This window comes from Trichosurus vulpecula, chromosome 3 (genome assembly GCF_011100635.1).
Source record: "Trichosurus vulpecula isolate mTriVul1 chromosome 3, mTriVul1.pri, whole genome shotgun sequence".
Taxonomy (NCBI): domain Eukaryota; kingdom Metazoa; phylum Chordata; class Mammalia; order Diprotodontia; family Phalangeridae; genus Trichosurus; species Trichosurus vulpecula.
In genome coordinates, this window is record NC_050575.1 from 162,291,076 (window position 1) to 162,415,139 (window position 124,064).

At 43.0% G+C, this 124,064-nt stretch overlaps 5 protein-coding genes across 10 annotated transcripts; 2 read left to right on the forward strand and 3 right to left on the reverse strand.

The window, feature by feature from the left end:
- Positions 1-5,756: 5,756 nt before the first annotated feature.
- Positions 5,757-23,054, forward strand: PHYHD1 (phytanoyl-CoA dioxygenase domain containing 1). Of its 2 annotated transcripts, XM_036749172.1 has the most exons (11): positions 5,757-6,062; positions 7,980-8,138; positions 19,506-19,581; positions 19,721-19,768; positions 20,332-20,387; positions 20,868-20,930; positions 21,266-21,287; positions 21,608-21,736; positions 21,856-21,972; positions 22,307-22,433; positions 22,596-23,054. In XM_036749172.1, exons 1-11 carry the CDS (start codon positions 6,030-6,032, stop codon positions 22,639-22,641), a joined length of 876 nt encoding a protein of 291 aa, XP_036605067.1. In that variant the 5' UTR covers positions 5,757-6,029; the 3' UTR covers positions 22,642-23,054. The 2 variants fall into 2 exon arrangements, with proteins under 2 accessions (XP_036605067.1, XP_036605068.1); XM_036749173.1 differs by lacking the exon at positions 20,868-20,930 and having other exon boundaries at positions 5,822-6,062.
- A 2-nt stretch (positions 23,055-23,056) lies between these two features.
- Positions 23,057-27,311, reverse strand: DOLK (dolichol kinase). The gene has a single exon (XM_036749171.1). The coding sequence runs from the start codon at positions 26,753-26,755 to the stop codon at positions 25,169-25,171; it is 1,587 nt and encodes a 528-aa protein (XP_036605066.1). The 5' UTR covers positions 26,756-27,311; the 3' UTR covers positions 23,057-25,168.
- Positions 27,312-27,354: 43 nt separating this feature from the next.
- NUP188 (nucleoporin 188) lies at positions 27,355-68,702 on the forward strand. Of its 2 annotated transcripts, XM_036750904.1 has the most exons (44): positions 27,355-27,407; positions 33,167-33,221; positions 33,907-33,980; positions 36,158-36,242; positions 37,643-37,723; positions 38,449-38,493; positions 39,546-39,638; positions 39,777-39,896; positions 40,561-40,772; positions 43,975-44,089; positions 44,899-45,099; positions 46,141-46,230; positions 46,719-46,784; positions 47,704-47,823; positions 52,068-52,194; positions 52,778-52,930; positions 53,096-53,222; positions 53,551-53,638; positions 53,731-53,807; positions 54,530-54,644; positions 55,121-55,241; positions 55,441-55,507; positions 55,959-56,087; positions 56,990-57,129; positions 57,991-58,097; positions 58,390-58,596; positions 58,732-58,901; positions 59,700-59,769; positions 60,235-60,302; positions 60,779-60,974; positions 62,280-62,357; positions 62,680-62,765; positions 63,044-63,189; positions 63,596-63,777; positions 63,864-64,064; positions 64,438-64,530; positions 65,554-65,712; positions 66,136-66,273; positions 66,758-66,832; positions 66,954-67,169; positions 67,271-67,402; positions 67,495-67,568; positions 67,737-67,866; positions 68,049-68,702. In XM_036750904.1, exons 1-44 carry the CDS (start codon positions 27,376-27,378, stop codon positions 68,223-68,225), a joined length of 5,238 nt encoding a protein of 1,745 aa, XP_036606799.1. In that variant the 5' UTR covers positions 27,355-27,375; the 3' UTR covers positions 68,226-68,702. The 2 variants fall into 2 exon arrangements, with proteins under 2 accessions (XP_036606799.1, XP_036606800.1); XM_036750905.1 differs by lacking the exons at positions 27,355-27,407; positions 33,167-33,221; positions 33,907-33,980; ... (5 more) ...; positions 40,561-40,772; positions 43,975-44,089 and adding an exon at positions 44,364-44,399.
- Positions 68,703-69,469: 767 nt separating this feature from the next.
- Positions 69,470-95,531, reverse strand: SH3GLB2 (SH3 domain containing GRB2 like, endophilin B2). 4 transcript variants are annotated; one of them, XM_036751493.1, is made up of 12 exons: positions 94,940-95,531; positions 83,029-83,170; positions 81,429-81,557; positions 80,317-80,450; positions 79,461-79,553; positions 76,142-76,204; positions 74,459-74,482; positions 73,594-73,683; positions 72,709-72,809; positions 72,291-72,305; positions 70,881-71,118; positions 69,470-70,597 (listed from the first exon to the last, which is right to left on the reverse strand). In XM_036751493.1, exons 1-12 carry the CDS (start codon positions 95,000-95,002, stop codon positions 70,490-70,492), a joined length of 1,200 nt encoding a protein of 399 aa, XP_036607388.1. In that variant the 5' UTR covers positions 95,003-95,531; the 3' UTR covers positions 69,470-70,489. The 4 variants fall into 4 exon arrangements, with proteins under 4 accessions (XP_036607388.1, XP_036607391.1, XP_036607389.1 ...); XM_036751496.1 differs by lacking the exon at positions 76,142-76,204; XM_036751494.1 differs by lacking the exon at positions 72,291-72,305.
- A 5,129-nt stretch (positions 95,532-100,660) lies between these two features.
- LOC118844886 (HIV Tat-specific factor 1-like) lies at positions 100,661-103,625 on the reverse strand. Its single transcript, XM_036752895.1, has one exon. It carries the CDS (start codon positions 103,522-103,524, stop codon positions 102,175-102,177), a length of 1,350 nt encoding a protein of 449 aa, XP_036608790.1. The 5' UTR covers positions 103,525-103,625; the 3' UTR covers positions 100,661-102,174.
- Positions 103,626-124,064: the final 20,439 nt, after the last annotated feature.

Sequence of the window (124,064 nt, forward strand, 5' to 3'; positions counted from 1 at the left end):
GATATACTTGCCATACTTGTTAGAGTGTAAGCTCCTTGAACTATGGATTTTTTTTGTGCTTTGTACTGTATTTGTGTACCCGTGCATCCTAGGTAGCTGCTAGTCTAGTCAACAGAACACTAGACCTGGAGTCAGGAAGTTGTATGTTGTTGTTCAGTTGTTTCCAAATCTCTGTGACCCTATTCTCTTTTATATTCTTTTTTTAAAATTTTTTGGAGGGGGGAAGGCAATGCAATGGGGGTTAAGTGACTTGTCCAAAGTCACATAGCTGGTAAGTGTCAAGTATCTGAAGTCACATTTGAACTCAGGTCCTCCTGACTCCAGGGCCGGTGCTCTATTCACTGTGCCACCTATATGTCCCTGTGTCCTTATTCTTGACAAAGACACTGGAGCCGTTTGCCACGTCCTTCTCTAGCTCATTTTACAAAGGAGGAAACTGAGGCAAACAGGATTAAGTGACTTGCCCAGGGTCACACAACTAGCAAGTGTCTGAGGTCACATTTGAACTCAGGTCTTTTTGACTCCAGGCCCAGCATATCCGCTTTACCACCTAACTCACCCCAAATCCCAGGCCTTTGTCCAGCAAAGGCTTGATCTTGCGGGCAATGAATGAGGCAGGAGGCAAAATACAGGGGGCCAGGTAATGCAGAATGGGAATGGATATGCAGGATATGAATGGGAGAAGAGAGCTCGCTCACACATCACCAGCTGCATCTCCAAAGTGAGCTGAGTAATAGAATCATCGAGGGGAGGGACATAGGCTGTTTCCAAATGTGGTATACATAATGACTATTAGTAATGATGTTAATGGGAGTGTCTAAAAGCATGGCCTGGAGGACTGCAAACAATTCATTTTGTTGAGTGGAAGTGAATGGAGTCCTAAAGACTTGAATATTGTTCCTAGAAGGTATGTATATGGAGGCCTGATGCAGTTTCGTGGCATCAGTAAATACATTGATCCCATTAACAGGTGTAGAAGAAAATTTGTTCCCCCATGCCCAAGGCCAACTGGTGAATTGGTGGGCCAGAGGAAGAGGTGTACCATGGTGAAAAGTGTGCCGAATCATAAGCTGCCAATCAGGGTTCTCTTGGAAACATTTTTGTAACTGTTGGTTAGTATACATGGTGTAGATGACCTGAGGGTCTCTGCCACTGAGTGCTCATGCTCTAACTATGCCCTTCCAGGCAACTTGGGCAACAAGATTGGTATAGGGAGAGCACTTCCTATTCTTGATCTGAGCTAAGTGTACCCATTCAATAATCCCAGCTGCCTGATGAAGAACCCCTGTGGGGAGTGATGGAGTGTGAAGGACAGTAAGCTCTAAGGGTTTGGTTGCAAGGAATGTCACAGTGGATCCGGCATGGATGGCAGCTTGTACTTCCTGAAGGCACTGAAGGGCCTCAGGGGTCCAATGCCGGGGAGTTAAGGTCAGAGGGTCCCTGGAGCATTTCATATAAAGGGGCAAGTTGTTGAGTGGTTAGCCCCAACCGGGGGCGGAGCCACTGAATATCTCCAATAAGCTTTTGAAAATCATTCAAGGTGTGGACCTTACACGGCTCTCAACGGGGCTGTCTCATCTGCACCTCTTGTTCATGTAACTTTACTCCCAAATAATCTATGGGCAATGCCTTCTGAATCTTTTCTGGAGCTACAGTAAGCCCATAAACCTCTAACTGTGTGACAATGGCCTGCAGGACCTCTTCCAGGAGGTCACAATTGGGATGAGCTGCCAAGAGGTCATCCATATAATGTTTTAAGAGAACAGTCGGGTAGCGCTCGTGGACAGGGTGGAGAACTTGTTGAACATACTGTTGGCACAAGGTGGGACTATTTTTCATGCCTTGAGGGAGCACTTTCCATTGATACCTGACACAAGGCTCCTGAAAATTCACTGAAGGAATGGAAAAAGCGAATCGCCAGGTATCATTAGGATGCAGTGGAATGCTATAAAAGCAATCTTTTATATCAATAACCCAAATTTTATATCCTCTTGGGACCATTTTTGGTGAAGGGAGCCCTGGTTGAAGGGTCCCCATCGTTTCCATAGAGGCATTGACCTGACGAAGGTCAATAAGCATCCTCCATTTACCTGATTTTTTCTTGATGCAAAACACAGGCAAATTGCATGGGCTGGTTGAAGGTTCTATGTGACCAGCCTCCAACTGTTCCTGAACTATCACCTTGAGGGCTGCTATTTTTTCTCTAGACAGGGCCCACTGGTCCACCCATACCGGCTCGTCATTCATCCAAGTGAGGGCCGGGACCTGAATGGGCAGTGCAGCCTTGCCAGGGGGCCCTATGAAAAACTCTGGGTGGTGATGGTAATACCCAGTTGGGCCAAAAGGTCTCACCTCTATGGAATTACCAGGAGGCCAGAGACTACATAAGGGCTGATCTGACCTTGTTTTCCTTCAAATTCCCTTGTGAGAGGTTGGGCAGCCATTGCAGCCAGTTGTATGCCCCCTATTCCATAGAGGTCTTGTGTGGGACCTAAGGGCCAAGTATGGACCTACCGTTCAAGGGGAAAAATGGTGCGATCGGTTCCGCTGTCCATTAGGCCAGTGAAAAGGTGCCCACCCACCCTGATGGTGAGTTGCAGGCACTGGGTGGTCAATGCCTGCGAGAAATATGTGGCGGGACCTTCCATAGTAAATATTAACAACACCGCCATCTTTTGTCCATCATCCAGGGTACTTTCTGTGTTAGTAGTGTTCATTAAAGGTATTTTAGTGATAGGAAGTTTGCTGGGAAAAAGGTGAATTATAGGGACTAAGACTGTGTATTCATGTGCCGGGGGAGCCACCAAAAGGCCGAGCTCTCCCACTTTCATAGTAATAGTCTCTTGCATAGGTGCCATGACAGTGGTGAGGGGGTTGATACTGTAATACCCTCTACTATGGAGATCTATAGTCCGGTAGGGGACCGCATGGCCGCCAACTGCTGGTACTGTTGGCGAAGCGCTGTGGTATTGGCGTTCGGCTGATCCCACCATTGTTCCTGGGCTGGTGGGTGGCCCACCAGGGTGTTTAAATACTGTTGAGGAGGTGGTGTTCCCTGGCGGCATTCAGAGGCCCAATGCCCTGGTTTCTTACATTTGGGGCAAGGTGTCTTTGGGCGAGCTCCTCCTCTGGCTCGCGGGACAGCTCTACACTCTTTCTTAAAGTGCCCCTGTTTTCCACATTGAAAACACCATTTGTCCTGATTAACCCTCTGCTGGCTTTGGGGCCGTTGTGGCTTGAACTCGTAAGCCGCTGCCCACACTTGCGCAGTGAAAACCTCTGTACCTACCATCTCACATCTTTGAAGCATCTCCTCTATCCCTGCATCTTTTCTAAGTCCTGTCATGGCCTTTTTACAATCTGCATTGCAATTATTCCTCAAAATATCTCTGATAACTATAATCGTGCCTTCTACTTCCCCCATTATTTTAGTCACTGCGTCCTGGACCTGGGCACAGAAATCAGGGAAGGATTCATTGGGTTTTTGTTTCAGGGCAGACAACTGCGTGGTCCTTTCACTTTTCACAGGTATCTTATCATAGGCTTTCTCCACGCAGGTAGCAAGTCTCTCATATAGCTCTATGGGGTGATGAATCTGTTGAGCATCCGTGAGGAAGTCCCCTGTCCCTGACAGCATTTGAAAATATCTCTGAGCCCCTTGAGGGTTGCCTGGATTATACCGAAAAGCCATGTCCCGGCACTCCTCTGAGAACTGGGAGGTCCAGACTACCATCTCACATGGGGAGAGAATGGCTCTCATAACTAGCTTCCAGTCGTTGGGAGTGAGTACATAGGAAGCCACGTCTATCAGTCTAATCTTAACATAAGGGGATTTTAGACCATAATCTGTGATTGCTCTTTTCAGCTGTTTTATCAGGGAAGGGGACACAGGGGTATGTCTTCTCACTGCGGGGATTTGTCTTATTCTCCTCTGCCCTGGATTGTCAGGATCATCCTCCTCCACCTGCCAGCCGGGTTCCTCTATGACTGGGAAAGTCCCTACTCCTAGGAGGTCCCACAATTCCTCTTCCCCTTGTTCTCTCATCTGTTTTATCATTTGTTGTAACGGGGACATGTCGCCATCAGGGGTCAGCCCACTTGGGAGTGATGATTCTTTTCCTCCACCAGGAGGCGCCCGAGTTATGGGTGCCTGCTCTCTAACTTCCTCTTTTCTCGCGGGAACTTCTGCTTTTATCTTATTCCCCCGTTGCTTTTGGCTAACTTTCTCTTTGAAACAGACAACTTTCTGTGGGGCTGACTGAGCTGACCATTTTTCTAATTTTCTCCTCAGTTCCTCATTTTCCTGTGGCAGCCTCTGTCTCTCCTCCTTCTCTCGCATTTGTTCCTGAAACTGATCTAAATTAGGGTATATCAAGTGTGAGTAAGGCGGAGTGCTGGGATCCGGGGATGAGGGTTGTGACTGTTCAGGGGAGGAAGCGGGCAGGGCAACGTGGAGGGGGTGGTCTGAGTGGAGGTTGTGAAATGTTTTTCACAGCAGTCTTCTGCGGCTTCAAGAGCCACTTTTATAATGTTGTATAGACAAAATGTGCTGGGTTCCAAGCCCCTGGGGTTTTCTGATTCATAGCTTGTTAACTGCTCTCCTACAATTTTCCAAGACCCCGTGGTAACGGGGCCGCTGTGCGGTCCAAGGGGATATTTTTCTACAGCTTTAAGAAAATCCCTGATAGCCCAGGGAGTGATTGTACACCCTTGATTCTTGGCCGTCTTATATACGGTTTTTACAAATGTGGCCTGATCTGCCGCGGCTCCTAAGGACTCTACCTGCCCCATGATAAAGGAGATTCCTTACCTCACCAGCGTAGAAGCCGGGTACCCATGGAGACACGGACTGGTACTCCCGCGCTGTAAATTCGTCCCAGGGTTGTGCACACTGTCTTCTCCATCCTCTCACAGGAAGGAGACTCCCTGGGGAACGTGGGGGCGCGTGTGGCTCCGTGCGGTGCCCCACGTTGGGCGCCACTTGTTGGGGTCCCTCTCACCCCAAATCCCAGGCCTTTGTCCAGCAAAGGCTTGATCTCATGGGCAATGAATGAGGCGGGAGGCAAGATGGTGAACAATTCCGTTTATTCAAATTAGTAGCAAAACCTTTATAGCCGCGGTTACATATGCGCTAGGGCCGCCTTGGTTCCTCCTACTCTCCACCCCTTTCTTCCCCGTGTTCTCCCCATAATCCCCTCGCAATCAGGCAGTTCCGGACAAAGACCCGGAATTGCCATGTTGTCAACTAGGGCGAGACCCTTCCTCCTGGCGCCATCTTGTCCCACCCTTACCTCAGAGCCCTGAGTTTACCTCAGCAGGCCCTGGGCGCGGAGGTCGAACAAGGGCAGGGGTTGGCTCTAACTCGCCCCGTTACAAAGTACCATGTTCAGACTTGTGCTTTACAAGTTAAGAACTTCAACTCAAAGCTCTCTCTTACTCCCACTCACTTCCCAGTAGAATGTAGATTTCTTAGATCTGGGACCTGGTTTTGTACAACCTTGTCTTGTGCCTCCAATCTCCTCTAACCCAAGTGCCTAGTTTGGGTTTAGCACAAAGCAAGACCTTAGTAAATGTTTGATTTGGACACATGTATGAGTACATAAACCTTGAGTGATTTAAAGGGCGGCAGCTAATTCCTGTCCTTTCCTAGGGCCACTGGAATTAGCTGTGGGGGCAAGGACTCTGATTGGTTGACCAGGGACCACCCCTCTTTTTCTCTCTACACACTGCAAAGGGAAGTCAGATCGGGGACAGGGGGGTGGGGTGGGGTGATCCCATGTGGGTATCCGGATTTAGCACTACAAAAGCCCGAGAGAAGCTTCAGTGGCTCAGGACCAAAAGGGACTGACTCTGGGCAGGAGGGGGTGAAGCAAACCACTGTTCCGCCCACCTCCTCCCCAACGCCACTCCAACTCCAGTGCAGCCTGGAAGCTACACAGGAGCCAGAACTCAGCGGCCTGTTTCATTCCCAAAAATAACAAAACAAAACAAGGGCAAAGAAGCTCCACCAGCCTGTCCCTTTGAGTCTCATGGTGGGCCTGAGCTCGATGCAGCTACGGAAGGTAGGGGCAACACTGGAGTAGTCACTGTTAAGGGGAGATGGGGACCCACAAAGCATCGGTTGGGGGTAGCAGGGAGTGGTACCCTTGTTTAGCATAAATTTCCCTAGGAACTTCAGAGTTAATCCTCAACCTTTCCCTTCCCCCACCTCCCACTGCCATTGGAACTCAGCTTGTGTCCTAAGACCCCCACCCCCTACACAGTTCAGAGTTTGCCAGGGACCTTGGACAGGGTTTCCAGAAGATTGGGATGTGGAATTCGGAGGAGGGAAAAGGCAGGACTGGGGCCCAGGATTCCTCCCCATTTTGATTGGAAGGGCCAGGAGAAAGAAAACAATAAGCAAAAACCAAAATTTGACTTGTGTGGGCATAAAGCTGTTGCCATCAGGAAGTGAGAGTACTCAGAGTTCAGGGCCTAGTCTAAGAAGGGTTAGTGGAGCTAGGGAGAAATGGAAAGAGCCAGGAATGGGACGAGCTGCCCCTGGAAGGGAGAGACCATGCAAGACACTTGGGGACAGGACCTTAAAGATCATATAGACTAACCCTTGCATTTTACAGAAGAGGAAAAATATCCATAGAGCTTAAGTTATTTGCCCAAGGTCACACAGCTGTTCAATGACAGAGCTGGAATTTGAACTTAGTTCTCTTGATTCCAAGTCCAGTGTTCTTTCCTCTGTATTAGGATGCCACCCAATTGCTGGGCTAGATGGCAGTGGATAGAATGCAGTGACTGGAGTCAGGAAGACTCATCTTCCTGAGTTCAAATCTGGTCTCAGGCATTTACCAGCAGTGTGACCCCGGGCAAGTCACTTAACCCTGTTTGCCTCTGTTTCATCTGCAAAATGAGCTGGAGAAGGAAATGGCAAACTACTGAACAGCAACCCAATCAGCAGCAGCAGCATAGCACCACCATCAATAAGCATTCATTAAGCTCCCCTTATGGAGGCAGAGTGGTAGAGTGGGAAGAGTTTTAGAATTGGAGTAAGCTGAGACCTGAAATCAAATCTTGCCTGAGTTTACTAGCTGTGGACAAACTATCTACCATCTTTAAGCCTCAGTTTCTTCATCTGTATGATGCAGCCAATAATACTTATTTTACCTCCCTCACATAATTGTTTTGAGAATCAGTGAGATAATACACTTTTTAAGCCCTAAAATGCTAAGGAAATGTCAGTTATTACTGTTATTGATATGTTCCTAAATTTTTGCCAGGTACTAGGAATATAAAAATGAATGGTATATAATCTCTTCCGTTAAGGAGCCTAAGTCTAGTTTGGGAAGGAAACAAGCATTTATTAAGCACCTACTGTGTGCCAGGCACTGTGCTAAGCACTTTACAAATATGATCTCATTTGATCCTCACAACACTGTGAGGTAAGTGCTATTATTATCCTCATTTTGCAGGAGAGGAAACTGAGGCAGACAGTAGTTAAATGATTTGCCCAGGACCATACAACTATTAAGTGTCTTGAGATCAGATTTGAACATCTAGTCTTGCTGATTCCCAGGACCAGTGCTCTATCTACTGTGCCTAGGTATACTGATAGTATATGGTATATAGCATAGGGGAAAGAACACTCGGTGCTTGGGCTTGGAGTCAGAAGTATGAGTCAGAGGTCAGAGTACGTCTGACAGTTGGTCATTTGACTGCTGGGTGCCTCAGTTTCCTTACCTGTAAAGGGGGATGAGAACACTCATAAAGAATGCCCCACAGAGTTGTCATGAGAAAGCTGGCTGTGTAAACCTTAGTGTGATAGAAATGGGAGTTATTGTGTCATTTAATATATTTTATGCATGGATAATATGAATGTAATGAAATTTTATAAATATAAATGTAACAACATAATGAATCTCAGAGGCGAGGGGTTGGGGGTGGTGAAGAGAGGCTTTGGTCTGAAGGAGGTTCCACCTCTCCCATAGTTCCAGGAGGATGGATTTCTGGTCCTGGAAGGAATATTTTCCACCAAGGAGTGTGATATCATGAGGGAGCAAATCCAGAAGATCATAGCAGAAATGGAAGTGCCACCTCACTGTCGCACTGAATTCTCTACTCAACAAGAGGAACAGCTCCGAGCCCAGGTAGGAAGGCACTACAATCCTGGCTTCCTGACTCTCACCACTGCACCACACTGCCCTCTCCTGGTTTTTAATATACACAGATCTCAGCCTCTCCCATGGCCAAATGAGAGCATTTTATATTAAAACCATAGAATTTTACGATATAGTCATTTTGGAGTAGATAGAGAATCAGTTGGCTTTGGAGTAAAAAAGATCTGTTTCCAGTTCTGCCTCTGACAGATAAGTACAGGCTATGTGGTCCTGGGTAAGCGACTTATTAACTTATCGGCTCCCTCGTAGGCTCTAGGCATCAAAGTGGCTGAGTGGGAATTGTTCTCCATCAGTGAAGGGGTCTACCTCACTGGGATTTCCCTGCAAGGATGCAATCCAGTCCAAAAAGAAGTTCTTGGATTGTTTTTTGTATGGCCTAAGTCCTACTTTACACTTCTCTTTACACCTGACAGCACTTTTCCCACTCAATCAAAAAGCATTTATTAAGCACCTGCTATGTGTCAGGCAGTGTGTTAGGCAAAAATTCAAATAAAGAAACAAACCAATCTATTTTCTCAAGGAGCTCTCAGTCTAATAGGACATGTAATATACAAAGAACAATGTACAAATAAGGTATATAAGCTATATTGGAGATAATTAATTGGAGATAATAATTAGCATTAAGGTGGACTGGGAAAGGCTTCTTGCAGAAGATGGGATTTTAGCTAGCAAAATGGTCTAGAGGTAGAGAGTGAAGAGAGCCTGGCGTGGGGGGACCCCTGGTTAGTGGGTATGACCTGGATTAAGAGCCAGCAAAGGAAACTGAGGGGGATTAATCAGATAGGTAGGAGAATCAGGAGAGAGCTGGGTCATGAAAACCTAGAGAGAAGAGTATCAAGGGGAAGAAGGTCATTGACAGGGTCAAAGGCTGTAGAGAGGTCAAGAAAGATGAGGATTGAGAGAAGGGCCATTAGATTTGACAGTTTAAAGGTCATTGGTAACTTTGGAGAGAGTAGTTTCAGTTGAACAGTGAAGCTGGAAGCCAGACTGAAGAGAGTTAAGAAAGGAAGTAGAGGCACCTATTGTAAATGGCCTTCTCTAGGAGCTTATCCATGAAAAGAAGGATTTACATGGAATAATACTAATGAGAATTAAAGGATCAAGTAACAGTTTTTTTTTAAGAATAAGGGAGACATGGACATTTGTAGGCAATAGGGAAGCATCTAGTAGGCAGGGAGATTGAAGATTAGTGAGAGGCTGGGGGCATTCTGTTTGAGAAGATGGGTTGGAGTGGGATCACTTGTGTGTCTAGAGGAGTTAGCCTTGGCAAAGGAAAGGGCCATCTTATCATATGAGACAGGAGTGAAGGAAGAGGTAGTGAGAAAGGCAGCTGAGTGATGTGAGATGAGGAGGAGAAAAGGCAGCTTCACAGAGTAGCCTTAATTTTTTCAGTAAAATATGAAACAAGCTTAGAAAGTATGGAAGAGAACCACAAGAGGTTTTAGGAGATTTGGAAAAGCTGATGTGGTGGGTGGGATAATGAATCAATTAGGGAGATGTATAATGATTGCCTTGATGCACTGAGGGCCCAAGTGAGATTATGTAACAAATTTGTACTGGATCCAGTCAGCATGATTTTGTGATTTTCTCCAGCTAGCCTAGGACCTAGTATGCAATGCAATTCTATTTAAAAATTATTTTAAATGTGCCATATGCCAGGCACTAAGACAAAACCTGAAAAAAATTCCACCATCAAGTAACTTACATTATATAGGAGGTGGAGAGATATGCACAAAGTTAATATAGACAAAGTAAATACAAAATAACTTGGTGGGGGAAAGTAGCAGCAGATCAGGAAAGGTCCTTTAAGGTAGCTAGAGATTGCAGTAAGTGGAGGGAAAGAGAGAAAGTTTTCAGATGTGGGGAAACCAGCCTGTTCAAAGGCAGTGAGGCACAGAAAGGGAATTCAATAAAAACTTGGTGATATTGAATGATAAGGAGAGGTGATGGCGCAGGGATGGTATACCTCACCAGAAGCTTCAGTGCATTCTTCTGTTATCTTTGGTGTTGTGATATGCTTGTATATGTTATGTCCTGGACTTATAGGGGAATGCAAGTGATGATTGGGGAAAACATTGATTGTGTTGGGCTGGAGACCTTTTTGTGTTTTCTTGTGGAACCAGAGTGGGATTTTGAGTTGGAAGACTTGGGTTGAAATTCTGACTCTACCATTTGCTTACCTATTTGGCCTTGTGCAAATAATTTCCTCTCCCTGGCCTAGGGTAGGCTCAGATCAAAGGAATTGTGGATTGAGAGTTGGAAGGGATATTAGAGATTGTCTAGTACAACCCCCCTTATCCTAGAGGTGAACTAAGTGATGCCCAGGGAGGTTAGGCAAGTTGCCCAAGGTCATACAGGAATAAAGTAGCATAGCTAGGATTCATACCTTGACCATGCTCTTTCTTTCTAAAGGTTCCTTTCAATTCTAAAATTCTACCCTGTGAGATAGCTTCGGTAGCTAATTGGATGTGGATGATGAAAAATGGTGAAAGAGGTTTTTTTCCAGCCTAATTGGGAAGATGATGGTACCATTAACAGACTGGGAAGACAAGAAGAGAAAACACAAGTTTAGATATGATGATGAATTAATTTTGGCATGTATTAGGTTTAAAGTGTTGGCAGGACATACAAGTGGAGACGTTGAATAGTAGTTGGAAATTCCTACCTCCTCCCCTTGCCCCTATGATTCACAGACCCTTATTCCTCTGCTGCTCTGCTCTGCCCTCCCCTTCCATTTTACCCCCAGCAGCCTCTGCTGTTCCCTTAACTTTAGATCTCTTCCTCCCTTTTCCATCTTCTTGAACTCAAGTAAAACCGTCTCCCTCCAGAAGACACAGTAACCTTGGTGACTATCTCTGGCATTCTACCTTCTGTCCTGCTTTTCTGCATATAGTGGACCAGGAGGAAGACAAAGCCTATTCCTCACTCCCCATGGAAGGAGAAAGAGATCTTCTCTCTATCTCGATCACTCAGTGACTTCTATTCCTTTGGCCTTCATTTCATATAACTCTATCCAGATCCTTAGGACTGTCACTCATCATCCTATAAGTCATTCTCTTTGTATTCTCAAGGAGTTCAGGACCTGGCTTACAGCTTCCAGACCAAACCGGCCTCTGACCTGTGAATGGCAAGAACTGAACAGAGCAGGCTAGAGACAGGAGAGTTAGGAATCAAACAGAAGTTTAATTTGAAAGTGAGGGAAGCAGCTAGCAAGCAAAATCCAACTTCCTAAGGAGTTCACCCACTTATGGCAGGGGTAGGGTTTTTTAGCATGAAAACCATAAATGACTGGACCACAACACAGGCATTCTTGGGTCTTGAGGAAACAGTCTCCAAGTCCACAGCTGGACCACAAGAGTCTCCAAGTCATTAGGGTTGTTGAGCCTTGTGGTTGTTCAGTGGGGCACAGAACTAGGGTTAGCATGGCTGAGAGCAGCAGTGGGGAACCTACTTCAGTTCACTTGGCAGTTACAAGCACAAGGGGTTGCTGTTATGTCAGGCTCAGGGCATATCTTTCTTGCTAGGCCCTAGTTCTGGAAAACAAGGTGTCTCCTAATAGTATCTTGACATTTCCCCCTTTTGGCCAAAGGGAGGGCATCTGAAAGAACGCCTACCCTTCTGGCCAATAAGGAGAGGTAGGCATAAGCTAAGATGCCACAAGAGGCCAGTTGGACCAGGACAAGATATTGAGTTGGATAAGTCTTATCTAGCCATTGTTTATTTGCAAGCAGAAAAGGGGCAGGACAAGAATGGAGAGAGAGAAAATGCCAACACGTACTTGAATTTGGGCCTTGGTGGTTGGGCACATAACAAAAGGAAAGAGGAAAAAAAAACTAGGACAGCATACATGGTCATCAGTTCTCCTCTGGAATCTTGGAACAGCTGTCTCATCTGGATGTCCGTAGTAGATAAAACTTGAGATTTTTGCTATCCCTGGAAGATTCTGCCTTCCACTCAGGAACAGGGACTTTCTTCAGATGATCTACACCCACAAGTTTGGCAGCTGTGGGAGTAGTCAGAAGGACCTGGTAGGGGCCCTTAGAGGAAACTCATTGCATCAGCATTTGGATCTGAGTTTCTGGTCAGCCTAACAGAGGTCCTTGGTTAAAGGTCTTTAAACAGCACATAGAGATGGTCTAGTCTCCCAGCCACTCAGGGCTAGGTTCAAACAATGCAATAAAGTGTTTCATAAATTTATAATCATAATTATATCAGGTTACGGATCAAACTACTTAGAGAGCTCACAATGGACTAGTTTTGAGAAGGGAGATTTACATGTCACCAAAGTAACCAAGAAAACTTAAACATAAACGTCTTGAAACAAAAGACCAAAGCAATACAATAGTTATCACCAGTATTAATTATCATCAAGTCTCCTTGTATCCTAGTAACCCACTCTCAATATCTATTTAACCAGCACATTTTGAGTCCCAGAAGTCTCATGTAGTTATTTGGTTCTTAGATATCTTTTCTTGGACAAGAGGCTTTATTCTCAGGACAGGTATGGAAAGGGCTCTGCTTCTCTGGTTCCAAATCTAGAGGTTCCTAGATAATTCTGACTTAATATAATTTAGTACAATTTCTTAAATTTGGTTCTTCAATCTTGAAATTTCAGAGAATTTCAGTTTACATACCATTTGCTGTTTTTATCCTTATCTAAATTCTGTACCTGATATAAGAATATTTTAAAAATTTATGAGGATTCAATTATAAAATGAACTCTTCTGCCCTTTAAGATTATCAGACAGATACTTTAAAAATGGGAATTTATGTGCAAAATCCTTAATCCAATTTTGAAAACTTATTACTAAGACATACTCAAAGCCTGAATTTCCATGATAGATAAATTTGGAAGCTAATCATATACATATGTATATAGTTCATAGAGAAAATAGTCTGATCTTATTGCTTTTCTCAAAATTTACTATTCCATTCATTTAGAAAACTTTTAACTTTACATTTCTGTCTTCGTATTTTGTCTAATCATTTCCCCCTTAAGAAGATATTATACCCATATTATAATTTGACCATGAATACAGGTTAAAATTGTAAGATATTCATACTTGCATCTTATTATAGTAACTCAGAGATGTTCCAGTATTAATTTATTATTTAATAGATTTAGTATTGTATTTACAAAACTTCTTGATTATAGATATTTGCTATAAAAGGAAAAAGAGAACCATACTTATAACAATGTTATATATCATAACAGGGGAAAAAAACTCCCTTAGTTCTATTTGATTCCAGGCATGAATCACATCTGACAGTCAATCATGATAGGGTATCAAAAGTAAGGCTCAGGATTAACCAGGTAGAGGCATTTCCTTTTCAGCAAGGAAATAGTACAATGGGGAAATAGTCATGAGGCTCCTACCTTAGGCTATGCCAAAGTCATCCCTAAAACTTTTCCCAGGCACAGACAACCACCTTTAGCAGTTCCCAGACTGTAGCACATGCCATTTTCTACTACTGGCTTCATGACAATTCAGACAACTATCCTTGTAATCAAAGCTCAAAACAATAAAAATTACAATATCAGGAATTTTTACCTTAAATAGCAAAATTTCATTAACCATAACTTAGGACTTGAATACCTTTCCTAATGTTTCACTAACAGTTAATATTTTATTTATCCTTTACTTATAAATTAAAATTACCCATGTCCTGGGGCTTCAGGCATACAGCAAATACCTAAAGGTTGACTCATCATTAATATGCTGAAGCTACATCTTTAAACCACCCTATACACTTTCATAATAGCCAAGAATTTTCAAATGAAAATTTTCTATTATAGTAAACTTATTATTATCTGCTTTATAACAAAATATACCTCATGAAACATTTAACAGTTTTCAAATATCTATTTTTATCACATCCTTTTAAAAAGCCCAATTTATATGTAACAGCATCCAGATTTAAAAAGTTGCTTTTTCTAATAGCACTTCTGTTACAATCATCTCTAAAATTTCACAATGTAAGAGAATTTAGAAATACAAAAATAACATAAACAATATCATCTATTTAAAACCGGAAACAAAACTTCAGATGACCTCAATTGCATTTCCAAATTATCACATGTAAAAGTCATTGATCTTATTACCCTTAACTTTTCAAAACCACTTTAGAGTAATCAGGTATGGAAAAATTACATTCAATTAAAGAAATAATAATAATGTAGTGCTTAGCATATGGCAGTCATTCTGGTAAGCACTTTACAATCATTATATTATTTTGATCTCACAACAAACCTGGGAGGTGGGTACCATTATTATTTTTCTCTTTATACATCAGGAAACCGGGGTAAGCAGGGATGGTATAGCTTACTTAAGATTACACAATTAATAAATTTCTGTAACTGCAACCAGATGCAAGTTTCCCTACATTTTTTCCAGCATTTTTTTCAACACCTTTATTTGGGAATCTGCTCTGAGATGAGAGGGGTTAACAGAATAAGAGGGAGGGAAGTCACAAGCATGGTCAAGGAAGGTTTAACAAGAGGTTCCTATAAAGTACAAACCGTTTACCTATTTTTTTTTCCTTTCTTCCCTCTGGGATTACTTCCAAACTAGCTGCCTTCTTTCATTGCCCTAGAACAATGAAGCTATTCATCTTCAGGCGAAGTGCCATCTTTTAAAAAAAAATTATTTATTTATTTTTAGTTATCACCATTTACTTCCATAAGATTTCACGAGTTCCAAATTTTCTCCCCGTACCTCCTCCCCCTCTCCCCCAAGATGGCATGGAATCTGACATAGGTTCTACATATACATTCACATTAAATATATTTTCACATTAGTCATGTTGTAAAGAAGAATAAGAACCAATGAGAGAAACCACAAAAGAAAAGAAACAACAAGAGGGAGAGAGAAAATAGTATGCTTCAATCTGCATGTAGACTCCATCTATTTTTTACTTTTATAAAATTTCGTCCTTATTTTTCCTTAAAACAAATTCTACAGAGTGGTACCCTAAAACTTACTAAGATACTTCAGAAGTGAGTTCCTAGGATTACCAAGGAGTTCTTCTCTGCAATCTTAAAATGATTAATCTCCACATCTCCAAAATCTACCAAGCTGTTTTCAGCAGTTCTACAACTATGTTCATCTGACATTATTTCTTATTACCTAATCTCCCTCAGAAAGCCTAAAGTGGGATTTAGTCCTGCTTACTAGGACAATTGCTTCAACACTCTCCCCGTGTTCTAAACTCCTTGGCCACAGTCCTTAGAAGTTTTCTGGCTGGCTGCATTTTAAATCTTTCAAGGTAACAGAATCTATAAACACAAATATGACACAAAATTTTACATTTTACAAAGATACAAACACAGACAAAACAACAAGACAGATACAAACAGACACAAACACTTTTAACAAAACACATGGTTACAATCTACACAGTTACAGAGGTGTGCAGTTTAAGAAACAACAGAGGCATGCAGTTACAATTTTACAGATGCAAGCTGTCTAAAAACAACAGAGGCATAAAGAAGAGCCAATTAACAGAGGTATGCAGTCTTAGCTCCTATCTCCTTACCAGAGTGGTTTGAGACAAATCGGGTCACCAGAGGGCCCGGGAGGTTTCCTCACAAAGAATGGCGAGCTTGACCAAGGCAGGAGCTTGGGCATTGGAGCAGGAAGGACACAGGACTCACAGATGAGGGGGGTTGGACTCTAAAGAAATAAATCTCCAGGGGCACCTAGTCTATTCCCACCGGTAGCAGAGAGTCCAATGGCCTGGTTCTATATCCAATCCCACTTCTGACATGAATTAATGTCAGCTGGACCAAACTGGCCTCTAACCTGTGGATGACCAGAACTGAACAGAGCAGGCTAGAGACAAGAGAGTCAGGAATCAAACAGAAGTTTAATTTCAAAATGAGGGAAACAGCTTCCAAGTGAAGTCCTCCTTCCTAAGAAGGGAGGCTCACCCATTTATAGCATAGGTAGGGCTTTAAGTGTGAAAACCACAAATGACTGGATCACAACACAGGCATTCTTGGGTCTTGAGTAAACAGTCTCCAGGTCATTAGGGTTGTTGAGCCTTGTGGTTGTTCAGTGGGGCACAGAACCAGGGTTACCCTGGCTGGGAGCAGCAGTGGGGCACCTGGTTCAGTTCACTTGGCAGTTACAAGCACAGGGATTGTTGTTATGTCAAGCTCAGGGCAGGGATTGCCTACTGGGCCTTAGCTCTGGAAAACAGGGTGTCTCCTACTAATATTTTGACACTGTCTACTCTGAAACTATGTTCTCATACATGAAGGCTTTTACATACTGATGTCCCCTTAACCTCCCTGGTTTCCCAATTCATCAGCTTCCTAAACTCTTGTGACCCACACCTTCACTCACCTCATTCATACACAGAAATGGCCATACTCTTGATCACCCATTACTCTTTCCTCTCTAAGAACTACAACCTACCTCCTCATGCTCCCACCTGGAATATTGTGCTGGTTTGGTTTTCCTGCTTCTCTCCTCTCTAATTCACCTTCTACATAGAGGCCAAAATTATTTTCCTAAAGCACAGGTATGATCATGTCCCTCTTCTGTTCAGGAATCTTCAGTGGTTTCCTATTGCTTCTAGGATAAAATACAAACTCCTTTGTGTGGCATGGCATGTCAAGTCCTCCATGAACAAGCTCTGGACTACCTTTATAGATTTGTTTCATATTATTCCCTGCCAAGGAATTATTCCACTCTACATTCCAGACAAACCGGCCTAATTGCAGTTCCCCGTATATATATCACATCTCCTTCCTCCACGGCTTTGTACAAGCTGTACCTCATTTGTGGAATACCCACCCTTCTCACATCTGCCTCTTGTAATCTCTGACCTCCTTTAACAAAATAGTTCTTGTGCACTCTCCTACACAAAGCCTTTCCTGATTCTCCTAATTGTTAACAACCCTTCTGTGAATCTATGATCTATGAACATTTGTGTGTCATTAGTAGGATGTCATCTCTGTAAAGGCAGAAACTTTTATTTTTGTCCTATTGAATTGAATCACTCGACCTTCTCTCATAGCACGACCTCTGCCATTTCCTTCCCCAGCTTATTTACAGAGGAGGAAACTGAGGCAAACAGGATTAAGTGACTTGCCCAGGGTCACACAGCTAGTAAGTGTCTGAGGTCACATTTGAACTCAAGACTTCTAGACTTCAGGCTCAATAATCCATCTACTGTGCCACCTAGCTTCCCATTGGAGCCAGGAAGATCTGAGTTCAAATCCAGCTGTAGACACTAGCTTTGTGACCCTGAGCAAATCACTTAACTTCTTTATGTCTCAGTTTTCCCAACTATAAAATGGGGATAATAATGGTACCTACCTCACTGGGTTTTTGTGAAGATCAAAAGAGAGAATCTATGTAAAGCACTTAGTATAGCGCCTGGCTCATAGGAGATGCTTAATAAATGCTTGTTCCTTTCCCCTTCTCCCTTTATTTAATCAGTTCAACTGTCCTCTACCCCAGAATGCCTTGCCCTCTGGTCCTGTTGCCAGTCATGCCTTGCTAAACTCCCCCCAGGGGGAACTGCCTGTCCTCCCCATCTGATTTCTACACTCACTCTAGTACTCTTAGCTCCTGTCTCCCATGCTTGGAATGTATCCCTCCTCACTTCTTCCCCTTAGCTTCTTTCCAGGATTGGCTCAAGTGCTACCTCCTCTAGGAAGGCCTTCTTGATTCTTCCAATTTTAGTGTTCTTTCTATCCTCAAATTACCTTTGTTACTGGATAATTTAATAAGTATTTATCATATATACATATACATACATACACATATAGGGATATACTTTTGAGAACAGGGACTGTCCTTTCCCTAGTGTCTTACACAAAGGAGGAATTTAATAAACAATAGAATAGCTAGCATCTAAGGTTAGCAAAACACTTTAAAAATATCTCATTTGATTTCCATAACAACCTTGGGAGGCAGATAAACCGATCCTATAGATGAAGAAACTTGCTCAGGTAGGGAGTATGAGGGGTAGGGAGAAGGGGAAGGAAAGGGCATCAACTACCACTTAATTGTCTGGGGCAGAATTTGAACTCATTTTCCTGACTCCAGATGTAGTATGCCATCCACTCAGCCATCCAGAGGCCTCTAGTTTAATTAGGTTGAATGACAGAGGAACCATCTTGTAGTAGAAAATGCAAGAGACCTGGAATCAGAGTAGGATCACCAGATTTTAAATTCTGGCTCCCCTACTTACTATCTGTATGACCCTTAGAAAGTCTCTTCGCCTGCCTATGAATAATCTGTAAAAATGCAGAGAGGCTCTAGATCAGGGGTTCCTAACCTTCTTTGTGTCCTGGACCCCTCCAGCAGTCTGGTATAATCTATGACCTCCTTCTCAGAATAATGTTGTTTAATGCATAAAATAAAATACATAGGATCGCAAAAGAAATCGATGGTATTGAAATAAAGATGTAAATTTTTCCCATCCACGTTCATACACTTCCTTGTAATTTATCCCAGGTTAAAAATCTCTAGTCTAGCAGATTAATGATTATTCCTTAGAGCTCTAAATCCTCTAAGTGATGATAAAGAAATGGTGGTCTAGGAGCTACAGATACAGATTTTCAGAGTCATGAGCTTATGAGCACCTTGGGGGCTTAGTTCTTCCCCTCATCCCCACCACATACACCTAAGTTCCTTTTCCCTGGGACAAAGATGATTGAAAATATTTTCAGTTTTAGGGACAGAAAAAAAATTTTTCTAACACTGTTAGAAGCTCCTAGTCACCCTCGCCCCTTCCAACACTTTAGCCTGAAGTCACACGGGATCTGCTGTTCCTAGTGTATTTATCAGAAAGAACAGCAGAATCCCTCTCCCACTACCCAGTGGCCCCTTCTCCAGATTCTGGCTCTCCTGTAAGCTTTGGGTCCTCATTCAGAATCATGATGCCTGGGCTTGGTTTATCTCATTGTGGAAAAGATACTATATTTGGTCTCTTCCTACCTTACAGTCTAGCCCAGAGCATCAGTGACTAACAGATATCATCTTCTGGAAGGAGCTAGGCTCAGGATCTAGACCAGGGTTCAGCTGATATCACTAGCGTGGTAAGTGTCTAGCTCCACGTCATCCCTTTGGAGTGAAGGATGAAAGAAGTGCACTGACTTTGGGGCAGAACTGACCTCGAGTCCCCATGAGCCCCGACTCCACCAGCAGAACTGAAGAATTACCTTTCAATCCTGGCTCTGCACTAACTTGATGTGCAGTTTCAGACAAATCCCAGATTCTTAAACATAAGGGAATTCATGACCTCTCAGGTCCCCTCACTTTCGGAGCATCACCAACACCCTGATGGTTTGTCTCCCCCATTTCCCCACACCTCTCGCAGGGCAATACTGACTATTTTTTGACCAGTGGAGACAAGATCAGATTCTTCTTTGAGAAAGGAGTGTTTGACAAGGAAGGTAAGAAGTAGGTAGGGCAGGGGGTGGGTGATGCTTGAAGGGTTTGGGGGGAGCAAGACCACTGAGTTCTTCTTTATCTTCTCTATCTACTGAGACTTTCAATTTTCCCCTGGTTCTTATCATCTCTTTTATTTCATAGGCAATTTTCTATTCCCGCCAGAGAAATCTATCAATAAAATTGGCCATGGTAAGGATGGTCTTGGATGGCCAGAGGGGGAGGGCAGGAAGCCCTGATGGGTGTGTAGGTACTTGTACACACTGTTCTTCCCTAGCCCTGAGCTGCCCCTTCACACCAGGGGTGCTTGGTCTTTCCCTGGTGGGGGCAAGGTTCACCTTATCTCTGCCTCCCCCTTTCTATAGTTTTTTCTAGTTATTTTTTGAATAGTAAGTATCAATAGCAGCCTGTGTCCATTTTCATCTGTCCCTGTGACAATTCCACCACTGAAGAAATTGCGGCCCTGTCCCCTATAGTGCTAGAAGTGTGCACTATGGATTAGGGAGAGGTTTCTGGAGATGCCTGCTCTCCTCCTTCCTTCACTAACCCCTGGGAAGCCCTGATTTTGTCCTTCCCATCCCACACCTCTGGGGTGCTGTGGTCTGGGGTTCCCTATCTTGGCTTGGCTATTTGTTGCCTCTAGCTTTCTTTGGAGAGTGGTGAGGGTGAGAGAGGGAGAGGGGAAGGTGATAGATTAGGAGAGCAGCTCAGATTCCGCCAGTATTAAGTCAGTCTCCCATCTCTTGTTCCTACAGCTCTGCATGCCCTTGACCCTGTCTTTAAGAGTGTTACCCACTCAACTCAGGTGCAGGTGAGTGAGGATAAGCTCCCTTAGAATTTTCCCCTTGGTGTCTTGGAGCCCCTCCCCCCCCACAAGAGTCTGACAAGAGCACAGGCCCCATTGTGCTTTCATGGTCTCTTCAGACCCTTCCCAAAGTCCGGATAGGCTAGGGCTGGCTATAGGAAGAACTCCTCCCACTACCACCTCCTTCACCTCCTAAACCAAAGCTGGTAGAAAAATAGAGAGGTTTCCTTATGCCCCAGCATCTTTGTACTTTAAAAAGTATATTATTTCCATGTTGTTAAGAAGAAAACAATGGACCCTGGGATCCCCCTACTCTTTCGTTCTCTCTCTGACAAAGGGAAAGGAAGCAGTGTCAAACCCAGGCTAGGTGGGTGGGTAGGCAGTGAGGCAGGGACAGCTCTGTGAAGGTCTCCCAGACATGGGGTTAGTGGCATTCTGTGGTAATGCAGTCTTGGGTCTGAGTCAATGAACTGGACTCTTCCTTAGGAGTTGGCCAAGAGTCTGGGGCTTGAGGTACCTGTGGTAGTTCAAAGCATGTACATCTTCAAGGTAAGCTTCCTACTCAGGCACTAATTCACTTTGGGGCCTTAGGGAAGTCTCCCTGGGATTCAGTTTGCCCAACTGTAAAATGCAAAAGGTTGTGTGGAGTAAAGGATAACATAGGTACCAAAGCTTTGTTGAAGTAAGCATAGGTTTTACAAGGAAGATGATATTCTCAACATCCTGGGAGAAATTTTTTTTCTAAAATTTTAAATTGAGAAAAATATTTTTACCAAGAATGAAATGACTTTGGAAAATTCAAGATTTCCATACTCCTCGATCTCTCCTCCACCCCCCCCCAATTCCTCTCTGTTCTGTTTCATCAGACCTCTTTTCTCTTTCAGCAACCGCACTTTGGCGGGGAAGGTGAGCTGTGCACAGGTCCCTGTACTAGCATGGTGCAAACAGTGAATACCTGTTTGGTGATGAGGTTCTGAGGGGTGAGGAAATTAGCTCCCTGGCTCTTTGCGGGTAGGGGGATAAGGGACTATTTGTGAACCAGCCAAAGATAATCATGGAATGAGGAAGGTTGTTTCTGATGGGGGAAGCTTTAGTTTGGTAAAGGAAAGGGGACAAGAAATGGATATTGGCTAAATGGAAAAGGAGAATTCAGCTTTGGCATCGAAAATAGGTGAGTGAGGGGGCCAGGGTATAGGTGGCCTAACCCACAGGTTGGTGGGTTGTAGTCACCCCACACCAGGATGCCACCTTTCTCCACACTGAGCCACTGGGCCGAGTACTGGGTGTTTGGATTGCCTTGGAGGATGCTACCCTGGAGAATGGCTGCCTCTGGTTCATCCCTGGCTCTCACACTGGTAAGGAGAGCCTTCATGGAACCCCTTTCTTTCCTTCTTTCTGGATCTAACCAGAGGGAAATCCATCCTATAGAGGCGTTTGCGGCTCTTCACTTGTCTGTTCCTTGTGACCAATGCAGGTGGCATTTCCCGGAGGATGGTACGGGTGCAGGCTAACTCTGTGGGTGGCACCAACTTCATAGGCTCTGAACCGGTTTATGAGGATAGCCGTTTCATCCCTACACCCATCCGGAAAGGTAAAGGTTCTAAAGGTTATTGCGTGCCAGGCAGGAACCTGGGTTTTGGATGATTATGTTAAACAACCAGGTCCAACCCCACCAGGGTTATGTCTCTGTGGGGTAGTTTTGGGGAGACCATGGTTGTCCTCTTTGATAGCAACATTGGCCTTTCCTGTCCAAGGAGTGTGGCTGCTAGAACTGTTGAGACTTAAACTGTCCCTGTCATTTGTCATTTTCGTCTTTGAGAGGTACTTAGGTGATGGACTGGGGGTACACCCAGATGGGGAGACACAGGCATTGGAATGGGACATATTCAGGTAGAGAAGTGTGACGCTTTCATCCCTCTTGTCAGGGGGTCTCATCTTGATACATGGAGAGGTCGTTCATAAGAGTGAGCTGAACCACTCCATATATTCTCGCCATGCATACACTTTCCACATCATGGAATCCAAGGGCACTCACTGGAGCCAGGATAACTGGTAAGCTGAGGTACCCCAGGAGTGTTGGGCAGGCTGGTTTTCCCAGGGGCTATCCACATACACCTCTTGCTTTCCCCAAACATGTTAGGGACCCTCAAGGCTACGAAATAGTTGAAAATTTCAACAGATTGCTCACTTCTCTCTTCCCTTCTCTTTCTTCAGGCTTCAGCCAACACCAGAGCTGCCTTTCCCCCTACTGTACACCTAATGCCAATCACCAAGATGGATTCCCCTGCCCTTTCAGATGAAGCCCTGGGCCTACTTTTTTGATACACCAAGTGGCTCCCTATGCTTCCCCAGAGGTGGGAGTGAAGTTTGTTATACCATCACTTGGACTTTCTAATGAAGACCTGATACTTCTTGTCCTCTGGGGAACATGGCCCTTGTTCTTGTCTTGGACAACTGAATACTTAGTGCCTTTGCTTTTCTTCTTGGGGTCAACCCGTGGATAACCCTCAGACTCACCTTATAAAAAGGAAGAAAGCAGCCTGGTGTATGGAGGTGGGGGAAGGCTCTGAGGGAGGGGAGAGAGAAGCAGCACAGTGGGGAAAGGGAAGAAGACACGAGTGAAGGTCATCTAGAGTGATGGTCAATGAATAAAAAACCACCAAATGCACAGTAGGTACTTTCTGGTGTACTTTTATCAAACCAAGCAGCTTTGATTATAAAAGAACAAAAATCTGTCACACCAGTCCTACCTAGCTTATGTTAGAATGAGTGATTTAAGGGAATTGTATCACTAAGCCTGATGAAGTAGAACTCTGGATTGAGTAAGCAAACTGGGATTCTAGCCCTGCTCGGTTACTAATTCACTGTGCGATGGTAGGAAAGTCACCCCCCTCTCTGGACTTCTATAATTTCATCTATAAAATAAGAACATTCTTGAGCTACAAAGGAATGTCCACATTTATGATTAGGAAGTTATGATTAGGTATTGAGCAGTTAAATGATTTCTAGTCACACACTGTAAGCCACTAACCAAAGTGACAGTACAGAAATGAACATTAAGAATTGGGTCCTTAGCTTAGCTTCCTGGCTACTTACACTTGAAGACCTCGTTTCTTCTTGCTTTTCTTCTGCTCTAACAGCTGCTCCCTTTAGGCCAAGCAAAATGTAGCCATCTTTCTACCCAGCTTGCAGGAAAGATCTTTATTCAGACCAGGATTCACAACATAGCCAGGAAAGATACTGGTCTTCCTCTCTTGGTCCTAGTATGAATTCTTAGGGGAAGACCTTCCACCATCCCATGGTTCTTGTCCTGAGAAACTTGGTCCCTGCTGTGGTAGGACCCTTCCTGATTGAAGTAAGATAAATGCAAAGATGCTGTATTCTGCTAGAACTGGAACAGGAGGAAAGCTGGAAACCTCAAAGTCGCATACTCATCTATACTCTCAGCTTGCCCTCTCTCCTCCTATTGACATCTCTGGTAGTTAGCTATGAAGGGGAGAAGTTCTACAGGGGATGGAGAAGTGGTAAGTGAAGAGGAAAAATCGTAAGTAATGGTTAAGATCCCATTTTTAACCAGTATTTATTAACTAATGATTTGTGGCAAAGTTTTTCTCACCAGCAAAACATTTACTATAAAAAGACCATGTTTCTTAAATTCTGTAATCTTGAAAAAGCTGTTTCCTTTTCCCTGACTTTTTTTCCTCCACAGTTCATGGGCCCCTACCCTTTGAGTTGCTAAGAGATTGCAGTAGGCTCTGTAGAGATGTTATTTATTTTACTGGTTCACAATTATCATTTAGGTCAGGAAGCACAGCTCTAGAACAGTGGTGTCAAAAATCAAATAGAAACAGGGACCGCTAAACTGTACATAAAGATCCCTGTGGGCTGCATATTGACTTAGAAAACCATGTTTTAATATCATCTATGTTTTATTGAATTTTTATTTCGTTAAATATTTCCCAATTACATTTAACTTCTTTGGGCTGCACTCGGGAGTACTGTGGGTTGCACATAGCCTTGTGATTTGGACCTCTGCTACAGAGTACTCCCCAGCTTCTCACATTCTTCACAATTGACCCTCAATATCTATTCTAGTATCTTCTCTTAGTTCCTCTGCTACCCACTTCCACCCCTAGATGCTCCTAATTTCCAAGTAACCAGCTGTACTAATCCAGTTCTGATATTGCATGCTGTGGCCCACTTAGAAGAAAGAAATGACATTAACTCAACTATTTCCTCATTCACTCTTTTGCACTCTTCTCCCCCTTTACCCAGTTAAAACATTCTCATAAATGTTACGAAAAGCTTCTCCCTCCACTCTCTTCTCCTACAAAATCAAGTCCAATAAAGAAAATCCACTTTTCACAATTCTCTAAATCATTAGATATAAATTATTCCAGATGAGAAGCTATTATTCAAGGCTAGGTTTTTGATTTCTCACAAAAACATCTTCAGACCTTTAAATGGGCCCCATCACTGCAAAGAATGTGCTTCAATGTAACTGAGAAAAATAAAAATTAAATGTTTTAAAAAAAAAGAATGCACTTCCACTGGAAACCCTCACTGGTATGCCCTTGCAATTCCTTCATCTGAAATGTTACCTTATTTTCAAATCAACAGAGCTAAAATGCAAGAGCATCTTTGACTTCATTTTAACTCTCAATTCACTGCAAAAGTGAATCAGCTTGTCATCACCTGACCCATCATACCCAAACGGCTAAATGCTGACTATGGGTCATACATTTCCCTTCAATTCCCTTCTCCCTGTCATAATCTTTGCATGGAGGCTAAACCATCAGCAGAATATGGAGGTAGAGAGGTAAAATAAGATTGTCTATTTGGCTAGTGTAGGCTTCCAGGAGGGAGACTATGCTCAGAGACCCCAAAATCCAAGCATAGCTAGAGTTAAGGTCCACTCTACTATCAAAGATTAAGATCAAAGCCACAGAAATGATTTGAGCAAATATGGAAGTCATTGTACCCTCGAAAGTCTTTAGAGTTCCTGGCCAATGGATCTCCCCTACTGTACTGCCAAAAATGGCGGCAATGGTGTCACCTACTCCCACAGCCAGCACTCCTGCATAAGGGACCAGAGCCCCAACCCCTTCCAGGCTACCCTTTGGGGCACAAGGTCTTGGGAATAGCCAGACAGGGAGAGACATGCCCAGCAAAAGGTAAATGTGAGTCAGAATGAGGGGGCCACTGTCCCTTTCATCAAGGAAAAGGGAGAGCAGGTTTCTCAGAGTCTGGCCCAGGGGCTTAATTCGGAAGAAGCGAATATATTCAAGGAAGATGAAGACAGCTAGGCAGACCACAGCTGCAACATATAGTAACAGTCGGTCCAATATGAGTCCTGGTATGTAAGTAGCCACTACGATGAAGTGGAAATACTTCCGGGTAATTGTGGAGGCCTGATGCTTCTTTGACTCAGAAGACAATCTCTTAGCATTTTGGTACATCACAACTAGGCAGGCTGAAACAGCCAGCAGGGACCAGTAGATGAGGAGGTAGATACGAGTTTCTGACTGGAATAGGAATTGGAAAAGCCAGAGCAAGGGGTTCTCCCGGATGAGGTGGTACAACCAGGGCATAATGACACCAAGGCCCAGCACGCCTGTCATTAGATGGAAGAAAAGAGAAGATGTCCAGCTTCCAGAGTCCATGAAGACAAAGAACGTGCTGAAGAAGATACCCATGATGACCATCCCTACTACTACCACCAGGAGAAAGAAGTCTACCGGGTCTCCCCGGCCTTGGATAACATTTAGGGATCTCTTGATGAGCTGGTTGAGAACGAAGCTGATGCCCCCTAGGATGAGCAAGGCCTCCCCTGGGGTGAAGCATCGGGGTAGCAGGTACAGGAGGATCATGTTGAGGTAGACAAAGATCAGCAGGACCTCGAGGACCTCAATCACCTCTGCCACACTCAACGAGTGTTTCATGATGTAGATGATGACGCTTCCAGCCAGACCAGAGATGACACAGGTATTGGTGGGCACGGGCCTGGTGATGCCCAGTGCCAAGACGGACAGGAAAAGCGCCAATGCCATGCCTGTGGCTGCCACCACAATGCCAAATCGCTCAAAGTAGACATTTCCTACGCCCTCGCAGCGCCTCTTCATCACCACCCCCAGCAAAGGGATGACCATAGAGGCGGGCAGGAGGCCGCTGTTAGCGGTGGTCCTGAATTGAAAGACCGCGGCCCCCTGCTGGAGCAGCCTGTCCCATTTGTACTGGACATAGAAGGCCTGAACAGCCAGGGCCACGGCACACCAGGAATAGCGGTCCCACACCGAGGCGTGGATGCTCAGCACCACTACAAACACAACGGCGGCTTCCCCCAGCGTGGCTTTGGTCGTCATGGCTGCGGCCATTCGGCTGCCCTCAGGTTGGACCAGCGCCGCTCTGTGTCCCTTTCAAAGGGGTGGGGACTTGGATCATGGATGAAAAGGGGAGAGAAACCCTCTCTCCGCACCTGAGGGGGAAGGTTTGCCAAAAGGAAAAAAGGGCGACTTGTCGGCGGCTGTTAGACAGCCCGGTGACACCCCTAGGCCCCGAGGAAGGGGCACGTGTCAGTGACCCCGATGGATGTACAGAAGAGGCTTGAGACTCACTGTTCACTCTCCATCCACATTCACGATGCAGGGAGGGGAAGAGAGGAGATGGGAGGGCTAGACCTTGCCGGAAGCAGCCCTGACGCCGACACGCCTCTCCTTCTCCCACCTCCTTGTCAGAGATCCGGGTCCAGCACCGCCTGTCCCTCGGCCACTTGGTTTTCTTGTCCTCAAACGAGGGTTTTCACCTCCCTGGAAGCCGCCATCTTGAGACCTGAAGGTCACGTGATAGACGCCGCGACAGACAAGGGACAGTGGCTTCTGGCAACCAACCATTCCACTCATTCCATTTGACTCTTCGGCCACGCCCCTACGTGGTCACGTGAGGCGGGAGGCCCAGCTCGCGGGCTACCGTGCGGTCACGTGGGGGGGGCGCGAAGATGGCGGCTGCCGCCGGCGGGCTCTGTGTGAGGTAGGGGCCGGGAATTCTTGGTGCTGGCTGGAGGGGGAATGTGGGGAGAGGGAGCAGTGGTGAATGGAGGGCGGGAGGCGGAGGGAAGCTGAGATATACAGGGCGTAGAGGAAACGGCCCTGGGGGCAGCGGCGGTGGGGCTGGGGTGGCGGGCGACTAGACGGTTACTTTCAAACCGGCCCCCGTCCCGGGCACGAGGCCCCCACCGCGCAGAGGGGCGCTGGAAGGGGAGCGAAGAGGCCTAGACGAGAGCAGCCCCTCCTCCCCCTTGTGCGTGAGCGTGCTCGCGTGATCCCTCCTCCCTATTCCCCTCCGCTGGTGCTGCAGTCCCCGATCTCCCGCAGGCTGGGGCTGCCCCTCCCGCCCGGGGGCGTGGACCTCTCCTGGAACCGCCCCCACCCCCCAGCCTCCCACTGATCTGGCCCGGCTGGGGCAGGCCTCTTGTGGGGAGCCGATCTGGCTGTCACCAGCGCGGTTGCCTGCCGCCTTTTTGGAGATTCAGCTAGGGCGATTGTTGTTGACCAGTTCATTCATTAGTTCAGCAAACTTTTATTAAAAGCTTGTTTTGTGCAAGGTAGTATTCTGTGCAGTGGAGAAGAGCAGAAAAAGATTCATTTCAAAGGTGTTAAGTGTTAAGATTTAATCCAATATCTATTGTGTTCAAGGTTTCCTTTACTAGGGGAGTCTGTTCAGCAGACATAGGTGCATGGTAAGTGCAGGCCACTGTTTTAAGCACTAAGGAAGATTTTTTAGAAAGACTTAGCTGAAAAAAAAGAGACATTTATTCAAGTACTAGGCTCTACTCCTCGTCAAGTCCTCCATAGAAAGTCCACCCAAGCCACTGGAATGTTTCCCTTGATTGTTTTAATACTTAGAGAATTGAAAGAGGCCACCAAACTGGAAAGGACTTGTGTTTCACTGACATTGTATAGCGAACCCCATCTCTGGAATCAGAGAGCCTGGTTGAAGTCTCATGGCTGATGCTTAATGTGTAACCTTAAGTCATTTATCCATCTTGGGACACAGTTTCCTCACCTGTAAAAGGAGGGAATTTGATTTGGTTTGACTAGATAGCCTCTGAGGTAACTTTTAGGTCAAGATCTATGTTAGAATGTGATAAGACTGTGTTATCAGAGTACCACCCTCACTAAGTATAGAAAAGTTTGGCAATCAGGTAATGAATTTTTTCAGCTATTGCAAATCAGAAAAACCATTCATCATGTTGTGCTGGTGGAAAGAGAGGAGGGATTTGAGATCATAGGATCATAGATTAAGAGCTTGAAGGGACCTTAGAACCTCTCCAAAGTCCAGTCCCTCCATTTTACAGATTAGGAATCTGAGGCACAGAGAGGTAAAATGATCTGCCCAAGGACATACAGCTAGTAAGAGTTTAAGGTGCGATTTGAACCTAGGTCTTCCTGAGTAGAACACCTTAATCTAGAGATCTTTACTGAAAGTGGAAGTTCCCATTTTATGAGATCATGGATCTTTTGGCTATTTCAATGCATCCCTGACCTGATTGATAGAGATTTTTCCTTCTATGACTCTTGATCATGTCCTCCTGTGGGATTCAGTACTTCCTATGTTCAGGGTGCTATGCCAGGCTCTAGAAATAAAAAAGATGAAAAGAATGGCATAGTCCCGTCTCTACGAAGTTTATAGTCTAGTAGTAGATAATACATTTTATATAATAAGTACAAAGGAGAGATCCGTATTGAGTTTTATAAAAAATCTGAGCAAGGAGTAATCAAGGAATCTGACTTGTACTCAGATAATTATAATACAAATCAGAATGTGGTAAGTGCATAAAATGGGAAATTTAGTTGTAGAACCTTCTCTTGCAGATCATCACAGCCCTCTGTGCCAGGATTTATATCAGAGGCTTTGTGGCAGTTGTCTCATACTCTTTAGTTTTTTGTGTGATGTTACTGTAGCCAAGATCAAGATTCCTTCATCCTTTTTGTTGATATATTTCATAACCATTTCAGACCCTAGGTGTGACAGTTGTTCTTTAGACCCCTCAAGTTTCCTTGTAGATCAAGGCATGTTATTTTATTAAAAATAGGTAAGAGTTACCACTGAGCTACCTTGTTGTTGTTTAGTCATTTCTGTTGTATCCAACTGTTCAGGACCCCATCTGGGTTTTTTTTGGGCAAAGATACTGGAGTGGCTTGCCATTTCCTTCTCCAGCCCATTTTACAGATGAGGAAACTGAGGCAAACAGTTAAGTGACATGTCCAGGGTCACACAGCTAATAAGTGTCTGAGACTGGATTGTTGAGCTCAGGTCTTCGTGACTCCAGGCCCAGAGCTCTGTCTGCTGCACCACCTAGTTGCTTAGTGAGCTACCCATCAGATTCATCAGAGCCTTGGAAGTGGTACCACTGACTCAGTGGAATGTATTTCTAGTCATAGAGTGGCTTGTGGTCTGTATTAGAGTTAGCTCTCCATTCTCTTTGTTGTTCAAGATAAGCCCTTTTTCAGGAAAAATGCTGCAGCTCCTTCTTAAAATGTCTGGGTTCTTAGACCAAAAGTTGGAAAACCTAGGTTATATTTCTGGTAGCTTTTTACTCACTGAGCTTGTTAGGTAAATTACTGTACTAAGCCTAAAGTTTCTCCCAAGTTCATCATTAGAACTTTGCATAATGAGGTCTTGTAGGTGAAAAGAATTGAGATGTCAAAGAATTACTTTGAGTTCCTTGAAAGATGTGTATCTAAATCAAGGAGATACTGTTCTGTATAGTAAAGGAATTAGACTAGTTGACCTGTGAAATCCCTTCTGGCTCTCAATTTATCCTGTTCAGAAATTTTCTCTTGGAAAGCACCCCAGAGAGTGATTAGAAATCAGTTAAGTTTTGGTGTTTTTCTTATATCCCTTTTATTCTTCAGCTAGTGCATTTGCAGAAGGTTAAGCTGTATATATGCATATTATAAACAAAACTAGAACTGCTGTTTAAAAGCTTTTTGTTGCTAAGCTTGAATCTTAGTTTATACAAGAGTTGCATATCTCTGTGGGTGGACTCATGAGAATCAGTAGGCATCTTTTATTTATCCTCCTGTGGAATGTCTGTTTAAAAAAAATCACATCATCAAAGTTGTATGGCTCTGTCCCAGTTTTGCATCTTAGTTTGTAGAACTGAAGAAACCCAGCTTTCAAACAGACTTAGCCAAAGTATTCAGCCAGATGAATGTCTCTAGGGAAGATCATTTTTGTCTCCTGTAGCTTTAGCATCCAAAGTCCTGGGTTTAAATGGCTGACTTTTCCTAATTTAAGCAAGTCACTTAACCTTCCTGGGCCTCATTTTGCCCATCTGTAAAATGAAGGTATAGACTAGATGGCCTCTGAGTCTCTTCCAGCTTTGGGTCTAAGTTCCTATGACTTTATGTGTGATAGGTCACATGGAGTGTTTTGTTTGGGGCTTAGAAGCCAGGAAATTTGGTATTTCTTTTCTAAAACACTTATGTAAGGTACATACATGTGTATTTTATTAATATGATAGACAGTGTGGAGTAGTGGAAAGGCTGCTGGACTTGGGGTCAGGAAGACCTGGGATTGAATACTGTCTTTGACACCAGCTGTATGACCATGGTTAAAATCATTTGATTTCTCTGAGCCATAGTTTTCTTATTTCTAAAATGGGAGATACCTGCTTCACAGAGTTCTGAGGTACAAATAATTTGATGTATGTAAAGTGTTTTGTAAACCTTAAAGCACTGTATAGATATCAGCTATTATTAATATTCTTCGAATTATTTTTGAGCAGTGAATTTGGGAGTGCTTCTTCTATTGGGTACAGAAAGCTCAGTGAGGGGAAGAGATAGTGATATCTGATGCTTTTTCCTTCTAAGCATCAGCCCTTAGGAACTAAGTACAGACTTTTTAGGTATGTTTCAGATTTCCTTAATTTGAAAATTCTGAAAATGAGCTTTCAGACTGGAAAGATAAAGTTCTATTATTTATATTATATTTCAGTGATCCATATGGATACTTCCTTTACCAGTATAAATCACAAGCTCTTCACACCTTAGTAGAGGTTTATGTGAGTTGCTGTTGTCAGAGAACCTCATCATTTTGATGTCCAGCCTCCTGGTGATGACTCTCTCTAAATTTAGCTCGGATGGTCTTTAGATGACAGCAAGACACATCACCCAACCCCATGCATTGATCCAGGAAGCTTTTATAAAATATTGTTCCCAACCTCTTTATTCCTCTTCATATGGCCTCCTGAGGGGCTGGTATTGTAGGACACATTTTAAAATTTAATTCTAGATCGGGTGGCAAAGTGGTATAGTAGATAGCTGGCCTTAGGAGCTAGGAAGACCTAGGTTAAAATCCCACCTCTGATACATGCTGGCTGTGTGAACCTGGACAAGACACTTAACCTCTCATAGATTAATAGGCAACACTGTTTAAGAGACTAAAGTTTGTAGTGAAGGTGCTGACCTGCATCACAGCCCAGTCTCTTTCCCCAATTCTAAGATGTTAAAAAAAAAAAATCAGGTTTCCTGAATGACCAAAGAGGGTATAGAAACAGTGACAGGCAGCATGAAATATGGATAGAGAACTGGCCTTAGAGTAAGGAACACCCAGGTTCTAGTCCTTTTCTTGACACATTGTCATATGTTGACAATCTATGTGTTAACATAGATTGAGCCCTCAATGCTGATTTCTTAGTTGTAAGTTATGGACAGATACTGAGCTATCTTAGTAGAATTTTCCACACTGGGAATTCCCCATGGAATTGAAATCACGTCTGAACCAAAAAAAGATAAAACCAACATGATTCCCCTTTTACAATTGGCTCTGCAGTTATAATGGGTTTTTTTTAATTTAATTTTTTTTATAATGGGTTTTACAGTTTGATTAATATTGGTTTCCAGAAGTGAATAGGATCCTACACACATTGTTTCCTTTTCTAGTCTTGTTTTTCATTGGTTGTTGAATGTTGCTGGAAGGTACCAGAAGGAGGTACAAACCATGTTAGCTTCATAGTGCAGAACAGTTTCAACTTAAAACGAAAAAGGCATCCAAAAAGTTAGTCTTATTCATTTCATTTTTAGCAAGACCTGAGTATTACTCAGATCATCAGAACTTTATATTTGTTTTATTTGTATTCTGAATGTCACAATTAAAAGCTGATTCCAGTACATTTTGAATGTTTTGTTCAGATGACCAGCTTTGCCTTCTGTAGTTGAAAAATAGCAAAAATTAACATTATGAAATGCAAAATGGATAATTTTGATTACATTAAACTGAAAAGTTTTTGCACAAAGCCAATGCAATCAAGATTAGGAGGGTAGCAGAAAACTGGGAAAGAATTTTTATAATTAGTGTCTCTGATAAAGTCCTCATTTCTAAGATATATAGAGAACTGAGTCAAATTTATAAGAATATAAGTCATTCCCCAACTGATAGATGGTCAAAGGATATGAACAGGCAGTTTTCAGAGGACGAAATTAAAACTATCTATAATCATATGAAAAAATGCTCTAAATCACTATTGATTAGAGAGATGCAAATCAAAACAACTTTCTCATGATTTCTCCCATTCATTATAATTCTTCTATGCAACATGACTAATGTGAAAATGTGTTTAATAGGAATGTATCTGTAGAGTCCATATTGAATTGCATGCCATCTTGGGAAGTGGGGAGGAATTTAAAACTTATGGAAATGAATGTTGAAAACTGAAAATAAATAAGATATTAAAAAAAAAGAAAATAGCAAAAATTGCCTGTTGATTTTATCTCTTTATCCAGGAGCAGTAGAGAACTGTGGACCATTCTGCTTGGAAGATCAGCTCTGAGAGAACTAGTAAGTAATTAGCAAAGAACTAGTAAGAAATTAGTAAGTTTCTTAAAGTATTCACCAGGATCACTCATTTTCTACTTCCTTCTTTCCTATACCTGTTAACACTCTGGCTTCCACACTTTCTTTGCTCAAGTGATTCTCTTTAGGAGAGATAACAGTATTACTTGACTTTTAGTGCAGAGGGAGGGTGGGGTGGTTTGCAGGGGAAAGTTGGGGAATTTGCTTTCTCTATATCCTGAGGCAGAGCTGTCCAAAATGCAATGCCTAGAGCATAGAAGATTTACATAATCTAGAAGCATAGAAATTTACATAAATGCTTTAGTAAAGAAAGCCGAGCTACTGCAGAGCTCTCACTAAAATGGCAAATCAAAATATATTGTCTGTTATTTCAGTAAAAACCTAAGGTTGGACAGCCCTGTCCTAAGGAATATTCTTAGGGGAAATCGAGTCTGTTTCTAACCCCAGCATACATTTTCTTTTCTTTGTCCTTGTATCCTTCTTACATTCTGGCTGACTGAGTAGCTCCTTTAAATCATAATGGCTGTGGTCTGTAAGAAATATCCTTGCCTATACTCAGTTAAAAAGTATTTTCTTCTGATCCTTTAGTGACAGGTGATACATTAAAAATAAATATGATGCTGGTAGCCCTTTAGCGTTGTGGTTGTATTATTGCTTTGCTCTCTTTCAGAATCAGATCGAGTCAGAGTTGAATAAACACTGGCAGCGGCTGCTAGAGGGACTTTCATACTACAAACCTCCCAGGTGTGGTATATTCTTAAAATATCTTAATTATACATAGTATTTTATGACAGGCACTCAGTCAGCAGGCATTCATTACATGCTTCATTTGTGCCAGGCATTGTGCTAAAGTAGCATGGAATGGTGATGGAGAACTGTCCTTGAGGCCAGGATGACCTAGGTTCAAGCTCTAAATTTATGATCTTGCTTCTGATATGTGCTGGCTGTGTGATTATTGATAAAATCACTTCACCTCTGGGGAAAATCTGTTTTTTGTCTAAGACTATAAGTTGCATAAAAGGTGTCAACTTTCTAAGAGTTCCCTATACCAATGAAATCATAGGTCCAATTCCTGTCTCTATACAGAGTGTTCTGCAATTTTCATGGGGTTTCATGTATATTATTTCAAATTATCTTTACAACAGCCTTCTGAGAAAATCTGGGATTATTATCTCCTTTATACAAATGAAGAAACTGAAGCCTAGAATGATTAGTAATTATTTGGATAGCACTTTATAATTTACAAAACATATTATAGGTATTTTCTCATTTGAGCTTTACATTAGCGAGTAATACAAGTATTATCTCCATCTTGCATATGAGGAAACTGAGGTTCAGAGAGGGTGAGATCCACAATGTGCTCATTGGCAGAGGGGGCTAGTGAAGTGAAAGGACCTGGGTTTGAATTTTGGCCCTGCTGCTTAGCACCTGTGTTGTCTTGGACAAGTCATTTAAGCTTCTCTGAAGTTCATTTTCCTCATGTCTCCCTAATTACTACTCCAGTATTCTTGCTATTATACAATGCTACCACTCTCTAATTCAGGGGTTCTTAACTGGGGGTCTGTGAACTTTTTTTGTTTTAATGTTTTGGTAACTATTTCAATACAGTAGATTTCCTTTGTAATTTTATGTATTTTGTTTATACTTTTCAAAACATTCTGGGGAGTCTGTAGACACCAGATTGTCAAAAGGATTCATGACCCCAAAATAACCCCTGTTCTAATTGGACTCTACTAGTAGCTAGCTTATATTATATTTTTCTGGTGTTATCTGGATGTTCAGGTCAGAGATAAAAGTTTTATTATGAGGCTAATTGGCTGACTTTTTCTTATTTTTTTATTTGTATACTTGCCTTTATTTAGTATTAATTTATTTAATTTAAATATTTTTATTTTAAACTTAAAGAAAAGAAAAAAGAAACAAATACTAAAACTAAAATAATACAAAATAAGAAAAAAAGGCATTGTCATGTGCACAGCAGAATGTGAGAGAGCATTCAAAATATACAGCAATAAATTTCCATTTCAAGAAAGCCTATATAATAAATACTATGCATTGTATCAAAAGCTGTCCATCTTTTCTTTGCTTCTTTGTAAGTTTTCTTTTGTTCTCTGCTGTGCACTTTTTGCTTTCTTTTTTCCCCTTCCTTCCCCCCAACCATTAAGCGTGGATATGATTAGATATAGATACATGCATACATAATATACATATATATACACAAATATGCATATATACACATACATATATGCATACGTATATACACACAGATATATACATATATACACATGTAACTGTACGTATCTATACTTCACTGTTTTTCTTAGAGAATGAGAGGTTCCTTTGACAGCACTATAGAAGTCATTATAGTACTGATGTCAAGAGACAATAATTATACCAGTGTTTCAAACTTTCCATAGTGAGAACTTTTCTGTAAGGAAGAGACTATGAGACTTTTTCATTTGACTTACAGTTTCCAAATGTGTTGGCTGCCCCATTAGAATGTCAGCTCCTTGAGAACTGGGGCTGTGTGTTACGTTTTTGTTTGTCAGCCCAGCACTTAGCACAGTGCTTTGCACAAAGGAAGCACTTAATATTTTAGTCATTTGACGTGCCGGGTGACTGATTTGATGATGCTTTGAAAAATAAATGATTTTTACTTAATGAAAAATCTAATTATATGAATGAGTTTTGATTTCCATCAGGTTAGACAGAAGCACCAGCATTATTTCTGTGGTAGGTATTGTGGTGGATTGTGGTTTTTTTTTTAATAGCATTTTTAATGTGCTTGACTCTTCTGTATGCTAGAGATGGTGCTAATTTAGAAACTTATTTCTATCAATATTAAGTTATATTTTACATCCAGCAGTGTTTTTGCCATTGAGAGTGATAGAAAATGAGTAAAAGTGTTTTTTTTTTCATAGTGCAAGTTCAGCAGAAAAAGTGAAAGCTAATAAAGATGTGGCTCCACCACTGAAGGAACTGGGGCTGAGAATCAGCAAATTTTTGGTGAGAAAAGTTCAACCTTAGCTTCAAAATATTCTTGTAGATTTTGCATGAATATCTGTGCATTGTGTCAGAAAACAGCCAAGTTTCAGGCTTTTGTGCTTAAAATCCCAACTCCAGCCTACTTCTCTCATTTATTGTGTTTCAGGGACACCGAGCATATGTATCATTTGGTATTAGGTTGATTAGTTTGTAGTTAATTTAATAGGAATTTCAGAAATGGAGAATGTTACATCTTTTAATGATTGTGACCCTTACTGACTTGCTTGCTACAATTTAAACTTTCTAGGTAGAGGAACAAAATTGTTTCTGACATTCCTATAATGCTACAAAGGGAATATTTTGCTTGAGGAAAGACAAAAGATGAGTTGAATAGTGAGACCACGTCTCCTTAAATTCTTGGAAGAGAACAGTGTCTGTGTCCCATGATCTGTGAACTTTTAAAAAAAAAATCTCATGGAAGTTTGCTTATTGGTTGTTGATAGCTTTCGTTCATTCCAAAGAACAAACTGGGCTATTTTGTATATTTTTGGAGGGAGGTTGGAAGGAAGGAGATTGGGTTTCCCTGTCTTGCCCAGACTGAAGTACAGTGGCCATTCATAGACCTGATCCTATTAGTAATTGACCTGCTCTGTTTCCAGCCTGGGCCCATTTGCCTCTCCATAGGCAGACTGGTACCCAAGCCTTGCTTCTAGGGGCTTACCATATGGGCCCAGACTTAATATGGACATCCCATTGGCTTTAGTTCTACTGCAGTTCGGAAATCCAGAGCTCAAGTCCTTTACTTGCTTCATTTTCTCCAGTAGCTGGAATTACAGGCGTGTGCCACCATCCCTGATTTTGCTAGGTAGCTCTGTTGGACTTGGAATCAGAAAAACTTGAGTTCAAATCCAGCCTCAGACACTTACTAGCTGTGTGACCTTAGGCAAGTCACTTACCCTGTGTTTGTCTCAGTATCCTCATCTGTAAAATGAGAATAACAGTGGTACCTACCTCCCAGGGTTATTGTGAGGATCTGACAACCATAATAGTAGTTATGTAGCGCTGACTCTGTGTCAGGCTCTGTGCTGAGTCCTTTGCTCCTCACACAGATTGTGGGAGGTAGGTGCTACTATTATTTCCATTTTACAGGTGAGGAAACAGAGACAAATAGAGGTTAAGTGACTTGCCCAGGGCCATAGAGCTAGTGAGGGTCTGAGACTGTAATTGAACTCAGGTCTTTCTGACTCCATGTCTAGTGCCTTTGCCCACTGTGCTTCCTGGCTTCCTAAATGAGAAAGTAATTGTAAAGTGCCTGGCGCATAATGAGTGTTATTGAAATGTTATCGTTGTTATTGTCTTTTGTGGTTTCTTTGGTGAAATGGCTATTCTTGATATGCTATAATATAGCCTCTTTGTTTCAGGGCCTTGATGAAGAGCAGAGTGTGCAGTTACTTCAGTGTTACCTTCAAGAGGACTATCGGGGAACCCGGGACTCACTAAAGGTTTGTAGTTGTGTCCATTTCTAACCTTTCATTATCTCTTGTTTCTGACAGTCTTCATATCTTCACTAAAGTTCTTCTCTGATGCCTTATCGTAGAATGGAGGTGACCCTGGGTAATTAGTGGAATACAAGTTATGGTAGGTCCTGCAAAGGATTTGAATATGACCCATTGATGGATTGCATGTCTGTTTGTCTAAGGACTAGCCTAGCTAAGTAAAGAGAGACTCATTGCCAGTTGCCTACAAGGTGATGAATTTTTAGCTGCAGCAACCCCTCAAAACTGTCTACTTAGTAATAGAGATGTTGCAGTCTCATCAGGTATAGTACCCACAACAACGGTGGTGGTAACCATAACTACATAACTAGATAGTTTAGGAAATTAGCAGCAGTTGTATGCAATGTCAGACACTACTGGTTGCATGTATTAGAAGGTACCTAATTTAAGCCATTCTAAGGAAACACTTTAAGCTTTCAGAGATGCTATAGTATCTCAAGCTGAGATCCGTTTCTTGGACTTTAAGGTCTGGAAGTCCAAAGGTTGATGAGGCAAATGGAGTATACCCTTAGATACTTGAGGATAAAAAGATGTTCTCTAGGGTTGCTAAAATGACAGTTACAAAAGTTATTTATAAGAAATAAATTAAAGTTATCCTCAGTGTCTGCATTGCTTTTGGTACTATGTGATGGCTGCTAAGATTATTTATTTCACATTCATTTCTTTTATAGACGGTACTGCAAGATGAGAGGCAGAGCCAGGCTCTGATCCTGAAGGTCAGTAGTGGTAACTATTTTCATTCTTTTTAATAAAATTGGCTCTCAGAGCCTTTAGTTTGATCGCCCTCAACATTTTGGATTCCTGCCATTTCCTGGACCCTAGTTTACCATTAGTGAAGGGATGAGCTCTTTGTGAAGGAGTCTGCTAACTCATCTGTGAAATAAGAGAACTTTTAAAAGTGGATGTTTTTGAAAGAAGAGGTAAGAGCATGCTTATGAATCTGAGGGAGTTGGACTGATTGATCTGTAAAGTTCCTTTCAACTCTAAATTTATGATTGCTAGTTGGTTTGTTTGTTTTTTTCTCTCCAGTTCTAAGCCCATCATAATAATTTTCATTTCTTTATTCTCTCCTTCCCTCTCCCTCTCCCACTTCTCACCCAGCCCCCCAGCAATACCTTTGCTCTCAAAAAACTTTCCCTTCAAATTGGGATTTAACTATATGACTCTGAAGCAGTTTCCTACTAGGTAGCTTATGAGAAAGTTACACCTAGGAATTTGCTTTCAGTTAGGATGAGATAAACATCCATCTTATTGTTCTGGCAGCTGTCATGGGCTCTGCTGCTTTTCTGTCCTGTATAGGCTTTCAGGTTTGCTTAAATTTTCTGTATTTGAGAGCTTATGCCAAAGACTTTGTTTGGAAACATGTTATTAATCATTTTCTCACCTATTGACTTATGAAGGTTTTAATTTCTGTTGGACTCATAACTTTTTCCCCTCATTGGTTCTTGGACTTCTGCACCTGTACTTGCATAATTACAGTAATTTCTAATTTTGCAACCACAACTATAATCAGCAATAAACATTTAAAAATATTTTGGATAACTTTTGGTTTTATATCTTCTGTACTTTTCAGCATATTTCTACTCTCCTCCCTCTCCTGTCCCTTACAACTTTGAGTAAGAAGAGAGAAAAGAGCAATTGAGCATAACTAACCCACGTGTAGAAAAAAATCTGCACCCTATGCAGTGAACAACAAACATTTATTGAGTGCCTGCTAAATTTAGGGCATCATACTAGGTGTTGATATAGATGCCTTTGGTCTTTCCAGATTGCAGATTATTACTATGAAGAAAGGACCTGTATTCTACGTTGTGTCTTGCATTTACTCACTTATTTCCAGGATGAGAGGCATCCCTACCGGGTAAGTATTTCCTGGTTTCATGACTCTTCATGACATTGTTCAAACTGTTGTAGCTAATATACTGTGTATCATCTGTGGTCATATACATTTGGATACTTCTTATTGTAGCTACATATAATTGTGTTGTAATTTTTTTAGGTTGAGTACTCTGAATGTGTTGATAAGTTGGAGAAGGAGCTGGTCACAAAATACCGGCAACAGTTCGAGGAGCTCTACAAAACAGAGGCACCAACGTGGGAAACACATGGAAATCTCATGGTATGCTAGTATTATGTCTTTTCTAGTTTTTAACAGTTGTGTGTCCTTTTTTCCACAGGGCACTGAAATTAAATTATTTGTTTAGAAAATGTATGTAGCTCCTCTTCTCTAAAAAATTTATTGGTGTTACGCAGTTCAAAGCAGAGATGAGACATATGTTGTTGTCATTAACAAGGAAATACTTAATTCTGCATAATAACCCTTTTATCTAATATTATTAACCCTGATAATTTATTTTCCTTACCTCCTGAAAAGTAACTAATGGAACAGTGGGTCTAAGTGTTCAACTTCCTCATTGTCCTTATCGATGATCTCACTACTCCGTAAAGCATGTCCTTTCTTACTTCAAGGAGTTTTTAAAGGATACTATAAGAGAAGACCAGTTGTAGCGGTGGACTGTGAATATCTTTAAGATAAACTTGTAATTGCATTCCTGCAATACAGACTTTGTATACCACTTGAATTTATTTGTCTGTTTAAATATTGTATCTCCTTAAATGTAAGCTCCTTGAGGACAGGCCTCATTTGATTTTTGTTTTTATATCCTCAGTGCTATGCACATAGTAGGGAGTTAGTAAATGTTGAGTTGAATTGTAGTCCCATTCTGTGCTTCTCTTCTAAATCTCTCTCTCCTTTTAATCTTCTTTCTCATTTGGTTATATAGACTGAACGCCAAGTGTCCCGATGGTTTGTTCAGTGCCTGCGGGAGCAGTCAATGCTGCTGGAAATAATTTTCCTTTATTATGCCTACTTCGAGATGGTTCCTAGTGACCTGCTGCTATTAACCAAGATGTTCAAAGCACAAGGGTTTGGTTGTAGGCAGACCAACAGACATTTGGTGGATGAGAGCATGGATCCTTTTGTGGATCGGATTGGGTAAGTGTCTGAGTTAGAATGACAATGATTATTTCAGCATACAAGGTATTAATTCTTCCTCTACAAGTTTAGAACATTTAATACACACATTTAGTTATTCTTGGTTTTTTTGGGAGAGAATGAAGGAATGGATATGCTCCTCATTTGGTTGTGAAGGGAACAGATGAGTGAATTGTCATGTATAAGATTGTGCAGTGAGTTGAGGGTGGAACTAGGAGATGTGTGGTCTGGGACTTTGAATAGCAATAATAGCGTACCATCCTTCATATGAAAAATGGCATCACTCATTTAGTTTATAGGGCATGTACTTTGAGTTCTTTCCTTAGAAGTAAGGATTGATTTATACTGAAACAGCTTTTCTCCTTCATCTGTTCCTCCTAACTGAATCTCACACCTGTGAGATGAGATGGCAGTTCTGGATTAAGGATGCAATCTGGGTTTGAGGTATGCTTATTACTGGGTCATACAGAACTTGAACCCATGATTGTGGGTTCAAGCTAGCTATTTGATCAATCTAGCTGTCATAGGTTCCACATGGAATACATTTCACTGTAGCCCTATTGTTAAAATAGAAAATTTGATGCTCTGCCTGGTTACCAGATCAGTAGTGTTAGAAATGGCGTGTTTGGTGGTAAGAAGGAGGCTCATTTGACTTTGTTATTTGTGGGATTACAGAACAAATGGGCCTAGGAGAGAGTTCTTAAGATTATAGTTGTGGAGCTAGAAGGGACTTTATAAGCTGGCTGTCTTGTCATTTCCCTATTTTTGTAGATGGGAAATTAAGGCCAAGAGAGGTTAAGTAAATTGGTCAAGGTCACACAGCTAGTAAGTAGCAGAAGTGGGATTTGAACTCAGGGCCTTTGACTTGAATCCAATACACTTTTTACTGTACCATACTGAACTGACATGTAGGATAAATAAGGACAAAATAGGGGAAAGGACTCTCAGATATGATTGCTGAACCTTCAGTAATTTGAAAGATAGTGGAATGAGACAGATATAGCAAGTTTGAAGAAGGGTCAAGTTCAAGTTTTCAAAGAAAAGAAGAGATAAAAATCTACAAACTATAAATCAATGCATTTGACTTAGATTCTTAGGAAAAGTCTAGAATGGCTCATTAAAGAGATGGCTGGTGAATGTCTAGAAAGGATAATGTCTACAAAGCCATTCAGAGAACTAAATGACTTCATCAAGAGTGAGTCATATCAGACTAACATAGCATTTCCTGTTTTGACAGTTACTAAACTAGTAGATGAAGGGAATGTTATAGATATAGGTTACCATTTTAGAAAGGATTTTGATGGGTTAAGTAGCTCATATTCTTCTTGTAGAGGAGATGGGTTGATACAGCCTAGATGATGATATAATTAGCTGGATCTAGAACTGGATGAGTGGTCTCTCCTAGAGCGGTCCTCAATGGTTCCATGTCAGGTGGCAGGTGATCTCCAGGATCTGTATCTGTTCTTAGTCTTGTGCTAGTTAATGTTTTTGTCAGTGATTTGGAAAAAGGCATAGATGACATGCTTGTAAATTTGCAGGTGACATTTAGCTGAGAGGGATAATTAATACATTGGATTGATGAATCAGAATCCAAAAAGATTTTCCCAAGCTAGAGCATTGGTCTGAATCTTATATGAAATGCAGTAGGATAATATGTAGTCTTACACTTGGGTATTAAAAAAAAATCAACTGCCTTAAGTATGAGATGGGGGTGGTGGTAGAGTTTTGCAGGGTTTTTTTTTTTTTTTGATTGAAAGACTTTAGTGAACTCCACACTCTACTTTCCCCACCTTCCTGTTTTGTCCATTTAAGTTGTTGGTATTGTTCCCTACTTACTCAACAAGTTCACGTACCATTGTCAAGGAGAGTGAGTCAGCGAGATGGTGTGGTAACTAAGAAAACCAATGCAGTCTTGAACTGCGTTAACAGATGTCATTTCCAGGAATAAGCCGATCGCCCCCGTGTACTCTCCCCTTGTCAGAATATAGCTGAAGTCCTGTATTCATTTCTGTGCTTCACAGTTTAAAAAGAACATGAGTGGAAAAGGAAGGCTTGACCATTTGACAGGAGTATTGATGATGAAAGGCCTTTGAGGCCATGCCATATGAAGATTGGTTGAAGAAACTAGGGATAGTTAGCCTGAAGAAGAGAAGACTTGGGGGATTCTGAAAGCTCTATTCAGATGGAAGAAAGGCGTGCTAGGAAAAGGTGGGGAAGGAGGAAAGTTTAGACTTGTTCTCTGGTTTAGAGGGCAGGGTGACCTGCGCAGGCTAGATGTTGCAAAGACTTTCCAGCAGTTTGAGCTGTCTAGAGTGGAATGGGTTTCCCTTCTTTGGAGGCCTTCTGGCTAAGACTTGGTGACCACATGTTCAGTCTATGCTCCCTTTTGGATACAACTTGGATGGCCAGTGAAGTTGTTTCCAACTCTCAGGAATTCTGTGCTTCTGGGACCCTGGGGGGAGTTTGAAAGTACCCAAATACCTTTTAATGTTCTTCATCTAATACATTTGTCTCTAGCTCCTATTTAAAAAATTTTTACTGTGTTTTTTTAAAAAATATCACTGTTCTTTTAATATATACTGTTACTTAAATATCACAGTAAACATCACTGTCTACCCTGTCATCTTTCCTTCCAATATAATTTTGCTTTGTAAAAATAATAGTAATATCATTTATATAGAGCTTTGAGGTTTGCAAAACATGTTATCTCATTTGATCCTTACAGTAAACCTTGTAGGCAAATGCTGTTGTTATCCCTGTTTTACAGATGAGCAAATTGAGGCTTAGAGAGGTTACCTCCTCAAGGTTACACAGTTATTAAGTATCTGGGGCAGTATGTGAATTTAATTATTCCTGACTCCAAGTCCAGCACGTTATTGACTGTTCCACCTCCTTGCCTAGCAATTAAGTACAGCAAAGTAAATCAAAGTGTTGGCTGTGTTTGAAAATTTATACCTCATTTCACACTTCTAGTCTGCCATCTCTCTGTTAAGAAGCAGGAAGTATATTTCATTCTTGGTGTTCTCTAGAGTTTCTTTTGTTCCTCTTGGTTTTGTACTATCCAGAGAATCTTTTATTTTTTATGTTTTCATCTTTTTTTAGGTGAAAATGATAGTGTACGGTGAAGTTCATTGCATCCTACCTTATTCTGTAGTCTGGTATAGAGTCTCACATATGATCCCTTGATGTTCTTTCTTTTTAGATACTTCAGTGCCCTTATCCTGGTGGAGGGAATGGATATTGACTCTTTACATAAATGTGCTTTGGATGACAGGACAGAGCTCCATCAGTTTGCCCAGGATGGGCTGATATGTCAGGTAAACTTTGGATTTGGTTGTAATTGAAGATCTCTTTGGGACTATTGTTAACACTCTGGATATGACCATCTTTGACAGGTTAGTTAGTTGATTAAATTGATTCCCCTGAATATGTGCACATTACAATATAGATTAAACAAAACATAATTTATTTCCCAATATAGGATTTATCCTCAGGATTTCCTACCAATGTAGATCAGCAACTGTTCTGCATCTTGTAGTCTTAGAAATTGCTTGGGGCACTGAGAAGTTAAATGACTTTTCCAAGGTCACACAGCCATTGTGTATCAGAAGCTGGACTTGAACCCAGGTATACCTGACTCCAAGGCTAGCTCTTTATCTACTATGCCACATTGCCTCTTTGATCATTCAACTTCCCAGAAGGATTGATTTTCTTTACCCTTCTCTCCCATCCACATTTTTTCATAAAAGGATTATGAATTGCAAGATGAGGGTGATCCATATCTTGAAGGATAATTGATCAAATTTTTAGCGCTTTGTGATCTTTCCAGAAAATGGAAAAAATCTACTGGTGAGGGTAGGATTTTCCAGATCCCTTTATCTCTTTCCATCTCGATTCTTTTATTAACACATTTTGTGATCTAAATGAGCCTCACTGGGGCAATGATGATTACTAAGATACTCTTGTGATGGTAGCAAGCGATATTTAGGGGAAATCAATAAGCGTCCCTCTTGCCTTATGTTAGGATTCTGCTGGTATTCCAAAGCTATGATTGGTATTAACATCTACTAAGGTCTTGAACATTCCTATTTCATTTATACTAGATATTATCTTTTTCCTTTACCAGAATATGGACCACCTGATGTTGACCTTAGGGGACATCCCTCATCATGCCCCTGTGCTTTTAGCCTGGGCTTTACTCCGTCACACCTTAAACCCAGAAGAAACCAGCAGTGTCATCAGGAGGATGGGCAGCACAGCCATCCAGCTCAATGTTTTTCAGTACCTAACACGGCTGCTCCGCTCACTAGCCAGTGGAGGAAATAATGTGAGTCTTTCCTGGGCATTTGGGAGTGAGGAATGGGCAGAGAACAGAAGAGTTCCTTAAAGATTAACCTGATCTTTAATCCTGGTTAGAATGGTGGTGAAATATTTTCTATTTGGATTCAATTTCAGATATAGTGAGGCTATATAGAAAGTTTCTTGAAACTTATTCTAAGACTTGATATACGTGGCATCGTTTACCTTGGTGACACCAGTAGTATTAAGTTAATTTCTTAGAAGCTCTTACAGTTTTTTCTCAGGGATATGTGAATGAGGCCTATCTCTACTTAGCTGTTAACAAGGCGCTGTAGTATAGTAGAAAGTACATTCTGTTTGATTGTGCTACAATGGGCATGTCACTTAACTAAACCATCTGAGCCTCAGGCAACTCTCTAAGACTTACCTACTAAATTATTGATAGAACAGAGATCTGTAGTAGTCAAAGGAGTCCCCACTTCAAGATTTGGGGCTGAGTTGCCGACATTGACTATGTCTGTGATGGTAGACAGGTCATTTAAACTTTGTGAAGTTCAGTTTCCTTGCTTCTTAAGCATGAGTTTAAGCATTCTATGTCTTTGTGGAAATATGTTTTGCATGACTTCATATATAAAATGGATATGTGTTTACTGTCTTCTCAATGGGGTGTGGAGGTGGAGGAAGGGAGAGAATTTGGAACTGAAAATAAAAATTAAAAAGAAAAAACTTGTATTACTTGAGAAAGCAAAATGTATTAGTGTGCTTGTAAATATTTTCTAAATGTAAGCAGCTCTTAGCAGCAGTAATAGTAGCATGTTAGTCTTCTTCCTTCCATGAATTTTGGTAATTTCAAGGTCATTCCTTCATGGCTTTTTTTTTTTAATTGTATTATTTCCCTTGACCTTTCTGATTATTGGACATTTTTGCCTTTAGTTAAGAGAGTTAATCAGACCTCAGATTCTTTTCTCCATTAAGTACCTAAATAAACTGAAGTAGGGTTGGTCTGGATTTGGGGGTGGGGCCAGGGAACTGCTGGTCTTGCTCCTCATTGATTGCTTTGGTTTTATAGTGTACTACCAGTACTGCTTGCATGTGCATCTATGGACTGCTTTCTTTTGTTCTCACCTCACTGGAGTTACACACATTAGGCAATCAGCAAGTAAGTGTTGGAATTTTCTGTATCCTTTGAATGAAAACTACTAAAGCTACTTACCAATGAAATAGCCTTTCAAGAATAATAGCTTGTGTGTACCTGATCTCAGTTCTCAGTATTATGCTATTTTGGAAATTATATTTTTTATTTGTCAAACCAGTTTGAAGTTCAAAAGGCATGAAAATTATTAATCTAGAGTTTGGGTGTTACTTGTATCTTCATGACCCACAAGGGTAGGAATCTGTTTTCGAACATAGTAAAGCAGGAACATGAGACAACTTAAAAGCTCTTGAGTTCCGCCCCCCCCCCCCCAAAAAAAAGGAATAGAATAAATTTTATTGTCTTGCTCATAGTTACAGACCATACAGAGAAATTAGTGTGTTTAAATGGCGGAAGGTTTGATGTTTCTGGTTTAACATGATGCAGTGAGAAAAGACAGACTGGCAAGAAACTACCAAGCCAAATCAATCCGTTTTCTCTCTTTCCTTTTAAAGGATGTCATTGACACAGCATGTGAAGTTCTAGCAGACCCTTCTCTTCCAGAACTCTTCTGGGGAACGGTAGGTCTAGGGGTCTCAGGTGATCTTTCTGTTCCTGCTGCAGAATTCTTTAGATGAAAAGGGGTTTCTCATATTGAATCACTCTTCCCTTTCCGTGTTGGGAGCTTGTCTTGATACTAGCTTCCCTATATACCTTTTTTTAAGCCCTCTTGATGGAGTTCAAGAAGACCAGTAATAGTGCATCTGAATTCTTATGAAAGTATTACAGCTGTTGGGGTGCATGTTTGGCTTTGGAGAGAATGATTACCTACCAATACTGTTCTCAGTATTAACAGAAGTTTCTAATCCCAAAGCTATACCTAGTGCTAATATACTTCCTCATGTCTTATGGTCTAGTTGATCTGCTAAATTTCATTGAGTCTACGTATTTCAACCTTCCCCCACCCATGGACAGTGCTTTTGCACAGAATCAAAATATTCTAGGAAAAACTGGTATTAAGTGAGAATATTTAGGCTGAGGCTCTGCTTAGTGGAGATTTGCGGTTCATTTTTGGTAGATAAGATGTAAATATCAATGGTTATATTTTTAAGAAAAAGATATATGTGACGAGTATGGTTATAACATCTTTTTTCCTGTAGAGGGAGGTGGGCTTTTTTGTTAGATAAAGAGTGTGTGTGTGTGTGTGTGTGTGTGTGTGTGTGTGTGTGGCAGTAACTTATTACCCCTTATATAGTAAATCTAGTCATGTAGTAACTCTTGTGGTAAATAATATTTTGCTATAATCATTTCAGAAGCTAATGTTGTTGGGGAGAACATAATTTCTTCCACTGGTAAAGATTTTGTTTTGAATGCTGGAGAATCTAGAGAAAATATGATGTTGTTTTAATAACAGTAATTACCTGCCTTAATATGGAGGGAAATTATGCTTTGATTTGTTGAAAGTGAGAAATTAATTATTTTATTTCCTTCCTCTCCTAGGAACCAACTTCTGGGCTAGGGATCATCCTGGACAGTGTGTGTGGGATGTTCCCGCATCTCCTCTCTCCTCTTTTGCAGTTGCTCAGAGCCCTTGTATCAGGGAAATCCACAGCCAAAAAGGTATGTAGTACAGTCAGGTGCTTATGAAAAGTAAGAGTTATTCTTACGAGCCTTCAATAAAGCCTTCATCCAAAATTCAAGTCCTTTCTATTGTCCCATTGGAAAAACTAAGGAAGTGACCTTCAGAATTTGCATGCCCTAGTTCTTTGCCCAATTCAGCAAATATTTATTGAGTGCTTTCTCTGTGCAAAGCATTTTGATAGTTGTTGGACATAAAAAAAAATATGACAGCCCCTTCCCTCAAGTATCCTACCTGGGGTTGAGGAGTGGAAGATTGTGTTTTGTTGTATAACTTGGGCACATATTAATAACAAGTTAGGGAATGATGTGTTTGGGGAACAGGTATAGTATGAGATAGCGAGTAATGGGAGTAAAGGAGAGAGCCAGATAAAATGCTTTAGAAAAACAGGGAGAAGATGTGCACATGTTCAGCTAGGGGCAGGGATCAGGGAAGGCTACATGGGGAAGGTGGCACCTGAGCTAAGTTTTGAAAGAAGGGAAGGCTTTTGAAATGTGGAGATAAGACACTTCACTCTTCTCGAATTTGGGACAGCCTGTGCTAGTGCATGGAGATGAGACAGCATGTTATGTTCAGGGAACAGGTAGTAATCCAGTTTGGCTGGAACATAGAGTACAGAAAGGGAAATTATCTGGAATAAAGCTAAAAAAGGAGGTTCAAATGATATGTGGCAGTGTAGAGAGATTGTTTTTGTCTTAAAGAAAATAGGGAACCTCTGAAGATTTTTTTGATCAAGAGAGTGATATGTTTCAACCTATACCTTAGGAAAGTTATTTGACAACTTGTGTAATGGCTATATTGAAGAGGGTAAAGGCTGAAGACAGGGACATTAATTAGAAAGCTGTTTAGAATAGTGCAAGCACTCTAGAGGGGATGAGATCCTGAACAAGACTGGTGACGGTGTGAGTGAATAAAATAAAGTAGATGGAAAAGGTACTATAAAGGAAGACTTGAGAGGACTCGGCAACTGCTTGAATGTGAGAGTGTCAAACATTTTTTTAATCCTTTTTATCTCTTTATTCAATTATCTGTTTATTTGCTTATTTATCCCTTTATTTTTTAAAATTTTGAGTTCCGTCTTCTCTTCCTCCCTTCTGCCCCTCCCCCACATATTGAGAAGGCAAGCAAAATGATATCAGTTATACATGTGAAGTTATGCAAAACATATTTTCCTATTAGTCATTCAGCAAACGTTTATTAAGACCTTGCTGTATTCTAAACACTGTGCTAAATGTTGGGGATACAAAGAAAGGCAGGGCACTAGTCACTATTCTCAAGGCGCTCATAGTCTAATGAGGGAGTCAACATTCAAGTAACTATATAAATATAAGATAAACATGTACATAGAAGACAATCTTAGAGGGAAGGGACTAGGGGTAGAGGACAGGGTGAGGGAAGACTTCCTGTAGAAGAAGAAATTTGAGCTGAGTCTTGAGGAAAGCCAGGAGTAAGTGAGGAGGAAAAGTGTTACACGTATAGGGAACGATCAATATAAATGCATGGAGTCAGCAAGTTGGAATCACAGGTGAAGAGCAGCGAGGCATCTGTTACAGCTGCACCTTAGTGTATAGGAGAGGAAGAAAATGTAAGAAGACTAGAAAGGGATGAAGGGGACAGGTTGTGACATACTTTAAATGGCAAACAGAATTTTGGAGTTGTGTTTGTGCCTGTGTGAGAGAGAGAGAGATTTGTGATTTAAGAAGCTCACTTTGGCAGCTAAGTGTACGAAGGATTGGAGTGAGGACAGACTTGAAACAAGGAGACCACTTAGAAGTCCTTTTCAGTAGTCCGGGTAGAATCAGTGCCTGTTCTAGGATAATAACTGTGTTAGTGGAAAGAAAGTCATTTACAGGACGTGTTGCAAAGGTAAAAATGATGGGATTTGACAACAGATTGGCTGTGTGGGATGAGAGCTAGTGAGGAGTCAGGGATAATACCAAGATCATTAGCCTAAGTGACTGGGAAAATGGTGGTGCCCTTAACAGTTATATTGAAATAGGGAAGAAGAGAGGGTTTTTAGGGAAAAGCAATGAATTCTGTTTTGGACATGTTGAGTTTGAGATGGCTGCAGGACATCCAATTTGATATGTCCAAGAAGCAGTTGTTGTTACAGAGCTCAGGAGAGAAAGTGCGACCCAATATATAGATTTAGAAATCATCTGAATAGCAATGATAGTTGAACCCATGAGAACTGATGAAATCACAAAGTGAAACAGTATAGAGAAAAAAGAAAAAAGGGCCAAGGACAGATCTTTGGGAGGTGTCCGTGGTTAGTGGACACAATGTGGATAAAGATCCAGCAAAGGAGAACAAGAAGCAGTCAGATACATAGGGGGAGACGTCACAAAATCCCAGAGAGAGGATGGTATCCAGGAGGAGGGGGTGATTGACAGTGTCACAGGGTACAAAGAGGTCAAGGAAGATGAAGATTTGAGATTTAAAAGTTGATTGGTGACTGGAGAGAGCAGTTTATTGCATAGTTTAAATGTGAGTGAGAAGATAGAAAGTGGAGGCTCCCGGTGTAGATGACTTTCTCAGAGATTTTAGTTGAGGAGAGGAGGAAAGAGAATAATAGCTAATGGAGAAGATTGGATCAAGTGAGGGTTTTTTAAGGATGAAGGAGACAGCAGTGTGTTTGTAGACAGTAGAGAAATAGCCAGTTTATGGAAAGATTGAATATTGGTGAGAGATGATTGTAGGAACAAGAGAAGATGGGATAGAACAGGATTAGTGGCCCATGTAGAAGGGTGTGCCTTGACAAGGAGAGGCCCTGCTTCCTGATGCAAGACAGGAGTGAAGGGGGAGATAACGGGGGAAGATGTCTGAATGATGAGAAAAGAAGGAGAGAATAGGGAGCTCTTGGTGAATGGCCTCGGTTTTTTGGGTGAAGTATGAGATGAAGGTCTCTGCTGAGAATGTGGAGGGAGGGAGTGCTAGAGGAGGTATGAAGAGGGATTAAAAGCCTTGAAATAGCCGATGTGGAGAATGAGATAATGAATTAGGGAAATAAAGGATTACCTTGCTGCAGTGCTCAGTTGAGATTTTGTAGAATAGATCTGTAGCATATGCAATCGCTATGGTTCTGTGATTTTTCTCTAATTCTTTTCAACAACTGAACAGGAATTAAAGAGGTAGATCGTCCTGGTAATCCAAAGTTGGTAGGACAAAGCAAGAAATTTGAATGTAAATGATAGTGTAGAATTTAATGATTCACTAAGGGATTGAGATAGGGAAGGGAGGACTGTGCAAGAGAGTGCAGAATTGCCAGTGCAAAAGTGATGCCCTGGGAAAGAAGTGAGGGGTGAAGGGATTAGTGGTCACCTTGAGGACAAAGAAGAAAGTTTGGAGTTCTAAGGTAGAGGGAGGATGTTCAGATAAAGGAATTTTAGAGTTCACAAACATAGAAATGGAACACTTGTGGGTCAGGTGGAGAAAAGGCTGTGAGCCAGCCAGTGACGTCATTGAGGAACACAGTTGAATATTGTTGGGGTTCAATAGATAATTGTCACCAAGATCCGGATTGGGGGATAGATTTGGATAGCACAACCCTCAAAGGGGAAAAGATTGCTGAGTGATGGTGGTTGTGGGGGAATTTGTAAGTCACAGTGGGGAGCAAGGAGTATTTTTACTCCTCTACCAGAACCCTTTGGATCCGAGGGTGTGAGTGAAAATGAAGAGGGGAGAGTTAAATTTTGATCCTGAGCTACTGGGAACATAGTCTGCAAGACTAAATACTCTTCTTATTTGTGGCTCTTCCTTATTTTTAGTGCTTCTGCTGATCTCCAGTTATCCCACACAATCAATGATTCTTTATCTAAGTTCATACTTAATTAATCTTTTATCTCCTTCAGCACCTAGCACAAGACCTTGCACATAGTTTGTGTTCTGTAATCTTTTTTAAATACTGAATACATGTATTAAGTATCTGCTATATCCAAGCACAGTGGCAGGATACAAAGAAACTGAAAACACATTTCGCTGTTAATAAACTTGCCATCTAGTTGGCAATATGATACATATATATAAAGGATATAAAACTACCAAATGAGTAGTACAAATGATAAATACTATAATTATTCAGAAGGTAGCAAAGTAGCTATGGGATATTTTGAGAAGACAAGGTGTTGACTAGTCTGATTAGAAAATCAAAAGCAAAATTAGATTCTCTTCTTTGCTTGACCCTGAGGTGGTTGCAGATGACCAGGGTTTCTTTCTCTACCTGCAGGTATATAGTTTCCTGGATAAAATGTCTTTCTACAATGAACTTTATAAACATAGGCCCCATGATGTGATCTCACACGAAGATGGGACCCTCTGGCGGAGGCAAACACCAAAACTCCTTTACCCTCTTGGTAAGAAAAAAGCAGAACTCATTTTTTTAACTTAACAAGATGCTTTTGAATGTATAGAAATTGAATTTTACAGTGGCCTCTAAATAGACATCTTCTTTATAATTTATATTTATTTAATGGAGAAGTACATTTTAAAGGGACTTCTTTAGAGAACCCTAAATTCTTTCAGAGGCTGTTGGGAAGAGTAATTCTCCCAGATTAGTAGAGAGTTTTTTTTAGGGAAGTAGCATGGGATAGGGGGAAAAGCAGTGGACTTAAAATGAGAAGACCTAGGGTTCAAGTCCTAGCTTTATGACTTAACATCTGGGCAAACCTGTTGTGAGGTTGTACAGCTATAAAATGGGGATAATATATTTGCATGTAGCTTCCTAATGATATTATTCTGAGGAAAGCACTTTGTAATCTGTAAACCATTCTACAGATACGATCTTTTATTAGTATTAAAATGTAGTGATAGGAATGCTAAAGAGTAAGGAAAAGGGTAAATGGAATACAGTTATGATTAGAAGAATGGAGATAATGAACAATTTTCTTGCTTTTGAGAACCCAGGAATGAGCTTGATTTTTTTTCTTCCTTCTGTAGGGGGTCAGACCAATCTTCGTATACCTCAGGGCACAGTGGGTCAGGTAATGCTGGATGACCGGGCTTACCTAGTACGCTGGGAATACTCCTACAGCAGTTGGACTCTGTTCACTTGTGAGATTGAAATGCTACTGCATGTTGTATCAACAGCAGGTAAGAACAACTTGGGAGTCAGTCATAATGGGAGAGGGAAGTGGATAAACAGGAAGGTATATCTTAGGACCATCAAGGGACTGTCTTGCTGATTTGCTTTACATAGGCTTGCTCAGTGATCCAAAAGGAGTTAGTTTCAAGTCTACAAACTACCTTTCCCCTCAGATGTGATTCAGCACTGCCAGCGGGTCAAACCTATCATTGACCTGGTTCACAAAGTCATCAGCACTGATTTGTCCATAGCTGACTGTCTCCTGCCAATCACATCACGGATCTATATGTTGCTGCAGAGGTAAGTTGCTGATGGGTAGTCCCCCAGTTGTATGAAAACGCTTGCAGTGGAATTTCCCTGCTCTTAGTAATTATTCTCAGACATGTTAGTTTTTAAGAACTAGGACAACACATCCATTGGTCCAAAGCCAGTTTACTCAGTGGGTGGCTTTTGTATAGTAACTTTTCTTCCAGTAGAGGGCTTTTCTGTTTATCTAGACTGACTGAGAAGAGAAACTTGGAAGGAAAGAGTTGGAATAATATTGGTCATGGAACAAATTGTATTACTCCTTTTATTGAATGTGGTACTTACAGGAAATATCAGGGCCTGATTTTCTTTCCTCACCTAGGTTAACAACTGTGATCTCTCCTCCTGTGGATGTCATTGCTTCCTGTGTCAATTGTTTGACTGTATTAGCTGCCCGGAATCCAGCTAAGGTGAGATTCCATTTTCCCAGCACCAAAAAAAATATGGAACATGCATAGATGGGGCAAAAAGTAAATATTTAACTTCTCTTTTCCCTTCATAGGTCTGGACTGATCTTCGCCACACAGGGTTTCTGCCATTTGTAGCTCATCCTGTCTCCAATATGAGTCAGATGATTAGGTGAGGCAGCTTTTAGCTGAGGGGAAATCTGTTAGAGACCTAGAGCATCCTCACTAATTAAAATTAATGAATAATTTCACTTTACCTACCTGCTTCCACTTGCCCATTCAGCTCCCTTTTTGGAAGCAAGAGGTGACAAAGAAAGAAAGGCTGATGGGGGTGGTGGGGAGGGGAGGCTGCTCAATTGTGGCTCTTCTCCTCCCACTAGAAAGCATTACTGTGAGTCATCAGATTCACAGAGAAGGACATTTTGTCATTTGGTAGCACTCACTGTAGGTATGTGGGTGTTGGCTTTCTAGCCTAGAAAACCTGTAGATCGTGGGTTCAGGCATTTGACCCACTGTTGTTTCTCAAAACGCAAACTGGCCAAATCATTATTCCTGTTCCTCAGGAATTTCAGTGAGTCCAGCAGCCCCCAACTCACAGAACAGTAGGATTCACCCCTATCCGATCATTCTTCCTTAAAAAAAAAAAAAGTATGTTTGCACTGCAGGTTTTTAGATATGGAAGCATATCCTTTGCTGAAAATCCTGTCGAATGAAACATATTTTTCTATGTCCACTAAGCATAAAATAGGCCATTTTGTTGGTTTCTCACACAGCTGTCTTACACTTAGGATTCCTGTGAGGTAGTTGGAGTGCCCTGTGAAGAGTTTGTTGTTACCTTGGGGATGCCAGAATTTCTTTTTGGGTTTCATGCTGCCCCTCTCTCTCCTTTACCAGTGCTGAGGGAATGAATGCAGGGGGCTATGGAAACCTCTTGATGAATAGTGAGCAGCCACAAGGTGAATATGGAGTTACCATTGCCTTTCTGCGCTTAATCACCACTCTTGTCAAGGTAAGTTGTCATCAGTTCTGGTTCTGAAGCATTTGCCCTGCGAGATGTTGTTGTCCTTGAATTATGTTTGGTATTGGCAGTACAAGAAGTTTAAACCATAAGATCTCTCTTGTGTAAATGTGACTCCCCAAAATGTTCATGGGGGAAATTGTATGTCCTTAATGCTGAAAATAACTTCTTTTCTTCCTCAATTTGGGATCTGCCTCCTCCCTAAGGCTTTTTGCTTCTTTGACACTCGGTTAAGTGCTCATGCCTCCTGAGTTGTTTTCCCAAATTGATAAGGGCCTCGTGTGGACTGTTCATTTAACTTAAGAGTTCAAAAAGTATGATTCCTCTTATCATTATCCTCTGGCTTCCTGCTTTTGTCCCGATGCAAAGGCATTATCTCAATTACATTTGAAATTTGACTCTGGCAATTTATTCTGCAGTAATTGAAAGGCTTCATGCAATAGATCTTATGATATGGTTTCCTATAGGGGCAGCTTGGTAGCACCCAGAGCCAAGGGCTGGCCCCTTGCATCATGTTTGTACTGAAGGAGATGCTTCCCAGCTATCATAAGTGGCGTTACAATGCCCATGGAGTGAGAGAACATATTGGTAAGGACATTCCTAAAAAGGAACGTGGGATTTTGAGGGCTCGGCATAAGTATGATTACTGTTTCTCTGACAGTTTTCCTTCTCTGGGGTATGTTAAGTCTCACAGCATAAGACTGTATATCATAGTTCTCTGGAGTATGCTCCCTGTCATCCTGAAATCAGGAAGACTTAGTTTTTTTCCTTTTCTTCCTGAATCCAGGTTGTCTGATCCTTGAGCTGATCCATGCAATTCTGAATCTCTGCCATGAGTCCGATGTTCACAGCAGGTGAGATGGGGAAGAGCTGATGGGGTTTGAAAAAGTAGATTCTATTCCTTGTGCCAGCAGCCACTCTAGCAAGCCTGGGAAGAAAAGTAAAAACCAGTGGGCAAAGCTAGCATACCTTCTTTCCTGGAGGAGCATTAGAGTGTGTTTGTTGCCTGGGCTCCATGTCACTGGAGTAGAGAAGCTTTCAGTAGTAAATTTCCTGCAAATTTAAGACTAATTTGGTTTGCCTTGTATGCTGTCTACATTTGGAGATAAAAGGACAGAACATTGAAGACCAGGCCAGATTGATTAATAAGAGTCTTTGATCATCTAGAAAAGGCCTCATCTCTCTGTCTCATTCACCTGTATCTTGAGTCTGGCAAGTTAAATTTTCCAAACCTTGCCCTTACTGTCCAAGGATGTAGTTGCTAGCTCTTTAGAGACTTAAGAGAACTCTTTTTTTGTTTTCTAGCCATTCTCCCAGTTTACAGTCTCTGTGCATCTGCAGCCTAGCCAACACTGAAGCTGGCCAAGCAGTCATCAACATCATGGGCATTGGTGTAGACACCATCGACATGGTGATGGCAGCTCAGCCCAGGTGGTAAGTGCTATTTCCTATCAGCAGGACAGGAGGAGTTTTCAGGTCCTTATCAAGTGAAGTTTAAGCAATAATGGTTTCTTTTGGGGTGAAATGGAGATGTTAGCTTCTGTGTAAACAGATTGCATCCTTTTCCTTGTCATTCTTTGTTATACACATATAGACAGATATATGGTATATCTATTAGCCAAAAGAAAAAAAGTTTTCTCTGTGGCAGTTGTACTATCACTACCATATCTCCCAGCTGCCCTAATTTAAATTCCCATAGAATATTGTCTACTAGAAGACTTTGCCCTTTCTCTCTTTTTTCTTTCTTTTTTTCTTCATTTCTTTCTTTCCTGTCTATTTTTTAAATGTTCACTTTGAGTTCCAAATTCTCTCCCTCTCCAAACCCTACCCCACCCATTGAGAAGGCACACAGTATTATACCCATTAAACTTGTGCATTTTCCCCTTCTGCCTTCCTATTATATAGCTTCAGGGCAGCTTATATTGGGTTTTTATGAACTACAGTGGGATTCTGCTTCAGGCTGTAGTCATACTGTCTTAATCAGAACTGCTTGTGCATATAACATAGTTCTCTATGTGGTATTATTTGATTGTGTGTGTGTGTGCGTGTGGCAGCCAGTGGTTTGCTGTTGTATGATTATAGTTAGCCTCTAGACTGGCACATAGCTAATAATGATAATTCATATTTATTTAACATTTTAAAGTTTTCAAAGCACTTTACATTCATTATATTATTTGTTCTAAGGGAGTTAACTGCTTCATTCTTGAGTTTGGGCTGGGATGTCTACCAGAAATTATAGCAGTCTTAGATTACTGTCAGACACTTAATTTAAAAGATCACATATAATGAAAATGACCATGGGCTGAATCAACTTTGGTTTCTATTTGGCCTTCCAGTGATGGGGCAGAGGGCCAGGGGCAAGGCCAGCTACTTATCAAGACAGTGAAACTGGCATTCTCAGTGACCAACAATGTCATTAGACTGAAACCTCCTTCCAATGTGGTATCTCCCCTGGAACAGGCACTCACTCAGCATGGTAAGTACCTCCCTTATGGCCAGCAGCATGTCTCTGCGCAGTGTGGGATTTTAAACAGGGTTTGAGAAGCAAACATTTCCTAATTGGTTTCATGTTGAGACATCCAGTTCTTCAGCCACCACTTGTGGAAGTTGTGTGGTGGTCTGGCTAGCACAGTACTGAGAGATTAGTTCTTTTTTTTTTTTTTTTTAATTTATTTTTAGTAAGAGATCAGTTCTAATGCTGGTCTTGTGACTAACTTATTCTTATGATCTTGGGCAAGTCTTGGCTTCAGTTTCCTTATCTGGACAACAAGGAGGCTAAGCTAGGTAATTTCTTTGGTTCCTTCTAGCTCTAAAATCCTTTCAGTCTATGTAAGGCTGGCTTCTCTTTGCAGGCTTATCATTCTAATTATTATCTTTTGATTCAGTGGAATGCTTTTCTCTGACCCATTAAATGGAAGACATCATTCAACATATATTTCTCTTATGTAATATGGGATTATCTAATATCTTGATCCCATATCTATGTCCACTTAAAATTAGCAAAAGCTAGGATATTGTTGCTTCCTTGGATCATTGTGGCACTTGCATATTTTAGAGTAGTCCATAGCATATTTTGAACATTTTTTTAATCTTTTTTTTGAAGGGTGGAAGGTGGGGCAGTTGGGGTTAAGTGACTTGCCCAAGGTCACACAGCTAGTAAGTGTGTCAGGTGTCTGAGGCCAGATTTGAACTCAGGTCCTTCTGACTCCAGGGCTGGTGCTCTACGCATTGAGCCACCTAGCTGCTCCAATTTTGAACATTTTTGAGTAGCGTTCTCTCTGTAAGGCCATGAGATCAGGCAACTTTGAAATCTCCCTTTCTTCCTGTGCTTTTCTAGGTGCCCATGGGAACAACCTTATTGCTGTTTTGGCCAAATACATCTATCACAAACATGACCCTGCCTTGCCACGACTAGCCATCCAGCTCCTGAAACGCTTGGCAACGGTAAACCTCTTTACAAGCTAGAGTCTTGGAAACCATGATTTTCATTCACCTTTGCATCTTTTGAAACTTTACCTGAGGGAAAATAGCTATTAATGGAGATGGTGAAGTTTGTGCTGTTTGTAAATTGAATTTCTCTGAATACACCTTTCCTTGTTACTGTAGTTTTCTTTTGTGGTTTTCTCGAATGTATCCTTTTCCCCTTTTTGCTCCTTCAAACAGATGGTCCACCTTGGGCCTCATTAGGAGAACGTTTGCCACATTGGCAGAGCAATAGTCCTTGGTGTTCCCGTAGGTTGCCCCGATGTCCGTGTATGCCTGCCTTGGCAGTGATGCAGCTGCTATCCGGGATGCTTTTCTGACCAGGCTGCAGAGCAAGATTGAGGATATGCGAATCAAGGTCATGATCCTAGAGTTTCTTACTGTTGCCGTGGAGACCCAACCTGGCCTCATTGAGCTCTTTCTGAACCTTGAAGTGAAGGATGGAAATGATGGCTCCAAGGTGAGCTCTTCTTGAATGAATCTGTGCTGGCTGCTGGAACTAGTAGGGGTTCTCTGCAAAAACTAGCCCTTCACTCAGTTACCCAAAGACTGTCTGTGGTGGCAGGCACAATCTGAACTTCCTTTTCTTTTCCAGGAATTCAGTCTCGGAGAATGGAGCTGTCTCCAGGTGGTACTAGAGTTAATTGATTCAAAACAGCAAGATAGATATTGGTGTCCACCCCTGCTTCATCGTGCTGCAATAGCTTTTCTACACGCCCTGTGGCAGGACCGCCGGGACAGTGCCATGTTGGTTCTCAGGACCAAGTGAGTATTTTCTTTGCTGCCCACCAGCAGGGGTCATCCCTGCCTTTAATTCAGCTTGATTTATCCTCTTACCTTTGGTTTAATTCTATCAGTATTTATTGTACTTGACAAACGAGTGTAAGCTTTGAGTTGATTGGTTTTGCTCCAAGGGATTATATATTAAGTTGCATAGCAATGCAAGATGGATTGAAATGGCCCTGTTTACCTGGGAAGTTGTAGTACTGACCACCAATTGAGGACCTATGTTGGGACTCTCCTGTTCCATTCTCTCCTTTTAGGAGTTGTTAAAAAAAAACTAGCACTAGGTGGCACTGCACGCCGTCTGAAGTCAGGAAAATTTTTTCTGAGTTCAAATTTGGACCTCAGACACTTAGTAGCTGTGTAACCCTGAGCAAGTCACTTACCCCTGTTTGACTCAGTTTTCTCATCTGTAAAATGAACTGGAGAAGGAAATGGCAGACTACTGCAGTACCTCTGCCAAGAAAACCCCAAATGGGGTCACAAAGAATTGGACAGGACTGAAATGACTGAACAACAAAAAAAGTATGAGAGAGACGCAGTGGTTTGGAGTTTTATGAATCTAGTTGTGTAAGGTGTAATCAGTGTATCCTTAAGAAAACAAACCTTCCTAGGCATGAGACCCTTTAAAAGTTGTGTAGAAACTACTTAATGACTTGTGAGTCAGGTCTCATGATTTGGGATAGTGGAATAAAGGAGAAGCCATTGAGAACAGTGGGGTCAGGGTTAGTTAAGAAACTTGTTGAAAAACCAACATAATCACGATGTATCCTTTTTTAGACCAAAGTTTTGGGAGAACTTGACCAGCCCGTTATTTGGGACTCTTTCTCCTCCCTCAGAAACATCTGAGGTAAGTTGGGTGAGATGGTAAATGAAGGTGACAAGAATTTGGAGGAGAAAGGCTGGGTTTAGAGAGAGGAAAATAGGAACAGATGCCTCCCCTGTTTCCTCAAAGGACTTGAGTCAGATTTGTGACATCCTAGGCATTTCTCCTCTTTTAAATAACACTTTAACCTGTTTGTTTTTTTTAAGCCTTGTCGTGGAAAAAGGCTGTTGAATTCTTGCTTCTCCACATATGTAATGGATGACTCTATCCAGTTCATGTCAGCTGCTTTGGAGACATAACTACCCTGAGGTCTTTGCCTCTTGCAAGTCATTTGCTAATTTTAGTTTGGGAATCTCTCTGTCCCATTAGAAACCAAATGAGTTTTGTCTGTGTTTGCTTTCTGTTTTGTGTCTAAAGACTAGACATGGAATACTAAGATGCAGGTTTCTTTGTGTAATTGGTACATTCTTTGCTTTTTTCCCTCCTTAGCCCAGTGTCCTGGAGACCTGTGCCTTAATTATGAAGATCATTTGTTTGGAGATATACTATGTAGTTAAGTGAGTCTTTTTCCTTCTTAAGATTTTATTAAAGGCTTGGATGGAGAAAATTTTTTAAATTGTCCTTTCCATGAAGGAGATACAGTGTTATAAGAAGCAAATGAAGAAATGGTTTGGAATTGTTAACTTTCTAGAGAGACAATAGTACCCTCAGCATGTGTACTTAGATTCCTAGTCATCCTTCATTGATGCCTTTTGTAAATGTCAGAAAGGTATATTGTAAAGCAACTTTTGTGCTTATGGAGGGGACATTCTGAAATAGGCCACTTTTGTGGAAACTGGCATTGGATTTAATGAATGACCCAGGGGAAAAATGCTTTGGGAGTATCCCTGAAACTGTTTGCCTTTTCTGCAAGGCTTGAGTTGTCCACTTTGTGAGGATGTGGTTTTTGGGGGTTTTTTTGCACCCTTAGGGCTCAATGTGAACACTTTCCAGTCTTGCTTAAAGCTTTCCCTTTTTTTCCCCAATTCCTCAGGGGTTCACTGGACCAGTCCCTAAAAGATACACTCAAGAAATTCTCCAGTGAGAAGCGTTTTGCCTATTGGTCAGGTTATATCAAATCTTTGGCAGATCACATGGCAGAGACAGAAGGCAGTGGCTGCACTTCTTTGGTGGAGTACCAAATGTTAATCTCTGCCTGGAGGATGCTTCTCATTATTGCCACCAGCCATGTAAGCATGTTTTCCTAAACATCTTTGTTTCTCTTAATTCTCATGTCATAGCTACAATGGATTGAGATTCCTGGAAGTCACCACCCCTTGGGCAAGTCTCTGAGAGCTAAGTTGTCAACTGGCTCCCTACTGAGAGACTTAGGAGTGATCACCAGGGACTTGTGATGTTGGAACTAGCAGCAAGTACTAAAGAAGAGGATAGAACAGCTGCTTAAACTCTGTAGAAAAAACATATCGGTGTTATCCCCAGCAGGAACAACACCTCTTGTGTCTCCATGTTTTGCACTTGTCAGTTCTGATTGTCTTCAGTTCCCCACAAGGCCCACACCTTATGAATATCTACAATTGCCTTCTGTTGTTATCCCTGTGGGTGCTCAGCAAATACTTGTTGGCTGGCCAGCTGGGTTATAACATAATAAGAGCAGTCTCTCAGCACCCAGGGGAGGGGGGTTGGGGGGTTTGGTTCACTTTCATTGGTTGCAGAAATTACAGCCTGTGATCCTTTCAGGGAAACAAGCAATTATTACAGTTTTCATAGATGCAAAAGGGAGTTTTTAAGTCCAAGGCTTTTTATAGGTGTCTCTCAGTGTGCACTTTGGAAGGAGATTCAGTAGTAGATTCCAGAGGGATCATTTTGAATTTTCCTTTGTGGATTTGATACCGTTGTGCTTTGAGCTTGAGCTTATAGTCCAGTTCTCACCAGAATTCAAACTAATGATCTAAGTTAACTCAACGGGGTAGGTGCATCCTTGGTTGAAGTGGACTGTGTGCATGTCTTCTGTGAAACCTGTCTGCAAGTGCCAGAATTGGGCTCCTTGGAGCTTTGGGTCTCTCTGAGGGATTTTTGCTGTTAGCACATAATGGACAAGCATTTACGAAGTGCCGGCTAGGTTCTAGATGCTGTGCATGTGACTGTGAAGCTCTGAACCTTCAGATATAAGGAGGTTTGGTGCTGACAAGGCTCTTTAAGTAGACAGTCACTGCCATAGTAAGCTATGCGACTTTGCAGAATCTTCTTGAATTGTGCTTCTGAAGATCTCAGCATCTTTTCCCTCTTTTAAGAAACTGTACTACATGCCCAGATGGTTGGATTTTAACCAGGAAAATGAGAGGTTCTTATCCTTCTTCAGAAGGACCCTGAGCACAAGTCTTGCTATGGTCATCTTCCTGAGTCCCAAAGGAGTGGCATGGTTTATTTGTCATTTTTGAATGAAGTTTGAAGTCATTGTTAGAGTTGAGATTGGGACCTTGACTTGGCAGTTTGAGGAAATGTTCCCACCTAAAGACCTTCTCTCTCTTCTTCAGGCAGATATAATGCATTTGAATGATTCTGTTGTTCGACGTCACCTGTTTCTTGATGTGCTTGCTGGGACCAAAGCATTAGTAAGTGTGTTTCAGAGCTTTTAAATCCATTGTGAGATGTTTTGCTGAAGTCAGATACTTCAGGGTTCCCTAGACTGCTAGATACACAAGTAGTCTAGGGTAAAGGGATTGATTTGATTTCAGAATTTACTGTACAGAAACAAATCTATTCCAAGTCATGGGCCTATGAGATTGCCATCTTCCTTCCCCTTCATCATTTCAAAGCTGGTTCTCAGCCCAGCTGAGGAGGTCATTGGAAATGGTAGGGGTACACCCCTGTGTGTGGAAGTTAGGTTTCCTAACTAGCACAATTCTAGGCTTTGACTTAACTATTTTTCTTCAGCTGCTGGTCCCAACATCAGTGAACTGCCTTCGCCTGGGATCCATGCTGTGTACTCTGCTGCTTATCTTACTTCGGCAGTGGACGAGGTAAGATCTATGTTGGAAGAGTGGTGAAAACTGCTGGCTCCTGGTTAGCTTCATTGATCAATTTCTGCCCTGACCCTCTTAACTTGTCCTTTGTTCTAAGAAAAGTAATAACTTGTGATTAAATTAAATTTACTACATTAGGTTTTTGTATATTTTTTCCATTATGACCGATCCAGAAAACTGCATCTGATTACTACAAATAAGTGGGTATACAGATGCCAGAGGCAAGTTGCTGATGACATCTGAGGCTTTCTATTTCACTCTTGTCTCTTTCCCAGAGATTTGGGTTCTGTGGATGAAATCCTTAGCTCCCTGATGGAGATTCTGGAGGGAATCCTACAGGCAGACCAACAGCTAATGGAAAAGGCTAAAGCCAAAGTGTTCTCAGCCCTCCTCACTGTCCTCCAGATGAAAGAGTTGAAAGGTAAGGTGGGCAGGATAGCAAATAAGGACACCACAACCACAGCAAGATATCTTTCTTCTAGTTCAGGAATCAGTGTTGGTTTGTACTGGTTTTCTCTGGGACTTCTCAATGATGGGAGATTTGGGGTTGGGAGGCTGCTATTCTAGGCATGGATCTCAGACTGATATATAGCATTTCCATTACTCCCTCTTCAGTGGCCTCTCAGAACTCCACAATGTTTTCTCAATTTCTCCCTTTTACACCTCTTCTTCATTCTTCACTTAGTTGAAGTTTGTATCCCATTCTGGATCAAGAGGTACTATTTCTAACCCTCAGCCCAGGAAAGGGGACCCTCCCCCTTCTCCCCACAAGCCCAGTAGTAGGTGGTATTAAGGGATTGTCAGTGCATCCTTTGTCTACTCTGCAGTGAGTGAGATCACACAATACTCCCAGCTGGTGCTAAATGTCTGCGAGACTCTTCAGGAAGAAGTGATTGCCCTCTTTGACCAGACCCGTCACAGCCTAGCCTCTGGCAACGTATCAGAAGACAAGGACAGCATGGAGACGGATGACTGCTCACGGCTTCGGCACAAGGACCAGCGGGATGGGGTATGGGTAATTTGTTTGGCCCCTTCCCACAGAACCTTAGGAGCCTTCTGCCATGTGTCCCCTTACTTTCTTCTTGGTTCTAGCAGGTGTGTGTCCTGGGCCTACACTTGGCCAAAGAACTATGTGAAGTGGATGAGGATGGAGACTCTTGGCTGCAGGTTACCCGTAGGATCCCTATTCTGCCCACTCTGTTCACTACCCTGGAGGTGAGCCTGAGAATGAAGCAAAACCTGCACTTTACTGAGGCTTCACTGCATCTTCTGTTCACATTGGCCCGAACTCAGCAGGTAAGAGACAGGTTAGAAAGCCTGCATCCCGGAGCTATCAGGAACATAGATTCAGATAGTTCTGACAGTCCCAAACCATCTTTCCTGTCCTCATATAGGTTAAATTGTCTTTCTAGATATTTCCTGTCAGGGCTTGGAAGGTACCGATTATGTCAGAAATCCAACAGCATCTTGGAGTCCTTATTGGGGCTGTACTCATCCTCGTTCTTCATTCTCTCCCATAATCCATCATTCCCTGCCCACATAATCAGGGCAAGAGAGCTGTTGATCCATCCCAGTATTTTGGGCTTCTACGCATGGTGGAGGAGTAGTGGTGTGTTAAGTTGGCAGTATCTTGAGGGCTACTTTAGGGCATCTGTCATCTGTGTCCCAGGGTGCAGCAGCTGTGGCTGGAGCTGGCATCACCCAGAGCATCTGTTTGCCCCTCCTAAGTGTGTACCAACTCAGCACCAATGGAACAGTACAGGTGAGTACAGCCAGGCTTCCAGTAGAGGTACAGGTGAGTCAGCCTTCAAGTTCAGATGAGTGTTCTGTTAATGGATGAGTCTGTTTCTTGCTATTGAGATTAATACCCTTCCACTTTCCTGCCTTCTGAATCATGATACTTATGAGAGTACAGCTAATGTGGGAGCTGTAATAGTTCCTCATATAATTTCTGGTTTTTCAGCAAGAAAATCCGAACAGTTAAAAGGCATTACCTTTGTTACACTCATCAGCTGTGGAAAATGGAAAAAACCACTGAGAATAATTCTTTCCACATCATAGCTGAGGAAATAAGCACAGAGAGGGTAGCTAGCCATAAGTCATTGGCAAGACCAAGAGTAGGACTTTTGAATTCTGACATTGGCTTCAGTGCTGTGTCCACTTCCTTTTCCCTGAGGAGTCTAATGTACCCTGCTGCACTTGTTCCAGTCCACTGCAGTGGTGGAAGAGTGCAGGATTTTGGTGAGGACTGGGGAACACAGGCACACTCCTGGTACAGGAATGAGCTCGAATGCTAGTTCCTTAGATATATTGGTTATGTAGCTAGCTATGGAGCCTGTTTTGAGGTTTAGTAAGAACCTCCTGGTCCCACCCAGTAAATCCTTATTCTAGCCCCCTCCCCTTTGCAGTAGAATAGAAGAATATTAGAGCTGAGTGGGAGCCTAGGGCTCATCTAATATAATCCTCCTCAGTTTACAGATGAGGAAACAGGTCTAAAGGTGTACAGCAAGTTAGCAAGAGAGGTAGGACTAGATCTTACATCCCCTGACTTTGTGTAATGCTTTCTTTTATGTGATGTTGTTTCTCTTCCTTCATGATAGGCTTGTGGGGGGTGATAATTATGTTGATTCTGTGAAGCTTTCTCTTAATTTGAACCAATCTGTCACAGTTTCTGAGGCACATACAGGCTTCTCTGTTTATCAGCCCAGCTCACTGGACATTCTGTCCCGGTGGGAACAGAGTTGCTAGGCCACTTTGTCTCATTCCTCCTATTTATACCACCCAGACTCCTGGTGCTTCTCGAAAGTCCCTTGATGCCCCGTCTTGGCCTGGCGTCTACCGCCTGTCCATGTCCTTGATGGAACGTCTGCTGAAAACCCTACGTTATAATTTCCTGACTGAAGCCCTGGACTTTGTGGGTGTTCATCAAGAGCGGATTCTGCAGGTGAAATTTCCATACCCTCATTGGAGTTATGACTCCCAAGGCATCCATGTCTGTGGTCAGATGAAAAGCTTGGCTGTGGGCTGTAGTGCAGTGTGTTACATGAGTGAGGAGGGGCAGGGTTGCCTCTCAGAGGATTTACTGAAGTTAGAAACACTGTCTAGCCAATCTATGCTCCAGATGTGATAAGATTTGTTCATTTCATGCTTTTAGTGATTGACCCTAATGAAAATAATTGCCTGGTTGAAAATGGGGCCAAGTTCATCTCCTCAGGAGAGGAATTTACCCTAGCTAAGCAACCCTTTCTTTGCTGCTGTCTCTTCAGTACATCTAGAATTAATAAGTTATTACTAAGGCTCCCCCTCCCCCCCAAACCCAACCAAGCTATATTGGGAGCTTTCTCATCCCAGCCCTTCTCTTCTCCAGTGCCTCAATGCAGTAAGGACAGTGCAGAGTTTGGCCTGCCTAGAGGAAGCTGATCACACTGTAGGCTTTATCCTACAGCTCTCCAATTTCATGAAAGAGTGGCAGTTTCATCTGCCACAGCTCATGAGAGACATACAGGTAAGGGACAGTTTGGCTTTTGTCTTGGGCTGGCTTAGGTTAGTTGGGTATACCATGAGGCTGGTGTTTTAAAATCCAGGGCCTTTAACAGCATGGGGGTAGTGCTTATTCCTAGCAGCAGGAGCCCTTGGGACTCTAGGCCTGGACTTGTACTGTGGATAGACATCCTGTGAGATCTCAGATCATATGAAGGTGAAGCCCAGAGACCCCAGGGAGCTTCAGGAAGCAAAGGGTTGGGTTTTATGCACCTTATTCCTAGCAGGGGTGGGGAACCTGCAGCCTCATGTGGCCTTGAGGCTGCAGGTTCCCCACCCCTGCCTTAAGATAATTTTTCTTTTATAAAAGAACATTCAGAAATTCTGTCAAGGTTGAGTATTTGAGGGACAACAAGCATGACTGAAATGACCTGAATAGAGCTCTTAATAAAAAATATCCCATTTCCCCCATTCCCTGCGCTGTCTTCATCTTTCCTGGTGTGTTCTAGGTAAATCTGTGTTACCTGTGTCAGGCTTGCACCTCCCTCCTGCACAGCCGCAAGATGCTGCAGCACTATTTACAGGTGAGGGTAACTCCAGGATGGCATTTGTTATTCCTTGACTCCAGTTCTAACATTGTTACCCTGGATGAGCTGGAGAGAGTTCCTAGAGGGAGTCATCCCTGGTACCTTTCTCCCACCATAGAACAAAAATGGAAGTGATGCCATGCCCTCAGCTGTGACTCCTCGAGTCCAACGTCCCCCCCAGCCCTCGTCCTCAAAGCAGCCTAACCCTGATGGTGAGGCTGCTGAACAAAGGGCCCTGCGCATGGTCCAGTATAGCCTCCTGAAAATTCTCAGCAAGACGCTGGCCGCCCTGCGCCACTTCACCCCTGATGTCTGCCAGATCCTTTTGGACCAGGTATCCAGCCCTCGTGTCTCAGCAGGGGAGAGAAGACTCAGGGTGGGCATGGGAAGCAGAAGGGTGTTGGTGATCTTCTCTTGTATTTCGCCTCTCCACAGTCCCTAGACCTTGCCGAATACAACATCCTTTTTGCCCTGAGCTTCACAACCCCAACCTTTGACTCTGATGTAGCCCCCTCTTTTGGGACTCTCCTGGCCACAGTGAACGTGGCCCTCAACATGTTGGGAGAGGTAGGTCCAATGCCTAGAGTCTCTCCCTTACCACACTTTCCTTACCTTCTTCATTTTACATCTGGGTCTGACATTTCCCCCACTCCCTACAGTTGGACAAGAAAAAGGAACCCCTGTCCCAGGCTGTGGGGCTGAGCACTCAGGTGGAGGGGATCAGAACGCTCAAGTAAGACCTTTTCTTCGTAACACTGCCTGATCTTTGTTTCTTTTTTTGAATCTGAGCCCAGGATCCTGTTGGTGTTGGGTGGGAAATTTTCAGCCGCTCTTAGTCTTTGGCTCTGCATCCTTATTCCTAATTTTTCTGCTTTGCCAACTAATCTGTTGTCTTTCACAGGTCCCTCCTGATGTTTACAATGGAAAATTGCTTCTATCTGCTCATCTCCCAGGCTGTACGCTACCTGAGGGACCCAGCTGTGCACCCCAGGGACAAACAGCGAATGAAGCAGGAGCTCAGCTCAGAATTGGTATGGTGGGCCTTGGGGGCAGGGTAAGAGGGAAGCGGTCCTTTAGGGAAGGATTCCAACACCCTGTCTGCTGTTCACTTTGTACTCCTACAGACTCCTTTTAGTAATTGGATACCTTCAACTCTAGAGAGAAACAATCAAAAGTTTGACCTGTCCTTAACTCTTTCCCCTTTACATTCCAGAGTACATTGCTTTCCAGCCTTTCCCGTTACTTCCGCCGTGGAGCTCCCACTTCCCCAGCTGCTGGAGTCCTTCCTTCACCTCAAGGCAAGCCAGCTTCAGCTTCCAAAGCAGGCCCCGAGAGCCAGGAACCTCTGATTCAACTAGTCCAGGCCTTTGTTCAGCATGTGCAGAGATAGGGCAGTTGATTTTTCCACAGGCCACTCCTCCCTCCAGCCAGCCTAGGGGCTGTTAGCCTAAGACAACCCCACCCTACCCCCACTAAAACGCCTCTTACAGGAAACAAATGGTCCAAGCAGGTTCTCTAGGGAACCCATCCTTACTTTTGTATCTCACCATCGGGTTGGGGGAGGACAGTGGAATCAGAGGATCAGTTTTCTTTGCTACTTGTATAAAAAACACCCCATGAAAGCATATTCCTTTCCTGTGAGCATTCCTCGTTGCTGCTCATAGCAGCTGGGCCCATCTTCCCTCAGTGCATCCTGTCCTGAGTGAGGCCAGCCCCCACTGCCAGCTGGGTGAGAGGTGTGTGTGCCATGTACAGTCCAAGACAAGAGGCCGTATGCACGGGTTTGAAACGTCTCTTTACATGCTGTGTTATTGCATTTTTTGTAACTGCTCTATTTATACAAATATTAAAACACTGTTTATAGACACAGGTGTGGTGGATGTCATTGGAACTTCTAGCATGAGCCAGCATGACATAGAAGAGCACTAGAAATCCCACTCATGATATTTAACTAATTGTGTGACTAGTTTGTTATTTGTAAAATGGGGATAATACCTATAATGCTGTCATAGGTAGTACATAGAAGAATCAGATGAGATATGCCACTTTTACAGGCCTCAGATCGACATACAGAAATGCATCTCTTGGTGATTTGGGCCATTCTGTTTCCCTCTGTCTCTTGAAGACCACTTACTGTTGGACTTGGCTTCTGAAACCTCTCTCCTCCCTGCATGCTACATCCACATGCCCCTCCACTTCTCTGAAGGTTGTGCTATACTGAGACCCCATTGGGAATGTTCTCTGGGCGCTTGGGTGATAATGACCTATGTCTGAGAACAAAATAGGTTCTCGTGGAAGTGAACGTCTAACTTGGTAAGGAGGGAACACCTACATCCAAGACCAGTCTTCCCATCTGTCCCCACCATGCTCATTGGCTCTGATTCTTTTCACTCCTGTAGTGTTGTTTAATGACTATAGCAGATCAGAACATACAAGTAACCCTCTCAGATGTATATACTTTTTGCTAGGTTTTTTTTTTCCCCAGTCATCCTTTGGGGCTGATAACTACAGCTTACCCTACCTGTGGGTTGAACATTCAAGAAGCTATGGCCTAGACCACACCAGGAGAAGAGAACAGCTCTGGCCCACTCCAGAGGCTGGTGACAGAAAAGAAAGGAGTCTGATTGCAGAAACTTGTGCACTACAGATGGTTTATTATCATTCACAAGAGGCCAAGCAGCCGGGCGTTGATACAGGAGTAAAAATGCAAGTTAAAAAGTGAGTGAGAGGGCTAGAGACAGAGCATAGGGATGGGCCACAACAGGGACCTTGCCTGACTACCTACCTGAGGGGCAAGAGAAAGGATGCTGCACTTAAGGTGTGTGGACTGAAATGATGGTGGTAAAGGAGACCACGAAGAGGCTCCCACGGTCCTTGTCCCTGGGATTGGGATGGGGTGTGGGTTAGGTAGGTGAATGAGAGGAACATCCACTAACTTCCTTGTTTCAGAAAAACCCAGATCACTTTCATTACAGGCCCTCCCACCTTGGCCAACACAGGCAGTACCTAACTGCTTCTTTTTCTCTTTGGCAGCTGAGAGATTTAGCCAAAGCCTGGGGTCCAGAAGAGGTGGTAATTACAATATCTGAAGGGGCTTTTGGCCCCACAGCCATAAGCACCAGTGAGTACTCCCTGTCTCCAAAACAAGTTATCTTAAGGTAGCAAGGAGGTTTGCATCCAAGACCTATTTTTCCCTCAGGGCCCAGGCTCTTCCCCAACCCATATAGCTCTTAGCCTCTCTCTAGATTCCTCAACCAAGGTCTAGTTTCCTCCCTCAAATCCTGGTTATCTCCTTCAGTTAGCTTAGAGGCAGGGGCAGGAGGGCCAAGAAAAGCAGTAGAGAGGGAAGCCTCCAGTATTCTGTCCCTAGGGTGGAATGGGAGAAGATCAGGGACAGGGGGCTACTCTGAGATCCCTTTGTTCCATGATGGAATGTATGTGACAGGAAGGGAGGACACAAGGCTTCCACCCCAAGCCAGGATCTCGGCAAGGTAATGAATGAACAAATGACAGGATGAAGCGAGAGGAGTTAAGGGACAGCACCCTTTTCCTTCCCCCCACCTTCTCTCTCCCACCTGAGGGTGAAAGTGGGAAGTGATGGGAGAAGGTGTGGGGAGCCGTGGCAGCCCTCAGAAGGTGGGCCCAGGGCCCTGCTTAACTGAGCAGTTCTAAGTAGGTGACGGGTACTTTCCCCTTTCTGTTGCCTCTCTCCCCTATGAGCCAGTCAGGGTCCATTCCAGGGAGGCTGTAGACTGTAATGAGCTGAAGAGAGGCAGAGGGTAGGATCAGAGCCCCAGTAACCCTCTACCCAAGAGGACCTAACTGATGACTCCTTCCCTACCCTCACCCCGATCTAGAGAAAGGTTCCTACCTGCTGATGAACCTCACCTCTGACCCCTCGAGTGGCCATGGGGACAGAAAGGAACTAGGCTCTGCCTGCTCCCCTCCATCAAAAGATCAATAATTATTCCAGTCTCTTCCCACCAATGATCCCCTCCCTCCACTTGCTAAGAGATCACCTCAGGGCTACCTACTGAATGCCTACCTCATCAGCCAGCAGGGCCAGTTCATTGCTGTCAGCTGCCTCATAGTCATACAACACCCGGGCCTTTCGGGTACCACTAGCAGGTGGAGCCACATCATCCAAGCTGAGGGCAGTTTCTGTGGGGGGCATGCCTGCCACAGTGGGCACCACCGGGATGGTGGCAGCAGCTGTTGCCAGGGAGGCAGCGCTCAAAGGTGAGGAGGCAGGTTCAGTGTTGCCCACAAAGGTGCCTGGAAATCTGAAGGAGAAAGAGGGAAGTGTTCTTTTTTTAATTTGAATGGAAACAGGTAGAAAAACTCAGGCTTCCAACCCTTCCTTTAGAGGCCCACAGGAAGAACTCTTCCTTCCCTTTTCTTAACAAGAGCATCTTAATGTACAACTTCATATTTTCTGTTTAACGAAGGAAGCAGGATTCACACAAACCAGGCTGTGACTGTCTTGAGAACAAGAACTGGGATTCCTCTCTACCGAAAGCCGAGCACAGGGCTTGGCATGCCATCAATGCTTTTTTACTTTATTCATTTGAGAGAGAGTTATTGAGCACCTACTATATGTTAGAGTGGCAGAGTCGATAGAAAGCTGCCCTTGGAGCCCCCAAAACCCAAGTTCAAGTCCTTTGATATACATATGGGCTCTGGGAACCTGGGGAAGATATTTAACCTCCTGGTGCCCTTGACAATTTTCTAAGAGGCAGGGAAGGAACAAGCTAACTTGCAATGGTAAGGGGTTTTCTCATGAGGAAGTTCCCAATAGCAGGAAAATCATATATCCAGTTCCTGACCCTACCCCTATCCCTTAATATAAGATATTATGCTAGGTCTTGCGGGAGATACAAAGACAAATAAGATATTCTCTGCCCTCAGGTAGCTTATAGTCTAGTAGGGGAGACAAGTATGTATATGTATCTATACATATATCTATACGTACAATATAATACAAATTGGAATATGACAAAAAGAATAAAGTGCTCTGAGGTCATAAGAGGGAGAAATCACTGCTTGATAGTGTTGAGCTTGTAAGATGGGGCTCATATGGGGCAGCTAGGTGGTGCAGTGAGTAGAGCACCAGGTCTGGTGACTCCAGAGGAGCCACTCAGGAGGACCTGAGTTCAAATCCGGCCTCAGACACTTGACACATGTACTAGCTGCGTGACCTTGTGCAAATCACTTGACCCCAACTGCTCTGCCAAAAAAACAAACAAAAAAAGATGGGGGCTCATAGCCACAATTCCCCTTCCCCCACCAGAGCTTAGTGAACCTTCAAGCAGTCTATTACCAGATGGGACAAGCAGCCATGTTCTAGGTTCAGTCTGTAGATGCCCAGTTTACTGAGCAATGGGATGGGAGACTGATGTCCCTGTGAACTGTTTCTAACCAAACATGAGGACAGATTTCCACCACCCATACTTACATCACTCCTTGAGTGCTGGCCGCATGAGAAAAAGGCAAGAGAAACATATGAAAAACACTGGGTTTTTTGCCCCCTACCTCCCTTTTGCCCTCCCCTCCAAAGAACTTTCCAGACCTGACTCCTTGAGGCTCCTGAGTGAGGGGAGGGAGGTTTTAGCTCCTTTTGTGGGCGGAGAGCAGCATCAGAGAAGGGACTCAAGCATCCTAACTCCAAGCTGAGACCACCCCAAAGGTCCAATCTCCCCTACTTTGGGGTGGGTCAGAATAAGCAATCACTCCAGGTCAAGTGGCCCTGGTACTAGGCCAGGCTTCTTCCTGGCCTGTGAATGAATGAGCCCGCCCTCCCTCCCTCCTTCCTTCCCTCCCTTCCTCCCTCTCCATCTCATCCCACCCTACCCCGGCTACTCCCAGCTGCACACCTGCCCAGCTGTTTCTGTAGGTCCAGCATATGTCGATAGCACTGGGCATAATATGTGGCCTGAGACTCCACAAACTCCTGGAGGCATCGAAGGTGATTCACCTGGGGGTTAAGGCCAAGGTACCCTCATTTCCCTTGCCCTCCCCCTCCCCTGCCACTTTTCACACACCCAGAGGAAAGTGGAAAAGAACCTTTGGGGGTGAGGAAGGAGGAGATATAATTTGACTCCTGCCAGGAAGTCTCTCTAAGGATGATGTTACATTTTAGGTCAGACATCATGGAGAATTATTCTGGGGGCAGTCTCTCCTGTTTCAGCTCTTTTCCTGAGGCAGTTGGGTAGTTCAGTGGATAGGGCCCTGGGTCTGGAAGTCAGGACGACCTGCATTCAAATCCAGGCTCAAGATACTTACTGGGTGTGGGACTAACTTGGGCAAGTCACTTAACCTCTGTCTACTTCAGGAGATAAAATGGGGATAATAAGAGCACCTACTTCACAGGGTTGTTGTGATGATCAAATGAGATAATATTTGTGAAGAGCCTGGCACACAGTAGGCACTTAAATGCTTACCTCTTCTGGAGAAAAGGATACCCCATCTTCCGAGATTCCCTCCTTAACGCTATCCACAATAGTGGTCTTATACATAACTGTAGTCTGAAATAAAGCTCCCTACCTTTCATTAATGCCTGGAACCCAACAATTAGAGATTCCTTCATTCTCGTTAAGTATTGCCCTCTCCTAGATTTCCTTAGCGCGGGCTCTCTCCTGTGGGTATTTACTTTTTGAGTTCCTAACACCTCTACCTGACTTGGGATTTTTGTTTGAGTTTTGGGAACTGGAAAATAACACAAGGGTGTCAGAATCCCGAGAGGAATCTGGGAAACTCACGTGGGTACTACTAATTCCTTCTAACAAGAGACGAGTCACCTCCGCCTGCCGATCGAACTCCGTCTGGGCCACACGAAGTTCCTGCTCTGCCTGGAACAGATTGAGGTGGCAGTGGGGGATGGAAAGTGTCAGAGGATGTGAGTTTCCCCTTCTTTTTCTTCTATCCCCTTTCAATCTGTCATTCAACAATCATTTGTTCAGGGCCTGAATAAATGTGCTAGAAACCATACTAGGTGCTGAAGCATCTCCACCCTCTCCCCCGGAAACTTTGCTCTCCTCTCTCACCTGCTGGGGACAAAGACATCTCCCTCTCCTCCCATTTCAGCCTTTCTATCCTGATCCCTCTTCTCTTGTCCTGAACTCTGAACTGTGCCTCAACCTCCAGGACAGGAATCTCTTTTTTAACATTAATTTTTTAAAAATTTCAGTTCTAAATTTTTTCTCTCCCTCCAGACCCTCCCCCACCCATTGAGAAAGTAAGCAGTCTGCTACCCCATTATATAAGGATGTGAATCGCTAAACAGGTCAGAGATCAATCCCTCAACATGCCCCCTCTGCCCTTCGGCCCAAAGTCTAGTCGTGCTCTAGAACCATAGACAAAATGGCCAGATCACAGAACGGCAGAGCATGGACTACTGGAGCTGGAAGGTGCATAGAACATAACAGAGAGGGGGAGAGAGCACCTAGTCCATGATCCTTTCATTTCACAACTGAAACTGAGGCCCAGAAAAGTGCAAGTGACTTCCCCAAGGTCTCATAGTTAAGTACCAGAGCCAAGACTAGAACTAGGGTTTGCCACTTGACCTGGCTCCTGGAGGTACTTTCTAAATCCCCCACCTCTTCCCCACCCCAAGGGAGCACTCACCTTATCTACCTCATCACTCCACAGCTGTAGGGACCACAACAGGAGACATCAATATGGATGAGAGACTGGTCTAGTCCCCAACACCCCCAGAAGGCCCAATGCTCAACTGCAGCCCCAGGCTTCTGGAAATCCCCCCACCCTAACCCCACATCTTAGGGGCTGCAGCTGGGCATGAGGGGACAAGTCAGTCCAACATGCTACATGCATGGCCTTTAGGAAAAGCAAGGAAGAGAGGAATGAGCGTGGGAGGAAAGAACTACCAGCCCTCCCTCGGCCTTCTCTTGATATTGTCACCCTTTATCACAGGGAAAGTGATCCCTTAGACCTAACCTAAATCTCTGCCACTGTAATGAATGTAAGTGAGCCTCAAAGTTCTCTGACTGGATAGAGTATGGCTGGCCTACTGAACTCCTGAGGTGGTCCTATGCCCCCAGCTCACTATTTGACTCTGAGCTTGTCTCAGGTTCCCCATCCACAGAATAGGGGTTCATTCCTGGCTCAAATAAGGTAGTGGGGAGAACAAACAGGAAGTTGTTGGCAACAGACTAGGAGGATGTGAACAATGAGGCCCTTTTCCTTCCAAAGAATCTGAGGACCAGGGGGAAATGTAGGGAATCATAGGATCACATATAGTTGGAAATATATAGATCCATATAGAGAGTGAATGTAGATCCATAGAGATGGAAAGGACCTTGGAGGGGTCCTTCCATTTGTCCTTCCCCCTCTTCTTCCCTCCCTCCTCCACACAGTGACCATATTGACAAGGCCCAGGACTGCAGTCCCTTGTGGCCCTCACTCCTCCTCCCTACCTCTGCCCCTCCCCATTCCCCACACACATCCTTGAAAACAAGGCAGGTGAATGCTAGAATTTGGAGTGTCCTGCAGGTGGGGCTGTTTGGGTCTGCCTGGTGAGGGACACTTGTACTTTTGTGTCAGTGTTGAGGGGTGTCTGGCCTGAGCACTTGAGGCACTGATCCCTCTGGTCTTCAGAGTGGGCAAGACTACTGAAGCAGTCCCAGGACTGGAGAGGGGCATGACTCCTGGCTTCCCCCCTCTTCCTGGGCTCCTGAGTGGCTCCGTAAGGACAGAACACTTTACTTTCAGGACGCTGATAATAATAGCTGACATTTCTCTGGTACCTTGATGTTTGCAAAATGCTTTTCAATTAGCATCTCATGTGAGGTACACACAACATGGACTATCTCATTTTTACAAATGAGGAAACTGCCATGGGCAGGGGTAGGGTAAGGGATTTGCCCATGGTCAAACAGCTAAGAATCATTGGTAGGACTGGAACCCAGATCTCCCTGACTTCAAGCCCAGAACTCTATCCACTATGCCTGTTTCTTAATGGGGTATAGGATAGCAGCTACGGGCATGGGGCAGATAGATAAGGAAAGAGGGAGGGGTTGGCACTTTTGTACCCTCTCTGGGCAAAAAGCATTGGAACTTGAGGGAAGGGTCTTGGGGAAGGTACCTCCAGTCTCTTCTGCCACCTTCCAGCAATCTACATGTGACGTTCCCTTCACCCACCCTCTGGGGCCTCTAAGGGGGTGAGGAGGGCTGGGGTCAGGGAAAAGAAAGCTGGGAACTGGGATCCCTATTTCCTACTCAGAGGTGGGAGGCAGCACGGTGAAGGAGAAGGGAAAGCCAAGGGATGGGAAAATAGGACAAGGAGCTTACCGCGGAGGCGCTGGCAGAGAGAATGTAATTACGAGGTCTAGTCTCCTGAAAATCAGGCACCGCCTGGGGTTGGGGAGGGGAACAGAATTCATGGACGAGTCATGCCAGAGATCACTGGGGCCAGGAAGCTAGAGTCAGGGGAAATGCCCTATCTAGACCCTCACAGGCAATGCCTGTTGTACCCAGAGTCCAAAGAAAGGACTGGTGGAGGGAGGTGCCACAGAGGGGTACTGTTGGTGGAGAACTTGAACCCTCCCCCACTTCAAAACTTCAGCTGACCCATTGAAGCTATTACCCCTATCCAACCCCCTAGGGGTGGGCCCCTGGCTCAGCAGCCCCTTACAGCCTAGGCCAGCAGCTCCCTGCAGGGCCAAAGGTGATAAACTGGAAGTCTAAGACCTTGACAGGTGTCTACGTTGGACAGGCCTTTGGCATCAAATGATTAATCGATAAGCATTTATTAAGTTTCTACTATGTGCTAGGCATTGCACTAGGTACTAGACTTGGGTGGAGGGAGAGGAAAAGTTGTCCCCGTAGCTGAGTGCTGAAGACTTCTGAGTCAGTGGTCAGACCCCCATCTCCGCCCCACAATTCTCTGCAAGGGGGTGGGAGCAGGGCATGGGCTCTGCCTTCTAGACTCTACCAGCAGACCTTGATACCTTCTACTCTTTCTCCTCCATCCCTCCCAGGCCCCTAAGTCACTTAAGCCACAATGGATACACTGTATCAGATGAATGCAGCATCCTAATCCCAAAGCCCTGGACCAGATGAAACAGATCCCTTCCCTCCCCCACCCCTTCCATGTAGATGGTTCTGGTCTGATGGGGCTGGGTGAATGGAGTATGGACAGGACTAAGGAATGTACCCATGTACAGTCAGACCAGAGCATGAGAGAGCAATTCTTAAGGACAGCACCTGCCTCTCCCAATTTGGGGCCCCAGGCCAGGATGTGACCAGGCAAAGGTTATTTTGTAAGATGGCCTGGGGCTCCCAAGAAAGGGAGGACTGGGCTACCAAGCAGCCAAGACCGGATGAGCTCCCAACTATCCAGAAGCCCCCGTTTCATCCCAAACGTCAGGGGCCACATTCTAACGGCCTCTACGGGACAGAGGCAGACAGAGCCATTAGCCATTCCCGATGTGCCCACCTTTCAGTCACCACCCTTCCAGGTAGATTTGGGCAAGGGACCCCCTTAGGGAAAGGTGAAAAGAAGAAACAACAACAACAATAAAACTTAAAATGGCAAAGCAGCACAGCACTTGGGACACAGATATACTCACATCTCCCTCACACTGAGCCCAGTTACCAAAGCAGACCAAAAAAGAACAAAAAAGGTTAGTGAGTCAACAGCGCAGGCAGCTGCAGGAATAGGCCCCAGCGAGACATCTCCCTCTTTCCCTGTCGAAGGTGACAGGATGGACAGACGCGGACGTATTCACAGAGACGGCACTTTGGAAGAGATCGGTAAGTGGGGAACCTTGGGCGATGGAAGAGGGATGTCTTCCAGGGAGGGGCAGAAGGGCATATGGGGTTTGGGGATGACCTGTACTTTTGGCTATGGCCCCGAAGTATGAACATACTGCTCCCCGTGGGCCCAGCTGGCTTGAGGGAGATTGGCCCAACTCGACTGGGAAGCACAGACCAGATCGGATCCTCCCTCTAACTCATGCCTGATAGGGTTAATTCTGGCTGATCCCCATGGGAGCCCCAAATTCCCTGACTTCCTCCTCCTGGTTGTGGTTTAAACCTCCCTAGGGTATGAGCCAGGGAAGGAGAAGGGAATAGAGGGAAGACTGATGGCTTGGTTGCTTTAAGTCTCAAATCTGGGGTGTTCCCCAGGGCACTTTGAATCCAGGTACCTGGGAGGGGAGGGATAGTCTGGGAAAGGAAAGAGTCAAGTACAGGGCAAGCGTTAAAAAGCAGGGGGTTAGACCGTGAGCCAAATTCAGGAAGAAAGGCAGATGGAAAAGTACTAAAGGAGATAAACAGACACACCTTCCTTAACACCCAACCTTCCTACCCTAACTAGAAACAGTCCTGTCTCCTCCTGCTTCAGGGGCCTTACGAAAACGGGCCATCTCACAGAGTATGTGGGTATTTGCCCAGGATAGGGGCTGGGTAACTTGATCTTTCTAGGGGTAGGACTGGAAGCTAGATGGCCTCAGCAGCTGATAAATGTCACCCTTCTGGTCACACCACACAGGAAGATACCATTCCCCAGAAGTCCTACTCCTCATTCTAAGATTTTTACCCATCCCTCTGAGAAGAGGTCAACTTCCTTGGGTGAATGGGTGAATGGTTAAATCATTCCCCTCTCCCTGCTTCCCAACAGATCAGTGGGAGCCCTGGGAAACAGAGGGACCCTGCTACATAGAGGATATGAAGTGCTTTCTTCCCCGGTGACAGATCCCAGAGTCTAGTGGAACCAGCTTTAAAGAGTCTCCCTGATTTCTCTTCAAATGCAGTGGGGGGAAAAGGGAATAAGTTCCTCCTGGGAATAGGAATTTTAATGGAGTTGGGAGAGGGAGCCCCAGCCTCCTCCTTGCCCCAATTCCTCAAGTTCAGATAGGAGGGAGACAGAAAACAGGCTACATTGGGGGCAAGGAGAAGAAATAGGGAGCATGCAAGAGACAGTCCCCCCTCAGGCTTGAGAAGGCTCTGATGTGCACTGATACATTAGCAAACTGGTTTGCTGGCCACAATGTATTAGCTAGCTCCATCTCATAGCACTTATTTCGGCCAGGGAAAAGATTCTCATCACTTGAGATGGAGGAGATGGGAAAAAGAGACACACCCTATCCTTTGTAGTTCAGGTCCAAAACAACAGAAAAGGAAAGTCTACAGAACCCTGGGAACCCAATACCCAGGAGAGGCAGAGGTGACCCATTTGGTCCCTTCCCAGAAGTCACAGGTTAAAAGGTAGGGTCAGTGATCATTGTAGATATTACACTCTTGGACATGCTCAGTGGGAACCTAAGACAGGGAGGGAGGGGAAGAGTTAATGAAGTGTCTCCTTGTCCCAAAGAGGAAAGTGGCCACAAAGTTAATCAGTACATCTCAGAACCCACCCTAGACAGAAGAGGCCATTCCAAGGCTACTCAGGCAAGTAAGGAGAATTCATGCCAGAAACCAGGCAACCTGTAAGTAGGGTCAAAGTGGTGACCAGTCCAGAGGGAAAGGCACTGTGCACTCCTCATTCTACACCCTCCCTCCCAATTCCCCATCACCTTACCCTCCTCTCATCTCTTCCCCAACAAGTCTCCAGGGAAGGCAGGGCCAGACCCTGAGCACCATGGGGAACATTGAGGGGAGAACTTACCGCAGCTTTGGCCTCAGCTGCTTTGGCCTTTTTCAGTCTGGCTTTGCAGGCATCAAGATCCAGACGACGGTTCTGAAGAATCCGTCTCTCTTTCTGTAGGCAGGAGGGGAGCAGTAAGAATCATAGGCAGGCCAGCCTCCACCCAGGAGAAAGTTCCAGTTTCCCCAGGCTCCAGGGCCTGACTCTGAAAACAGAGGCTGACAAACACATGGCTTCTATCTTCTTGCCTAGCTGACCCCTGCTGTATTTGGAGACAGTAGCCAAGTCATGTGAGAACTTAGTATGCTAGAGTGGGGAGAAAAAAGGAACAACAAAATTGGGCTTGGAATCAAAAGATTTGGGTTCAAGTCCCACCTCTGGGACTTGTAAGGTGACCTTAGGTAAGTGACTTTTCTGGACAGTCTTTGGGCCTCTGTTTCTTCACTTATAGAATGAAGGAGTTGGATTACATGATCCTTAGGGTCCCTTCCAGTTCTGTTGATCCTGGACTTCCAGGGCAAAAGCAGATTTAAGATTATAAGCAACTTGAGGGTAGGGAGGGTCTGTGTCACCTTTTAACTTTGTATTCCTGGTACCTATCATAGGGTCCTGCACATAGTAGGAACAAAATAAGTGTTTACTGAACTGAATTTTTGAAGACACAGCCTTAAATATTCCATCCTATCTAGATGGGACATAAACCCAAGGGAAGGACCAACAAGTGGGAGGTGGGTTCCCATGCTCACCAGGCACAACCTGGAGAAAGCAGCTTTCCAGGACACAAACACCTGCAAAGGGGGTAATGGGAGAAAAAAGCCCTCTAGTCATGGAAGGGGGAGGGGAGGCAAGGATTAGGGGCAGATCTCCTTTTCCTCACCGAAATGGTCCTCCAATCCCCTTCCAAGAAGTTGCGTAGAGGAGTCAAAAAGTTGATGGAAGCAGAGTGGATGAAGTCTCGCTCTGCTGCCCCAAGGCGTTTCTCAGTCTCCCCAACCTTGATCAGGGTCTTCCCTGAGGGAGGGGAGTCAGAGGGATATCAGAGATATGAAAAACTTATATACCAGGGCCCAGGATGGGGCAGGTGGAAAGCAACTTTAAAGAAATAGGGTGAATCCATCCCCACCCCTGAGATACACACACACACACACACACACACACACACACACACACACACGCGCGCGCGCGCGCGCGCGCGCGCGCGCACACACAGTAGGTATGACTTAGCCAAAAACTTGAGATACAGTTATACCCATCACACACATATGAAAGAACATATGGAAGAAAATCTATATTTGAGGGTACCCACCTGCCCTCCCAGATGTACACAAACCCCAAAGGAGAGTCACCCACATATACTCACATCTACCTGAAGTCAGAAGAACTTAAACACAGACTTACAAATACACAAACTATCATATAAACACCAAAATAGATATACAGAGATTCAGACATGCAGAAAACCACACAAATACAAAGAGAGATGTATAAAGGCTCCCAGAGAAACACAGAGCAAGCTGGAGACTCGTCCCTGTGCTCCAGGCTTTAGAAGGAGTTGTCCCCTAAGGGTGTGGGACAGGACTGAGCCCAGCAAGGGCCACCTGGTGTTGGCATTAGAATGGTAGAGGCCAGGGAATGGGAGAAGCTGGGCAGACTTGAGGGCATTGGCTTCTGCCAGTGGTGAAGGCGAGAAGAGCTGGCTTCAAATTCTTCTCTGCTTCTTATTAGCTATGTGACATAAGGCAAGTCACTTCTTTCTGGGCTCTCTGGGCTTTGGTTTCTTCAATATGAAGGCATTGGACTGGAAGGTCTCAAAGGTACCTTTCCAGGTCCAAAGTCCTATATTCTACTGTTTTATATTCTAAGGCCTTTTCCAGCTTGAACATTCTGTGGTTCTGGGAGGGAGGGAGAAGAGGGGACAAAACTACAGAGAGGGAGGGAGGAAGGAAGGAAGGAGAAAGAAGTCAGGCCTGGGCAGAGGCTCAGCCTCACCATAGGGCGTCTCTGGCCCCAGCTCATTGGCAGCTTCTGACATGTACTGGGCCAGCAGCTCCCCATTGGTGACTCGAGAGGGAACCTTCCTGTCCAGCTTCTCATAGAGGAACTCTTCCACCCGGGCACCTGGAACAAGACCCAAGAGACCCCCCTGCCCATTATAGTCCCAATGGGCTTGACACAGGGCTCATCTCAACCACTCCTCATCCTCCAGCCCTCCAAACCTCTCTTCCCCCTACCCTTATTGCCTCCCCCCAGCGGCCAGCAGCTCACTACTTGCTGATCACCAAGGATATAGACTCCACAAGTTATTCTTATTATAAAAGATATTTACATTTCATACATATTTATAGCTTTCCTCCACACTAAACAAAAGATTCTCATTTAGCACTCAATTTAACCACATGGTAATTTAAAAAAAGAGGATGAATTCAACTTTTTATTCTCTCTTTAGGTAGGATCTTAGATGATAGTGCTCAGAGCTAGAGAAAAGAGCTGCCATACTTGTCCGACCACCCCATTTTACAGAGGGGAAAACAGGTCCAGAGATGCCTATATGTGTGTGTATACATACATACATATATACATACACATATACACACACACATACATACACACACACACACACACACACACACACACACACACATATATACATCAGAGCTAGAATTAGAACCAGGACTCCAAAGTTAGTTCGAGGCCCTACCACTGTACTGCAGTGCCTGGGAGTCCCGACCTTAGATCTGTGATTGGGCGCTTCTTTGATCCTGGCCTGTTCACTTGCAATGAAACAGGATTTAATGAAAAGTCACAGGACCTCAGTTCAAATCTTGATTCTGCTATTTATTTAACGCCTATGTGACTCTGAGCAAATAATTTCACTTTTCCAAATTTATGATCCTGTGACCACTCTTGGTTTCTTCCTCAGTAAAATGAACAAAATTCTCTAAGACTCCTTTCTGATTCTAACACTCTCTGTTCTAAGGTTGCTTCTAGCTCTGACATCCTGTAATGAGTGGTTCACCCTCCTCTGTTCCATAGGGTGCCCTCCTCTGTTCCATAGCGTGCTAGGCTGCAGGTTCTCCACTTCTGTTCCAGCCAATTCTCCCATCCCAGAGTCTTTATGCCCAAGAACAAGATTCTTTTGTGCTCCCTCCTTTGAACAGAGATGCCAAAGTCATGGCCCCCTGAGAGGACTATTCTCTTTGGTTTCTCTTCTTTCTCCTCTCCCCACCCACACCCCCGATACAATGAGCATTTGTTAAGCAAATGGACCTACTATTTGCAAGGAACGGCCATCTGGGTCCTGGGGATATAAAGACAAAATGAAAACCTGTTCCTGCTCTCTAGAAGCTTACATTCTACTGGTTCTGCAGCTACACAATGGCAATATATCTTCATTTCAAATCTTAAAATATTCCACTTTATGCGATAGAGCCCTTAGAGAGTCTGACTCCAAGGGACTCTGTATTTTAGCTATACGGATGTAGCCCTCCTCCAATCTGGCTAGGTTCCACCCATCTGCCCTCAGGTGGGACCCCCCAAACCTACGAACACCCCCTACCCCCGCAATACACACCGATTCCCTCCTGCTTACTGGGATTTGGCTGCAGCAACACCTCTGTCTGACGAAGAATCTTTTCTGTCCAGTTCTTGGTGCTATCTGCACGGGCGAGGAGGTTTTCAAAATGAGCATCTAGTTCTGTCTTCTCTGCCTGCCCAAACTTCTCTTCGGTGAACTGTAGGGAAGCATAGAAAGGAGAAAGAGAATCCAGGGTCCAGGCTCAGGAACAGAGGTGTCAAACTCATGGCCAGCCAAACTCCCCAGGCGTGAATCAGAACCAGATTAAAATGTAACTAGGAAATGTTTAATAAGTAAAAAATACGCTACAACAGAATGTTTGTTTGTGGTTTTCTAAGTCAAATGTGTATTGTTTGACAACGCTGTGACCCACACTAACCATCCCTGGACCCTTCAGCCTCTGGGAGGCAGCTTCGGAGAGTGTATGTAGTAGAAAGAATGTTGCCCGGATCAACGGATGGGAGAAACAGCCCTTTAACCTCTGCTTTGGGGAAATGGGGCCATTCTCCTAGGCCTTTTCCATACTGAAATTGTCCTCCAATTCCTGTAGGATTTGGGAGCTGGCCTTACAGTATTCAGGAGGGCTGGGTCTAGCTAAGGGGTTCAGCGCTCATTTGCTGTCACAAGAAAGTTACTTCCTGCCTTGGAGCCTCAGTTACGCCAGCAGGGAAAGGAACCGGACTGACTGCTAGATTGCTAGGTTCATGAGAACAGAGGTTGCCGTAGAGATAGAAAGACGCCTTGATTTGGAGTCAGACGACCTCGATTCAAACTCCACCTGATCAAGCAACAATCTTGCTGGGCCCCAGTTTCCTTATTTATGAAAAGAGAAGGTTGGATACTTTTGGAGGTCGGATCATACATTTAGAGCTGGAAGAGACTGCAGAGGCCATGTAACCCATCTCCCCCATTTCACAGATAAGAACACTGAGGCCAAGGGAATTAAATGACTTGCCCAAGTCTCACAGGTAATTCAGGGTCAGAAGTGGGATTTGAATCTAGGTCCACTGACTCTATGGTGATCTTTCCATTGTACCATGAGAAATGACAGTCTTTCAGGTGGAGAATATTTATAAAGATTGTGATATATTGCATGTGTAAAACCTTTATCAAATTGTCTTCTTAATGAGAGGAGAGAGAAGGAAGGGAGGAAGAGAATTTGGAAGTTAAAAATCTTTTAAAAAGAATGTAAAAATTTGTTTTTACATGTAATTGGGAAAGGTTTTTTTTTTAATTAATGTACAGTGTAGGTAAGTCATAGGGCTAGACCAATTGCTGTTTGGCAGAGATGGGGGAGGGGAGCGTGGCATAGGATGTATTAGTTCCTTCTAGTCCATCACTGGCAGCTCACAGGTATGTATGTCCTAGGATGAACAGAATTATGGAATCTTACTGGAGAGTGTATGGAATCTTACTGGAGAGTGTAAAAGCTTGGACTCTCCCTTTTACTTGGTGCAGGAATCCCTTCTGTAACATTCTTGGCAAATGGACAGATGTCCATTCGGGACATGCTCCTGGATTGGACGTCCCATTGGCATCTCAACCTCAACATACTTAAAACTGAGCTTAATATCTTTCTGCCAACACTAGCCCTCCTTCTGACTTCCTATTTCCGTCTGTGGTAGCACCATTCTTCTGATCTCACATGTTCAAAATCTCAGGGCTATCTTTGACACTCTCCTGATATCTCACCTGAGATCTTCATTCACAATGAGTCCTCTCCTTGCCTCCTCTGCAACACCTCTTGAGTTTGCTTCCTTTTCCCTATTCTTGTCACTGTCACACAGGCCCTTACTACCACATGCCTGGACTACAGCAATATCCTGGTCAGCTCTCTCCCCCTCCAATCCATCCTTCGTATTTCTGCCAGAATAATCTGGTCATGTTGCTCTGATCAAAAGTTTTCAGAGGCTTAAGTAAAATTCCAACTCCTGCGCATGCCATTCAAGGCTCTCCATAAACAGGCACTAGCCTACTATTCCAGTCTCAGGATACCCTCCCTAAACTCTACTCTTCAGCCTACCTGGTCTACTCTCTTCCCCCGAACCATTTTCCCACCTCTGGGCTTTTGACTACATTGTTTCCTATGCTCAGAATGTCTTCCTTTTCCATCTTCCCCTATCCACTTCTTACCCACCCTTGAAAGTCCAACTTACATGCTGTTTCCTCAAAGAAGTCTTCTCTAATTCACAGGTAAAAATTTTCCCTTTTGTACTCCGTATAACATTTTGTTTTCTAATCTTCCATGCATTAGATTATTGCATATGATAGTTATCAGGGTTGGCATCTTTTCCTCTAGCTTGGTGGTAAGCTCCAGGAGGGCAAGGAACAGGTCTTACCTGAACTTTGTCTCTTTCTCTACTCCTAGCACAGTTCTTTGTACACAGAAGGCACTTGAGAAAACTGAATGTTCACCAGATGTGGTGGTGTATGCCTGTAATTCCAGCTTCTGGGAAGGCTGACTAGTGGATCTCTTGAGCTCAGGAGTTCTGAGTTGCAGTGGCCTAAACGGATTGGATTCCTCACTAAGTTCAGCATTAATATGATTGGCACTCAGGAGCAGGTTGCCTATGGAGGGACAAACTGGCCCAGTTCAGAAATGGGGCAGGTCAAAATTCCTGTGCAGATCAGAGTGGGATCAGGTCTTCGAGTAGCCCCTGTATTTCCCCCTGGATGAAATTGTTGTTAAAGCAACAACTGACAAGATTGAACATCAATTCTGGGCACGAGGTGCTCACCATGTCACAAGGCAATGCAATCATTTTCAGATGGCTTCCATCATTTGCAAGGATTCCTTATAGTGAGTTGAAATCTAGCTTTCTGTAACTTCCAAACCTGAATCTCTAGTTCTCTCCTGAGAGTTTCTCTTTTGCATACCAGACGTTCGAATCTTCAAAGAGAGGCATCATTCTCTCTACTTCCCCAATCCAAACTATTCTTTTTGAAGGGTAAAAGTCCTTGGCTCCTTTAACTACTCTTTAAAAAGACTTGGCTTCAAGTTTTCCCACCTACCTAGTCCCTTCCCTGGAGCTACCCCAGTTTGCCAGTGCCCCTCAAAACCCTGCCCAAAACTCCACACGATGCTCCCGACTGTGGTCTGCCGTGGGCAGAGACCAAAAGAACCAGCTCCTCTCTTATTCTGGACACTACTTCTAGACCTGCAGCCCAAGATCCAATTTGCTTTCTTGGCAGCCACATCTCTCACAGTGCTGACTCATTGAGTGTGACCTTGGTCTTTTTTCACACGAACTGCTGAGCAAAGCACCCCCACCTCCCCATCCTGTGCTCGTGAAGGTGGGTTGTTTGAAGCTAGGTATAGGTCTTTCCATTCATTTTGAGCTCCATCTTCTAGGCTGTTGAGACGCCTTTAAATCCTGATTCTGTCACACATACGTTAACTATCTTCTTTGCCGAATGCACCTTCCTCTAAGTCATTAAGAAAAGTCCTGAAAAGGACAGAGCTGAAGACTGAGCCTTGTGGCACACCACTTGAGTTTTCTTCCAGGGTGACATCGATGAATCTAAAAATCACTCTCTAGGTTCAACCAATCACAAATTCACCCAAAGGTGGCAGCTAGGTGGTTCAGTGGATAGTGTCAAACTTGGAGTCAGGAAGTTCTGAGTTCAAATCCTACTTCAGATCCTTACTAAGTGTGTGACCCTGGACAGAGCACTTAACCATGAATTAAATCTGTGAAAGGCGGATGATAATAATAGCACCTATCTCCCAGGGTTGTTGTGAAGACAAAACGAGATGATATTTGTAAAGTGCTTTGTAAACCTTAAAGTACTATATAAATGCTAGCTGATGATGATGATGGTGGTGGTGGTGGTGGCGGTGGTGGTGATGGTGATGGTGGTGGTGATGAGGATGAGGATGATGATGGTGGTGGTGGTGGTGATGAGGATGACGATGGTGATGTGTACTATCAATGAGCTTTCTCTGCATTGTCTCTAATGTGGCTGTTGCAAAACTCTCCTCAAGCCTCTCGCCCCACTGTTTCAGCAGAGAACCTTGTCACATATTTTACTAATAATATAGAGGTCATGCTCTTGAAGCTCACTCTTCACTCTCTGCATCTCAAGATCCCCTGATATTATCCCCCCATTCTCTCCTTTATTGCAGTCTCTAATGAACCCTTCTCCTCACCAAGGCCAACCCTTCAATGTGAACCCTTCATTCTATCCCCTCCATGTCCTCTGATATCCTCACAATCCCTCCTCTTTTAATCTTTTTTTTTTTGGGCAGGGCAATTGGGGTTAAGTGACTTGCCCAAGGTCATATAGCTAGTAAGTGTGTCAAGTGTCTGAGGCCGCATTTGAACTCAGGTCCTCCTGACTCCAGGGCTGGTGCTCTACTCACTGCACCACCTAGCTGCCCCCTCTCTTTTAATCTTCAGTCTCTAGGTACTGCTTCCTTTGATGATACCTAGAAACACTTCCAAGTTTCCTTTACTTCTCCCTCCCACGCAAAAAAAACAAACAAACCCAACTTCATTTAAGCCTCTCATCCCCTCAAGGTATCTTCCCATATCTCTCCTTCCTTTTACAAACTCCCAGGGAAAAAAAAGCTAGCTACTCTCTGTCTCCACTTCATTTCCCTCCACTCACTTTTCAACCCTTTCACTGACCTCATTCAACTGAAACGGCTCTCTCCAAAGTCACCAATAATCTCTCGATTGCCAAATATGATGGACTCTTCTCAGTCCTCATCCTTCCTGTGCTCTCTTCAGCCTTTGACAGTCAACCATCTTCTTCTTGCCTTTCTGGGTTTTCATAACACAGTTCCCTTTCTTAGTTCTCCCCCCTTCTCTCTCCAGTCCTTCTCAGTCTCCTTTGTGGAGCTATCATCCATATCACACCCACTAGCTGTGGGCGTGCTCCATAGCTCAGTCCCAGGTTCCCTTCTCTCTCTACACTCTCTCTCAATGACCTCATCACTTGGTCCAAGAGCATCTGTGAATTTTCTTAGTACCTTAGGAAATAACTGATTATGTCATGCATATTAACTATCAAGTCTGGAGACTTGAAATTCATTTAAAGCTAGATATTCTTTCACAATCTCCTCAACTACCTTCGGCTTCAATTCCCCCAACAAACAAATGTCTGTTCCACCCTTTTTAGTGTGAAGCCCTACCATCTCTCCAGAAAGCTAGTTCTTCATCACCAGCTGCCTATTGGTCATCCCTGAAGATCCAGCATCTCAAATAAGATAAATCCATAATAAAACATTTCCTCCAAAAATCCAACCCTCCTTCCAACTTCCCTTTTTCTACTGAAGGTATGGCCAAACTTCCAGACCCTGAGGTTCACAGCCTTGGAATCATCCTTGATTCTTCGCACTCCCTCATGCCCAATCTTGTTGATTCTCTCTCTGTGATATATTTCACATGTTCCCTTTCTCTCCTACTCACACAGCCACCATCCCAGTTCAGACCCTCATCATCACTTGCCTGGACTATTATAATCGCCTCCTAACTGGACGTCCAGCTTCTATTCCATCCCCTCTACATTCTCTCTTCCACAAAGCTGCCAAAACTTTCTTCCTAAACCAGATGTCCCTGGCTTAAAAAATTTCAGTGGCTCCCTGTTGCCGCTAGGACAAAACACATTCTTCTTGATATTCAAAGTCCTTCACCATTTGGCTCCAGCCTACCCTTCCAGAATTATTACACGTTACTTCCCTTTATGCATTCTACATTTCAGCCAAACCAATCAGCCCGCTGTTCTCCAAACTTCTCCCTAATAATTGGAATGTGCTCCCTCTTGACTTCTGTGTCTTAGAATCCCTAACTTCCTGGAAAACTCAAGTGCCAGCCATTCCCTACCTGAAGCCTCTCCTGATCCTCTTAGTTAATAATGTCTTCTCCCTCCTCTTTGGGTTAGCATATTTGTTTAGAGTTTACATGTTATATTCCCCCTGGAGAATGTAAGTTTCTTGAGGGCAGGGACTTTTTTTCATTTTGTCTTTGTATCCCTATGCCTAGCACAGTGCCTCACACAAGTAAGGCAATCAACTGAAGGTCATTATTGAAAGAGAAGATGGAAGCAAATTAGGATTTGAATGCTTGGTTCTCTATCGTCATTAGCATCACATCACCTACCCTAAGCAGTTCATTCGATTTTTTTAAAAGTGGTCTATAGCATTTTTCAAAGGCTTTTAATTCATTTGGGCCTTTGCATTCCTGATAATTGCTATAGCTCTGAGTCACTTTCTCCTAATTCTCCTTGGTTATATGCCTCTCCTTGCATCTCTGCTGCAAGAATACACTGGCCCATAGGAAGCCTCTAGGCCTGGACCTCAGTGGAAGGGGAGAGAAATAAGAGAAGTCATTCAGGACCTCCCTAAACCTTGTTATTCTGAAAGTATGAGGATGTAAGACTCTCCCAAGTAGAAAGGACCTACCTTCGGGTCCTTCAGAGATCCTGCCTACCCCATCCTGGAATATCCTCTATAGGGATCCCTGCCTCTACTCAAACATTTCTAGCCATGCAGAAGACATAAATAAGGCAGCCTCCACAAGACAGACTGAGAACCAGAGAACAACAGCAGACCCTGGATAGACATGTTGAGTACCCAACCTTGGGTGGGAGGCAAAATTTATATCAGGATTGGTTGAAATACAAGCTTCTCAGGATCCCTTTACCTTCTGCTCCTTTCTCCCTCTGAAATTCTGAACTACTGTCTCCTCTCACCCCAAAAAACTCCAGAGCTAGAGCTGGAATCCTGAGTCCCACTGTCCCTCCTTCCTGTCCTACCATACTGCCCCATCTATGGTAAAGAAACTGAGAGAGGAGGACAGAGGCTTTACAGCCTAGTGCTGCCCAGTATGGGCCATGATGTCCTTACTCAGGCCCCTGGAGAAGGCCCTGCCCTGGTTTCTTCCAGAGGAATAGTGATAAATTATGAAGGAGTGGCCTCTCGTGCCTGGGGAGGGGGGAGGGGGAGGAAAGAACAAGGAGTGTTGACTTCAAGCCCATCAATAATGCACCAGGGCTTGGGTTTCTTCCTAGTGAGCATGTAGCCACTGCTGCCTCCCAGGATCCCAGGCTCTATCCTGGGGATGAGGTGAGGATCAGAGTTGGGCTAATGCAGCATGAGTAACCATTTGTAAGGATTCCAGTCTGGGGGTTCCCTTTATCTCTGCCAGCTCAATCTCCTCTACCCCCAATCACACACCTTTTCTTCTTTTTCATTCCTCCTCCTCGATCACTACAGACTCAACTAGCCCTGTGTCTACCGTGCTTTGCTGTCTATAAACACTCCCAAATCTCTCTTATCCTAAAACAGTTCCTCATTTAAAACTGTCTACTCTCCTTGTCTCCACTCACTTTCAATCTGGGACAACCTTCCTATTTTTGCCCCACTCAACCAAGGACATACTAAGATACCATACTATCATGACAACCTCCCCACCCACCCCACTATAACTAGAAGTGGAGAGGGCCTGAAGGCTTTTTTCTCTCCAATCTCTACAGGCTCCCTTATTCTAATCCACTTCAACTATCCACATCTGTTTAGGTAATGGCCAGGTTTACTTCTCCAGCCATCTCCTACTTTCTATGCCTAATTACATCTTATCTCTTATCCTTCTACCCTAGCACAGGCTGGCCCCTCTACCCAGACTGTTCTCCTTTTTCACCTCAGTCTCTTGAAACCCCAAGCTCTCTTCAAAGCTCAGCTCAAGTGACACGTCCTTCAAAAGGCCTCTCCTAATTCCCTAGTTCTCAGAGCCCACTCCTAAATTACCACATATTTGTTTTGTCTAAGCAGCAGTTTGGGATACAGGGTAAAGAGCTGGCCTTGAAGCCAGGTAGACCTGGATTTAAATCCTGTCTCTGACACATACCAGCTGTACAATCCTGGGAAAGTTACTTGACTTGCAACAAGACTGTGAGTTATAGAGAAAGTCCCAACCGGCACTGTTAATGGCCGTTTCTTCGACCAGGAGTTCCCCATACCAACAAAATCACAGGCGCAACCTCATCCTTCCCCCACTGGAATGTCAGCTCCTACGAGGCAAGGGAACTAGCTCACTTTTGTACTTGCATCTAAGCACCCAGCAGGGGCTTAATAAATGCTTATGAATTTGTTGATCTCCAAACAGACCAATCCTAAGCAAGGCTGTAGTAGAAAACACCCTGAATTCAGTTCAGACTTAGATTGAATCCTAGCTCTGCCATTTACTATCAGTGTGATCTTGGAAAGGTGACTTCCCCTCTTGGGGGCCTCAGTTTTTGCAATCTGGAAAATGAGGAGACTGGCCTGGATGAGCTCAAGGGCCATTCCAACCCCACATCCTATGATCCTATGAGCTGTAGCCTAGCATTTCCAGCTGCTTGCTGGACGAGTCCATGTTAGGATAATGCTGCTTTATCAAGCCTGAATGTCCAAAACCCAGCTCATATCTGGGACTACTCTATTTCCCACTTCCCCAGTCATTTTTAAAGTCGCCATTACTATGGCAACTAGATCCATAGACAATCAGAGAAACTGAAAGAGGGTTTGCTAGCTCTGGAAATCTCTTCTTCCTGCCAAGGAAGTGAAACCCTATGATATCAGACAGTGAAGCTCCCAGACACCCCATAGTCCTTAAGTCCATTTATCATGGTCCAGGGTCTGGCTACTTTTCTTACCCCTATATCCTGTCTGCTGTTTTGGGAGACCAGAATGAACCCCCAGGGCTGGAGAAAAAGAAGACCTCTCCTGCTACCTTTGGGCACAAGACAGATGATCCTGACTGCTATCCTCACATCTTAGACAGATTCTATTCCTCCTCTTAAATACTTTGGGATCTTCCAGGAGCCTCAAATGTTTGGTCAAGACTTATTTCTGCCCTGTCCCTTCTGCAGTGATAAGATTAATGGTTGCAGAGGCTCTAGTCCTCTCACTAGAAATGACCATGGTCCAAGGATCTGGGTTTGGAGGGAAGGAGGAAGGAAGGTTATAATTCGTTCCTTCAGGGAGCTCACCTCTCTGCTCTTAGCTCAGGCTGCAGAAACCAAGGATGATATGACTTGGATCCTAGGATTTACAGTTAGACCTTACAGAGCTCCTCATTCCATAGGCAAGGAAATGGAGACCTCCACTTTCGAAGAGAAGTGATTTGTGTTCAGCCTAAGGCTACACAGATAGAGATTTAAACCCATGTCTTCAGACTCCAAATATAATGCTCTTTACACAGTACAACTTGTAGGTTTGAGGTCTAGAAATCTCCCTGTCACCTCTTAGCATATCTAGGCCTACCTCCTTCTAGCTCTTCAGTCTTGCTCTTTCCCTTCTTCCCCTTACATTTCTCTTCAGGTTTGATCCTCTGGCCCTCATTTATTTTTAAAGGTTCCTGGTCCTAGGCTCCTGGGCATGGGGATTGCTCTGGAGCCAGAAAGCAGCAGGGCTTGGTATGTTGAAAAAAAAAAAAGTGCCACTATTTATAAATCTCTCCTCTAGATCCCTGCTGTGTGGGACAGGGTCCCTCCTACTCCTCAGAGAAGATTTCATTTGCCAGTAGCCGCCGCCTAGGCTCCACATGGGTGGCCTTCCCTTCACTCACAGAGAGATACAAACATACACTCCAGGTAACCCCCAGCTCCCGAAGAAGGGTAAATTTGGAGTGGGGAGCGGGGTAGGGTCTGTTTTCTCCCTAGCATTCAGCCAGAGGTAGGTGGGGGTGAAGGATGGGGGAGGGTTGGATGGGGGTGGAAGGGGTGAGAAGGAACCTGCCAATCCAGTCTAGGCTAGATATAAAGGCTGATAGTATGGTTGCCCTGACAACCGAACCATTCCCTACCAGGGGGAGGGCCCTCAACTCCCCATCCCAGAACCATGAACATAAGTGGGGGGAGGGGGGAAGGCCATGTGGAAAGTCCAGAGAAAAACCAGCTTCCTGTATCCCTCTGCCCTTCAGAGTGAGAGAAAACAGTCTCCTGGAACTCGTAGCAAACACGGACAAGGGACATCCAAGGACGCAGATCTCAATGACTGTGGCCTTGGGCTGGGAGCTAGGTCACCTCTGTTCTTCCCAGGACTCCCACACTGACTACAAGCAGGTCCAAGGCCTTCCTTCAACCCTCCACCTCACATGGTCCCTTCCTATTTTCCTGGGGGAGGTGTGACACATTTGTAACTCAATTGTTCCTGTACATTATCTCATCTGAAGCTCACAACAATCCTCTGAGAGATAGATGCTATTATTCTCTCTCTCTCTCTCTTTCTCTCTCTCTCTCTCTCACACACACACACACACTACACTAAAAGGGGCTGAATGTCTAGCCCAAAGTCAAACAAATAAGTGAATGAGGCAGGATTTGAACCCAGATCTTCTTGACCCCAAGTCTACCACTCTACTACCATGCCATGCTGTTTCTCCCTAAGGGAATTCTACCCTAATCGGGTAATGCAGATAGTTGTCTCCTGCTGAGTCCACCCTAAGTTATGGAGGAGTTCTGGAGCTAGATGGTGCCAGGTTTGTACTCTCATTTTACAAATGAGGAAACTGAGGTTCAGAGAAGGAAGTTACATAGCAAGGATCCTAGTGCCAGATGAGTGGCAAAGCTGGGACTAGATCCCAGATCTCCTGACTCTAAGATCAGCATTCTTTTTACTACACTAGGCTGAGACAGAAAGAGCCAACTTCCACTTCCCAAATTTACCTATGGATGGAATTTCCAGGCTGACCGAACAAAGAAGAATAGAACAGTCTAAGTACTCAGGGACTCTCCTGCCCTGACCTCTCACCTCCTTAGAAGCAATCCATATCTGGGAGAAAAGAGAAGCCAGCAACCTACAATGTTTGTTTACTCTGGGTTTGCCCAGCCAGCCTCAGAATAGGGGGTGTGACCCAGAGGCCACGTGTCCTGGTCAGGATGTGGTCATTATCCCTTCTCTAGCCTTCCTTCACCCTTCCCACAAAGAGCCAGGCAAAAAAAAAAGCTGCCAGATGCAAACTATTAGGCTCTATCTTGTAGTGGACACTACATGCTCAGACTTTGCTGCCATACATTATGAGAGCACAGTTCAGCACATGTGGAGGCCACCCTTTCCTTTGAGCTACTACAAGGATACACAGGGCTGTGATAAGGGCATGGCTCAGGAAGCCTCTGCCCTAGGTTGGGTGGTTAAGAGGAATCTGGGACCGAGTAGAAGATGGGGAGGGAAGCAGGTGGGGTCCATCCCTAGCTCCCTCCCCACCCCCAAGCTATCGTGATCACTAGTTGATTAGTGACAGGGAAGTGGGAGGAAAAAGGGGGGTAGCTAGAATGAGAGATAGAGCAAATATATGAGTTCAAGTTTATCTTCCACCCCCATCACCTCCCCAAGCTGCTTCTGAGGGCCCGGAGCAAAAGCGGAGGCTCGGCAGACTAAGAACGGGTTAGTTCATCTCCCTAAAGATAGACAGCGAAAAGGTGGGATCCATGGAAGGGGCCTTCCCTACAAGGATTGAATGCTTCCTAGACACTGTCTGTCACAGACCCTGGCATCGTAGATCCAGAATCCTGAGCCAATAGCCTCTGATGCCTGGCTCAGGGTCTCTCCTTCGTGCCCTTTTAGCAGCTGCCGTAGGATGCTCTCAGTCAGACCCCACAGCATCCCAGACATCCGGGTATCCCGGGGAGAGCCCTGGAAGATGCAGGGGCCGAGTCACAGAGCACACCAGCTGGGGAACAGGGCGGGCGCCCGAGAGACTGCTTTGCAGTCCCGGGAGCTCTCCAGCAGCTCCTGGGCTCGCTCCCCCCAGTTCCTTCTTGGCTGCAGCCCAGGCTCTCGATGTCGATTTCGCAGAAGAGGCAAGGTCCCCGACGAGCGGGGGACACAACAGAGGTGGGGAGCTAGGGCGCAGGCAACCAGCTGGCTGCTGCAGGAGGGCAGCCAGGCCTCCGAACTGCCCCACCCGCCCAGTCCATCCAAGCGCAGCCCAGCCCAGCTTACCTGCACCGCCCTGGTGAAGAAGATGCCCGCGTCCGACGCCAGCTTCTTCATGTTGAAGTCCATGGCGTAGACTCCCCGCTGGCGGAGCCTTCTTCTCCTCCCTCTCCCTCGCCTCCTCCCGCGAGCACCGACCCGGACCAGCAGCCTCGCAGCATCGGAGCCGGCGGCTTCCGACCCGCCACCGCCCCAGCCTCCACTCCGCCCACCTGCTGCCTGTCAGCTCCGGGGAGAGGAGGTGCCGCCGCCGCGCGCAGAACCCACCGCGCCCCGCGTCTCCAGCCCCGCGCCGGTGCTCGCTGCTGCCCTCTGGCCCCCGGCTGAGCTGCTTCTTAAAGTGGAAAATACCTGCAGCCCTAGACAAAGCGAGGGTACAGGTTGCCCCCTCTTCCTCCACCCCTCTTCTTTCTCGGCCTCTTCCCTTCTCCTAAGATCCTAGGATCTTTTCTCTCCCGTAACCTTCTCCCCCTCCCGCATTTCTGTCTCTGGCGCCAGATGGCTCGGGTTAGTAGAATGGGTCGGGTTAGTAGAATGGGGGCTGCGGAGCTCTCTCCATTCGCAGTGTTTCCTCCGTGCCAGCTGTTTTTCCTGGATTGGAGCCATCCCCCGGTGGAGAGGGAGAGAGAGATGGGACTACCCCCACCCCCTCGGCTTATCTCGGGGCCCAAGCCGAGGGAGAAGGGGCTTGGTACCGGGGGAGGGAGAGTGATAGAGAACAGTAACAAGGCCGGACAAGGGGGCATCTTGTGGCAGAGAGCCCCAGATTCATAAGAGAAGTGAGAGGTCCTATTCTTTATTCTTTACCCTTTACCCTTTACCCTGTAGGAGGAGGGACTGTTTGGCTAATTGGAGTAATTAGGGATTAGGCTCTCTAGGAACGGACGCCATCTCAGTGCAGATCATCTGATCCTTTAACAAAGCTCAAGGAAAGAAAGGTGGAGTGATTGACAGAGAAATGTCCATTATAGCGATAATATCTACATCTAACTTTTGATTGTAATTATATTTTGATGCTTCCACAAATCCATGATTTCATTGGTGTGGCCCTGTTTCTGCTGGTGCAGAATAATAAACAATAATTGACATTTATATAGCATTTTACCACTTACAAAGTATCTCATAAACATTATTTTTTACCCAACCAGAGAGAAATGTATCCATATGTTCTCTTATTCAAAAAATTATTTTATTTATTTCTGGTTTTGGTTTTTACATCACCTTTTCCAAATGTGTCCTTTCCCCACCCCTCCAATCAGTAAACTACGTCTTGTAGCAAAGAATAAAAAAGAAAAATCAGTTCCACAAAACTAAGCAACAAATTGACTGAATCAGACAGCTTAACCAATGTTCCTCACAGTATAATCTATAAATATAATAACCTCTGCAAAGAATGGAAAGATTTGAATTTTTTTTTCTGCTTTAGGACCAAATTGACTTGGAAATTCTACTTACTCAGTGTTCAGGTTGAGATTTTTTTTTTGTTCTTTCCATTTATGTTGCTGTAGACATCTCATAAGCTGTTTTCCTGGTTCTTCTTACTTCATTCAAATCAGTTCATTTGTCTTATGCTTCTCTGTATTTACCATAATTCTTTGTTATAGCTCAGTACTATTCTATTACTACATTCATGTACCACAATTCATGTACTACAGTTTGTACCCAGTTGATGGGCAACTACTCTGTTTCCAGTTTTTTTGCCGCTACAAAAAAGCATTGCTACCAGTATTTGCTATATTTTGGACCTTTCTTTCTATCTTTGATCTCCTTGAGGGTATAAGATTAGTAATTTGATCTCTGGGTCAAAAGGTATTGACATCTTAGGAACTTTTTTAAAAATCGCAATTCCAATTTTTTTTCAGAATGTTTGGACCAACTCACAATGACCACTAGCAGTCCATATACCTATGCCTATATTTCCACAAACCCTCTAACACTATTTGTATATTTGCTGCAGAGGCTCAAAGGTGAAAACTCAGACTTGCATTTTTTTTTTTATGATTAGTGATCTGAAGCGATCTTTCTTATGGTTTTTAGATAGCTTTCACTTTTTTTGAGAACTACTTGCCATCCATGCATTTTCATTTCTTTTCTCTCTGTGAATCTCCTAGAGGAACCCTGCAAAGTCCTGGAAGCCTTCTTCAGGTTCTTTTAAAATTCTGTGGATGCCAGGACAGCTGCTGGGATTCTCTAACTCTCAGTACATGAAGGGCACACCTCCTTTTCCAGTCACATAGGTCCTTGATCATGTCTTTTATGCCACTTCTCAAGGGCAAACCATTGTTAGTGATATATTATGGTCTAGTTATACCTGCCATTCATTTGTGCATTGTTCTTGATTCTAAAGTTTTGATTCTTTTGAAATCATGTTCTGTGATTCACAATTGAATATAAGCAGTATCCCTAAAATGATTATCTCTTCAAAAGGGCAAAAAAATTATACAAACATACAAATAACACTAAATATAGGCTACGCTCTGATTTTATACAAGCCAGATTTGGGAAAAAGTGAGGTGACACAGTGGATAGAGCACTGGGCTTAGAATTAGGAAGACTCATCTTCCTGAGTTCGAATCTCACCTCAGACACTAGCTGTGTGGGCAAGTCACTTAACCCCGTTTGCCTTAAGTTTTCTCATCTGTAAAATGGGCTGGAGAAGGAAATGGCAAATCACTCCAGTATCTTTGCCAAGAAAACTCCAAATGGGGTCACAGAGAATCAGACATGACACAAATGACTGAACAATAACAAAAAGAGGCCTACATATAACCATGGTTGTGTGTTAGGGCCGATACAGATATTTATCTATAGTACTGATCAGTGAATGAGCATTTATTAAATGCCTACTATATTCTAGGCTGTGTGATATGTGCTTGGAATATAAAGACAAAAATTAAATAGTCCCTGCCCTAGAGAAACTTACATTTTGAGGTAGCTTGTGATGCAGTGGATAGAGCTTTGGGCCTAGAGTCATAAAGGCCTGAGTTCGAATGTGACTTCAGATACTTACTAGCTGTGTGACCCTGGGCAAGTCACTTAACCTCTGTTCCCTTGTTTCCTCACTTGGAAAATGGGGATAATAATTGCACCTACCTTGCAAACTTGTTGTGAGAATCAGATGAAATATTTCTAAAAGCCCAGGGCATGGCACACAGTAGATGCTACATGAACAAGTAAATGTGTATGTATATAGATATATACGGATATACGGTGATTATACATACATGGTGACTTCCAGGGTGGGATGAAGGAGGTAGCAGCAGGAAGAATCAAGAAAAGGCATAATGTGGAAGAAAACATTTGAGCTAAGCTCTGAAAGTCAAGATTCTAAGAGGCAGCACTGAGGAAAAGAGCACATTTAAGCATATGAGGAAACCTGTGCAAAGGTACCAAACTGGGACATGGAATGCTGTGTGTGAAGAACAGCAAGAAGGCTGATCTTTAGTTTGGCTGGACTATAGAGTTTGCAAAAGGGAGGATACATAATAAGCCCAGAAATGCAAGTTATGAAGGGCATTTAATTCTAGAAAGATTTGTTCTTGATCTTAGAGTTAATAGGGAGCATCAGTAGTATCAGTACTTGTATTACCTACCTCTCAGACTAGTGATGAGGAAAAGTGCTTCCTAAAATTCAAAGTGATATATGAATGCAAGTTACTATTATCCTATTTACATTACAGCTATCTATATAATCCATCTATGATAATGACATACACTTTGCACATAGTAAGTGCTTAGTAAAGGTTTTTTCATTCATTCTTTTGTTTTTCCCCTCCATGGATTGTTAGGCTAATTGATATCATGGAACTCTGTAATCTTCTGGAGCTTGAAACAATCATTTTAATGTCATCTGCAAACAGGAGCATCTGAAGGACCTCCCTATCTACAGGGAATCTGTCCTCCATTTGGACTCTGCTCATGGCTTCCTTCATGATAGTGGAGAATACCTTTGGTGAGTACATATGCATCAAATATTTTGGTCTTACTCTTCCAGGACAAGGTTAATTACATCTCCTCAAGGAATACCTTTGAGAGGTTGAAATGTCTTTTATACTTCCAGGTTGGGTTCCCATTTCACTATGTTTCTCCTTCTGTTAGCCACTAGTGACTAGTTCCTTTAATCCATTTAACCAGTTAACATCAATTTTTTACAAAGGGAATTTTGCTTCAATGATATAAGAAGCACAGAAGTACAAACATTCCCCCCAATACTTTGGGGATATACTCACCCCTCTACCACCTCAGTCCCTAGGAAGTATGGGCTCAGACTTTATGCAAGTTCACCAGGGCATGGGTCTCACCAAGTATAAATCCAAGGGCAGCATCACTGTTATGATGAATAATCCTTTCAGTTACTGTTGGGTCCTGAAAGTATTTAACTACTGCTCAGGGCCTCAAAGCTTAACTGGCTGGCTGCAAACCCAAGCACAGACTCTACCCCCAGACCTCCTGGTGACTCATTCTCCTTACTTGTCTCCGCTTTCTTCTTCCTTCTTTTTAAAATTGGGTACAGAAAAGCCTTTATTTCCTTCGCCACTGAAATGCCACAAGATGCAAAGGACTCGAAAGTGTATGTGTGAAAAAACAGAAAACATACAATATCCAATAGCCTATCTCATTCATATACTTCCCCTGGAAATTAAAGACTCTTTTAGAGACTCCTGAACATTCCACATTCACCTCTGAGCTGCACTATCTGGGCAACTCACAGAAATTCTGGATGATTGGCAAAGTCTGTTTCACCTGCCCACCAAAGACTAGACTCTCTTTAGTCCTTCGGGTGCATGTTGATATTGGCAATAATACTCTTTTTGTCAAAAAAAAAATAGTATTATTAGGAAAATCTTTTCTTGTTGCACAGCTGCTGCCCCACCCAGGATCTTGGGAACTCTTGAACCCATGAGGTAACCCCCCCAGTCTGGACATGTCCATTTCTCCTTAGCTAGAGATTCAGGTTTGTTTAGGCAAGCACATGCATCCAGCTGGTATATGCTTCTGCTCCAAGGCATCATTGCCACTGGAGGTGGGGAGAAGAGAGAAAATCCTCTCCTCCCTTGCTAAAATTCCAAGGGAGAAAAAGCACTATTTTTAAGAGTCCCAAAAGAGGTGGAAGTTTTACTATTATTAGCTGCCTCTGCTGATCTTCCAAAATATACAAAGCCACAGAGTCCAAGCTTTACCTAAAATGAATGAACAAATAAAGAAACAAAAAAACAAGGCCCATATTCAGACTAAGTGTGAGCCAGCCTCAGAAGGAAAGCCTCTGAAGTCCCTTCCTTTATAGCATTGTTCCTCTTTTCTCACCAGAAAGCTGCAAGGCAGGAAGAAATCACACCAAGAGAAGGGCCAAGTTCTGGTTTACTAGTGAGTGCCTTTTGAATTCCCTCCTCCTCCTCTCTAAGTTCTTGAGACATGGCCAATCAAAGAAGCTCTCTTCACCACATGGTTAGCAGGCTAGAACCAGTTATAGAATGTCCATATATGCTCCAAAGTACATATGGGGACTATATCAGCTGAACATTCTGCATATGCTCATAAGAGCCGGTTCATTGTCCCATCCCCCATTACATATATATTTTATGCCTTACTTGATAATGATGATCAAGAATATCAATCTACAAGCATTTATTCAAAATAACCCTTACCCTCAAGGAGCTTATATTCAATTGGGGAAAGAACTGTTGAACAACATTATCCCTATGGTTACATTTATCACAGAATCTTGTATGAGTTTCAGAAGTTTTTTTATTGTACTTTACTGACTCAACTTTTTTTTGGTGATAACAATAAACACAGTAGGATCATGTATTCCCCATACCTTTCAATCAATTACGTGACTGCAAAGATGTGGTCTGTTGTAGAAAATTGTCTACAAGAGCCCATGTATTCCCTTCTTATATTTTCATCAAGGACATTCTAGGTATGTACATAAGTTAATCTCAAAAATTTTACAAAGATGAACACATAACTATATAGATCAGTTGTTGCTAATGTCCTCTCAGTCACCATTTTTGGGTGATAATACTCTTAACACATTATCAATGAATTCTGCAGAAGTAGCATGAAGACTGTTATCAGACAGGTATATTACCAGAAAGAGGGGGCCAGTCACACAAATGGAAAGTGAGGGGTAACCAATGTCAAGAGATCTAGAGGAAGGCCCCCAGCTCTATCCCTTGAGGCGGATTTATGGGAGGATTTGAAAGAGAATTAAATTAGGTTGCAATCTTCAACAGTGAAGGGAATACCCACACTGATGAGATCAAAGTCTATTAAAGTATTGAAATGTTGAAGAAATACCACCTACAGTTTCTTCCAATCATTTCATATACTTTTTTGAAATATATTGAAAATCAATCCCTCAATATTTTGAAAAATATATTAAATCCAGCACAGATTTCTTTGTGTATAATTTGTCTGATCCAGCTATTTTTCTTTTTTTAATTAAATTTTATTTTTTTCAATTAACAAAAATCTATTCTCTCCCTCCCACCTCCCCTCTCCCACTGAAAACAAAACAAAGCAAAACCCTTGTAACAAATATGCATAGTCAAGCAAAACAAATTCCTGCATTGGTCATGTCCAAAAAATATATGTCTCATTCTGCACCCTGAGTCCATCACCCCTCATTCAAGAGAGGGTAGCATGCTTCATAATGGGTTCTCTGGAATCATGGTTGGTTATCATGATGATCAGAGTTCTTAAGTCTTTCAGTTGTTTGCCTTTACAATACTGTTGTTTCTGTATAAATTGTTCTACTGGTTCTGCTCACGTCACTCTGCATCAGTTCATACAAGTCTTCCTAGGTTGCTCTGAAACCATCAATTTCATTATTTCTTTGTTTAAAAACAGAAAAACATTTAATAGTCGTATTTAAAATTCAACTTAAGCCTTAAATTCAATTTAAATATTACCAAATTATTTTTAGCCTTATGATCACAAATTTTGAAGTTAGACTACAACATACTTCACACATGGATACCTTTAGAGACTTTACAAGCAAGGATCTGACATAAACAAATTCAGTTCACTCGCACCAGGGACTTGGGATGTTTCACTAGGTCTGCCCATTAACAAATATTTTTAGTTCCTCATTAAATACTGCTTTTAATGAAAACTTCAAAGCACTAAGTGGATGACATCTGATTAATATGCATGTATTCATGGAAACACTACCAGTAATCACCCAGAAGCACAAAGAAAGAAATCCAAACAATGCCCTACAAAGCATGCTTAAGGGGTTAATGGCATGCCTGGTCTTGATTACGACCGTGGCCCAAGCTGCTGTCCTTAGATTGGATCCCTCCTCTACTGCATTCCCCATTACCGGCTTCCTCCTTTGCTCCAGGTGAGGTCACATCCGCTAGGGAGGGTTTCCCTTTTACCAGGCCCACACTTCCGGAAGCAGAATTTGGATCAGAGGAATCCGTTTCTTTCTGTTTGTTATGATGCTCTAAAAAAGACTCCCAACCTTTCAGTCTTTCTTCCCTCTCTCTTGATGTCTCCTCCACCTGAAAATCAGTCACACCATCCCATACTTCCACATTTAATTGACGACCGCCAAACCACCTCCCATTGAGGGCTTGTATACATAGGTCAGCTTCTTCTGGTTCCTTATAGGACACAGAGGCCACCCCGTCTGGGTGTCGGTCAAAGAGAAGGACCTTCTTGACTTGCCCAAACTTTTCACACTCTGTTCGGAGGTCTTCCCGGATCTCATTGAGTACCAAGGGATCAGCCTCAAAATCCTTCGGGTGGAACATATTCTTGATAATAACCACCCGCTCATGCCGCATTCGGGTAGTGTTGGCTTTCTTCTCAGGCCGCCAGTCCAGCTGTTTTTGTTGCTGAGACATCTTTTTCCTATAGTCTTTGCATTTCTTCTTCTTTTTGCTGGCATCATATTCTCCCTTTAGCTGAAACTTTGCCATTTCCACATGCAGTTTGTAGCCTCTGATTTCATCATCATCCAAAAGTCTTAATGCTAGATCCACAGACTCCCTCTTCAAATAACAGCAAAGTCCATCTCCTTTAAGATTTCCTTGTTTATCTTTATAAAGCTTGATTTTATATTCTTCTGTCTGTGGGTCTCTCATGATGATGCCACATTTGGACATGAGCTGTACAAACTCATCCTTTGTAATGTCCGGAGGTAAGCCAGTCACATACACATTTGTATTTTTGTCTTCCTCGACATGAAACCATCCTGGTTCAGGCTTTCTCTTTTCACCTTTCTGTCTCTTTTCAGCGTTTTGTGTGGCTTTTTGATCTGTAGGTTTTTGTGATGCTTTTACATCCACATCAGCCTGTTTCTCTTTTTGCCCACCGGAAGAAGAGGAGCTATCAGCAGGGAACCCATAATTAGCCTGATAATTGGCAAGGAAATCTTCCGTGATCTTAGGGAACCAAGCTTTCTTGTCCCGGTCCCACTCGTAGGCGGTGCCATCAGCCGGGTCCACGAAAGTGTAAGGGTCATTGCCCTCGGGGCCCTCGGGCGAGCCGCTGGCCGCGAGCTTGGCCTCCTCTTGGAGCTGCTGGAGCCTCAGCTGTTCGTTGAACTCCGCATTGACGTCCCTCCTGCAGCTGCTCATAGCTCCGCTCTGGGCAGGCACCTCGGGCGCTCAGTCCCGGTGGGTTCCCCGGACCTGGGGAGGCAGCGGAAGAAGAAGGAGGACGCGGGAACACGTCCGGGAGGGGCGGGGCGGGGCGGGGCGAGGCACGGGGAGGAGAGGAGGGCAGTGCGCTTGCCCGCGGCCGCGGCTGAGCAGACAGCGTCTGCGGAGGCGGTCGCGGTGGTAGCAGCGGCCCCTGTGGCGGGATGATGCAACTGCAGCTGAGAGCACTGACGGGCTCCCTCCTGCATCATTTCTGATAGCGTGAGTGTTCCTCGTTGAGTCAACCTGTCCCCAAATGATGGGCAGCTCTCAGTCCCCAGTTCTTCGCCACCACAAAAAAGGGCTGCTATAAATATTTTTGTACTTGGGGGACTTATGTCCTCTTCAGGTTTTTTTTTTAAGATATAGGTATACATACATAGATGCATGCGTACCCACATACATACATACACATACACACACATACACCTACACACAGAGGGTGTCCAAAGGTTGATAGTTATGAAAACAGAACTAAGACCTTGTGTGTGTTTATATACACATAAGGATCTGTAACTATGGACATACACATACATACATATATCAATATTACACACACATAGATTTGACATATATATAAAATGTAAGAAATCAACCATATAGTATATAATATGTATTTGGTAAACCGTATATATGATATATTATGCCATGTGGTATACGTAACATGGTATAGATACATATGTACATATGTGTATTTATGCAGCATGTGCTTACAATATACTTACATGTGGTAAACCATGTGCATGCACATAGCACACACAGATATATCACATATGTTTGAGAATGTATGGACATGTGTGTATGTGTGTGCCTTTACATAGGGTGTCCCCAAAATCTTAGTTCTGTTTTAAGCTTTGATAGCCATCAAAACTGGACTAAGACCTTGTGTGTACAAATATGTATGGGAATATATACACATTTATATGTACATTTATACATATTCATATATAGACATATATGCATGTGCTACCTATTAGGGAACCAACCATTAGTGTAAGATTATATATTTGGTACATGGTATATATGATGTACATGATATTGTGGCATGCATTATATGTTGTATATGACACCTGTTGCATATAACATGATACACACGTGTGCATGTGTGCTCACTGCTCATGCATAATCATAATGGATCGTAAAGCATATGACATTATACATGTATTATATGATGTGCATATGTTGTGTGCATATGTATGTATGTTATATACCATATGCCAAATATATTGCATGCTATGTGATAATAATAGCTAGCATTTACATAGCATTGTAAAGTTTGGAAAAGTATTCCTTTATTTCTTCACTTATTTTGAATTATTAGAAATTATTTTTCCCAATTATATGCTAATAAAATTGATAACCTATATGAAATGGATGAATATTTGCAAAAAATATAAAATGCCCAGATTAACAGAACAAGAAATAGATAATTTAAATAATCCAATCTCAGAAAAAGAAACTGAACAAACCATAAGTGAGCTTCCAAAGAACCCTCCCCACATTCCAGATGGATTTACAAGTGAAATCTGTAAAACACTGGAAGAACAATTAATTCCAACATTACATAAGCTGTTCAAAAGTAGGAGAAAGGGTCCTGTCAAATCTATTTCATAATACAAACATGATCTTGATACTTGAATCAAAAAGAGTCAAAACAGAGAAAGAAAACTATGGACCACATTACCTAGTGAGCACTGACACAAAAAATTTAAATGAAAAATATTTGGAGATTATAGCAACACGTAAAGATTATGCATTATGACCACTCTGGATTTGGTACCAAAAATGCAGGATTTAGAAAATGTAAATATAGAGTAATGTTGAACACTAAAGTATATACCAAGACAAGCTCCAAATGGACATGTGATTTATACATAAAGGGCTATATCATAAAGAATTTAGAGAAGCAAGAAAAAATTATCTTTCAAATTTATGCATAGGGGAAGAGTTCATGACCAAACGAGAGATAGAGAGGATCATAGAATATAAAACGGATAATATTTTGCACAAACAAAGCCAAGGTAGCTAAAATTAGAAGGGAAGCAAGTAATTGAGGAAAAAAAAACTTTGCAGCAAGTTTTTCTGATAAAGGTCTCATTTCTAAGGCATATGAGGAAGTGATGCAGCAAGTTTCTCTGTTAAGAATCTCAGTTCCAGATATAGAAGGAATTGATTAAAATTAATAAGAACAATTTCCCAATTGATACATGGTCGAAGGGTATGAACAGGCAGTTTCCTAAGGAAGAAATCCAAATTATCAATAGCCACATAAAAAAAAATTCTCCAAATTGCTAATAGAGAAATATCAATTAAAAGAACACTGAGGTTCCACCTCTCCTCCATTAGACTGGTAAAACTGATTTATAAAAAAAAAAAAAAAAAAGCAAAGTAGATGGGCTTCTGGGAAAACAGGTATATTGATATACTCATGGGAAAGCTGTAAATTATTAGTACAACCATTCTGGAGAGCCATTTGGAGCTATACTCAAAAAATTACTACACTGTGTATAACCCATTTATCTATCTATCTACCTATCTATCTATCTATCTATCTACCTACCTACCTACCTACCTACCTATATCTATCTGGTATACAACGTGTCCTAAAAGTTCTAGTGCAGTTTAAAACTTTAATAGCTTAAGACTATTCTAAGATTTTTGGGTGACACCCTGTATGTATTTGGTATATGAGGCAGCTAGGTGCATAGTGTTGGACTACAAGTCAGGAAGACTTCAGTTCAAATACCACTTCATACATTTACTATCTGTGTGACTGTGGGCAAGTCACTTAACCTCTCTTTGTCTCAGTCTCCTCATCTACAAAATGGGGATAATAATAGCATTCACCTCCAAGCATTTTTGTGAGGGATTAAATGAGGTAGCATATGTAAAATGCTTTCATACTGGTAAATTTTTTTTTCTCATTCTTTTTTTTGAAAATCAATTTATTTTTAACCAGCTCCTATTTTTATTTATTAATTCAATGTTTGTATTGCTTTCCATTTTTTCTCTTCCTTAATTTTAAGAATTTCTATTTTGGTATTAATTAGGATTGTTTTTCATACATTGGTTTTCTAGTTTCTGTGTTAATTGCATGCCGAATTCATTAACCTGTTACCTTTTTCTTTTGTTGATAAAAATCTTTAGAGATATATTTTTACCTAAAGATTTGTTTGACTGTATCCCTAAAATTTTATTAGATTGTCTCTTTATTGTCATCTTTGATGGAATTATCTATTGTCTTACATCTCTAACTGCCTGTTAGATATGTAGACTATAGACATCTTAAATTCAGTTTATCAGAAACTGTTCTTATTATCTCCAGCACCTCCATATACCCTCTCTATTTTCTAATTTCCCTGTTATTGTTGAGTAACCACCATCTTTCCAATCACCCAGGCATGTAACCCAGATGTCATCCTTGACTCCTCACTCTCTCACCCCACCCCTAAATCTAATCTGTTATCAAGGTCTGTCAATTTTACCTTTATAACATCTTCAATATATGCTCCTTCCTCTAATATTGCCATCACACTGGTGCAGGCCCTCATCACCTCATGAATGGACTATTGCAATAGTCTACTGGTTGGTAACCCTGCTACGCATCTTTCCCTACTCTATTCAATTCTCTATTCAGCTGTTGAAGTGATCTTCCAAAAGTATAGGTCTGATTATGTCACGCCTACTACTCAATAAACTCCAATGGCTTCCTGTTACTTCTAAGATCAATTATAAAATCTTCTGTTTACATTTAAAGCCCTCTATAACTTGGCCCATTCCTTCCTTTCCAGTCTTCTTTTACCTCACCTCTCTCTGATCAGAGAAACTTGGCTGTAGAAATTGATATTACTTCATTGTTTATGGTACATTTTATTGAAATGTAGTTTCCCCGATTTTCTCTTTTAATTTGGTCTATTTTTGCTTTGTCTGAGATCATAATTGCTACCTCTACCTTTTTTGCTTCAGTTGATCGAAGCATAATAGATTTTGCTCCAGCCTTTCATTTTAACCCTGTATGTGTCTTTCTGTTTCAAGTGTGTCTCTTGTTTTTTAATCTTGTTTAATATTTTATTCTTTCCCAATTACATATAAAAACAATTTTAACATTTCTTTCAAATTTTGAGTTCCTAATTCTCTCTCTCCCTCTTCTTCCTCCTATTGAGAAAGCAAGAAATCTGACATAGGTAATACATGTGTAGTGATGCAAAACACATTTCCATGTAAATCATTCTCTGAAAGAAAACACAGCCAAAAAAAACCAACAATGAGAAAAATAAAATAAAGAAAAAATATATTTGATCTGCATTGAGGCTCTACCAGTTCTTTCTCTGGAGATGAGTAGCATCTTTCATCATAAGTCTTACGGAATTATCTTGGATTGTTATATTGCTGAGAATAGCTAAGTTATTCATAGTAGATCATCATACAATTTCTGTTACTGTATACAATGTTCTCCTGGTTCTGTTCATTTTGCTTTGCATCAGTTCATGTAAATTTTTCCATGACAGCATCTTGCTCATCATTTCTTAAAGAATATTTTTCAATAGTATTCCATCACAATTATATACAACAACTTGTCCAGCCATTCCCCAATTGATGGACATCCCCTCGATTTCCAATTCTTTGCCACCATTAAAAGAGCTGCTATAAATATTTTTGTACACATAGGTCTTTTTCCTTTTTCCTTTTTATCTCTTTGGGATACAGACCTAGTAGTCATAGGGCATAGTTCCAAATTGTTCTCCAGAATGGTTGAGTCAGTATACAATTTTCACCAAGAGTACATTAGTGTTTTAATTTTCCCACATTCCCTCCAGCATTTGTTATTTTCCTTTTCTGTCATATTAGCCAATCTGATAGGTGTGAGGTAGCAGCTCAGAGCTATTTGTTTTAATTTGCATTTCTCTCAATAGTGATTTAGAGCATTTAAAAAAATATTACTATAGATAGCTTTGATTACTTTGTCTGAAAACCACTTGTTCATATCCTTTGGCTATTTATCAATTGAGCAATTATTCTTTTTTCTATAAATTTGTCTCAGTTTTCTATATGTTTGAGAAATGAAGTCTTCATCAGAAAAATTCACTGTAAAAATTTTTTTTCACAGTGATGATTACCAACTATATGTTTCCCTCCATCCTATTTCCCCCACTTATTCTACTTTTTCTCTCCTTTTATTCTGTCCGTTCTCAAAAGTGTTTTGCTTCTGATTTTTACCTCCCCCAAACTACCCTCTCTTCTATCAGTTTCCCCACACCCCTTTTCTTATCCCCTCTCTTTCTTATTTTCCTATATGGTAAGATAGATTTGTATGCAAAACTGAGTTGGTCTATCATTTCCTCTTTGAGCCAGTTCCAATGAGAGTAAGATTCATGTGCTCCCCTCCCCGATTTTACCCTCCACTGTAAAATCTCTTTCAGGCCTCTTTTATGTCAGATAATTTATCCCATTCTGCCTCTCCCTTTTCCCTTCTCCCAGTGCATTGTTCTTTCTCCTCCCTTAATTTTATTTTTTTAGATAATCATACCATCACATTCAGCTCACACCTCCGTTGTCTGTCTAGGTATACTCCTTCTAACTGCCCTAATAATGAGAACATTTTTAGGAGTTATAAATATCATTTTCCGTGTAGAAATATAAACAGTTTAACCTTATCGAATCTCTTATGATTTCTCTTTCCTGTTTGCCTTCTTATGCTTCTTTTGCACCTTGTATCTGAAAGTCAAATTTTCTATTCAGCTCTGGTCTTTTCCTCAGGAATGCTTGAAAGTGCTCCATTTCATAGAATATCCATTTTTCCCCTTAAGGATTGTACGCAGTTTTGCTGGATATGTGATTTTGGTTGTAATTCTAACTCCTTTGCATTTTAGAATATCATATTCCAAACCCTCCATTTCTTTAACTTGAAAGCTGCTAAATCTTGTGTGATCCTTTCTGTGGCTCTGTGACATTTGAATTGTTTCTTTCTGGATGCTTACAATAATTTCTCCTTGACCTGGGGTTGTGATATTCCTGGAAGTTTTCACTTTGGGATCTCTTTCAGGAGGTGATTGGTAAATTCATTCAATTTCTAATTTACCCTCTGGACCTAAAATATTGGGGTAGTTTTCCTTTATAGTTTCTTGAAATATGATGTTTAAGCTCTTTTTTTGATCATGGATTTTAGGTTAAATTATTTCCCATTGATCCATTTTCCAGGTCATTTGTTTTTCTAATGAGATATTTCACATTTTCTTCTCTTTTTTCATTTTTTTGACTTTATTTTATTGTTTTTTGATGTCTCAGGGAGTCATTAGCTTCTATTTGCCCAGTTCTGATTTTTAAGAAATTATTTTCTTTGGTGAGCTTTTGTGCCTCTTTTTACATTTGACCTATTCTGCTTATAAGGAGTTCTTTACCATTAGGTTTTTTAAGGGTTTTTTTGTGCCTCTTTGACTGAGATGTTAATTCTCTTTTCACCATTTTCACATATCACTTTCATTTCATCTCCCAATTTTTCCTCTACCCCTCTTATCTCTTCCTTTAACTTTTCCAGGAATTCTTGTTGTTCTATGGTCCAATTAGCATTTTTCTTCGAGGATTTGCTTGTAACTATTTTCACATAGTTGTCTTTTGAGTTTATCTCTTGGTCTTTCTTGCCACAGTAGTAGCTTTTTATGATCAAATTCCTTTTTTGCTGTTTGCTCATTTCCCAGCCTATTTCTTTACTTTTGACTTTATATTGAAGTTGGTCTCTTCTCACTTGGGTGTGAGGAGGCACTCTCTTATGCTTGAGGCTTTTTTGTGCTGTTGTTATCAGAGCTAGTTCTGGGGAGTCTTATTTTCTCACTTCCATGGTGCCCTGAGATCAGGGCAGAGATGTGGTCACTGCCCTCTTAGTCTGTGCTCTGGTCTTTACCCAGGTAGGGCTCTAGGTCCCTTGCAACCACAAGCTCTATCATTCCTCCCTGCATTTGAACTGTGACCAGGGCCCCTGTTATCTTGCCCCATAAGTGTTTCTCTTCATCTTAGAACTGCAACCCAGAATTGCTCATGGGCAATAGAGTTTCCAAGAAGTACCAACTCAACCCAGTGCCAGCAAAAGGTTCCCTGTAATGTCTTTCTGACCAGTTGTCCAGTTGTCTCTGGGCTGAGAGCTCTGAGAGCTGCTGTCGCTGCTGGTGTTGTCACTAGCACCTCTAAGGATCAATGTTGGTGCTGCTGACTCCCACCCTGCTGTCACAGATCCCTCCTGCTGACCTCCTAAATTCTCTAGGCTGGAAAAAAATGTCTCGCTTTGACCTTTTGTTGACTTTGCTGCTCCAAAATTTGACTTGAGATGTGATTTTAAAGTTGTTTGGAGGGGAACACTGGGAGAGTTTAAGTGGGTTGCTGTCTGTAGTCTACCATCTTGGCTCCCCTTCTTTATCTAACTTTTCAAAAAATTCTATTCAGATGAAGGGATGATATCTAAAAAATTAAATTAGGGGTGCAGGAGGAATATATTGGGAGAAAGAGAAAGGGAGAGGTAAAATGGGGTAAATTATCTCACATAAAAGAGGCAAGAAAAAGCTTTTACAGTAGAGGGGAAGAAGGAAAAGGTAAAGGAGAGTGAGTGAACCTTACTCTCATCAGAATTGGCTCAAAGAGTGAATGATATACACACTCAATTGGTATCGAAATCTATCTTACAAGAAAATATCCTACAAGAAAGTAGGGGGAAAGGTGGTAAGAGAAGAGGGGGGTGATACAAGGCAGGGCAGATTGGGGGAGGGGGTAGTCAGAAGCTGAACACTTTTGAGGAGGGACAGGGTGAAAGGATAGAGAGAATAGAATAATAGCGTGGGGGGGAGAAATAGGATGGAGGGAAATACAGTTAGTCTTTCACAACATGACTGTTGTGGAAGTGTTTTGCATGGTTACACATATCAAAATGTTTGCCTTCTCAATGAGGGGGGTGGGGAGGGAGGAAGGGAGAGAATTTGGAACTCAAAGTTTTAAAAATGAATGTTAAAATTGTTTTTACATGTAACTGAGCAAATATAAGATGCTAAATTAAAAAAATAAATGTGTTTAAAAATTCTATTCAGGTTCTTAACTTCTTTCTTATTTACTTTTTGGTTAGATTTGTTTAGGCTTTAACAGGGTACATTGGGATTTTCTCCTTACTATGGTTTATTATCTATTTATCAACTTCATTAGCTTTTCCTTTAAGTAGTTAGATGTTATACCATTTTATGAATATAAGCTAAGCATTGATATTAATTCATTGCCTTTGGTAGCTTTCAGCATAATATAACTTCCTTGTTTATCTCTTTTAATCAAGTCTATTTTTCCTCTTACCTTGTCTGATATCATGATTGCTATCCCAGCCTTTTTTATTTCAGCTAAAGCATAATAGATTTTGCTTCAGTCACTTAGTCTAACTGCATGTGAATCTTTATGTTTCAAATGTGCTTCTTATAAACCACATATTGCTGGATTCTTCTTTTTAATCTATTCTTCTACCCTCTACCATTTTATGGGAGAAGAATGAGTTAATCCCACTTACTTTCATAATTATAATCAATAATTATGTATCTCCCTCCATCCTATTCTATTATACAGATGGGTCCTGATTAGTGAGAATAATGAATCCCCTAAAGTACTCAAATCCACACTATTTGAAATTATAATTATGTAAAATATTGGTGATTGGTCCCATCCCAATGGGAATATGCAATGGGATTTCAAATAATGCAGTTGCTTCACGGGATTCATTATTCTCATTAATTTGGATCTAGCTCTATTTTTTCCTTTCTTTTCTCCTCACTTCCTTTTTTCGAAGAAGCATAGAGTGGGGAAAGAGTATCGTACTCAGCACCAACACGATGCCTGAAGCAATATGATTTTGCTACCTTGCTGTTGTTCAGTCATTTCAGTCGTGCCTAGCTCTTTCAGATTCTATTTGGGGTTTTCTTGACAGAGATACTGAAGTGGTTTGCCATTTCCTTCTCTAGCATCATGTTACAGAAGAGGAAACTGAGGCAAATAGGGTTAAGTGATTTGCCTGAGGTCATTGTTGTTCTTCCTTTGTTCTCAAGGAGGACCAACGACATCACAAGAGTGATGTGAATTGACTTGTGGGAGAATTAGATTTAAGTGAGGCAGAGCCTTGCAAAGTCATCAGCCTTACTTTCTCCTCCAGTCATTGAAGTCCAGCGAAGAGACAAAGGTCAAGATGACTGGTGATGCCTCTGGATGCAGATGATAGAGTATTTATTAAGTGTTGCCAATTATCAGAGCAATGCCCAGGGTCACACAGTTAAGTGTGTCTTAGGCTGTAATAGTAATTAAGGTGGGACTTTTTGCTTCTGACCTTTAACGATTCTGGCCTTTGTTTGAATGGGGCAGATAAAGTGGGATGTTTTTGTATTTCTCAGCACTGAGACAATTGGGAGCCATTGATTTGTATCTGTGGGGAACTTCTCCACACCCAGCCTGGGTGAGGTCACAGCCCAACAGGATATGTTAGCACAAGGGTTAGCATTCTCTCTGGGACCTAGGCTTGCAGTGTTCTGTGAGCTGGTTGTTGTTGCCTTTACACCCTCACAGCAGCTGCTAGCCAGACTGTTGAAACAGAGGCCAGATTTTAACTCAGGAATTCTTGACTCTAGGCCTGGTGCTCTACCCACTGCACCACCTAGCTGCCCTGACCTAGTCTTTTTTCCTCACCCAGACCTCAGTCACATGTTCTTGTCCTTTCTTTCTTAGAGTTTGTTTTGCTTATGATTAATGTCTTCCTAAATCTACCCTCCTTTTTATTTGGCCTTCTCTTTCCTTATTCCTACTCTTCTTTCCTTGTTAAGAATTTCTTCAGTCAACTTTCTGTAATCATGTGCATTTTTCTCTCCTTTCACTTCAGATGTAAGTGATGTTGAAGTATTTCTGGCTCCTCATACCCCTCCCTCCTCATTTGTTTGTACGGTCTTGTACCACTACAACCTGATTATGTGACTTAAGTTCCCTGCTCCCTTTTCCCCCTTAGTTCCTTAATATATTCCTCCCCTGCCCTACTTTTTTCTTTTTTAACATCACGAAGCATAAAAAAACCCTACCTTGGGCTCTCTGATTTACTTAACTTCCTGTTAGATCCTTGATGACATTAGGGGTCCAAGGCAGAAACTTGTATCATCTCTCCCTATTAGAATGTAAACATTTCATCCCCGTCAGTCTCTTTTTACCTCTTGGTCATATTTGCCTTTTCCTGTTTCTCTCAAGTCTTGTGTTTGTATTTCAGAGTTTCTACTTAGCTCTGGTCTTTTCATCAAGAATGCTTTGAAATATTCTATTTCATTAAAAATTTGTTTTAGTTAGTTTTGCTGGATAAGTTGTTCTAAGTTGTAAGCCTATTGCTTTTGCCTTTTTAAATATTTTATTTCAAGTTTTCCACTCCTTTACAGTGGTGGTGGGGTGTTGACTGTAATTCCTTGGTTCTTAAACTCTTTCTTTCTGGCTGCTTGAATAAAGACTTTATGCCAGGCTTTGAGCACTCTTGGAGGGAACATCTGGATCTTGTTCAGTCTTGATTTGTATTCTCTGGTCCTATTGCTACTTCCGGATATTGAGTGCTATGTTCTTCAATGACCTCAGGGGCCACTTAGACCAAGGATGGATATGCAAGCTTTCGATGTACCCAAAGTGGTCTGGCCTAGGGCCAAATCTGATCCTTTCCCTTCTGGTCTGAGCTTTCTGAACTCCTGACCCTGGTTTGGGTTTGCATGATATAACTATAGGCTTGCCCCTGGTTGGAGCTCCAGTAAATTGCTACTGGTCCCAGCCTCTTGTTAGTTAATTGGAAGGCTCTGTAGCTTCAAAATGATACAATCATAGACCCCCTTCCTTTGTCTGAGCTCCGCCCTGGTTATTCAACTGCAGGCCTCAGAGTGGACCAGGAGTTGAATTCAACACCAGACTACAGAATAAGAACCTCATAGCTGTTGCTCACTTCTATTCCTGTTCCTTGATCAGTCCCAGAAATATTCCTTCCTCTCTCCGTAATGCTACATTTGGGAACTGGTAGAATTCCTCTTTTCTACAGAAGGCAATTTTCTCAGCTCCATCAATGTCTCTAGCAGCTACTGTCTCTCAACTCTAGAAGACTAGAAAGTTGATGATGGCGGCGGTGGGGTGCAGTTATGAAGGGTTTTGAATGCCAAACAGAGGATTTTGTATTTGATAAGGAACCACTGGAGTTTGTTATTGTTCATAATTCATTTTTGAAGGAGACCAATAACATCACAGAATGATGTCATGGCTAGCAAGTGAATTGGATTTAAGTGAGACAGAGTTGCACAAAGTGCAACTTCCAGAGAGATCAAAGTCCAATGGCAAGACAAAAATCAAGAGGACAGGTGATGGCCTGGGACGCAGCGGATGACTTTGCCGTTTTCAATATCTGACCAAGCTCTAAGCACTCCACAGTGCCTGCTTCAGTCATCTTCATGACCATCGGAACAAATTATTCTCATTTTCCTGTTCTACCTAGGGAAGTCTTCACAAGCTTGGAGTATATAGCCCCCTAACTCGCTGATGGGTTTGAGGACTGTCAATGCTCTGAACCTAGTTTAGCCCATCTGTCAAGACAGTTTTGTTTGGGGAGTGGTGACTGCACATGCTACAGCTTCTTGGAGCCACAGGTTGGGTGACAGGTGGACACCAAAGATAGACTAACAGCCCTGTTAAAAATTCACACCAGAGGAGCTAGTCCTCCCTGAATACCCCATACACTTTATTGAGTAGAGGGATGATATGGTCAGATCCTGCTCTACTTAAAAAATAATAATAAAACTGAAAGAAATCAGAAAGGGTTATAAGAGAGGGGAGAAACAGAAGAGCATTGAGCTGAACACACATTCACATAAAAGGTGGCCCTGGTTCCCTGAGGAGTGAAACCTGTGTATCCACACAACACCCCAGGGAAAATTTTAGCCCCAGAGATGGCAAGCACAGAGAAACAATGGCAGAGCCTCTTGGTACCCAGAGAGAGCAGCTAAGGAGAGGCAGATATTCCATTTATTTTTCTCTAAGCTAAATTTTTAATTCATACACTAAGTCCTGGGAGTTCAGGCAGTGGGAAGGACCCAAGTATAGCCCAAGTATCCAAGCAGGCTCAGGGCTCTCTAATGAACTGTGGGGATCTGAGTAGCTTGGGAAAAAAAAAGCAAAAACACAAGCAACCTATGCCTACTCAGAAACCTCTAAAGGAACCGTTGGCTGGTAGCTTGAGGATTCCACCATCTAGTGTTCAAATTATGTACTACATTTCCTTGCGGGTTAATGTATGTAATTATGTAAGTCAGGTCCTCCAGATTCCTGGTCTGGTGCTCTATCCACTGCAGCACCTAGCTGCTCCCTTCCCACTCCACCTCCTCAATTCAGTTCAACTCCAATTCTAACTCATCTGCTGCTTCGTGTCATTTGTTCCAATTCAGTTCAAACAATATTTATTCTTCTCATCTGAACAGGCAAGAATGGAAGAGATCACCACACGCGCAAAATTCCTCGGGTTAGAGCTCATTAGGCCAACACTAAGGCCAAAGGTACCACTTCCACATGAGCTGTTTGATCAAACAACCAACGTGCCATCATGAAGTCAGTCAATCGATTAATAAACATTTTAAGTGCCTACTAGGTGCCAAGCACGGGAGATACAAACACACAGAAAACAGGACAATCCCTTCCTTCAAGGAGCTTATATTCTACAGACACACACCTAATAAGTACAAGGTAATTAGTAAAATGGAAGAAGCATTCAAGTGCCTACTGTGTGCCAGGCACGATGCAAATGTCATCTCTTTTGATCTTCATAACAAACCTGGGAGGTGGGGTGCTACTATCCCTATTTTGTAGTTGAGGAAACTGAGACAAGCAGAGGCCGAGTGACTTGCCCAGGGTCACGCAGCTAATGAGTCCAATTTGACTTTGGGTCTACCTGGCTCCAGGTCCAGCGCTCTGCCCACTGAGGTACCACCTAGCTGAGGCATGAGCAGCTCAGGGAGATCATGAAAGGTTTCAATTTGAGCTGATTTCCGCAGCAAACAAACGATTTTTAGGAGGCAGAGGTAAGGAGGGAAATGTATTGTACGCAGCAGCCAGGTGGCACTGCAGTGCATGGAGTCAGGAAGACGAGTTCAACTCACTAGCCGTGTGACCCTGGGCGAGTCACTCAGCCTCTGCTTGCCTGGGTTGCTTCGACTGCAAAATGGGGATGATACTAGCACCTACCTCCCAGGGCTGCTCTGAGGATCAGGTGAGGTAGCATTTGTAAAATATTTTGTAAATCTTAAAGAGTTACGTAAATGTTAACTCTAATAACAATGGCGATGATGATTCTACAGGACGGGAGATAGAGGCAGCTGAGTGTAAGCAACAGCTGGAAGGCCATTTTGGCTGTAGAGTGAGTGGTAAAAAAAAGAACACACACACACACACACATACACATATATATGTATCTATATCTATCTATCTATCTATGTATCTATCTATGTATCTCACAAAGCTGTAAAGGTAGGTTGGGGCCAGATTACGAAAGGTTTTAAATGCCAAAAAGAGAGTGGAGGTTCAATCCCAGAGCTGACAGAGCATTAATCGCTAGTTTGCTGAATAGGAGCACGACATCGTGACATCGTCTGGCTCATGCTTAAACAAAGTCCCTTGAACAGCTGAGTGGAGGATGGATCGAGGAAGCAAGAGATCCATTAGGAAACTCTAGCATTAGCTCAGGCGAAAGGTGATGAGGACCTGTCAGCATTACACATGAAGGAATCCGTGTTCGCTAGAGAAAGACCGGACTCCAGGCCTGGTCTGCCGTCTCATTCATGGATGTATGAGCTGGGGATATGGAGAAGGCCATCTCTAGTTGTCCTGATCTATATCTTACCACTGGACCCAGATGGCTCTAGAGAAGAAAGTGAGGCTGGTGACTTTGCACAGCCCTCTCTCACTTAAATCTAATTCGCTTGCCTGTCATGGCATCACCTCCCTAGTGTCATGGTCCAAAGGACAAATAACAACAATTTAATTATGCGTTACCTGCTTTTCCCTAGGTTTCAGGTATGTGTAGCTATTACTGTAACAGCATCCACTAAGTGTATATGCTTAGCCCATGCCACTGTCACATATTCTTCTTCCACAATTTGTTCAGCAATTCTCCAGTCAGGATGTTTATGCTACCATAAAGAGTATTGCAATGAATATTTGTTACATATAGAACCTTTATTTCTTGACATCGATCTCCTAGGGGCATATACCCAGTAGTGAGATTACTGGGTCAAAGGATACATATGGATAGTTTAATGATGCTCTTGCATAATTCCAGGTTGTTTTACAGAATAGTTGAACCACTTCACAGCTCTAATTGTCAACTAATGTGCCTAACTTTCCACAGCCCCTCCATCATTGTTTCTGTTTCTGCAATCTTTAAAAACTTGATGGTATGATGTAAAACTTCGGAGTTTTAAAATTTTACGCCTCTCTTATTACATCATCTTTGGAACAATTCTTTATATAGTTGCTGATGCATTTCTTCATCCAGACACTTTATACTCTTGGACCACTTATCTCTTCAGGATTGGCTTTTAGTTTTACATATTTGTGTCTGTTCCTTAACGTATCTTGTGATTTAGTCCTATTTCATTTTGCTATTTCTAACACAAAACCAATGTTTTACATAAATCCATATATAGTCATTTGAAATGTGCATGATGATTTTAAAACTATATTTTCTTTTTAAAAATATTATTTATTTATTTTTAACAATTATTTTTTTGAAAATCTGAATTCCAAATTCTCTCCCTTCCTCCAGCCTTTCTCCCACCCACTAAGAAAGCAAGCAATATATCAATTATACATGTGAAATCATGCAAAATACAGGGTGTTCCTAAAGTCTGGACACATAGGCAAAAATGCATATTTTCAAGAAATGAAATTAAATGAATGAAATTTGCAACCACATTTTATTTAATTGGAATATTAACAAATAACATCTTCAATATGATTTTCATCATTTGTGATGCAAAGGTTGATACACTTTGCAAGATTCACGTGAACTTGATGCAATAACTCCACATTGCCATTGATTTTCCTATGTGTCCAGACTTTAGGGACCCCCTGTAGATTAATCTTTAAACCATATATTCAATAGCTTCCATAACATGCTTTGTTTCCCTGATAAATTTGTCTGGTTTCCCAGTGATACAGGTATTTTTCTATCATTAAGATTTAATGGCTTATAACTGCACTAAGACTTTTCTTGTATCACAGATTCCAATAAGAAAAGAGAAGCAATATGGTATAGTGGACAGAGGGCTGATCTTTTAATCAAGAAGACCCAGGTCCAAGTCCTGCCAATGTCTTGACCATGAACAAGTCACAACCTCTCAGTATTTCAGGAAACTCTAAAATTAGAAGTCCTCAAGGATAGTATTGGGCAGCATTGAATCCTTTTTCTCTGTGAAGTTTGGATTCAGTCAAAGACCGAACTTGAGGACCTAGAGGACCACATGTGGCCTTGAGGCCACAGGTTCCCTACCCCTGGTGTTGGGAGTTTCCACACTTCTCTATACTGATTAAATTCCAGGTTGAGATAACACTTCTCCCCCGCCTACTGACATAAATAAATTATTCCAAAATTTTTTTCACTGATAATTTTAATAATCAAAATATGTGGTAGAGGGAGACAATGTGACTGAGTGGAAAGAGCATAAGATTTGCCACCAGAGGACCTGTGTTCTTGGGGCAGTCACTTACTATCTCTGGTCTTGTTTTTTCATTTATAAAACAAGTCAGTTGGACTAGATAATCTTTAAAGTCTCTTCCAACTTTAAAGCATTTGATTCTATGAATTAAGCAACCATGAATATATGGTTCATAAATATAGGTAGGCCTCCCCTTTTTAAAATTTTAATAACATCCTTAGGAGATTGTAGCAGCATAGGGAGCTTTGGATCAAAGCTTATGATCAGTTTAGTAACCCACTGTGTAATGTATATATTTTGTAGATCTTTTCATATAGGGTTCAGAGTGATCACAAAGAACCTGGTAAAAGATGCAGTCAAAGCTGAGGCTGCTGATGAAAGGGCCAACACAATTTTGGGTACCACCAGGAAACACAACAGAAATGCTTCTCCTCTTGTGTAAAATGATAGAATGCCTGCACCTGTAGCCTTATGGACAAGATTGGTCACTGTCTCTTGAGAAGGATGTGATGGAGGACCTTCCAGTGAAAGTGAGAAGGAATGGAGAGATAACAATGGGCACAGGGAAAGGAATGGCCTTATAAGGATAAACAAAAAGATTTTTCAGCCTGGAAAAGCAAAGAGTGGATGCAAATTAGTGCCATTAGTGAATGGATGAAGGACTTTGTCAAATCTGGAAATACTAAAAGGATTCTCTGATTCTGACCCCACCCCCTTTGAAGCTGGAGAGAAAGTGGGAAACTAGGAACAGATAAAGGGAAGTCTCCACAATGAGCAGGGAATTATGGATTTTTTTTTAAATCAGACTTATTTCAGAGATGTCAAACATGAAGCCTTTGGCTGCAGCATTCCTGAGTGCAGCCTGAACCAGATTAAAATATAATTGGGAAACATTTCACAAAATAAGTAAAAATATGATAAAATAGATAGTACATTTTAAAACTGTCAATATGTGAACCATAGGCTTCCTTGTGTATGAATTACTGGCACCCATTTCTATTTGAGTTTGACATCATTAATCTAGGGAACTCCCTGTGGGAGAGGTACTAATGGAGATCTCCATCTGCTCTGTAACTTGAAGACTTCCAGTAGGGGTCTTTAGCCCTTTTTGCATCGTGGACCTGTCTGGTAGTCTGGAAAAGGCTATAGATCCCCTCTCAGAATTATATTTTTAAATAATTAAAGGAAATGCTAAATTTCAGTTAGAGGTTAGTGAAAATAAAGATATATACACGTGTGTGTGTGTGTGTGTGTGTGTGTGTGTGTGTGTATGATTGGGGCAGCTAGGTAGCATAGTGGATAGAGTGCCAGACCTGGAGTCAGGAAAACTAATTTTCCTGAGTGCAAATACGGTCTCAGACACTTACTAGCTGCGTGACCCTGGGCAAGTCATTTCACCCTGTTTGCCTCAATTTCCTCATCTGTAAAATGAGCTAGAGAAGGACAGAGACATGACTATGGTATAATAGAAAAAATAGAACCTCAGGAGTTAGGAGCCTTGCACAGAAAATCGTAACACTCGGATTCAAACCCTGCCTCTGTCATAGACTGCGTAACTTTGGGCAAGTACCTCAGTGTTCTCAGCTGTGACATAGTACCCCTCCAGGACCTAAGGTAGTGGCAGTAAGAGTGAGAGTCAGAACTGCTGGGTTGTGGATTGGATTTCCTGCCAGGTGGCTGGCTGCTGCTTTCAGGTTCAAAGGTATTCTGTGGCACTGCACTATTAAAACTATAGCTTGCACTCCCCTCTACCCTTTTATAGTTATCCAGTAGACACAATTGGCTCAGAGGGAAAATGGTACACTTGAAGACAGTAGCTATAAAACATCTGCATATACTTTGGGTGCCATCTCCCACAAATACAAGAAGAGAGCACATACGTGAAGCTCATGGCCCTGATGGCCCTTCTCTTCCCATGATATCATCATGGGTCTCCCCCAGCTGCAGTGTCTGTGGGGTGCATTGTGCATCAGGGCTTCCCCGCTGTACTCCTCTCTGAAGCCTAACTCCCAAATGCCATGGCTAATTCAATCTGTAGCTGGCTCTTTTCTGTTGCCAGGGGTTACTCTCCCTCAGATCTATTTCCAATGACCGGCTCTCCCTCCTGGGTGTGCTGTTTCTCATTTGGACGGCCATCCTGATATAAAATGCAGTGGTGGAAATGGAGAAATCCCACCCTGTCTAGAAGAGATGCTGGGAGAAAAGCAAACACCAATCCCCCCTCAAGAGCTGGGTTTTTCCTCTGTTGCTGTTCTTACTTAGACTGCCTGAGGTCACCTACTCCTTGGAACTGCTTCCTGCCTCAACAGCCTCCAAGTTGGCAAACTAGCTTTCAAAAAGATTCCCAGGGCATATCTGATCTTTGGCCAGTAAGCTGTTCTCCAGTTATGGTGGAGAAAACTTCTTTACTGTTCACCGAGGGGAAACTGCAGCCCAAGCCCTGCAATTCCTTTAAGGCACGAACGAATGCACCTTATTGTGTCGGCTACCAGCTCCTGAGGTGGTTCTACAGGAGGAGTGTGGAGGGAGGAGATCATTCCTCAAGCTACCTGATAACTCAACTACCCACTTCAGTAGGATGGATTAGATAATTTCAAAAGCCCTTTACAAATGACTACTGAAAGACTTTGGCATAAACTGGACTTTTCAGCTTGATTCTAGAAGAACAGTTCCATTCTTGTGGAGTTTCAGATCCATACACAGTTCTCCAAGTTAGAAACTCTTTGTTCCGGGCCTTCTCTATAGCCATGAATATTAATTTACTGATACATATCTTTGGAGAATGAGAATGCACTAGCTTTCCCTAGCTTTCCTGGTTCTTTTCCTCTGTACAGCCTACGAAGCCATTTGGCTCTTGGTTTGGGGCTACACTGGGGGCTATGGTGAGGACAGGTGATAAGGGTGAGATGAAAGTAATTATATGTTTGATGCAGTTTGGGGTTGCTGGGAACCCTGAAATGTCAGGGTGTGGTGTCCTCCTGGAATGAATTCATGCACTCAAACCATCTTCTAGCCAATGGAAAAGTTTATTGTAAAGCCAATAGGAGTGTGCATTTAGGGTTCCTGAATGAACCTGCAATCTAATGGGGGTGAAACTGATGCTTTCATAAAAAAGGACAGTGAAAAGATCCTCATGGGATGAGGCAGTGGTCTGGGGTGGGCCAGGTGCAATAGTGAGAGGACATTCAGTAAGCTAATTGAGTGATCTAGGTGGGCTGGTGTGTTGGTAAGCAAAATAGGCTCCTTGGCACTTAGTTCAACAAGCGCCCTTGAAGAGTTTGGCTTTTGTTTGCTTTGAGTAATTCAGTGTATTTCATTGAGTCTACTAAGTGCTAAGCCCCAGGGCCCAAACCCCTATTAGGTGTAAAACCTTAGTGGGTGTGGATTGGCAACTAAGGTGGGGCCCAAGGTGGGGCTAACTCCAGGGAGGGCCTACATAGTTTACATGTCTGGGACAGCAGAGGCTCTTAGACCACGTGGGTTTAAGTCACCTCTTTGAGACGATTTTAGGTCATGTGGGTGAGTCGCATGTGTAACTCAACCCTGATGCTGAAAAAGCATCATCTTCCTTGGAACTCTCCCCTGGAGCAGTGGTGGCTCGAGTGACTCTGGGCCAGTCCTTGTTCTGAGCTCCCAGGCTGAACCTAGATGTTGGTAACTATGAATCTGTATTGGATCTGTCTGTTGATGTTTGTACTTTGTTTGTAATTTGTTCTGAAGTTCAGGATGCTGGATTTTTTTCCCTGAACTAAGTGAATGATATTTGTGTGCTGAATTAAAGTAAGCTTGTCAACCCCTTCACCTTGCTTTCCTTAGTTAAGCAGATCAAAAGAACCTGTGCTGTTGGCAGCTTTCTGAGTGCTGGCTTGGGTGGATCTTACACCCCCACAGAAGCTGCTAGCTGGATTGTTGAGACAGCTGGGGTGGGCCAGTTGCCTAGGGTGGAGGCAACACCGCCCCCCCCCCCCCCCAATCAGGGCTGCTGAAATGTATGGGAAAATTCAGAGACCGGGTTGCTTCAAAGACAGTCTTTTCCTTTTAGGGGTCCAGGTCCCATCACCCTGATGAGGGCACAGTCTCTGGGAACCCCTTGAACCCTCCTTGAATCTTCCCACTTGATCTGGCCTTGGCCTGAGGCTATAACCATTAGGCCCAAATGCGTACCTTGCCCAGTCCTCTATTGTCCAGCTGTTTCCCATCCTCAATCCTGATGAAAATATCTATACCCTAGCTCTGTTACCCTAGCCCTTTATTGTCTGTCATTTCCATCACTCCAGACCACCCCTCAATCCCTCCCACAATCTTTGTGTATATAATCTCCATCTTGCCTCCATGAGGTTGGTCAACTCCAATCTAGCTCAGATTGGTCTGGCCCGCTTTCCTGACAGGCGTCGCAAGGGGTGGGATCTCTTGGGGCAGGCCTATTTGGCTAACTCTTAATAAACTTTGTCTTTTCCCTTGGCTGAGAAAGCTTGAGTAGAATTCTTTCGGCAGGACCCGGTGTGTCGGTACTTTGGGGTGTCGAGCACCCCTCACCCCAAATCCTCTTCAACCCCATCGAGTCTATTTTATAAATCCATTAATTTTTTTCCTGACTCCCTCTTGGTGAAGGGGCTAATAAATCTTGCACTGCCCACAGGACGGGGTTGTTCAGGGGAAGTGTGGCTATATGAATATCAGCTTTTACTATTATTACTGGCCTTGCCTGGGCTAGGGGAGCTGAGCTTCCATAACGACTCCTCATTGGTGTAGTGTAGTGGG

Coding starts and splice junctions, on each gene's coding strand:
- LOC118844886 (XM_036752895.1), bottom strand. CDS start 103,524: ATGAGCAGCTGCAGGAGGGACGTCAATGCGGAGTTCAACGAACAGCTG.
- NUP188 (XM_036750904.1), top strand. CDS start 27,376: ATGGCGGCTGCCGCCGGCGGGCTCTGTGTGAG. Junction 53,639..53,730: donor CTGCCCGGAATCCAGCTAAG/GTGAGATTCCAT, acceptor TTCCCTTCATAG/GTCTGGACTGATCTTCGCCA. Junction 55,508..55,958: donor GAGTCCGATGTTCACAGCAG/GTGAGATGGGGA, acceptor TTTGTTTTCTAG/CCATTCTCCCAGTTTACAGT.
- SH3GLB2 (XM_036751493.1), bottom strand. CDS start 95,002: ATGGACTTCAACATGAAGAAGCTGGCGTCGGACGCGGGCATCTTCTTC. Junction 81,558..83,028: donor GTTGCTGCAGCCAAATCCCA/GTAAGCAGGAGG, acceptor GTCTTGTTCCAG/GTGCCCGGGTGGAAGAGTTC. Junction 76,205..79,460: donor CAGCTGAGGCCAAAGCTGCG/GTAAGTTCTCCC, acceptor CCCCAACCCCAG/GCGGTGCCTGATTTTCAGGA.
- PHYHD1 (XM_036749172.1), top strand. CDS start 6,030: ATGGTGGGCCTGAGCTCGATGCAGCTACGGAAG. Junction 8,139..19,505: donor AGGAACAGCTCCGAGCCCAG/GTAGGAAGGCAC, acceptor CACCTCTCGCAG/GGCAATACTGACTATTTTTT. Junction 21,737..21,855: donor CATCCCTGGCTCTCACACTG/GTAAGGAGAGCC, acceptor TGACCAATGCAG/GTGGCATTTCCCGGAGGATG.
- DOLK (XM_036749171.1), bottom strand. CDS start 26,755: ATGGCCGCAGCCATGACGACCAAAGCCACGCTGGGGGAAGCCGCCGTT.